The following is a 124773-nucleotide window of genomic DNA, read 5'->3' on the forward strand; positions in this document are numbered from 1 at the left end:
ACAGAGGTCTCCACAAGGGGTCTTCTATAGAAAAAAAATACCTTATTAAGTGATCTTGTATAGACAGAAGGGCATCTTCAGGGGTATTATATAGAAGGAAGTCCTCATAAAAGGGTCTTCTGTAGAAAGAAGACTTCATAAAAAGGTCTTCTGTAGGTAGAATACCTCCTGAAGGGAGGGTCTTCTATATAAAGAATTTGTCCTAAGGGGATCCTTTATAAATAAAAGGCCACCTACAAGGTTATTCTATAGATAGAATACCCGCTAAAGGGCTCTTCTATAGATAAAATACCTCCTAGAGGGGTCTTCTATAGATAGACGACCTTCTAAAGGCGTCTTCTGTAGATACAAGACTTCTTAAAGGGGTCTTCTATAGATAGAAAACCTTCTAAAGGGGTCTTCAATAGATAGAAGACCTCTTAAAGGGACCTCCTAAAGTGGTCTTTCGTAGATAGAAGACCTCCAAAAAGGGGTCTTCTATAGGTATAAGATTTCCTATATATATGCGACTTACTAAAGTGGTCTTCTATAGATAGAAGAAGTTTGTATGGATAGGAGACCTCCTAAAGGGGTCTTCTATAGTAGGAGATCCCCTAAAGGGGTTTCCATCGACAGAATAACTTCTGTAGATAGAGACCCCTTCAGGCGGTTCTATAGACAAAAGACCTCTTAAAGGGGTCTTCTATAGATAGAGAACTTCCTAAATGGGTCTTCTGTAGATAGAAGGCCTCCTAAAGTGGTGTTCTATAGATAGAAAACCTCCCATAGGGGTTTCTATGTATAGGAGACCTCCTAAAGGGCCTTCTGTAGATAAGAGTCCTCCTAAAGGGGTCTTCTATAGATAGAAGAACTTCTAAAGGAGTCTTCTGTAGATAGACAACCTCCTAAAGGGATCTTCTATAGATAGAGAACCCTCTAAAGGGGTCTTCTGTAGATAGAAGGCCTCCCAAAGGGGTTTCTATGGATAGGAGACCTCCTAAAGGGCTCCTCTGTAGATAAGAGACCTCTTAAAGGGGTCTTTTATAGATAGAAGAAATTCTAAAGGGGTCTTCTGTAGATAGAGAGCCTCTTAAAGGGGTCTTCTATAGATAGAAGACCTCCTAAAGGGGTCTTCTATAGATAGAAGACCTCATAAAGCGGTCTTCTGTAGATAGAGAACCTCCTAAAGGGGTCTTCTATAGACAGAAGAACTTCTAAAGGCGTCTCCTTTATATAGAGAACCCCCTAAAGGGGTTTTCTATAGATAGAAGACCTTCTAAAGGGGTCTTCTATAGATGGAAGACCTCATAAAGGGATCTTCTATTGATAGAGACCTCCTAAATAGGTCTTCTATATATAAAAGACCTCATAAATGGGTCTTATATAGAAAGGATACCTCCTGAAAGGGTCTTCTATAGATAAAGGACCTCATAAAAAGGTCTTCTATACATAGAAGACTTCATATATGAGTATTCTATAGGTAGAAGACCTTCTACAGGGATTTTCTATAGAAACAACATCTCCGAAAGGGATCCTCTATAGATACAAGACCAGCGAAAGTGGTCTTCTACAGATAGAAGACCACAGAAAGTGGTCTTCTGTGGAAAAAATAAATCCTAAAGGGGTCTTCTATATATAAGCGACCTCATAAAGGGGTCTTCTATATATAGGCGACCTCCTGGAGTGGTATTCTATAGATTGAAGACCCCTGTTATCGATAGAAGACTTCATAAAGTGGTCTTCTGTAGGCTGAAGACTTTTTAAAGGGGTCTTCTATGGATAGAAGCAGGGTTTCGGAGTCGAGGTATTTTTGGCTCGACTCCGACTCCAGACCAATTTTTTTCACGACTCCGGCTCCGTCTCCGACTCCGGTTCGACTCCGAGGGTAAATTCTTCCTATACCGCTAAAATTAATAAAATGTGCACAAAGTTAACAAACTTTTTCGTATATTTGGGCCTATATAAGTTAATCTGTTGATTTTTCCTAACATATTATTTAGAAAGGGCATCCGTTCGAATACAATACTCAACTACAGAACATAAAAATTAAATGAAATTCATATCTATATTGTTTCTGCTGAATCTTACATTGGAAAATAGCAACAAAATAAATGTTAGAAAGTATTTGTCGGTTTTTCCCGTTTTTTGCACGAGAATATTCTGGAATGAAACTTTATCCGTCAGAAAATATGTGAAAATGAAGGGCAATACAAATCATAAGGACTACTCGCAGTAAAAATTATAAGGATTTAAAATGTATATAAACCAACAGTTTAGAGTTCTTCGAGAGCCTTAAGAGGTGACCCCAGCCCAAAAATAGCCCAATAAAAACCCTTTTTCATGATTTTTTTACGAAGAAAACCACGAAAATTTAGTGGTAGATTTTTTTCTTTCATCTGAAAGACTTACTAACTTAATCTGCTTTCTGAATTTTTTGTTGAAAAATATTGAGGGCCTGTTTATGTACCCAGCAAAAATTCGGATCCATTAGTCATTACGTAACCCATTACAAAGTAATGTAAACAAGCTTCTTTTCCCATTACAAGTAATTTGAAAAGTAATCGGATACTTCTTAAAAAAATTACAAGGCAAACCTACTTACTTTGCTCCTCACTAACCCAGCTAACAATTTTTTCCGAGGGCTTTGATATCAGATTTTTTCTGAATTTTTTTTAGAAATGTGGCCGATTTCTCTTATATTTTCCTAGAAATTGGACCGATTTTCTATAAGTTTATTTTAAGAATCTCTGCACATTTTCTAAAGAATCTTAAGAATCGTCATTCCGAATTCGTTCCGATTTCGTGTGCGTGGCATAGTATGTAGTGTCTTTGGCTAGAAATCAGAGGGTTCGTGTGTTCAACTCGCACAGCGAGCGAAATAAAATAAAGTAAAATAAAAGTAAGAAGTGTGATGAAATTAAAAAAAAAATCTCTACATCAACTGTTCTAAAAATAGAATTTTTTCAACTTACTTTTCAACTTGGGGAAGAAAGGGGGTTTGCGAGTAGTTACGGCTGCCAAAAATCCCTTACAAAACCCATGATTTTGGGAGGACTTTTTTTGCTGGGTATGTAGATAAGAAAATGAATGAGTATGAAACACTAACAAATTTGAATGTGTTTTTCAAATTAGTATTTGGTTTTGAAGCAAAAGCAAAGGAAATAAAATTTCGAAAACTAAAGTTTTGATGCGTTTCATCCGCACACATTTTTGTTTCGAAATACATAAACAGGCTGTAAGAAGTTTTGTGGCAAATGACCGTCTACGAAACACTGTTTCTATTAAAGCGTTTTGCAGTGCCAACTCTAGCTCGAAAATTAATAATGCGATTGTAATACATTTTTGTCGGCTTATCAAGGACATTAAATGCTAGTCTTTCATTGATCGAGTTTGTAACAAATATTAGATTTTACGGAAATGGAGGACCGAAAAGACAACATTTAAATTTTTGGCTTTACAAAAATGACATTTTGGCCATAAAACGGACAAAAAAGATTTGAAAAATAAAATCGTACATTTCCGTAAAATCTTTTAATGTAGGAAGTCTGATCTTGTGTTTCTTTTTCAGTTTAAGAAAAAAAAACAGACATGAAAGGAACTGAGCTAGACGAACAAAATAATCTACAAAAGGATCCTTCATTCTATTTATCTGAAGACATTTCATCACAAAATGATGAATCAATATCGTCAAACAAAGGTATAAAGCTACTTACTCAAGCATTATTTGGGGTCAATTAAAAATCATTACGTCATAACTCAGAAACTTCTGCTATGCGTCCTTTGGAGTTCTTAATATATTCAGTTTGGGACCTGCTCTCGAATCGTTTTCAATTTTGATGTAGCAACTTGTATTCACTGCCCTCCATACGACGGTACAAGTTTCATCAGGGGCAAGTCCATACTTCCTGAGAAAATAGCATGAAACTTGCAAATAAACCCCTATGACGCCGTGTGAGGTGGGTGGAGTGAAAGATAACTCCCGAACGGATCTGCGGATTCGGTCCAAAATATGTCCTAAGTAATATTTTGTCCAAACATAGTTTAAGTTTGAACATAACTCATATCGGTCCACTCCTTCAGGTACCTCCCCCACAAAAGTTCAAAAATGTTCGGAAAAATTGTTCGTACGGTAACTGTTGAAGGGAGTAGCCGAATTGGTCTATACTTTACACGTCCTAATATATCTACCAGATATAGATCAGGTTGAAATATGGGCTATAGTTGTCCACTCCATCCGTTACCTCCCACACAAAATTTCGGATAAGTTCACTTTAAGACCTGACATCGAATCACTTTGATTTTTGTTCAAGCAACTTGCATTCGCTGCCTCAATTACGATGGCAAAAGTTTTTTTTAGTGGCAAGTCCATACTTCTTGAGCAAACAGCCCGAAGAGTGTAAAAACCCCCTATGGCACCATATGTTGTGGCTGGAGATCCACTTCCATAACGTTCAATGTCGATCCATTCCTTTTAGTATCTCCTCCGCAAAACTTTTGATCTTTAATCCTAATCAACATTTTCGTCGGTTCAAACGCCCAAAATTTTTAAAACCCCCTAAATACATACGTATTTTGGGAAAAATTTGTTTCAATATACACAGGCTGAGGGTATATCTCTGTCGGCAAAGCCGACTGATACTTTTTTACTTGTTAAAATAAATAATGATTTTTGAAAAAAATGGTGTCCAGAATTTAATGTTATATTTCTAATGCTAGAAAAAATTGCCCGGAGTCGGAGTCGAGTTATTTTTTTCGACTCAGACTCCGACTCCGGCAAAATTGCTCGACTCCGACTCGTAGACTCCGACTCCGAAACCTTGGATAGAAGACCTCCTGATGGGGTCTTATATAACTAGAAGACCTCATAAAGAAGTCTTCTATATATAAGACCTCCAAAAGATGCCTTCCATAGCTAGAAGATCTCATAATGGGGTCTTTAGAAGCTCTTCCAAAGGGGGTCTTCTATAGATATAAGTAGGGGAGAAGTGTAGGTTTGATATCAAGTTGACAGCTTTATGGGCCTATTTGATCATTAAGCTTGTAATAACAGTTTTGGTAATTAAAAATAATTAGGTCACAGATTAAAACTTTGGGGGAATGAACATTGGGAGCAATGAACTGAAGGTCATGATGTTTTTTGATTTTTGTTGCATCTTGTTACTAGACAAAAATAAGAGAGGGGGTGAAATGTTACTAATCAGTAAAATATTCATGTAAGTGTGTCTAAAATTTTGGTGATATGTTTTGATTTTTTTGTTGCATCTCGTTACTAGACAAAATAATAAGGGGGGGAATTTTAAAGATTAAAGTGTGTATGGTTTAAATCTCTTGAGTGTCTGTACTTATTATTTATTTTGTAAAGTGTTGAATGTTTTGATTTTTTGATGCATCTTGTTACTAAGGGTAAATCTGAGGAGAGAAATGACTAAGAATGAATTGTGTGTTTGTATTTGTTGTATGTACAAATCAGCTAAAAAACCCATGTAAGATTACACTTCATAAAAAAAGTACATATTTGAAATGTCTAAATATTTTTGGGTGGTGATTGTCATTGACTAATTTATGACATGCACTTGTTGTTGTTGTCGTTTTCTGTTACATGTTTGTAAGAAACAGTCAAAGAATTCGTCAATGCATTTGTGGGTATTGTGCACCACCAAATAGATGTTGAAGCTGAACGCAGTATTGTTGTTGTTTTATTTTTCTTTTTAATTTGAAGCTGAGTTCAGCATTTAGTTCTTGTCTTAGTACATCGTTATCAATGTAAATCTTTTTTCTTTCAAATTTAAAAAAGGGGGTAAACGTTTCACAAAGCCTTTCTTATTACAAAATAAATCTCTAAACATCACTTTAAGTTGAGACTTCGACTACAAAGTATTACATTTCAAACTCATACTTTAACAAGTTTTAAATTGTTTCTTTAATATGGCACCAAGAAATTTTGTCTGCAATGTATGCACCAAAAACTTTGCTAGCGGTTATGCTTATAAGAAACATATGCAATCTCACAAAATGTGTCATATATGCAAAGATGTTCTTATCCATTCGCAAGCTCTAAAATTGCACTATGTTTTTGAGCATCCTGGATATGCTCCACTACCAAAACAAGAAGAGCAAACTTTATGGGATTACCAACAAGAACAACAATTTTCACGTCAAATGAGAGATATATATTATCGAGATCAACGAAGTGGACAAATGCAAAATTTATTAACTGAAATGAATAATTGGCAATATAACCATCCATGCAGCGGATTATTTGAGAACCAAGAAGTTCTACCAAATCCTCAACAGAATAACCAACATCACCCTCAACAAAACCATCCATGCAATGGATTATTTGAGAACCAAGAAGTTCTACCAAATCCTCAACAGAATAACCAACATCACCCACAACAAAACCATCCATGCAACGGATTATTTGAGAACCAAGAAGTACTACCAAATACTCAACAGAATGATCAACATCAACCACAACAAAACTTCAATGAATATGTTCAACAAATACAAAATCATTATAACAGGCAAAGTAATCAACCGGATCAACAATATAACCAGCAAACAAACCAACAATACCACATGCAAAATTGTTCTCATCAATATCGCCAGTATCATAATCAGTTCCAAAACCAACTATTCTATCAGAATCATCAACAAAATATTCAAGAACATCAGCAATTTTATCCACAACAACATCACCAACAAAATCAACAATATTACCAAAATTTACAACATGAACAACAGCTTCAACATCAATTGAATGGACAGCAGCAACACAACCAACAACACCCAGAACAATTAGAAAATAATAACCAAGACAATTCACAAAAGTATCAATTTTGTGAGTTGTGCAATTTGCAAGTTCTAAAAAAATCATGGTTCAATCATTGTAAAACCAAAAAGCATACAGAAAATAGTAAAACTGTAGTTGAAAAAAATTTCTCTAAAACATGCAGTGGCTTTAGTGAACGCATCCAATCATTTCAGTACAAATTAAATAAGAATACGTTTGATATTGAAGAAGTCTACTCCGAAGCCAACAAACCAATTATTGAACTAATACATTTTTCATTAGCTCGCCACAATATGCTGAAGTTTAATTTAGAACTTGTAGCGCAATATGTTAGAATTTCTGGAGAAGTGTCTATTTACCATGATTTTAAACATAGCACTAAAATGTGTCAAGTTTCGAGGTGTGATGATATAGAAGAAATATATAAAACACATACTGCCTCTATAAAAAATAAAATGTTTGAGTTTCAAGAACGTGATTCGGGATGGGCTCTAACAAAAATACTGAGTTTGGGGATAAATATCAACAAATCAACACCGCTTAAAGGATCTCAATTTATAAATACACCCAGTGCACTAAGAAGCAGAGGATGTATAAACATTCGCAACCGTGATAAATATTGTTTCAAATATTGTATTTATGCAGCTTTATGCAAAGAGCAACTGAAGAATGCAAATAGGACATCAACTTATAACATTAGTAATATTGAAGATGCACTTATCAGACACACAAATGGAACACTGCTAGATTTTACCGGTTTGAGTTTTCCATTAGAACTTTCAGATATACAAATATTTGAAGAGCGCAATCCTAACATAAGTATAAATGTTTTTGGATTTGATTACAATAAAAACTGGGTTATTGGGCCATATTACGCCACTAAAAAGGAAAAAAACAATCATATTAATTTGATTTTGTTGGAGAACAATGGTAAAGCGCACTACATTTTAGTGAAGAATATTTCAAGGTAAGAAAACAAAAAAGCAATATTAATATTAAATTGTTAATCACTCTTCATACTTTGTTTATTTTATCTATAGATTGCTAAGAAGCCAGTTAACAAAATCGGAAAGAGAAGTCTTTATTTGCAACCAGTGTTTTTATTATACAACAAACCAGAACTTGATGACACAACATAAGAAAGATTGCAGCTTAGTAATAACGGAAATGCCAGAGCCTGGTAAAGATAAATTAGAATTTAAGAATTTTAAGAATCAAATGGATGTTCCATTTGTTATATACGCAGATTTTGAATGCGTGCTAAAACGCATGAGAGATGCAGGAAACAATATAAACAAACATATCCCATGTGCTTTTAGTTTCCATATAAAATGTAGTTTTGACAGCAACTTAGATAGATTTCATATATATACCGGTAGGGATGCTGCTCAGAAATTTGTTGAACTCTTGGAAAGAGAGTGTAAAGATATTTATAATAAATATCTGAGTGTAAAGCGCCCAATGACACCATTAACACAAAGAGAGGAAGCTTTATTCAAGGATACAATAAATTGTCATATATGTGATAAAGAGTTAGGTAATGACAGAGTTCGTGATCATTGTCACATAACAGGTCAATACAGGGGGGCTGCACATAACGAATGTAATTTGGATTACAAAGTCCCAACATTTATCCCTATTTTCTTTCACAATTTTTCTTCTTATGACTGCCATTTATTCGTGAAAGAACTAATGGATACAATTAAAGGTCAAACATCTATTATTCCCCAGAATAAAGAATTGTATACGTCGTTAAGACATAAAATTCAAATGAGTAAGGGCAAACATCTAGAGTTAAGATTTCTAGATTCTCTTCGCTTTATGGCACATAGTTTAGATGCCTTAGCCAGCTATTGCAAAGATTCACACTTATCGTCTGTTAGAAAACATTTTCCAAATGATAATGAATTCAACTTAATGAGGAGGAAAGGCGTATTTTGCTATGAATATGTTAGTGATTTTGACAAATTAGAAGAAACCGCTCTTCCACCAATAGAATTATTTTATAGCAATTTAAATGAAAAACATTGTAGTGCAGAGGATTATGAACATGCAAAAAAGGTATGGGATGCATTTAATTGTAAAACCATTAGAGATTATATGGAAATATATTTAAAAACTGATGTGCTTCTCCTTACTGATGTTTTTGAAAATTTCAGAAAATCGTGTAAAGATATTCATAAACTAGATCCGTGTCAGTATTACACTGCTCCAGGGCTATCATTTGATGCTATGCTTCGGCATACTAAAGTCAATCTAGATTTATTAACAGACTTAGATATGTTTAATTTGTTCAAGAATGGTATTAGAGGTGGATTAACACAATGCTCACTAAGACATACTAAGGCGAACAATAAATATATGAAAGATTTCAATGAAAATGAACCATCTAGTTATCTGTTATATATAGATGCTAATAATTTGTATGGCTGGGCTATGCAACAATATCTTCCATCAGGAAATTTTGAGTGGGTTGAAACAAAAAATATGATAATTGATCCAAAGTTAATACAGCAATTTAGAGCAAATCAAAATGTTGGATATGTATATTTGGTTGACTTGTCATATCCAAAACATCTCCATGACGCACATAATGATTTACCTTTCTGCCCGGAAAATAAAAAAGTAGGAGGTTCAAAATCTGTAAAACTGATAGCCGATTTTGCTCCAAAACTTAGATATCCCATTCATTATATGCTATTAAAACAATGTCTAGACAACGGATTAATATTAGAAAAGGTTCACAGTGTTGTATCATTTTCACAATCCCCATGGTTAGCGTCATATATTAATAAAAATACAGAAGAAAGAAAAAAGGCAGATAATGATTTCTTAAGGAACTTTTTTAAACTACTTAACAACGCGGTGTTCGGCAAAACTATGGAAAATGTGGATAAACGGAAAGACATAAGACTAGTTACAAAGTGGAAGAATTCAAAGAAAAACAAATTAGGGGCAGGAACGCTAATTTCTCAACCACACTTTCACAGTGTTTCAAAGTTCTGTACCAATTTTTGGGCTATTCAAATGAATCGATTGAAAGTGGTATACGATAAACCTATTTATTTAGGTTTTTGCATTCTAGAATTAGCCAAGTGGAAAATGTACGATTTCCACTATGAATACATGAAAAACAAATTCGGTGAACGTGTCCTTTTGAATTACATGGACACCGACTCTTTCATATACACAATATTTTCTGATGATGTTTACGAAGAAATAAAACCAGACATTGATCAATTCTTTGATACATCAGCCTATGCGGAAGATAACCCATACAACATTCCTCGTCGCAATAACAAAGTTATTGGTATGATGAAGGATGAAAATTGTGGGAAAATTATGCTAGAGTTTGTGGGGTTGGGACCGAAATGTTATTCATATACTGTTGAAGATAGTTATGAAGTGAAGAAAGCCAAAGGTGTTAAGAAATGTGTCATTGGGCATTACACTATAGAAGACTACAAAAACACTTTATATAATGAAGTACCAATCAATGATACTATGCTCACATTTAGATCTAAGTTGCATGAAGTGTATACTAATAAATTACATAAAATAGTTTTAAATTATACAGACACTAAGAGAAAAATAAAATCAGACAAAATTAGTACATATGCTTGGGGTCATGTCGGTATTGAGGATGACTATACATTAGAAATGGATAAAGATTCTCTCAATACTTTACTAGGCGACTTTCCATCAGAAATGGATGTTGCAGGTATTGAGGAAGTAGATGTTCTCAATACTATACTTGGTGATTTTCCATCAGAAATGGATGTTGTAGATATTGAGGATGAAGACACCCTCAATAATTTACTTGGTGATTTTACTCCAGAAATGGAAAATGTTGATTTAAGTATAATCTAATAGCATTAGTTGTAATACTTTAATTTCTGATATATAAAATATTTACTATTTATTTCAATACCAAATACCTTCATTTTATATAAATAAAAAAAATTTGAATTTTAAATGATAACATGTTTTTTATTTTATTGGTAATATTAGGTAAGTAAAGAAAATTATATAATGAATAGAAATTGTTTAAAGAATCTTTCGGACAATTCCAGTTAATGGTGTATATTCAATTAAGCGATCATGAAGAATAAGACAGTATGCTGATGTTCCACTTGGGATGGGTGTATTCGTTTCAAATTCCAGTTTTACATCTATTGGACCGCTTTTTATTACTTCATTCTGATGACTAACATCAATTACAACAATTGGTGTTTCTTTGAATTTTTCCCACGATAGAATTGGTTGAGGTTCCTTGAAAAAGTAGTTTTGTTGAAATTTGGCGTACATATCATATAGTACTGCATATCTGTTTTCATCAAATTTTAGGTTTAAGTCATCGTAGGGATATGTTTCTGAGTTTAAATGAACTTTTACATTTACCAAATTGGAGTGAATAAATTCGTTATCTTTTTCTAAAGTTAATAATATAAAACGTGGCCTTTCTCTATTTGTTGATAATTTAACATTCCAATGACATTTTGTTGCACCTTGAAAAGTTGGATTAAAATGACAATCCCAACTCCGAAAAGCAATAGGAAGCGGCTTTCCATTGTTTATTGTTTTCATAATTTGCAGTTTTGTAGGATCTGATAGTTGTATATGAGGTATTCTCCATGTGATATTGGTAATTGTCAAATTTAATTTTTCTTTTGAATCCATCGAATAGTATGCGTTCTTATCTGTTGTACTCCGCAGTATAATAAGATCATGTTTACTATGTAATATAACTTTATTATAATCTTCAGCGAAACCCAACAGCATTTTAAGAGGTAAACAAAAGTTGAATAACCCCATTTTTAAATCAACTCCATTATTCCATCCAGCATTTCTCATTATACTACTTTCTGAGTTAGAAAGGGAAACAAAATTTTTGATGGTACTCGACGTACCTAAATAACGTGTACGATCAATTTCAATACCATTTATTTCATAACGGATTTCATCAAATAAATAAGCTATGCAATTATTGCGTAAACGAGCATTAGGTGACACTTCACCCCCTGGTAATTTTACTGAACCTTCAACATAAATATAACTTTCGCTTGGTAAAACATATAAATCTTGATTTTGAATAGTGATCCTTATTTCATCATTATTTTTAAAAGATTGAATATATGGCATGTAGCTATGATAATCCTTCTTAATAATGGTGTCATCGGAGAGTGGTTTGTCTTCAATATTAAGCATTTCAATCATTTTCCTTTAGACGTAGCTTAATAGATTTTAAAAATAGTTTATTTTTGTCAGTGAGCGTCAATGCTTTAGGTTTGGTTGTCTTTGGAGGAATGTTTGAATAATTCTTCTTTGTTATATATTTATTATATATAATCATCTTGTTATAGGTCTCAAATGTAGACGTAGTGTAATTTCTTCTCCTCGAAAATTAATTAGTCGTTGTTCTTGATCAGCTATCCAAACTTTTAGTGAACTTATTTCTTTAACATTCACTGGTAAATAGATTAGGTTACTGGGTATTTCATCCAATTTATATCCTGGTGGGGCATTTATTCCAAATTCATGTAAAGTATGTACAGGTGCATTATTCATATATGACCCTGTTGTTATATTACATTGTATCTGTATCGCGCATACTCTTAAAATATTTACGGGGAGTTGTGATAAATGTTTCTTGCCAGATTGTAAAATACCTCCACTAAAACCAAATAGTGAGCATATGGAACGTTCTTTATTAAAATCAATAATATCATGTGATGAATATATTTCGAGTTGTAATGTATTGTTATTGGCATAAATTTCAATAGATTTCGTATCGTTGTTATTTGCGTATGCTTTTTTAATATATTCAACAATATCCTCAAGTTCGTATGAACCAATAGGAATTTCTATTGTTTGGTTACCAATATGAAACAAGTTATTCTCATAATCTACATTTGGTATAGAATTATATGAGTGAAAATCAACTAATGCGCACTCATAATCTTCTTTCAATTGAATTGGTGGAAAATAGTCAGCAGTTAAAACTGAAGACTTTCCGGTTAAAGCCAATGTTATTGACATTGCGAATGCTTGTTTATAAATGAAACGATTTTTTTTTAATGTTTAATGTATACATTTTATTGCTTTTTTCCTTATAAATAAATTATAATAAATCTTTTTTATATATCCAAGAATTATGTTTATTAGAAAACCCCAACCATTTTACATATACTTTATCATCCTTTGACTTTAAAACTTTCTCTACGAGATAAGTGTTTGGGTAGCGAGTACGTTTTAATTCTTCTTTATATAATCCGCCTTTGATGGGGTTGCCTTCATAATCTTCCAAGATATAGGTGACAGGGTTTGTTACTTGAATAGACTTTATACGGAAAATCTCTGTACTATAGTTCGGTGTATATCCCTTTTCAAACACATTCTTATATTTGCTTATTCGAACATAATCCCCTATACGATATTTAGATTTAGGGAATATTTTAAGGTGATTATAAACTGTATTCAACAGCATGCTTTCATTATTCTTAGTCACTTTAATGGGCGCCATATTTATAGTGCGATGCTTCCTTCTATTATAATCATCAACCATTTTCTTATATGTATCAATCCAATGATAGGTACCGTTATAAGAAAATTCTCGAAACATTGTAGATTTTAAGGTGCGATTAAATCGTTCAACAATAGATGCTTTCATTATGCTATATGTTGAATAGTGATTAATTGAATATTTAATCATAAGTTTTTTAAAATCTTTATTGAAAAATTCTTTGCCATCATCTGTTTGTAAATTCTTAGGTATTCTGCCATCACTCAATATTTTTTCAAATGCATTACAAACGTCGCTAGCACTTTTAGTTTTAATTGCTTCTGCCCAAGCATATTTTGAGAAAGTATCAATAACTGTCAGCAAGTATTTCATTCCTCTGTTTATTGTAGAATAATTCCCCATCTCGACTAAATCTGCTTGCCATAAATCATCTATCCCTTTTGTTATTACTCTTCGACGAGGAAAATGTTTCCTGGCTTGAGAATGGAGTTCGTTTACAATCCTTCTTCTTTCCATTGCTTACTTGTTGAGAACTCTATCGAGAATAATATTTTGCGGTAATGATATAAGCGATCCAACGTTGCGTTGGCCTCTAATATGATGGAGTTGTTTTTTTAAATTATTTATTTCATTTTGTAGATATTTTATTTCAGCTGTTACATCTCTTATTATTATTTCTTTACAGTGTAAGATTTGTGTTTGTAAATAAGCTTTGTTGACTGCGTCATTATTTTCCGATGGCGGCGCCAAGTTTTTAATTTTTTTATTGTTGATATTGAGGTTATGATGCTGGTCAATAGTAATTCCCAAAATTTGTGAAACATTTTTTCTAAAAATATTGGAATTAGAATAGTGACCGAATTTATCAACGCTCATTTCATTATTGATAAGGTTTTCTAAATATCAATGTATTATATTAGCTTCTCTTAACTCTTCGATTATAGATGTGATTTCATTGTCTTGATTTGTATGTCCAGCATTTTTGGATGCTATCAGCAATTGTAAGCGTTCAACTAGTTCATTTGGATCGTCCCAATATATATAGTTTGGTTTATTGAGATTGACAGTCATAAGACCTTCACCAGTGTGAGTGGTTTGAAATAATTTTTTAATTATCTTTAAGTACTTTGCACTTTTATTTCCTCTTATTTGTCCATTAGGTTGATTATTTCTTCGATGAACGCATGTACTTTCCAAAATTTTCTTATATATATCTAATTCATATGAATCGTAGCCGTAAGGGTTTTTATGAAAAAGAAGACTATAGAGACCAGATGATAGAGCCCACGTTTGATTTCCTATCTTTATTTTATCATCCACAAAACATAATTTACTATTTCCAAATTTCCATTCACCATTTTCATCTCGATGAGGGCCATATGTTGTATCAAATTTTTGATTTTTGAATAATTTATTTAAACTGTCAACTCCAATCGAGTACGCTTTTTTGGTTTCTTCGTTCTCTTCTTCTCCTTCGGAATAAAATGTTTCGTCATTGGAATCATCTTCTCTCTCACTTTCTTGTTTTACTTCTTCTTTTGTTTTAAAGAATTCTTCTTTTTTAATTGTATCCATAGACTTTTTCATATCATTTAATTTTATATGAGATAGTTTAACAACATCCTTCAGTGGTTTTACTATGGGTTTAAATGTATATTCCAATCTTTTCCCCATTTCATCTTCTCCTTGCTTAATTGATTGAAATTTTCTTTTTAGAATGCTTCGCGATTTAATAAGGTCTTTCAAAACGCTTTCATTCATTTTGGAATTTAGTTGCTGGCTTGGTTGATCGTTTCAAGGGGTTATGCAAGTCGAGCTGTTTGTAATGAATAGGTCGGTTCAAGCGGTTAACAGGGAGCTGTTTGTAATGAACAGATCGGTTCAAGCGGTTAACAGGGAGCTGTTTGTAATGAACAGGTCGGTTCAAGTGGTTAACTGGGAGCTGTTTGTAATGAACAGGTCGCTTCAAGCGGTTAACTGGAAGCTGTTTGTAGTAAACAGATCGGTTCAAACGGTTAACTGGATGCTGTTTGTAATGAACAGGTCGGTTCAAACGGTTAACTGGATGCTGTTTGTAATGAACAGGTCGGTTCAAGCGGTTAACAGGGAGCTGTTTGTAATGAACAGGTCGGTTCAAGCGGTTAACAGGGAGCTGTTTGTAATGAACAGGTCGGTTCAAGCGGTTAACAGGGAGCTGTTTGTAATGAACAGGTCGGTTCAAACGGTTAACTGGATGCTGTTTGTAATGAACAGGTCGGTTCAAGCGGTTAACAGGGAGCTGTTTGTAATGAACAGGTCGGTTCAAGCGGTTAACAGGGAGCTGTTTGTAATGAACAGGTCGGTTCAAGCGGTTAACAGGGAGCTGTTTGTAATGAACAGGTCGGTTCAAACGGTTAACTGGATGCTGTTTGTAATGAACAGGTCGGTTCAAGCGGTTAACAGGGAGCTGTTTGTAATGAACAGGTCGGTTCAAGCGGTTAACAGGGAGCTGTTTGTAATGAACAGGTCGGTTCAAGCGGTTAACAGGGAGCTGTTTGTAATGAACAGGTCGGTTCAAGCGGTTATACTGAAAGCTGTTTATAATGAATGGGTCGGTTTAAGCGGTTATATCGGCAGCTGTTTTCATTTTCTGTTTAAATATTAATAAATACATCAAATCCCTTTCTATAGCGACCATTCATAATGCTATCATCTTTACTTATAACCAAAAATCCATATTTATCTTTCCAACATTCTCGACAAATCTCAGTAAATTTATGAAACGACATGTCGCCGCCAACATGTTCATTAAAAATGTGTTTCATATTTACATTATCTTGTTTAAAAATTATGAGGAAGTTTGCATTGTCTCTTATTAGATGTTTAGGAATTCGTGTATATGTTTGACATAAATAAAAAGAATCTATATTTTTATGTCTCCCCATACAGAAATAAGCGCGAATGTTGTTTTGTTTCTCGCAGGCAACATCATCAAATATCATTATAGAATTTTCTTCAGCATCATTTGGTTGTATAACATCAGCGTTCTCGGAAAATGTATGATACCCCATCCCTTTTATTGGTGAAATTAGTTCTTCTAAATATTTATATTTGGGTTGATGAAGCGATTTTGAATATAAATATATATTTTTAAATTTTAACCCATTAGGGCATTCAATTAAACTAATCATAATATTAGTTTTTCCACAATTTGATGGCCCCACTATTACAGCTCTAATAGAGTTTGGTAATAATTGGCTATGCCTGGAATTTTTGTTAGAATTTTGTATAAAATCAAAGTTTTTCACATTAATATGTTTATCTTGCTTCACCAAACGCATTTTGGAGACTGTACTTTTTTCTTTCGATTCATAAAACTATATATAAATATTTATCATTTACATTTTTCTTTTTTCTATTTAGATCATTCATAACAATATAAAATGATTGTTTATAACAAAAATAAATTTAATTGCCATCGAATCATTCAAGGAAGAGGATTACTTAATAACATTATAAATTCACTTCCATTTGAACTTCACTTGCCTGGTTATCAATATTGCGGTCCGGGTACAAAGTTGGAAAAAAGATTAAAAAGGGGTGATAACGGCATAAATGGTCTAGATTCTGCATGCAAACTACATGACATTGAATATTCCAAAACTACAGATATAAATCTAAGAAATAAAGCTGATAAAGAACTAGCTGAACGTGCTTGGGAGCGAGTAAAAGCTAAAGATAGTACTTGGGGCGAAAAATTAAGCGCATATTTAGTCACCAACACTATGAAAGCCAAATCTAAATTAGGCATGGGTATATCCAAAAAGAATATATGTAAAAATAAAATATTTTCTTCGGCTGTCAAAAATGCAACAACGATTTTGAAAAAGAAGAAACCAACCAGTATCAACTCTGCTATAAAAATTGCTCGCCAAGCCATAGGTAAATCATTCAAGGGGAATGTATCAAATGTTGTTATCCCTAGAGTAATACGAGTACCAAAAATTGGTGGCTTTCTACCGATAATACCTATATTAACAGCTCTCAGCGCTGTTGGAGCTTTGGCCACTGGTGGATCATCTATAGCTAAAGCAGTAAACGCAGCGAAAAATGCAAAGAAACGACTTGAAGAAAATATTCGTCATAACAAAACAATGGAGAATATTGCAATTGGTAATGGACTTTACCTCAAACCATTTAAAAGAGGAATGGGGATTATATGCAAGACAAAAAACTAATAAGCCAGCTACCCAATAGACCTCTAACCGATGCTGATATTAAAATATTTGGTAAAAAATATATACCACATTTTAGAGGGGTTTTCATGAGAGACAGACTCCCTAAAAAACCACATGCCATTGAATCTGGAGTAGTAAACCTAGATTCGTCTTCTGGACCTGGCACTCATTGGGTAGCGTACCACACTAACAACGAAAGATCAGAATACTTTGATAGTTTTGGTAATCTGCAACCACCTTTAGAAATAATACGATATTTAGGTGATAATATAACATACAATTATATACGAAAACAGAAATTTAACACATTTAACTGTGGACATTTATGTTTAGAATTCTTGATGAATTTGTAAATGAAGAAATAAAATATTAAGTAAACTTTTTTTTTTTAAAGCAATAATTATGTATTTTTATTTACAAATTTATATATTAAGTATGTATAAAAAAATGTAAGAAATGTTAATAAAAATATAAAAAACATTAAAAATGTATCCATTTTAAAACTTTTTAATATTAATGCTGCTGTAGGACCTGAATTTAAATCACACTGCTCTGTGATAGTAATATTATGTGCTCCACATGTATCAAAATTTTTTTCTGGTAAAAGTTTATTTAATTCTTTAAGATTTGTTGCGATATTGTTGGTTGTATTTCTCCTCATCAGGGCACAGTTACTTGACCAGCGAATATGTTCTGAAATTGGAGAATCAGTTTCTTTCCAACAACAAATTTCCACTCCGCAAAAATAACATGCAACCCTATCTGATTCACCAGTGTAATAAAATCCAATCATAGCCAACACTTTGGGATCTTGATATGTTAGTGGCCAGGAATCAAATGTTTTCAATCGTGCGTCCTCCCTGTGAAAGCGTTCCTCAAGGAAGTTTACAGATTTTAAATTTTCAAAACCAGAAAAATGCATCTTTATAGTAATACTTATTCTTGAACACTGACATTTTAGAAGAGATTGGCCCCCCTTTTTATAGAAATAAAAGTAAATTTAAATTTGTTTTCATTTGTTTATTTATTTTTATTATTTTTTAAATGGGGGAATAATAGAAATTTTCATGCGTTAGTTCCAGCTTGTATGAATTGTTATCGTTTCCTTCGCGTAAAATTTTCTTTATAATTGAAAATTCTCCATTATTTAATTTGGTTACAGCTTCATCTCCAAGTGAAAGGAATCTGGCTGGAAGATATAATATTTTGTCACCCAACTTTAAAACAATTTTCATTCCAAACTTGGTTTGTGTTTTATACGCTCCACTGATTCCATATTCTATGTTAGCTTCCATATCCTTTATACAGAGTATTTTTTTAAAGTTGAGACCGTTGAAAGAATTTACAAGTTCTACGCTGGAATTCATCGTTGTGAGACTTAATTTGGAATGTATAGTTCTATCAAAATACGACAACTATTTATATGGTAATTCAGTCACACATACATGCATTTAACAGAATATCTCCCCCTTTTCTCATTTTATTTACACCTATATTGTTTTAAAGTAAAACAGAGAATAATGCTTGTATTGTTCCCTATACATCGCATTCAAATCAAATAAATATATTAAGACATTGCTTTTATTATTATTCTTATTTTCTTTATTTATTTATTTTTTTTTTTATTTTAACATCTAAAAATCTTTTTCTCCACCTTCGTCGTTTTCTTCACCATCATCATCACTTTCTTCATCTTCATCATCAAAATTAAGAAACATTAGACAATACCTACAAAAGTATTGAAAATGAATCGATTGACAAATTCTTTGACCGTTTCTTACAAAACAAAAAAAAAAATGTAACAGAAAAAACAACAACAATAACTATATGTCATAAATCTATGACGCTCATCACCCAAAAAATATTTAGACATATTCACAGTTGACATATATACATTTTTTATGAAGTGTGATCTTACATAGGTATTTAGCTGTTTAGTATAAACCATAATTTATAATAACAACAGGCACATCTTAACACACAACATGGATATTTAGCTGCTTTGATTCTTAGTCATCCCTCTCTCAGATGTATGTCTAGTAAACAGATGTAACAAGAAATCAAAACATACTACACTTTACAAATTAGCTGTACATCAACAACAATATATGAAAGATCAGTAACAACATGACAATAGATTTTCCTTCTTCTCAAACATTTCCTAATGTACTTCATAGGCAAGAACTAAATGCTGAACTCAGCTTCAAATTAAAAAGAAAAATAAAACAACAACAATACTGCGTTCAGCTTCAACATCTATTTGGTGGTGCACAATACCCACAAATGCATTGACGAATTCTTTGACTGTTTCTTACAAACATGTAACAGAAAACGACAACAACAACAAGTGCATGTCATAAATTAGTCAATGACAATCACCACCCAAAAATATTTAGACATTTCAAATATGTACTTTTTTTATGAAGTGTAATCTTACATGGGTTATTTTAGCTAATTTGTACATACAACAAATACAAACACACAATTCATTCTTAGTCATTTCTCTCCTCAGATTTACCCTTAGTAACAAGATGCATCAAAAAATCAAAACATTCAACACTTTACAAAATAAATAATAAGTACAGACACTCAAGAGATTTAAACCATACACACTTTAATCTTTAAAATTCCCCCCCTTATTATTTTGTCTAGTAACGAGATGCAACAAAAAAATCAAAACATATCACCAAAATTTTAGACACACTTACATGAATATTTTACTGATTAGTAACATTTCACCCCCTCTCTTATTTTTGTCTAGTAACAAGATGCAACAAAAATCAAAAAACATCATGACCTTCAGTTCATTGCTCCCAATGTTCATTCCCCCCAAAGTTTTAAGCTGTGACCTAATTAGTTTTAATTACCAAAACTTTTATTACAAGCTTAAATGATCAAATAGGCCCATAAAGCTGTCAACTTGATATCAAACCTACACTTCTCCCCTACTGATATAAGCTTCTCTGAAGCGATGTTCATAGATATAAATCTTACTAAAGCGGTCTTTTATAGATAGAAGACCTCCTAAAGGGATCTTCTATAGAAAGCACAACTCCTAAAGGGTTCTTCTATATATGGAAGACCTTCTAAAGAAATCTTCCTAATACGGTCTTCTATCTATAGAAGGGATATTCTTTAAATAGAATACCGCCTAAAGGGATCGTCTATAGAAAGAAAGTTTAAGGGTTATTATAGAGAAGGATGATAGAACGGCTGTTACTTTCACGGGCATGATAGGGACAGATCTGAAGAGTTGGCCGTGTTTTTTAACCGCCGGTTTTTAGAGCGCTCCGTGTGTGATATGGCGAACAGAAGTGTGCTACACCGCACGGTGTTGCCAAATTCAATATTTTGTGCAAAAAATGCAAAAAACAATTTTCGAAAATTTCCAAAAAGTTTACATGAAGGGATAGAAAATATGCTAGCTAAAGGTAAGGTTACATTAGGCAAATATTTGCTCCAGCTACCGACAGCGTGCACTTACTGAGAGCAAGTAAACATAAATTTTAATGCATTATTTGCGCTCAATTGCTCTCAGTAAGCGCACACTGCCGGTCGCTGGAGCAAATATTTGCCTAATTTAAACTTACCTTAAGAGAGAGAAAAATTTCGTTGGTTGTATTTTTGAAGTAACGTTATATTTGAAGTAACGGTACCTATAATATAACCTTATTTAGTTAAAACAAACACTCAAAATCACAAGATTTCAATAAACAACTTTCTAGAACATAAAAAGATTCTAGGGAGGGTTCTTCAAGCTGAAATTCACAACAAATTAAATTATTTTTAACGTTTCCCTCAGCTCAGTGCGCCTATTCTGTAGCTTTTTAACGACACTCGATATTGTTATTTTTTCGAGAAGCTCATTTTAACAACATATGTAACTAATAACCTTTGTATTCTGTAAACAAAGTTTAACAACTTTTGTTAAAAATTATGAAAACAACACAAAAATAGACGTGTGTATACATTCAAAATTGAAACAAAGACATAAATACAACAAGATAAGACATTTTTTTTTTGCTATCATTCTTCAGTGAATGGCTTTTGAATTTAACATAATGGGGGTTATCATGAATGAAATTTCCCCGTGAGTTTTGTTTTTCCGCCGTTGCAACTTAAGGGAGAAAGCGAAAAAATTCACGGGGAATTGCCGTTCATGATAACCCCCAATGTTATATTACGATATGGTGATATAACATTTTTTTCTTTTATACATTTTTACGTATTTAATCGAATTTACCGATCCAATTGACATAGAATTATTCTTGAATAGATCCTTGAATTCATAAATTTCGTTTCTGATACCATTACATGAAATGTTCCTCCTTGGTTGCGATTTTGAATTAACTGCAATCTGTTAAGGGTAATGTTTCTATACAAAGTTTCGTAAACATTTTTTTGTTGCATGCATTTTGTCTAGTCTTAGTTGTATTTATGTCTTTGATTGAAAGCTTTTGAAACTTTTGTCTACATTTTTACAGAATAGCAAAATCGTTACTGCAAACAATTTTTAGTGTCGACAACGTTGTCGATTGTCGGATTGTTAAAAAGTTACAGAATAGGCCTACAGTATGCCTATTCAGTAACTTTTTAACAACTTTACTCATTGTTTATTTTACAACAAGTTCATTTGTTTGTTTTGTAGTTGTTACAAAAACAAAAGAAATTTTAACAACTTTTCAATCGATAAAATTTACAGAATTCCTATACTGAACAGGAAAGAATGATCTAAAATAATCGAATTTTGAGCTTGAAGAACCGTTTCTACAATAATTTTATGTTCTAGAAAGTTGTTTATTGAAATCTTAGGTACATTTTTGTAGTTGGCTGTATCCTTAATTTTTGGGCGGTTCGGTATCTGTGGACCGGAATCGGAGAAAAAAGTATAAAAATCGAATACTTTCAAAAGTTTTTCGCTATTTTCACATTTAAGAACCGCTCATAGACATTTCGTATGTTCCAGAAAGTTGTTTGCTGATATCTTATTATTGTGGTCCATTGTTTTCTTGAATTCTGAACAGTTTAGTATCTATGGAGCAGGGACCGAGAAAAGAGGATAAAAGTCGCATTTAATTTGCCATTTTGACCATTAAGAACCGTTTCTACAGAGTTCGTATGTTCTAGAAAGTTGTTTACTAAGATTTAAGGTAAATTTTTCTAGTTGTTTATTTGCTTTAATTTTGATCCCTTTGATATCTGTAGACTAAAACCCGAGAAAAAATTAAAAGGGAAATTTGACCTTGACGGTTTTGACCTTGAAGGTGTGGTTGAATGGATTTTATGTGTTCACAATTATTATTCTTTAAGGCGAGAGCTACAACTTTTCTTCTACGAGTAAACCCAAATTCTTAGCGGTTTAGATGATATGTGCCTGACAAAATGATCCCTTTTGACATCAAGGCCTCAGGTCTTTGGGGGTCATAACCGCGAAATTTGAAGTGATAGGGAAAAACGACGGGACACGTATCTTCTTATTTTTGGTCTTCTTTCACGCTGCGGTGTCAGAATATGGTTAATAAACCATGAATCAAAAAATTACACACAGTGTGATCTTTGCCCTAACAGACAAAATTCCAAAATATATACAGTATGCAAAGTTCATATTCGTACACCCCTAAAAAATGAATAAAATCGTTATTAATTCCATATTTTATGTGCGAATATGAAATAATTGATAGGAATTACCATAACGAAGAAAGATTTAAGAATATCAAAACAAATTTTTAATTTATTCCGTCATTTAGGTATAGATGGCGCCTGTGTGGGTGGCAAAATTCGTATTCGTACACCTGTAATCACTATATATTTGGAGTTTTTAAGGATTTTCAAAGCAAAATACCGCAAATTTTTGTTTTAGTCTTCTTTTTGTATGCCTCTGCTACAGAAATACTTAAAAATAACGGTAATTTTATTAAAAATTTTGCATGAATAAAAAGTCGGAGGAATATTTATAATCCTTAAGAAAAATGTGGTAGATATGATTAGCTATTGCAATTTATTCCCGAAATTTTGACGAAAATAGCTAATAGCAGTCCTTCTGTAACAATATTTGAGGTCTAATATGAAAATAAATGTTGTCTGCATTTGGAAATGCAAAGAAACGTAATCCGGGCTTAGGTAAAGTAAACACATTTTTGGTTTTAACTTGGTAAAAATCGGAAGTTTCGTTTTATATTTGACATAAAATGTATTGAAGTTTTAGAATACGGTTTCGAAAATTATTTTATGCCGAAAACTGTGAGAAATTATGAAGAAAAATGAAACTGTACAAGTTTTCATACTGTCTGCGTACAACTGAAATTCTACCTTTACTATGAACGAGGGTTATGGCTGCCGAATTGCGAAAATAGTGGTTTTTACTTCTAGAGTATTATATTTATTTTCCAAAGGATCCAAAATGAGTACAAAAATGTCAAAAGAATGAAGTAAATTGTCCAGTAAAGAACGTGGGGTAACCTTTTGATGAAATGCATTATTTCTGGGGAAATTTTCTTCCTTAAAATTTTTTTTATTCCTCGTAATTTCCGATATTTCTTGACATAAAATGATTTTCGAAACCATATTCTAAAACTTCAATACATTTTATGTCAAATTTAAAACGAAACTTGCGATTTTTACCAAGTCAAAACCAAAACTGTGTTTATTTTACCTAGGCCCGGATTACGTTTCTTTGCATTTGCAAACGCTGACAACATTTATTTTCATATTAGACCTCGAATATTGTTACAGAAGGACTGCTATAAGCAATTTTCGTCAAAAATTCGGGAATAAATTGCAATAGCTAATCATATCTACCACATTTTTCTTATTTATTCATTTATTCTTTTTATTCATGCAAAATTTTTAATAAAATTACCGTTGTTTTTAAATATTTCTATAGCAGAGGCATTCAAAAAGAAGACTAAAACAAAAATTTGCGGTATTTTGCTTTGAAAATCCTTAAAAACTCCAAATATATAGTGATTACAGGTGTACGAATACGAATTTTGCCACCCACACAGGCGCCATCTATACCTAAATGACGGAATAAATTAAAAATTTGTTTTGATATTCTTAAATCTTTCTTCGTTATGGTAATTCCTATCAATTATTTCATATTCGCACATAAAATATGGAATTAATAACGATTTTATTCATTTTTTAGGGGTGTACGAATATGAACTTTGCATACTGTATTTATATTTTTATATATTGCCTTTATTCACAATTTCTTCTTTCTCGAAACTTTCTGGAATGAATCTAATGAACCATACCGTCTCCAAGTGAAGTAGCTGTCAATTGCAACAGCTAAGCGTCCTTTAACCTAACCTAACTCAGTTAACCATCGTTGACTGAGTTTCGAATGTACCGTCCAGGCATGACATGCCAATAGCTACACAAAAACACCAAAGGGTTAGGTTGAAAAGAGGGGCGCAAGTCGCCACATGTCCAATGGACATACACTTAAGCCAGAGTAGGCCTGTTGTGCACTCTAGACTAATTGAAGAAAGGGTTATATTTGGTCTCTTTATTATTTTAGGAATTCTGTGCCGTTAACAAAATCCCTTAATTGTTTAACATCATTTACCGTTATCTGATTAAGTCCCGGTATAGTGTCGGTCCCTAAAGACTGGGAGCTGATATTTGGGAAAGCTGGGCATTGGTAAAGAAAGTGTTCCAACGTTACGTCGTACTCTCCGCATGTCATGCATAAGCTGTTATCTGCGCATTTAATTTTATGCAGATGAGCTTGTAGGCCCAAGTGACCAGTAAGGATTTGTTAGCCTACTAATGTCTGCCTTACCTAATAATAGTAAGTTTTTAGTTTTATCCTCGTTTGGGTCCCCCAGAGAATCTTATTGGTTTTCCTTATCTCCTCTCTATTCCATAGGGATGTATGGGCCTGTTTTGCCCAATTTTTTAACTCTAGACGTGACGCATTTAGAGACTTTGCGCTGCCTAAGTTTACTGTTGCTAATTTCCTGCCATTTTTTTGCCAGAGAATTTGCTCTTTCATTACCTTTAATCCCCGCATGGCCTGGTACCCATATGATACGCACTATTCCTTGCTGGGAGTAATTGTTTATCGTATTTATGCAGTCCATTACAGTTTTTGATTTTACTGTCTTGGATGTTATTGCATTGATTGCCATTTTACTGTCCGTAAGGACGTTTACAGTAGTTGGTCTCGAGTTAACATTAAACCAGTTCAGACACCTGTGATCGCCGTGATCTCCGCTTGAAGGACCGTATTGTGATCCGGCAACCGAAGAGAGATTTCGGTCTCTGATTCTTCAATAAAAAGTCCCTGACCTCCCCCCTAACATCGTATGATATCTGTCCCATCTGTCCGTATGATATCTGTCTGTTTTTTCGTCGAGCTCTATTGTAAGGTCTCCGGACCCCTTTTCCTTTATTACGAATCTCTCCTGTCATCCAGGGTTTTTCGTAGGCAGATGTCCTCTCTCGAAGGGGACAGCTTTCTTCGAATGACTCTACTATAATCTCCGTTAGTTCTTATCTATGTCTTCTGTGCTTAGGCATTCATAATTTTCCTGCCCTAGCTTCTCTTTAATTAGTTTTCCATACTTTATTCAGTTGGTTTTGGATTTGTTTCGGAAACTTATTGGTCACGGCGGCGGCCGTGTTAGTTCGAACCTTATATACCTATGGTCTGAGAAGGAGTGCTCCTCCGAGACCCTCCAATTCAGTACCTCGTTTATAAGATTTTCTGAACATATAGTTATATCCAATACCTCCTCTCTAATTTTGTTAACAAAGGTAGGTGTATTCCCTGTGTTAAGTGTTATTAGGTCGTTAGTATTCAAGTAATCTAAAAGGGCTTGGCCCCTTTTGTTAGTATTAGTACTTCCCCACGTGACGTGGTGTGAGTTAGCGTCGATACCTACTAGTACTTCGTTACCTGTTTGTGCTGATTTCAATGTCGGCTCCCTGTATGTTGTTGCTTGGAGGTGAAGCCTCCTCGCTGTTATTTTTAACTTCCTCGTTTACGCCGATGCTCGCCTTTCCCGTTTTGAAGCGGACAGCGTTTGAAACGTAGTAGGCCATGCCCTTTGTCTTTGTCAGACTGGACATGGAGATATGTTCAATTCCGACAACAAGGAGAGTACCATCTTCATGCTCCTCCCTATGGAAGACCTCCCATCACTTCACATCCAATGTCCTGTTCCTGCAAAATCCTGCATCCTGCAAAATTGCCTCTTTGCTGGCCTGTTGTTTCTTGAGCTTGCGCCGTTGAGCCCCATACAGCTGTTTTTTGTGTATTGTGAGGTTTTCACAGCCCTTACCCACATCATCTACCATCTTGTGGATCTCCACCTTTTTGCGGTTTTCCACGATGGTTTTGTTTGTTTGGGATTCGGAGTCTGAGTCACTACCTGTATCTGAAGGCTGAGTCGAGCTTGAGCTTCCCCTGAGTTCCTTAGCTTCCTCCTCCCTGTAATTGCCCTTAGGCTGTGTGCTTGTCGCATTACCTTCGACCACAGATGCCAAGGCACCCACATCTGTGGGAGATATTTGCTTACGATCGCATGATGACGACCCGCCGGTACTGGGTTTATTAAGCCCTACACCGTAACTTTATTACCTTTTCCCACTTTCTTCATATTTGTTTTTTGCTTTAGGGGAACACCCCCGTAGTCAGTTTTTTGTCCGCGGGGAAAGTAATTTCCCAGAGGCAGGTGATCACACTACTTCGCACCGAAAACAGGTCATACCACAAGTGATTTCCCTAGTTAAGAAACGAAGCAGTGTGATCATCCACCTCCCCCTATCCGCCAGTGGGGACGCGCCAGGTAGGTGAACTGACAAACACCCTCGGACCAAAACATTTATAACTTTTGAAATCTTCGTAACCAAAAATCCACACAAAAAGACATTAACATGTTCATTCATGCTAACATTTCTCTTGACCACTAACAGGATAACCTTGAACACTTAGAAATACTGACACTGACAATTTAAATTTCACCGAAATTCTGAGATATATTTTTTATTAAAGGACTCCGTTAAACTTGTTTTCACTTTAGCCTTACACGGCGAAAATTTTTCAACTGTATCACTTGAAATGTAAATAGAAATTGATTAAAACAACTTAAATACGATTTGTCTTGTTGATAGATTTACATAAACGCTTTTGCAGAAACAATTAACCAACTAATCGCTTATTGCTACAATGTGAATGTATAATTGTGCTTATAATTGGTGTCATAAAATACTTATCGAATGATATTATTCATAATTCATTCTATTAATAACCTCTTTTCATTATTATAAAGGTAACTTTTATTTCTAATTTCTTTCAGAAAGCGCCTATAGAAGCGGCCTTTCTAATTCCTTCGGAAAGGTCAATAGCAAGTCGCACCCTTCGAACTCGGTGATAAACAGTAGGTCCTATATCACTGAGCTAATATGAAACGGTGCTGCACTCACAGATATGAGAGAAGTCGCCCTTTGCCCCGTTTGGGTTGTGGGCGGAACAACCGCCTTGGGTCATATCACAGCTGACATAACATGAAACTGTAATGAGGCTTCTCCTGAACATAATGGTACATGGTGCACCGATTTCGACCACTAATTACCCTAAAATATTGGATGTAACGTTTGAGAGCATACTTAAGTCGTCCGCGCAAGATCAGAAGTAGGAACAAAGTTCTCAAATCGCTGGTCGACAGCACTTGGGCTGCTGACAAAGAAACCTTGTTGACCTCTTATAATGCAATAGGTCAGGCAGTGGTAAGCTATGCGGCGCCAGTGTGGTATGCAGGGTACATCCTCATGATATGAGTGGACCACCATATCCATGAGTAAGCAAAGATTTTACCGCTGTACCGCCACAAGAATTTGTTGTTGATCGCTGTGAGCACCTCTGTCATAATCTTTTGGGCATTCTACCCCCACACAAGTTAGTCAGGAGAGATCTTAATGAGAGAGGTTCAAAGGTACAAATGTGAAAATCTAGATGGACAGGCTTGGATGGACAACCGCAGCAGAATCCCACCAGCTGCCAAGGTAAACACGAGTGGTTTTAACTCAATTAAGATTCGAATGGTGCAACCGCCTCAGACTGAATTGACAGAATGATACCCAACACATGCCTTGCATGTGGACTGGGACCACATGACACGCTGTATCTCTTTAACTGCCCAGTTAAACTCCCACATGTCTGCCAATTCTTTATAGACCTGCCACATAGTCCAGGATGCAGAATTTTTGAATAACTAGAAGAATAACTAGATAACTGAAAATGATACTCTAATGAACATATGGGGCGTTGCTACAACAACAACACGGACAGTCTGTGCTCCAGCTGTGCGAAAAAAAAAACTATATAATGGAGGTTTATTTATTTCTTGTTTTTATTTTTCCTTTTTAAAATAAATATATTCAAGAAATTACAATTAAAATCGTCATTATCATTGAACCTTGGATCTTTTGGATGATTGATCTGAAATGAAAAAAAAAAAACATAAAAATTAAAAGCAAGCGGACTACCTTCTATGAAAATTTCAAAACAATCCTTAAACGACATTAAGGGTCGTTAAGCACAACTACCCAAAGGGGGTTTCTATAGGCAGAAGACCTCTTACAGGGACCCTCTATAGAAAGAAGACTTCAAAAATGAATGTTCTATAAGTGGCAGACCGCCAAAGGAGGTCTTCTTAGATAGAAAACCTCCGAAAAGGTTCCTCAGTAAATACATATATAAACTCCTTGAGGGGTATTCTATAAATATAAATTCTCCAAAGGAATCTTCTATAGATAAAGGACATCCCAGAGGGCCCTTCTATAGATAAAAGACCTGCTAAAGAAGTCTTCAATAAATGTAAGACCTTCGGAAGTGGTCATCTATAGGAAGAAGATATCCTAAAAATAGAAGACCCCCAAAAGTGGTCTTCTATATAGACGACTTCCCAAAGGGGGGTTTCAATAGATAGAAGATCTCCTACAGGTACCCTCTTTAGAAAGAAGACAACCTAAATGGGTCTTCGGTAGAAAGAAGGTCTCCGAAAGGGGTCCTCTATAGACAAACGGTATCCTAGAGGGGTCTTATATAAATATAACATCTACGAAAGGGGTCCTCTATAAATAGAAGACATACCAAAGGGGCCTTCTATAGAAGACTTGCTAAACTGCTTCTATAGACAGAAGGCCTCCAAAAGAGGTTTTCTATAGGTGAGCTACTACGAAAAGCGGTCTACTATATATAGAAGACCTCCTAAGGAAGTCTTCTAAACACAGAAGACCTCATAAAGAATGTCTTCCATAAATATAAGACCTTCGCAAGGTCTAGAAGACCTCCTAAAGGGATCTTCTATAGATAGAAGGCTTACTAAATTGGCCTTCAATAGATAAAGGACCCCCTAAAGAAGTCTTCTAAGAATAGAACGCCTGCTAAAGGGGTCTTCTATAAATATAATACCTCCGAGAAGTGTCCTCTATAAATAGAAGACCTACAGAAAAAGTCCTCTATAGATAGAAGACCTCATAAAGATGGCCATCTGTAAATATAAGACCTCCGAAAGAGGTCCTCTGCAGTTAAAATACATCCTATAAGCCCTTCTATAGATAGAAGACTTCCTAAGTTGGTCTTCAATAGATAGAATGCCCCCTAAAGGAGTATTTTAAAGATAGAACACCTGCTAAAGCGATCTTCTATAAATATAAGACCACCGAAAAGGGTCCCCTATAGACAGAAAACCTCCAAAAACAAGTAAAAAAGTATCAGTCGGCTTTGCCGACAGAGTTATACTCAGTCTCAGCCTGTGTATATTGAAACAACTTTTTCTCAAAAAACGTATGCATTTAGGGGGTTTTAAAAATTTTGGGCGTTCGAACCGACAAAAATGTTGATTATGATTAAAGATCAAAAGTTTTGCGGAGGATATACTTAAAGGAATGGATCGACATTGACCATTATGGAAGTGGATCTCCAGCCACTACATATGGTGCCATAGGGTACACCCTTCGGGCTGTTGGAATGGACTTGCCGCTGAAAAAACGTTTACCATCGCAATTGAGGCAGCGAATGCAAGTTGCTTCAACAAAAATCAAAGTGATTCGAGAGCAGGTCTTAAAGTGAACTTATCCGAAATTTTGTGTGGGAGGTATCGGATGGATTGGACAAATATAGTCCATATTTGAACCTGATCTATATCTGGTAGATATATTAGGATGTGTAAAGTATGGACCAATTCGACCACTCCCTTCAAGAGTTACCGTATGAACAATATTTCCGAACATTTTTGAACTTTTGTTGGGGAGGTACCGGAAGGGGTGGACCGATATAACCCATCTTCGAACTTAAACTAAGTTTGGACAAAATATTACGAAAGCCAAATTTTTGACCGAAACGGTTGATCCGTTCGAGAGTTATCGTGCGCTCCAGCCAGACAGACAGGCAGACGGACGGACATTGCTCAATCGACTGCAAATTGTCTGAAACACGTTTCGTCCAAACATACTTAGGGTCTAAAACCATTATTTCGATGAGGCACATTTTGTCCGAATGAAAGTGTATACATATACCCTCTAGGGTATATGTATAGGGGAGACTTCTTAAGATAGAACAATTTTTATAGGTGTTTTCTATAGGTACGAAAGGGGTCTTTAGACCCGCCGCCTTAACGAGTCTTTAAGGGATGGAACACCTCCTGAAGGGGGTTTCTATAAATAGAATACCTCCGAAAAGGCTCCTCTATAGATAGAAGGCATCCGAAAAGGTATTTTATAGATAGAATACCAAAGGATTCTTTATAGATAGAGATAGAGAACTTATTAAACTGGTTCAGTAGATGGAGGAACTCTTAAGGTTAGTACACCTCCTAAAGGGACCTTCTATAAATATAATACCTCCGAAGAGGGTCCACTATATGTAGATAGAAGGCCTCCTAAAGGGTTTCTGTTGATAGAAGATTTGCTAAAGGGATATTCTGAAGATAGAACACATCCTAATGGGGTCTTTTGTAAACATAAGGCCTCCGAAAAGGGTCATCTATAGATGGAAGATCTCCTGAAGGAGTCTTCCAAAGATAGAACACCACCGAAAGGGGGTTTCTTTAAATATAAAATCCTCGAAAGGGGTCCTACATAGATAGAAGATCATTTAAGGTGGTCTATTATAGATAAAAGACCTTCTTAAGATGTATTTTGTAAATATAAGATCTCAAAACGGTGTCTTATATGTGAAGTGTTGAACTTTTATGGTGTCCATCTTGAAACTGGACCTAATAGTTGGTCATCGTGGGATATTTTAGAGTTCAGACCTCATAGAGGGGGTCTTCATAAATATAAGACCTTTGCAAGGGATTCTTTATATATAGAAGACATCCTAAAAGGGCCTTCTATAGATATACCTTCTAAAGGGATTTTCAATAAATATAATACCTCCGAAAAGGGTCCTCCTCTATAGATAGAAGGCATCCAAAAAGATATTCCATAGATAGAAGACCTCATAAAGAGGATCTTCTATAAATATAAGACTTCCGCAAGAGGTCCTCTGTAGATAAAATACCTCCCAAATGGCCTTCTATAGATAGAAGACTTATTAAAGTAGTCTTCAATAGATAAGGAAACATTTTATCTATTGAAGAGTATTTTAAAGATAGAACACCTCTTAAAGGGGTATTCTATTAATAGAGGACCTCCAAAAAAAGATATTCTATAGAAAGAACATCTCTTAAAGGAGTCTTCTAAAGACAAAACACAACCTATAGGGGTCTTTTATAGGTGCGAAAGGCGTCTTCCAAAAATATAAGACCCCCGAAAGGGGACCTATATAGATATAAGATCACGTTAAGGCTCCTAAAAAGGACCCTATGTGAAGTGTTGAAATTGAACTGGATCTAATAGTTGGTCACCGTGGGATGTTTTAGAGCTCAGACCTCCTAAAAGGGCCTTCTATAGATAAACCTCCCAAAGGGGTCTTCTATCCTCTATGGATAGAAGACCACCAAAAAAGGTCTTCTACAGATAGAATACCTCATAAATAGTATCCTCCATAGACAATCGCAAGATCTTCTCTGTAGATGAATTACCTCCCAAATGGCCTTCTATAGATAGAAGACTTACTAAAGTAGTCTTCAATAGATAAGGGAGCATTTTATCTATTGAAGAGTATTTTAAAGATAGAACACCTCCTAAAGGGGTCTTCTACTAATATAAGACCTCCGAAAAGGGGCCTCTATAGATAGAATACCCCCTAAAGGGACCTTCTATAGATTGATGATTTACTAAAGTGGTCTTCAATAGATAGAACACCACCTGTAAAGGTCTTCTATAGGTATAAAAGGGTATTCTATAAATATAAGGCTCCCGAAAGGGGTCCTCTATAGATAGAAGATCAATTTAAGGGGTTTACTATGGATAAAAGACAACCTAAAAGAGGTCTTTTATATGTATAAGATCTCATAACGGTGCTTATATTTTGTTGAGGTGTTGAACTTTTACGGAGTCTATAATAGTTGTTCAGGGAGGGCTATTTTAGAGCTCAGGAAACATGGACTTTTCCACGAAAAACTATATGATTGTAATCAGAATCGCAAGGATTCTTAGACCTTCCTAAATGAGGTTTCGATAGATAGAAGTCTCCTACAGGGACCCTCTATGGAAAGAAGACTTCCCAAGGGGTATTTTATAGATAGACGACTTCCCAAAGGGGGTTTCTATAGATGGAAGATATCCTACAGTGACTCTTTATAGAAGAAAGACTTCCTACAGGGGTATTTATCTATACATAAGGCCTCCGAAAGGGGTCCTCTATAAATAAAAGAACTCATAGAGGGGTCTTCTATAACTATAAAATTATATACCTCCGAAAGTGGTTCTCTATAGACAGAAGACCTACAGTAAAGGGTTTCTGTTGATAGGCGACTTCGAAAAGAGGTCTACTGCATGTAGAAGACCTCCTAAAAAGGCTGTCTATATGTAATACTTCCCAATGGGTGTTTATATAGATAAAAGACCTCGTAAAGAAACCTTCTAAAGATAGAAGATCTCATAAAGGGGGCCTTCCATAAATATAAGACCTCCGCAAGAGGTCCTCTATATATTAAATACCTCCTAAAGGCGTGCTCTATAAAATAGACGACTTACTAAAGTGTTCTACAATATCTAGAATACCCCTCAAGCAGTCTTTTGAAGATAGAACACCTTTTGACGGGGTCTTCTATTAATATAAGAAGTCTGAAAAGTGCAAAATATATTTGTTTGCACACAAGCATATATTTGTTTGCAGGACCCAGACATATGTTATGTTTGGGACTATTGCAAACATATATATGTTTGCTGCAAACTATGTTTTGGACATATGGTAGAGAAGCATTTTTTTCCTCCGTGCGCCAAAAAGTATACATAGTATTGTAATCAGAATCGCAAGCATTCTGATGAAAAATTCAAAACAGTCGTCGAACTACCTTTAAACTGCGCCCAAGCGGAAATTTTGAACTTTTGTGGCGGAGGTACCGGATATGCCCAAAACAGTTCATCTTCCAACTAAGTTTGGGGGAAATATTACGATGTGCAAAGGTTGAAATAATGCCATTCACTCTTTTCGATAGTTGTCGTGCTCACCAGCTGTTTTAGAGATTCTGAACCATTATGTTAGGAAGCATGGGCTTACCCATGACAAAAATTATATCGCTATAAAAAAGACCACAAGGACAAACTTCGATTTTAAAACAAAGGTAAATTTTACGATGTGTACAGTTTCGGCCAAATCGGATACGCAATTCGTATGATAACGTGCTCATGAGTTTTAGATGGTTTCAGTAGGATGTTTTTACAGCTTTTGGGCCATTACTCAGAAAGTATGGATTTGCCACGGAAAAAATAGTGCCGTCGTAAAAGACCACGCGAATACAACCTGCTGCAATAAATTTCAAAACGATTAGTGTGTATATATCTCACCATCCAACTGATCTAACTTCGGACCCATTATTGGGTAATAATTTTGGATCTAAGGCCGAACATTTACGTTGGACCATATTTAACAAAAACAAAATATATTATAAATATTTATTTGGTAATTTAAAGAATGGTACACTTAATAGAATTAACAGTTAAACATTCATTCACAAAGAAGCATGGAACCAAAAAATCTCCCAGTTACTGGTTTCCCTTCGAAATGTCAACTGTAATAGAAAACAACAACAATTATATGTTGTGATAGTTATATTTTAATTGTTTGATATTGGGCGTTAGTATTGTTTGTGTAAGTGTCGGGATGTGAACAAAGAACCCTTCGGTTTACGCGTCCAAACGTATGAGTCTCACATAACTTTGATCGCACACTCAGACCACATAGAGAGGGTCTTCCATAAATATAAGACTTTCGCAAGGGATTCTTTATAGATAGAAGGCCTCCTAAAAGGGCTTTCTATAGATAGACCTTCTACAAATATAATACCTTCGAAAACGGTCCTCTTCTATAGATAGAAGACACCCAAAAAGGTATTCTATAGATAGAAGACCTCATAAAATACCTCCTAAATGGCCTTCTATAGATAGAAGACTTACTAAAGTGGTCGTCAATAGATAAAATGCTCCCTAAAAGAGTATTCTAAAGATAGAACCCCTCCTAAAGGGGTCTTCCATAAATAGAGGACCTCCGAAACGACCCCTCTATAGATAGAAGACATCCGAAAAAGATATTCTATAGATAGAAGACCTCATAATGAGGATCTTCTACAAATATAAGACCTCATAATGAGGATATTTTACAAATATAAGACCTCATAAAGAGGATCTTCTATAAATATAAGACCTCCGCAAGAGGTCCTCTATAGAAAAAAATACCTCCGAAACGACCCCTCTATAGATAGAAGACCTCCGAAAAAAGATATTCTATAGATAGAAGACCTCATAATCAGGATCTTTTAGAAATATAAGACCTCATAAAGAGGATCTTCTATAAATATAAGACCTCCACAAGAGGTCCTCTATAGAAAAAATGCCTCCTAAATGGCCTTCTATAGAGAGAAGACTTATTCAATAGATAAAATGCTCCCTAAAGGAGTCTTCTAAAGATAGAACACCACACATAGGGGTATTTTATTGGTACGAAAGGGGCCTTCTATAAATATAAGACCGCCGAAAGGTGTCCTTTATAAAAGGGACTTCTATAGATAGAAGACTTACTAAATTTGTCTTCACACCACTGGTTGCTTCGAGCAACACGAGTGGAGATTCATATTTTTTCCAGTGGGTCTTTAAATATTTGAGAGCTTTAGTTTAGCCATTCAGAACTACAGGTAGTTTCTCCAAATCATCTGTGCTGAACAATTGACTACTGAACCAATGATCAATCTATGAGTAACAAATGAATGAACAGATTTTACGCCTCCTGTTTGCTAAATTTCAGTTTTACCATTGGTGAAGGCTGCTTTTGGGTGACGTAGAGGATGCAAGATACGGCCAGCTTTATCATAATAAGGACTTATCTTGGCCCATCTTTCATCTCAAACGGACACTGACCTCCACGTAGTGTCATCTAAGATACATTTAACACCCGCTACAAGTAGTAAGGTAACATGTGCCGCGCGTTCACACATAAGAACGTTAACAACTTGGGTTGGACCGTGGGTCAGCAACCCACCCATCCGAAAAAAATCGCACAATGAAAAAACAAAGTACTCCTACTTCCGATAACATAACAGTCCAGTGCCAAAGTATTGTCACTCCATGGAAACAACCACAAAATCCATACTTGGATACCACAGACCTGCACCTAGGAACCTATGGTATGAGCAAAAGTGTTGTGCTGCCACTGAAGAGAAGAATGGGACATGTAGGGGCTATTCTACAATCTGTAGCAACGCGTAGCGCACGAGAGAGTAAAGGGAGAAAAGAAAAAAGGAAATGGTAAACCGGGAGTGTGGAATGAAGTCCGAAAATTCTACCAAAGAGCGAAACATCAAACTGATGCCTTTGGTACAGGCACATCCTTCTTTAGAGACCAGCAAGGCAAAGACGTAAATACAACTAAGACTAGACAAAATGCATGCAACAAAAAAAATGTTTACGAAACTTTGTATAGAAACATTACCCTTAACAGGTTGCAGTTAATTCAAAATCGCAACCAAGGAGGAACATTTCATGTAATGGTATCAGAAACGAAATTTATGAATTCAAGGATCTATTCAAGACTAATTCTACAACAAGATAAGACATTTTTTGCTATAATTTTTCAGTGAATGGCTTTTGAATTTAACATAATGTTATATCACGATATGGTGATATAACATTTTTTTCTTTTATACATTTTTACGTATTTAACCGAATTTACCGATCCAATTGACATAGAATTAGTCTTGAATAGATCCTTGAATTCATAATTTTCGTTTCTGATGCCAATTCTGCGTGCACCGCCAAGCGGTCCGTATTTATACGCCTTTTTAGCGGGTTCATCATCGCTCATTCTTATGATATGGCCTAGCCAACGCTATCGCTGCATCTCGATACGTTTAACTATATCGATGTCGTTGTATAGCAGATACAGCTCGTGGTTCATGCGACGCACAATGGTTCAGGAATCGATTTTCCTGGCCAAAAATCAAAATTTTGTTTAGTCAAAGATATTTAATTTCTATATAGGATTCGATAGTAAACATATTGAAACTAAGGAAACCAAAACATTAGGCCCAAATATTGGAAGGGGTGGGCGTGGCGTGCCCCTAAAGACGAGCATTTTCCCCATTTTTGGGAAATACGTCATTTTTGCAAATTTCTGGAGAAAGCCAAAGCTATTTCTCTGAAACTATAACAGATATTGTGTTCGTTGTTTTTTTAAAAGGTAGGTAGGATTGTGGTATTTAAAAATCGTTTTAGTAAATTACCGTAGCGTTTACACAACATGATCTATTTTATTTTTCCTTGGGTACTAAATTTTATGAAATTCCAAATTTAGTGGACTAGAACTTTGTGGAACAACATGGAACAAAGTTTTGTTTTCACAGAAAGATGCCCAAAAGTCTCCTCTTCCAGCCCATATATACTTTTGTACCCGTCCCGTCCGTTTAACACTTTTTTCAATTTATTGAAATTACATGGGTAAAAATGTGTGTTTTTCTATACTGTTTCCATATGAATTACAGTTTTTTGACACAAATTACAACTTTTTTGAGTATATGAGATTTTATACGAGTTATATAAGTTTTAATAAAAATCAAGGAGATTTTTTTTTTAATTTTTGAAAAAATTTAAATTATTTTGGTAAAATTTTTTTTTTACAAATTTTTAAAAAAAAATTTTTCGACGTTTTTTGTTTTTTTTTTTGGTAATTATTTTGCTTATTTGTTCGTGTTTGACCATATTTAATACATAGGAAGATATAAAAACCACAAAAACATTTTTGATGAAAAATAGTTAAAAAACTCAAAAGTTTAACTTTGACCTTGAATTTCTCTGCAACGACCGAACTTGACCGCTTATAATTCGTCTGAAAGCTGATTGTGTTATCTGTCTAACAAAAAAAGAATTATGAATATATCTCTATCCGTTCAAAAGTTACAGAATTTTGACCAAGAAAAAACGATTCTGAACCACTGTGCGACGTCGATATTCACCTGCAACGCAGATTGGTCCGTAGATCTTTCTAAGAATTTTTCTTTCAAACACACCAAGCACTGCCATGTCTGCTTGCGCAAGTACCCAGGCTTCGGAGCCATACATCAGCACGGGTAGTATCAGTGTTTTGTAGAGCGTTAATTTTTATTTGACGAGATGTTGCCTTGTTATTAAACTGCTTATTTAAACCAAAGTAGCATCTGTTGGCCAATACAATTCTTTTTTTATTTCACAACTTATGTCGTTTATTGTGTTTACGAAGGTGCCGAGGTAGACGAAGTCTTTTACTGCCTCAATATTATAGGAAACAACTTCCACAGTCGGTCCGAGCTCAATGGACGCATTGCGCGTCGACACCATCAACTTGGTCTTCTCACCGTTTACCGCCAGACCCACTTTAGCAGATTCTCCTTCGACCTTCATAAAGGTATCAGATACTTCTTTTACTGATCGGCCCATGATGTCTATATCATCAGCGTAAGCAAGTAACATGTGACTATTGACGTAGATTGTGCCACTTCTTTTGACGTTTGCCTCTCGTATAACCTTTTCCAGCAGGAAGTTGAAGAGATCACACGAAAGGCTGTCTCCTTGTCTGAAACCTCTTTTGGTACAAAACTCTTCGGAGAGGTTCTTTCCTATTTTAACTGAGGACCTCGTGTCAGTTAAAGTCATTTTACAAAGCCGGATGAGCTTTGCGGGGATACCAAATTCAGACATGGCTTGGAATACCTTTGAACGCAGCGGCCTGTCGAAGGCTGCTTTATAATCGACAAAAAGGCGGTAGATGTCGATCTGCATCTCTTGGGTCTTCTCCAGGATTTGCCGCAGGGTAAATATCTGGTCAATGGTGAACTTGCCAGGTCTAAAGCCGCATTGGTATGGTCCAATTATCTCGTTGACCATAGGCTTTAGTCGTTCGCACAATATCCCCGACACGATCTTGTAGGCAACAGGGAGTAGACTTATGCCCCTATAGTTAGAGCATACAGTCTTATTGCCGTTCTTGTAGACGGAGCACAGGCTACTCAGGTTCTAATCGTCGGGTACGCGCTCTTCCTGCCAGATGGTGCTAACTAGCTGATGAATACACCTTATCAGCGTGTCGCCTCCGGTTTTGAACAGCTCGGCTGGAAAACCATCGGCTCCTGCTGCTTTATTATTCTTCAGCCGATTTATTGCTGTCTTTACCTCATCTTGGCTGGGCGGTATACATTCAATACCATCTTCTGGGATTGGATCTGTGGTATCTTCGTCGTCTTCGTTGCTATTGGATACTAACAGTTTTTAAATGTGTTCTTTCCATATCCTGAGTACGCTATCTGTATCAGTTACCAAATTACCTTGCTGGTCTCTACAGGAGGATGTGCCTGTACCAAAGCCATCAGTTTGATGCTTGACTCTTTGGACTTCATTTTGGCTCCTGTACATCTCGATTTTTTCACATTCCTGCTTTTTCATCTCGCTCTTTTTACTGCGGAATAGACGTTTCTCCTCTCTCCTTTTCTCCCTGCATCTCACTCGTGCGCTACGCGTTGCTACGGATTGTAAAGTAGCCCTATATGCCGCATTTTTCTCTTCGGTGGCAGCACGACACTCCTGATCATACCATGGATTCCTTGGTGGAGGTCTCTGGTATCCAAGTATGGATTTTGTGGCTGTTTGCATGGAGTGGGCAATGCTTTGCCATTGCGCTGATATGTTATCTGGATGAGGAGTGCTTTGATTGATTGATTTTGATTTAACTAATCTGACGCCCAAACGTTATTATGGGTGAACGCGCGGCACATGTTAGCTCACTACCTTTAACAGGTGTTAAAGGCAGTTCCCCAGGTGACACCACGGGGAGGTCAGTGTCCACTTGAGGTGAAAGAGGGACCAAGATAAATCCTGGGCTTTGCCATGTTAAAACCGGTCAGGACCGTTCCTTGGTATCTTCCTTCCCCTACGCCACCCCATTCATTCGATTGACAAGAAATAATATTTTAGAAAAAAGTCGGAAAGTACGATTAAAATTATGAATAAAAATCATCGATTCCTTCCATATTTTCCTCACATATTTTGTACATATTATTTTGTTTTTATCATATTTGAATTATCAACTCACTTCTTTTTCACAAAAATGTAAAAAAATTGTTAACCCGACTGTCTGTGAAAAAATGATGATGGACAGCTGGAAGACAGCCGACAAATGTTTCTCTTGTGCCAGACACTGAAAATAACACATGAAAATATTTTAGCTTTTAGGAGAGGGCGGAGGTGAAGGTGCTCCCTTTCTCCCTTCTTACCCATAAGCTCAAAACATTTTCATGAAAATTTTCATAGTCTGGCACAAGACTATGTATGTGTTAGTAAATCAGAGTGTAAACGCCTAGTAAATAAAGTGAAAGTTTTGGCTTGTGGCAGTAGAGTGTTTTCGAAATTTTCGCCTTCTTTGACTTGCAGAAGTATGGTCTTCTTTTCCAAAAATATCTTCAACGTCCCCCCATTTTCTTTAGAATATTGTATGTATAATCTATATATACATATGTATTTCTGTGTGTAAATGTTTGTTTAGTGTAATTTCTTTTAGTGTTATTCATCGTCTTTGAAATAATACCCACCTTTGCCGGTTTGTTTCCTTCTCGTTTGTAGGGCATCAAATAATTGGGCAAATGGATACTCTATCAGTAGGCAAGAGAAAAATGCCACCATCGTTAACAACGCTATTGAAATCAGAGCTTGGCCATTCTGGAAAAAAATATTAAAAAGAGGTAATTTTCTGGATTATAGCCCAAAAAATATTCAACATACAAAATACATATCACTCATCATTTGTGGCATTCTCTTATAACCATTTGTTATTTGTAAAATCAAAATATTCCACAAATACATTTGAAAAGAGAGACGGGCCAGGACACGGAACATAGGTAAACGGCAAAAGTCGTAGATGATCACTAAAACAAAAAATGTTTTAATCCATAATTTTATAAATAAATTTCATAAAACACCATACTTCCGCCCTTAAAGATCATCATCACAATTGGTATAGCACACACTAACATATTCCATAGATTACGATTTAGACCAGCATGCAGAGCTGTCCATATAGAAGGTTCTAGGAAATTTACAATGCTGCCAACATAACAAATCCCACCTACAGCCAGCGGTACTAACAGCCAAATTGTCATTTCATATTTAAACAGGCAACGGAATTTTTCACGTATTTCCAATTGTTTTTCGGAATATTTCATATACAATTCACCGCACAGCATGCCAACAAGATAACCACTCAAACTATTGTAGGAGGGGGTGTACAGGTAATAAAATGCATCTGTTTCCTTCATGTAGCCATAACGATAAACTCTGTAAAGTAAATGATATACAAAATAATCAGATAAGATTCCTTTTTTCTAATAATTAATAATTCATTACTACCGAACTTACTCTGGTTTGGTTACAAAACTTGAATCGACTTTTGTGATATAACACACCAATGTTGGTATAAGTACTGCCAGAGCTGCCAATATTGAATAAACATATTTTTTGTAGTGAGGGTATCTGGAAAAATTTTAGTGTTATTATTTAAATATGTATCATTAATAGAAAACTACCCTATTGACCTAGTTATACATATATCATTCAGTGTGAACTACCCTAATAGAGATCATCTGTTGCATCTTAAGTAGTTCAGCTGATTAACAGCTGTAGTTTTAAGGATTATATGATTTCAATGAAAAAATACATGAAATTAGGCGTTCTTAGATCAACTTCCCCACTACAGCAATTTCATAAAATTGCTCTAGCATGTCCCGGTCCAAACTAGAGTGATTTCTTTATAAAAATATAATGAAATTATACGTTCATAGATCAAGTTCCATACTGCAGTAATTTTATGAAATTGCTGTTGTGGGAAACTCGATCTAAGGACGCATAATTTCATGGATTTTATTCATTGAAGTCACTCCAGTGTGGACGGGGAACTCGATCTAAGGACGCATAATATCATGAAATTTATTTCATCGTGTGCAGAGGGGCTATACTGGATTTACAGCATCATTACCCCGGTACATATTAACCGGACTTAGAAAAGATTTCCATTCCTTTCTTTTTGTTGCTTTACTTTTCCAATATGGAATATCGTGTTTTTTGTTCTCGTCTTCCACTTCTTTACTCCGGCCTTGGCCTACCAGCCCTGTATGTACCGCCATGTGGTCCATATTTATAGGCCGATGATTATAGGGGGTAATCATCGCTCGTTCTCATGACATGGCCTAGCCACACATTCGTTGTATCTCAATACGCTTAACTATACTGATGTCGTTGTACTTTGTAACGTGACAAGTGTCACATACATACAACAACACCTACGGTCTTCCCTTACCATCATAGTAGCAATGAGTCGATATGCACTGAATAGCACCTCCATCTACGCCAGTCATGCATTGAAGTCATTTGCTTGCTGTACTCAATGCACAATAATTCGCATTCACTTCATTCCAGTTGATCCTTTAGTATTCCAGTTTTCGCCGTTGAAGTCAGCTTGCTAGTGCTGGGGCTTGCTATCCACCAAGGCAATTCCTGGGTGGCTTGTTGCGTTTGCAAATTTTGGAAGGGACTACCCATAGTTTGTACGAGATCGTAGCAGTAACTATTGTAGCGTTAGCTAGTTATCACATCGCCGTACTCAATCGACATCAGCCGAGCTCCCGAAATCATCAATCAACACGTTCCCGATCATCACCGAACTGTAGAACTAACTAACTTCTTCGTCCCCGTTCATCGACAATAGTCATCGATCATCGTCGTTCATGAGCCGAGTTCACGATCATCGTCAGCCGAGTTTCCGAATTCCATCATATCGTCGTAAGCCGAGTGATCTGCAATCAACACGTTCACCGTTAAATCGTAGAACCCGAACGCCAACCAGCTTCGTCTCCACAACAAGCGCAGAACCCGTTTATCAATCAGGCTCGTCGTTCCCGATCATCAACGCAGTTCGTACGAACATCGTCGATACTAAAACGTCAATCAACAACATCGTTCCCGATCATTCCTAACAGTTAGTCACCCTTATTTTATTGAATTAGAACATACTAGTATTAAGATCAATAAACATCCGATTGAACCCCTAGAAGGGATAAAACTAGTCTTTTATTTCGTAAGGTTTAGTGGGTCCTTATGGAGACCCTGGACGCGACTGGACTTACCCCAGCCGACGAAAAACCCACGACGTCGATAGTTTACCGTCATGGCAGATTGGTCCGTAGATCGAAGTCTTTAACTATCTCAAAATTATCGGAACCAATTCCACAGTTGATCCGAGTTCTGTGGACGCATTGCGGTCTACAGCCGCATTGCTATTGCCCAATTATATCGTTGACCATAGGCTTTAGTCGTTCGCACAATATCCCAGACACTATCTAGTAAGCAATGGGGAGCAGAATTATGCCCCAGTAGTTTGAGCACATAGTCTTATCTGCCTTCTAGTGGACGGGGCACAGGATGTTCAGGTTCCAATCGTCGGGTACGCCTTCTTCCTACCAAATGGCTTATGGCTTAGCTTATGCGTAAAAATTAGCAGCGTGTCGTCTCCGGCTTCTGATGCCTTATTACTCTTCAGTCGGTTTATTTCTGTACTTACCTCATCTTGGCCAATACCATCTTCTGGGATTGGATCCGTGGTATTTTCATCGTCTTCGCTAGTATTGGATACCAACAGTTTGAAAAAAAAAATACTCTTCCATACCGTGAGCACACTATCTGTGTCAGTTACCAAATGACCTTGCTGGTCTCTACAGGAGGATGTGCCTGTACCCAAGCCATCAGTTTGATGTTTCACTCTTTGGTAGAACTTTCGGACTTCATTCTGGCTCCTGTACATCTCGATGTTTTTACACTCCCGCATTTCCATATCTCTCTTTTTCCTGCGGAAAAGACGTTTCTCCTCTCTCCTTTTCTCCCGATACCTCTCTCGTGCGCTACGCGTTGCTACTGAGTGTAGAGCAGCCCTATATGACGCATGACCATGGTTTTCTTGGCGGATGAAAGCTACAATTCACAAAATGTCAATTCTTCACCATTTCCCCACCGAAGACAAGGACCAGCAAACCAATGATATATTTTACGAGAGCTGCAATCACAACAGATAGCCATAGCATATTCCACGAAAATTCTACCAAAGAGTGAAATGTTAAACTGATGGCAATGGTACCGGCATATTCTCCTGTAGAGACATGACAGGAAATTTGGTAGTTTGCTGAGGTTATGGAAAGATCATTTCCCAAACTATTAGCATCCAATACTAGCGAAGATGACGAAGATACCGCAGATGATGGTCTTGAGTGTATACCGCCCCGCACAGTAGCAAGGTATTGCCGACTCCATGCAAAGAGTCGCAAAATTCATACTTGGGCGCCTGAGATCTCCACCAAGGAACCCGTGGTATGATCAGGAGTGTAGTTCTGCTATCGAAGAGAAAAATGCGGCATACTTTTCAATCAGTAGCAGCGCGTGGTGGTATCTCGAGAAAAAGAGAGAGAACAAGCGTCTTTTCCACAGATAGTGTGCTCAGGATATGGAAAGAACAAAGCTACCACATATTCAATCCCAGAAGATGGTACTGAGTGTATCCGCCCGGCCTAGATGAGGTGAAGACAGCCATAAACCGTCTGAGGATTAATAAGGCAGCAGGAGCCGATGGCTTACCAGCCGAACTGTTCAAAACCGGAGGCGACTCGCTGATAAGGAAGAACGTGTTTCCCGTCCTCAAGAAGGGAAATAAGACTGTGAACACTAAATCCTATGGCCATCGAAATAATTGGTCCATACCAATACGGCTTTAGACCTGGCAAATCCACCATTAACCAAATATTTACACTGCGATAAATCCTGGAAAAGACTCAAGAGATGCGGACCGACAGATACGATCTTTTTGTGGTATGATAACATCTTTTAGCAGTCCTCGACAACCCCTTACGAATTCCAAGCCATGTCTGAATTTGGTATCCACGCAAAGCTCATTTGTCGTTTGTAAGATCCCTTTAACTGATACGCGGTCCTCAGTTAAAAAGAAAAATATTATACTATATGCAAACGTCAAGGAAATGGCATAATTTACAGCAATAGCCACCCGATTCTTGCTTATGCTGACGATATTGAGACATCATTGGTCGATCAGTAAAATAAGTAACTGATACATTTAAGGAGGTCGAAGGAGAATCTGCCAAAAGTGGGTCCAGCAGTAAACAGCGACAAGACAAAGTTGATGGTATCGACGCTCTATGCATCTATTGAACTCGAACCAAATGTGGAAGTTGGTTCCTATAATTTGGAGTTAGTTAAGGATTTCGTCAACCTCGGATAGGCAGATGCTACTTTGGCTTAAGCAAGCGGTTTAAAAACAAAGCCACATCTCGTCAAACAAAAATAACATTTTACAAAACACTGATACTACCCGTGCTAATGTATGGTTTTGAAACGTGGATAGTCTCTCAAGCAGATGGGACAGTGTTTGGTGTGTTTGAGAAAATAAATTTTTCGAAAGATCTACGGCACGAGCTGCATCGGCTATAAAACAATATCACTATAGTTAAAAGTATCGAGCTACAACGATTGCGTTGGCTAGGCCATGTCATAAGAATGAGCGATGATGAACCCGCTAAAAAGGCATATAAATACGGGCTGGTTGGCGGTGCACGCACAACTGAAAGGTCAAGGCTTCGATGGTAAAGCAACAAACAGGGAGGAATGGAAATCGTCTCTTATTAGTTCGACTTATAGGACTAATGTTCTGTAGAGAGCCAACTAAGTAAGCAAGTGAACGTTTTGCGCTCAGGCGGGAGGAATTTGTCCATTCAAAGTTATTAATCCACCGTTAGCAGTCTATGGGCCATTATTACATGTGTTCTTTTACTATCTGATGGATTTGAAAACGCAAAACAAACCAATTTGGAGGCATTAAAATATAATTTTTACATTTAAAGTTAATTCCAAGAATCTCCTCCTTGAACTTCAATCATTACTTTTAACTTTAAGTTAACCGGAACGCTATAAATCTGTTCGGTAAATCCAAACTATAACAAAAGAATACTTATAATAATGGGGGTATGAATGTCAAATGCATATATATGTTGCATACTTTTAGGCGCTGAAATGCTATTTTTGTATCTGAACGGTAATAAACATTAGGAAATGCACTAATTCACTCTATGATTATAACACTCATGTATTAGGGTTATGACTTTTTGAAATTTTTTATCAAAAATGATTTCCTGTAGTGAAAATGAATGAACTTTTGAAATGAAAATATTATGAAATGAAAAAAAATCTCAAAAAATTATTTCCTATTGCAAGAATGAATGGCCTTAGGCCGATAAATGACTAAATTAACTCCATTTAAATATTAAACAAGTAAAAAAGTATCAGTCGGCTTTGCCGACAGAGATATACCCTCAGCCTATGTGAACTGAAACTTTCATCTACGGTCCGATCGAATGTATTTATGGTCTTTTCATTATTTTATGGCCTTTTTTGGCGACGAAAATATGGATTAGGATTAAAGTTCAAAAGTGTTGCAGAGGAGGTACTTAGAGGAATGGACCGACATAGTCCATTATGGAAGTGGATCTTATTTTGGAAGTAATATCAGTTTGTTTCAGTTTGTCTTATTTTGGGAGACATATCTTTTCGATAGATGGCACATTAAACTGCACTTAGACACAAATTTTTAACTTTTGTGGAGGAGGTACCCTAAGGTACCACCATTTTAGAAGTTAAACTAAATTTGGGCAAAATATTAGAAGATCCAAAGTTTGGTTCAAATTTGTTCAAGAGATATCGTGCATACCCTTTTTAAGTCACATTTTTTTAAATATTCGGGGGAACTACAGGATGTTGTGGACCGGTATTGCCTATCTTCGAACTGAAAGTATGGTAAAATATCAGGAAGGCCAAATTTTGGACCAAATCGGTTAAGGGGAGTACACACTATCATTCAAAACTGACAGTCAACGTACTTTTAGGACAATTTTCGGGCAAATAACAACTTTTATTTAGCTAAAAACGTTTGAAATACAATATATACGGTGTTATTTAGAGATTACAAAAGAAATTTTTCAGTTAGGCTTTGATATTCACGAAATATACCTCGATGACTGTCAGTTTTGCTTGTCAATGTGTACTATACTTTAGTTCGAGAGTTATCGTGCTCTCCGGCCACTACATATGGTGCCATAGTGTTTTTTACACCTTTCGATCTGTTTTCTCAAGAAGTATGGACTTGCCCCTAAAAAAAACTTTTGCCGTTGTAATTGAGGCAGCGAATGCATGTTGCTTCAAAAAAATCAAAGTGATTCGAGAACAGGTCTTAAAGTGAACTTATCCGTAATTTTGTGTGATAGGTACCCGAAGGAGTGGACAAACATTGTCCATATTCGAACCTGATCTATATCTGGTAGATATAATAAGATGTGTAAAGTATGGACCATATCGGTCACTCCCTTCAAGGGTTATCGTGCGAACAATTTTTCCGAACATTTTTGAACTTTTGTGGGGGAGGTACCTGAAGGAGTGGACCGATATGGCTTATGTTCGAACTTAAACTATGTTTGGACAAAATATTACGAAGGCCAAATTTTGGACCAAATCGGTTGATCCGTTCGAGAGTTGTCTTGCGCTCCAACCACTACACACGGTGTCATAGGGGTTTGTTTGCATCTTTCAGACTATTTTCTCAGGAAGTATGGACTTGCCCCTAATGAGACATGTACCGTCGTAAGCGGGGCAGTGAATACAAGTTGCTACAAGAAAAAATCAAAGAGATTCGCGAATAGATCCTAAACTGAACTTTTCCGAAATTTTGTGTGGGAGGTACCCGAAGGAGTGGACCGATTGAGTCCATACTAGAACCTCATCTAAGTCTGGTAGAAATTTTACGATGGGCAAAGTATAGACCTAATCGGTTACTACCTTCAAGAGTTATAATGCGTACAAATTTTCCGAACATTTCCGAACTTTTGTGGGGGAGTTACCGGAAGGAGTGGACCGATATAACCCATCTTCGAACTTAAACTAAGTTTGGACAAAATAATACGAAAGCCCAATTTTGGACCAAATCGGCTCATCCGTTCGAGAGTTATCGTGCGCACCAGCCAGACCGACAGACGGACGTACATTGCTCAATCGACTCCAATTATTTCGATGAGACACATTTTGCCCGTATGAATGTGTATACATAGTTACTTAGTTTACATTTTACTTAATTCACTATTTACTTCTTTAGATTAAAATGACGGATTTAAGTCGCAGTATGATTTATAACTCAATCTACCACCCGCTAAGCCCCGTATTCTTACTCGCTTGTGTAGGCATAGACTGTTCTAACATCCTTCATCTGGGAGGTTCTCCAATGTTCAAACGAGATCCGGGGGTATAACAACGTTTATATGTTAAACACTAATTACGTCCAAATTTTTTTTTCAGTTTTACTTACTTTGAAATAATGATTAACACTAGACTGTAGAAGGCAAACAATTGGAAATCTGTTGCCAAATACCAAGTATGGGTGCTGGCCTAAAAATAAATTCACATTTAGATTAACATTCATTGTATCAAAGGCAATTTTAAACACTTACAGTATCCTTTATGGAAAAATTATTAATCATCAAGAGATTTTTCCACCAATTTTCACGGCTAAATATGCGGCTGGGCTCAATAACGTGGCGCCAAAAGGGACCATTGCCTAAATTCTTCAATACTGTGGCATTAGTCCAAGCAAGGAAGGCCACAGAAGGTAAAAATCTAAGATAATAAAAATTTCAATAAATTGAGAGAATGGAATCAAGAGAGGAGCTTTTAAGGCTTCAGTATATAAGAAACATGGCATTCTTGCTTATACCCTAGACCCAGGTCAGGCACCATACTTTTCTATTGCATACTTTACGGGGCATCATTGTGTGAGTGCATGCTTTTTCAATGGGTTGAATTGTGTGTGTGGAGAGAGCAACGTTAAATGAGCGCACACGGGCGCCTAATTGCCTAACCTGGCCCTAGACAGACGGCAGCGTTAATTTGCATTAAGATCTGCATTCAATTTTACCCTGACAGATGACAGTTTCTGCAATCGTGAATCAGCTGATTGTTGATTAACATGTATTTTGTTGTCGTTGTAACAGTGTTTATTATTATGTTTGTATGTTCGTTCTTCTGTTCAATCTGGCTCTGGGTCTATCTCCATTTCCAGGAAAGTGGCTGCTTCGATGGGATGTAACCACAGATCCACTGGAGTTAGATGAGTAGGTTTGGATGGGCAGTTGAAAATGTGTTTTGTGTCGTGCGGGCCCATGCCACATACATATGTCTTGCACCGCGCGGTCGATTTCCGCCCAATAAGAATTTAGGCGACTTCAATATCCCGGGCGTAGTTGAGCCAAAACTACTCTGGTTTGTCGTGTCAGCTGACGCTCCTCAGCTGCAATAGATGGGGGATGTGTTTCGAGGACTTTATTCACACTATATTTGCTTATGGCCTTAGCAACTGCATCCGTGTGAATACTATTTAAACCTGCTTGATATGCCTGTTGATCTTGGGGTTCTCTCCTATATTGTTGTTCCTCCGTCTCTAGAGCATGAATATCCTTCTTGATATGTCTGAATGTGTCGGGTCTAGCCAGCAGATGGTGATTGAGATGGCTCTCTCGGTAACACCCAAGCAAGTACTGCATCAAAAGCATCTCACTGTGTTGCTTTACTGGAAGAATCTTTGCCTCATGTGGATGGTTCACTGAAGATTTGAGGGGTGCCTCCTGTTGCTGTTGCTGTTCTCAGGGCGGCATTCTGGCAAGTTTGAATCTTTTTCCAATTCGTATCACATAATCTCGGGAACCAGACTGGCGCCGCATAGCTTACCACAGACCGACCTATCGCGTTATATGTGGTCAACAAGGTTTCTGTATCTGCACCCCAAGTACTGCCGGCTAGGGACTTGAGGACCTTCTTCCTACTTTTCAGTTTGTCGCAGATAGCTGTGGCGTGCGCCCACGACGTGAAAGTAGTGTCGAACGGACCCCTAAAATTTTGGGGCAGTTTGTGGTCGGAATTCTGCTACCGTCGACCATGACATTCAATTCTCTTCCAAACTGCGCTGTCCATGTGGTGAACAGAGTGGCTGTTGATTTTGTGGCGGAAATCTGCATATTTCTCGAATGGAAAAAGGTGGTAAGATCGGTTAAATAGTTGCTCAGTCTCTCACAGATCTCATCGGATAGGTACCTGACGTCAGGATCTTGCAATCATCCGCATACGTTACGATCTCGATGCCGTCTGGAGGGGGAGGAGAGGTAGAGGTTAAATAGTTCCGGAGATATCACCCCACCTTGGGGAACTCCCTGTTTCACTCTACGGGGTTTGGACTTCTTGTTCCTGAATTACACGTACGACTGGCGTCCACACTATCCAACGTTTCAAGCTTGGCCGGAGGGTTGTCTGCTCAATGTCCTCAAACAGCGTGGAGTACCTGACTGTATCAAAGGCTTTTGATAAGTCAAGCGCCACCATCACTGTTCTATCGATAGGCCGTCTCTGGTTGAGTCCTTGACAAATATAGCTTTGTTCCTTTACTTTTTATACCCTCCACCATAGGATGGGGGTATATTAAGTTTGTCACTACGTTTGTAACTACTCGAAATAATCATTGTAGACCCCACAAAGTATATATATTCTTGATCAGCGTGCAATTCTACATCGATATAGCCATGTCCGTCCGTCTGTCCGTCTGTGGAAATCACTCTAGCGTCCGAACGGATTGACGTAGGTTGATGAAACTTTGGGAAAATATATTATATGTACGTGGGACTTTTGGTATTGAAAGCGGGCTATGTAGGTCCACGCTTTCGTATAGCCCCCATACAAAATGACGCGTGACGCGTCGTCGTTTTAAGGAATTTTTAAGATATTTGTCCCATTTTATCACCGAATTGGTTGTAATTTGGTACTTTGTGTCTCCAGAAGCCAAAAAACATTCCTACCAAAGTTGGGTTATATAGGTCCACGTTTTGGTATAGCCCCCATATAAGGCCCCATATAAAGTACGCGTCATTTTAGTCTAATTTGAATGTATTTGACCCATTTGACCACCGAATTGGTTGTAATTTGGTACTTTGTGTCTCCAGAGGCCAAAAAACATTCCTACCAAAGTTGGGTTATATAGGTCCACGTTTTGGTATAGCCCCCACATAAGGCCCCTTTTAAAGTACGCGTCATTTTAATATATTTTGAATGTATCCGACCCATTTGACCAAAGAATCGCTTGTAACTTTGTATTTGTGTTTCCAGAGTCTAAGAAACATTTCTACCATAAAATTTTTATATAGGTCCACGTGTTGATATAACCCCCATAATACGATATCTCCCGATTTTCGATAATTTGAAGGTTTTAGCCTCATTATCACACCGAGATGGCTGAAATTTGGTATTTAGTCTTCTTTAGGCTTATAAAACTTTCCCCCAGAAATTTTTAGGTATAGGTCCACGCCATCATATAGCCCCCATAGAACGGTACCTTCCGGATTTCGGTTTTTTGAAGGTTGTGGTCACATTAATCCACCGAAATGGCTGAAATTTGTGGTGGAGGGTATAAAAAGTTCGCCCCGGCCGAACTTAACGCTTTTCTAACTTGTTTAATGGTAAGAGTGGTAAAAGAGAAAAGTGTCAAAATTGCTCAAAATTGTTCTCTCATGAACATTTTTACCACAAAAGTAAAGGAACGGAAAAATGGTAGATCTACCAGCAATGTCAAAAAGAAATATAAAAAAATAAATTTTCGTCTTTTATTTCACAGTTTTTAATTTAGTTTTGTCAGCGTTCGACTTTTTCTTCTGTTTCGTCCATTTTCTTCTTCATTGTGAAATAATCGTCAAACAAAAGTCGAAAAATCAATTCTGTCATTTTTTACCTGCAGAAATTTGCTCTCTCTCTCTCTCTCTCACTCTCTTAAAAATTGCTTCCAGTTTTGCCACTTTTCGGGGTTAATGAACGCTTTGCAGGTTAAAAATGGTAACAAATGGTAACCTCAGGTAAGTAAAGGAATACAGCTTATGTGTGGTAATGGCGTGCAGCGCAGTTGTCGTGCTGAGCTGCTTACGGAATCCATGCTGATGATCGGCAACTTTTTCTGATACTAGGGAGGACTAAGGCCTCAAGGGTCTTTGCTACGGGCGACAAAAGCGAAATCGCTCTGTACGATCCACTTTTGCTGGCATCCTTGCCGGGCTTTCGTAGTGAGACTACCCTGCCCATTTTCCAGACTTCGGGAACAATGAGGGTGAATAGCGACAAGTTGAGAACTTTAGTGAGATACTCCACTTCCGGCTCATCCAGCTGCTTCAGCACTACCATGGAGATTCCATCAGGACCCAACGTTTTGGATAATTTAGCGTTCCTGATGGCAACATCATCCATTGTAAACTGTGGTGGTTCCTCCTCGGCAGGAAAAGATCTGATGCGACGTAATACTCTTCTCTTCGCCCTGTCACTCTCGGGGTGCTCGACAAACTGCCGATTGAAATAAATTGCAGGGTTCGAGAGTGACTTAACCGTTGCCCACAATTCACCTATACCGGCACCAATGTGGCAACTCTTCATATGATTTAACCACTAGTTCCGCTTATGCTCGCCGACCAGCCTGTTAACTTCCAGTGTCAGCTCCCTGACTCTGGGGTCATTGGGGATGGTTCGATGAAGCTCATCACGCTCATTTGCTAATCCCGTCGCCTCTGCTGGGAAGTTTGGTCTTACTTCGGGTATTCGAGCAACAGGGATATGACGATCGGCTGCAGCAGTGATGATGTCTTCGAACGTCCTTTCCGCTACCCGAACATCAGAAGGATTGGGCAGTTCTCTGAAGCGGTGATTGGCGAACTCTCTGAAACCCGGCCAATCAGTTTTCTTATGATTGACGAATGTGCGGCGTTCCGAGGTAATGAAATCGGGTGGTCTGCTGATGGAGACAATTATGGGGAGATGGTCTGATCTAAGGGAAATGACGAGTTGCCAGGTAACGTCATTTGTCAGACCAGGTGACACGATGCTTATGTCTGGCGAGCTGTGACACTCTCCACTAATTCTGGTAGGGGCATCCTCATTGACCGTGCAAAACGTAGACCTGTCAATCTGCTTAGCCAGCGCTGTACCTCTCTGGTCGTTTCCGAGGGACGAATGCCACATCTCATAATGGGCATTAAAGTCCCCCAGAACCAGACGATTATGACCTTCCAAAAGCGGACTAATGTTAGGCGCGTAATCTGAGATACAGCTATTTCTCGGAGGGATGTATACGTTCATCAACTCTATCTTGGCAGTTCCACACCTGATTGCTACACCCATACATTCCATGTACGGGTCATTAGGGACAGGATCAAGTGAGATAGGTCTGTATTGGACAGACTAGTGCAATAGGAAAGCTAATCCCCCACCTCTACTTCTGGTGCGATCCTTCCTTAGCGCGTTGTAACCATCGCAACGTTGTTAGCAACAGTTGTTGTTGAGCTTGGTTTCTTGCACCGCAGCGACCTTGATATTCCTCCGACTCATGAAAACTACTATTTCCTCGATCTTACCTCGGAGTCCATTGCAATTAAATTGCAAAAAGGATGCATTTTTCGGGATTGGAACAACAACGGCTGGTGTTAAAGGCTGCATGTGCGGTTATTGTCGAGGGGACTGCGGGAGAGTCTCATAATCAGACGACGAGGGAGTTTCGTAATCCGATGACGACTCGCTGGGGACTGTATTCACACAGCATGCAGCAACATAGACCCTGTCGTAGTCCCTCACGTGGACAAGTCCAGAGCAACCCCTTAGAAGCACCCACTCCTGATATCTATTGCATCTCACCGAAGACTGGATGTGGGTGAAGATGCGGATGTGACAAACCGAGCACAAATATATTGGTCCTGGGTTTTCTTCCGTCCCGGCACGGACCAAAAGAATTCGGAGCAGGCATTCCGGGCCATGCTGCTCCTAACACAGAAAAAACGAAACAAATACAAACATATGTATACTGAGGTGGCAGCCGCTGGCCGGAACAATGATGTTGTGTAGTTCCGGGTCAATCCGGTACGAAAGAACCCTCTGCCGTGGGATTGAATGCATGTATTTTGTTTTTGTTTGCACTGCAAAATTTTTGGTTTGCACTGCTTTATCATTTTGCACTGCAATATCCATTCCTTGTTAGTTTGCGTTTAGACACACAAATTTCTCGGGAAAGTAAATTGAGTTTTTTGAGAGAGAGCGGAAAGGAAAGAGCTCCTCAATACTCTTTCCTACCCCCTATTGCCTAAAAACTGAATTTACTTTCCCGAGAAATTTGTGTGTCTAAACACGGACTTACTCAGTGCAAATCAATAGAATGTTGCTACAGTATTGCCATATTAAAAAAATTAGTAAATGCAGTTTACGAATTAATTTGAATCAAGGCAGTTAATGCAAATTAACACTGGCGTCTGTCTAGGGTATAATGCACGAATTAATTTGAATGAAGGCACTTAACGCAAATTAACGTTGCCGACCGTCTAGGCTATTAATGCAAATGAACGCAGTCTGTCTGTCCGTCTGTTGAGTAATTTCTGATAAATGAATAATGAACGCACGAGCCAGATTTGAACTAGGCTACCCTTTACCTTTTAGTATTTTACCCGAAATAATTTAACCAAGAATGTCAGTCCCTTATGTACCGAAGCCTTTAGTAACCAAAGTTGCAATCTTACCTCACCAAACGACTCAATACGATAAATAGAAACATTTGCATACATTTCATCCAACTAGTGTGAGGCGTGACACAACGTCCTTGTGAGAATTTCACATTCAACAGCAGACCACTCATTACCATAAATATTTCAATGACTGTTGAAGAATTCAACACCATGAGACCGCCCGTCGTTTGTCCATATTTTTCGAAAAATTCTGGATTTTTCATAGGTTGAAATTCCAAAAAGAAAGTGTGAGCCTGCAACACCAACAAAGTTGTCATCACCCGCAGTCCATCGAGATAGGAAAAGTCATTACCAATTACACCGCGATACGGTTGTGTTAGGCGATAGTAATTTCGTGGTAGGGAAAATGAGGTCATTGCCCGAGACACTAAGAGAAGAAAAATAAAATTTTTATTTAAAAGATTTTTTCAACAATTCTTACAGCCAGTTTTTGTATGTCGAAAGAAGAATGAAACACGCCCGAACTTGAGTTTTCGAAATAGTTTTACCTTTGCTTTTGCTTTAAAAAAAAAACACGCAAGAGTTTGGACGTGTTTCTTTCGCACACATTCTTCATTCCACATACAGAAACTGGCTGTTAATCAGGGCAATCATGAATAAAAATTTCGTGCGGAATTTGTTCCCCTTCCCCAATTTCACATATTTTTATTTCCATATTTATGTTCAAAAAGGGAATATTTTTGTCGATTCGGCCAAAAATTATTCCATAATTAAATGATCCTAGTAGTTTTCAACGTTTTAAAATAATGATTTTAAAAGAATTTCACTTTTTAGAATTATGTTCCGTGCGGAAAATTCTGAGGGAAATATTCATGATTGCCCTGAAAATTTCGACTAATTCGGCAAACAATTTTACTGTTTCCCTTACAAGGATGCTCAAGATTATTTTTATAAAATTCATTTGTTCGCTGATTCTCCTCCGCCTGACGAGTCTTTAAAAAATAATCATAAATTGTTGACATAAACACCATTAAAATAATGGCCTCGAGGAATTTCATAAAGATCAACTCCGCTAAATCTGAAATGAAAAAAGTAAAGAAAAACGTAAACTTACATACGTAAAATAACTATACATGCAGAAAAGGCGCATAAAGGGTCTATCACTTAGAGTGTATAAGTTTCATATATTTTTTCAAAGTGTTGCTTCCAAAATTTTATAATTCATAAAATTTCTAGTGTATCACAGAATTGTATGATGGTTTCTCATTATCGACAACATCAAGGAACAAAATAACAATGACAACCAAAAACTTTTCTGCAAGACATCAGAAGATTCAAGTGCTGCCATACAAGGGAAGAACTCAGTTTTGATGTACGCAAAAGTCAGCAGCAGGGTATGATGGCATAACCCCATATCTGTCCAGATGCATGGCAAAAGTAAACGAAACTACTTTATTCTGCGTAATAAATGTAGCAGGGACTGATATTCTTCCAATTGTTCTTCAATTTCTGGTAATATTCTGAAATAGTTTCCAGTAAAAATACTAGGTCTGTCTGGTTATTTTCCTAGCAAGAATTGTCCAGGAAGAACTTTCTCAGAGAGTAAGGAGTTTTTATTCTCTTTTGCAAGAAAATTGTAAAAAGTAAATAGACACTTTTCCAGCAAAAACCGGCAAGCAATCAGCTGACTTGCCAAAACAGAACAATTTGTCCGCCAATGAAGGAAGCAACACATTTGTATTTTATTAGAAATAAACAAGAAAATGGCCAAAAAAGGATTTTTCACACCTTGCAACTTTGTTCTCCAAAAAAGCAATACAATTAGGCTTGCTATTTCCACAATAAAATTGTTTTTAATTTTCACAAACATAAATCAACGAAAAATTAAAAACAGATGTTTGATTGTTTCCAAGAAGTAGAAGAGTTGCTGGTGCTTGCTAGAAGAAATTTGCCCATCAAGAATTTGCAAGCTCTCAATAAAAGAACTGTCAAAATGTCTCTCTCGAATCGTTCCCTTTTGCTAACTTTTTTTGTGTTAACAGACGACTTCCAACAACAATTGGTGATGAGCTTCGCCGAACCAACCTCAATGACCCCAGATTCAGGGAGCTGACACTGGAAGTTAACAGGCTGGTCGGCGAGCATAAGCGGAACAATCATCTGAAGAGTTGCAACATTGGCGACGTTTGGCGACGTTACGTTGACTGACCCGAGGAGGTGCGCAAGTTATTTCAATCGACAGTTTGTCGAGCAACCCGAGAGTAACAGGGCGAAGAGAAGAGTATTACTTCGCATCAGATCTCTTCCTGCCGCCACCACAGTTTACAATGGATGCTGTTGCCAATGCCATCAGGAACGCAAAGTATCCAAAGCGTTGGGTCCTGATGGAATCTCCATGGTAAGCAGCTGGATGAGCCGGGAGTGGAGTATCTCACTAAAGTTCTCAACTTGTCGCTATCCACCCTCATTGTTCCCGAAGTCTGGAAAATGGGCAGGGTGGTCCTACTTCGGAAGCCCGGCAAGGATGCCAGCAAAAGTGAATCGTACAGGCCGATTTCGCTTTTGTCGCCCGTAGCAAAGACCCTTGAGGCCTTGACCTCCCCAGTATCAGAAATAGCTATCAATTTGCCGATCATCAATCATCAATTTGCCGATTCCGTAAGCAGCACAGCACGACAACTGCTCTGCACGCCATTACCACACATATTTGTCAAGGACTCAACCAGAGACGGCCGTGCGATAGAACAGTGATGGTGGCGCTTGACTTATCAAAAGCCTTTGATACAGTCAGGCACTCCACGCTGTTTGAGGACATTGAGCAGACAACCCTCCGGCCAAGCTTGGCCAAGGAAGGATATACATGCCCTAGAGGGAGAGGTCCAACGATACAGGAGAGAACCCCTAGATCAACAAGCGTATCGAGCAGGTTTAAATAGTATTCACACGGATGCAGTTGCCAAGGCCTTAAGCAATTATAGTGTGAATAAAGTACTCGAAATACATCCCCCATCTATTGCAGCTGAGGAGCGTCAGCTGCCACGACAAACTAGAGCAGTTTTGGCTCAACTACGCTCGGGATATTGCAGTCGCCTAAATTCTTATTGGGCGGAAATCGACCGCGCCGTGCAAGACATCTGCCCAGTATGTGGCATGGGCCCGCACGACACAAAACACCTTTTCAACTGCCCAGCCAAACCTATTCATCTAACTCCAGTGGATCTGTGGTTACATCCCATCGAAGCAGCCACTTTCCTGAAACTGGAGATAGACCCAAAGCCAGATTGAACAGAAGAACGAACATACAAACATAATAACAAACACTGTTACTACAACAACAACAACAATTGGTACAAATTGTTACAAATTTTAGGGTAACCACATACACCTACTAATTACAAAACTCCTTACACATTATAGCTTCGTTCCCGTCCTTTTTAATAGTAAAACTCGTAAAAGAGAGAACCGTTAAAAAATTTTCTCACACAAAAGTTTTTTGAAATAGGTCTTTATTTCTTGGCTACTAAATTAAGTAGTATAATAAGTAATTTCTAAAAGTCGCGTCTACTAAATACTTATTTTGGTAGTCAAAAGAATAACCACTCATTGTTAAAAAAAGAGGTTAGTAAAGAGTTTTGTAATGAGTATTTTTGCCGGGCACTATTCCAAAGTACTGACAACTTGGTATGATCAACCATGTATCTAAAAAAGGTGATAACCAATTATGCCAGAATTATCGTGGAATTTTGACCCTGATTCGACTTTTAATGAATTTATAATCTTTTTTTTATTTTATTTTTTATGTCAATAACTTATGAACTTACCAATAGCCTCTGTCAATGTTTCCTGAGCTGGACTCTCGCAGTATTCAATGAATGTCTTCAATTGTAAACTATATTTCTGTTGAAATTGAACGTTCAAACATTGTTGCATCACTGTAGAATATTTTGTCCGTATTTGAATGTCCAAATGTCGCCGATGTACGTGTTGAAAAAATGAAGTAATCTGTAAAATAGATACAAGGTATACATATGTATAAGAAAAGTCTTCAAATGGAGAATCAAAATAATGGAGTCCGGGAGTGGAGTATCTCACTAAAGTTCTCAACTTGTCGCTCTCCACCCTCATTGTTCCCGAAGTCTGGAAAATGGGCAGGGTGGTCCCACTACGGAAGCCCGCCAAGGATGCCAGCAAAAGTGAATCGTACAGGCCGATTTCGCTTTTGTCGCCCGTAGCAAAGACCCTTGAGGCCGTTGTCCTCCCCAGTATCAGAAATAGCTATCAAGTTGCCGATCATCAGCATGGATTCCATAAGCAGCACATCACGACAACTGCGCTGCACGCCATTACCACACATATTTGTCAAAGACTCAACCAGAGACGGCCGTGCGATAGAACAGTGATGGTGGCGCTTGACTTATCAAAAGCCTTTGATAAGTTTGGAAGAGAATTGAATGTCGTTGTCGACGGTAGCAGAATTCCGACCACAAACTGCCCCAAAATTTTAGGGGTCACATTCGACACTACTTTCACGTCGTGCGCGCACGCCACAGCTATCTGCGACAAACTGAAAAGTAGGAATAAGGTCCTCAAGTCCCTAGCCGGCAGCACTTGGGGTGCAGATAAAGAAACCTTGTTGACTACATATAACGCGATAGGTCGGCCTGTGGTAATCTATGCGGCGCCAGTCAGGTCCCCGAGATTATGTGATACGAATTGGAAAAAGATTCAAACTTGCCAGATGCCGCCCTCAAATCTTCAGTGGACCATCTACATGAGGAGGCAAAGATTCTTCCAGTGAAGTAACACAATGATATGCTTTCGTTGCAGTACCTGCTTGGATGTTGCCCTGTGAGCCATCCCAAACACCATCTTGTGGGTAGGCCCGACACATTCAGGCAGATCAAGAGGTCCAACGATCAACAAGCATATCAAGCAGGCTTAAATAGTATTCACACGGATGCAGTTGCCAAGGCCTTAAGCAATTATAGTGTGAATAAAGTCCTCGAAATACATCCCCCATCTATTGCAGCTAAGGAGCGTCAGCTGCCGCGACAAACTGGAGTAGTTTTGGCTCAACTACGCTCTGGATATTGCAGTCGCCTAAATTCTTATTGGGCAGAAATCGAACGCGCCGTACAAGACATCTGCCCAGTATGTGGCATGGGCCCGCACCACACAAAACACCTTTTCAACTGCCCAGCCAAACCTACTCATCTAACTCCAGTGGATCTGTGGTTACATCGAAGCAGCCACTTTCCTGAAACTGGACATAGACCCAGAGCAAGATTGAACAGAAGAACGAACATACAAACATAATAACAAACACTGTTACAACAACAACAACTACAAAAAGATTTTCTCATAAAATACCAAAAGGCGTTCTCAAGACAAACTAAAAGAAGTCCTTTTGGTAGAAGACGAAATGTTCTTTTCATAAAAGAAAAACGTCTTCTTATTGAAGATTTAAATGTATTCATATAGATGAAAAATTACCGCTCATAGAAGAAAAGGGTCTTCTAATAGAAGACCAAAAAGTCTTCTTATAGAAGAAAAAGTCTTCTAATAGAGCCAAAAGTCCTTCTAATGGATGACCAAAAGGTCTTCTCATGGAAGACCAAAAATGTCTTCTAATAAAAAAAGGACTTCTTATAGAAAAAAGTCTTCTAATAGAAGCAAAAGTCCTTCTTCTCATAGAAAACCAAAATGTCTTCTCATGGATGGAAAAGTTCGTCCCATAGAAGATCAAAAGGTCTTCTCATGGAAGACCAAAAAGGTCTTCTAATAGAAAAAGGTCTTCTTATAGAAAACAAAGTTTTCTAATAGAGGCAAAAGTCTTCTCATGGAAGACCAAAATTCTGCTCTTAGAAGACAAAATGGTCTTCCTCGAGAAGATCAAAACGACTTCTCATGGAAGACAAAAATTGTCTTCTAGTAAAAAAGGCCTCCTTATAGAAAAAAATTCTAATAGAAGAAAAGTCTTTCTCATAGACGACCAAAACATCTTCTTATAAAAGACCAGAAGATCTTCTCATAGAAGACCAAAAGGTCTTCCCATAAAAGACGAAAACGTGATCTCATAGAAGACCATCCAGTGTTCGCATAGAAGGCCAAAATGTTTTCTCATAGAAGACAGAGAGGTCTTCTCATTGAAGCCAAATTTCTTTTCGCAGAAGACTAAAAAGTCTTCTTGCAGAAGAACAAAACCTCTTCTCGCAGAAGACCAAAACGTCTTCTCATATAACAAATGGTGTTCTCATTGAAGACCAGAAGGTCTTCTCATTGAAGACCAGAAGGTCTTCTCATTGAAGACCAATAGTCTTCTAAAAGAAGAGCAAAAGCCTTATAAAAGAACACCAAAGGGTGTTTTAATAGAATACCAAATTTTTATTAAGCATTTAGTTTATTTGTATCAGTTTTGCAACAACAACTACTGTATGGAGTTTACTGCAATCATGAAATTATCGCCTAGTCTTAATTTACACTTTTTACTTGGCTAATTGTTTTCGTACTCTCTCTCTCTCTCTCATTTATTCTGACTATTCAGTTATGCTTCTACATTGTGTCGTCATTCATTGTAACCCTTTCTGCTCCCTTGTATTTATTACCTCTGTCCCATTAGTTGCTTACATGCATTCGTCTGTTTGTATACGAGTATGTGTGTATGTGCATCTGGATATCGTTTGAACATTGGAGAACCTCCCAGATGAAGGATGCTAGAACAGTCTATGCATACGCAAGCGAGTATAAATACGGGAGTGTAGCGGGTGGGCGATTGAATTGTAATTCATACCGCAACTTAAAATCGTCAGTGTAAGTTTAGTGTAGATTAATCTGAATAGAGTAAAGCTGTGTGCTTACAAGAGATAAGCTTTGTGATTAGTAGAGAAATAAAGTCATAGGTAGATAACGTCAATAATGCATTGTAGAATCGTAATCTATTTTTTTCGGTACAAATTGTATAAAGGAATAAAATAACGTCTACATGGGATTATGTTAAATATTAATTCCGTAGCAATAATAATAATAATAAAAGTATAATAATAACATTTTAATTACAATAATAATTCAAATTATAATAATAGCAATAATAATAGTAATATTAAAAATAAAATAATAATTACTTACCTCATTATTTATTGTGAAATTATTTTCCCCTGACCTATGAGTCTCATTTGAGAATCCTACCATGTTCAAACAATGCTCCAGACACACACCAAAAAACAATCGATCACGACGATAATGGAATTTATGTTGATCATGTTCGGCAATTTCTTGCCACAGTTTGGATGAATTATTTGGTTGAATCTCAGCATATACCATGCAGTAGGTGGGTGGCAAATGGGAGGTCGTATTTCCCAGACATTCATCGTAATCTTCAAATGTGTAAAGTGAAGGGAAGTGTTGTTGGGAATCTGAAATATCAAATAATAATTACTTATGACAAACATTAATGGTCTGTTCCTCTAAGGGGATTTGAATTCAAATTAGTTTGAATTACTACCAAACTCCTGTTGTTGTAGAAAATAATTGTTTGATTAAACACAAAATATTAATCAACTATTTTTCAAACAACAAAAGTTTGATAGTATTTCAAGGAATGATCATAAATATCCTTATTAAATTGATTAAAAAACGTAGTTTGGAATATTCGCATTTTTAATTATTCATGTTATCTGTTCTCCATCAATCGCCGAACGCATGCATTAAACACTTAACACCTTGTTACACCGCAATAATTGCTTAGTTCCGATTTAGTTTCACATTTCCACTTAAATTTGTATGTACAAATAACAACAACAATATAATTGCAATTACTACTATTAAAACTAACATTGAACTTGAGCATTAACGCCACATCCTTGACGGGATAATAATAGCACTACTGCCGCCATAAATAATCTTAACAGAAACATGGATAAATCCATTTTAGCTTTTGTTCAATGCGTTTTTGATTTATTATTAGAAGTATTATCCGAACAACTGTAGTATTTGAAATTTGAATTAAAACTGAAATTCATTTGTTATCCATTGGCCACTTTATGAATAATACAAATTAAATTTTTATATTAAAACTGGATTATTTTGCCGCTTAGATGTTTAAGTGACAGACGAAGGTAACTTATGATTACAATAAACAGTTACAAAATTGCACGATGGTCAGTTTTTATGGAGGAGTATTATTTTCGCAAATAATATATTATTTAATTTAATAAATGTTAAAATTAGGTTTAATTTTCATAAGTTTATCATTATATAAAAACATAAACATTTTAAAGTGCAACAGGAAGAAGCATTAAAAGGTCAAGTGGTCTTTGTACGAAGACCAATAATCATTCTTCCATCCTTTTCAAAAGAGACTTACAAGTTTTCTCACAGGCTAATATTTATTTTAGTTGATAACCATTAGGTCTTCTTCTCATAGAAAACAAATAGTCCTTCTTTTAGAAGATAACTAATATTTTTAGAGAAACCCAAGAGAACTTCTCATAAAAGGCCAAGGAGTTGTATCATAGAAGACCAATAGATATTCAGATTTAATAATAATAATAATAGATAACAATGATCATTAAATAATGATTAATAAGACTAATACAAAAAATAATAACACTGTGCCACACGAAAAACTTGCATAACCTCCCCAACCCCATCGTTTAAAGAAATGAAGCGAACAAAAGAAACCAACGATATTTTAGTTTTCCATGGACCCCAACAAGACAGAAACAAATCCACAGCCCTGAAAAATGTTTTTAAAAATTCATATCCTTGAAAAATATTTTTTAAAATCAATATCCTTAAAAATATATATATTCTTAATCCACTTCTTTAAAAATGTTTTTTTTTTTAAATCCTCGTCCTAAAAATACTTTTTAAGCAATCTACGTCCTTGAAAAATATTTTTAAGCAATCCACGTCCTTGTAAAATATTTAAAAAAAAATCCAGGCCTCCAAAAATATTTTTTTAAAAAATTCAATTCCTTAGAAATATTTTTTAATGAAATCATGCCCTTAGAAATATTTTTTTTTTAAAAAAATTCACATCCTTAGATATATTTTTTAAAAAATCTACATCCTTAGAAAATTTTTTAAAAAAAATCTACGCCCTTAGAAATATTTTTTTAAAAACTCCACGTCCTTAGAAATACTTTTTTAAAAACTCCACGTCCTTAGAAATATTTTTTTTTTAAATCCACGTCCTTAGAAATATTTTTTAAAAAAATCCACATCCTAGAAATATATTTTTAAAAAATCCACTTCCTTTGAAATATTTTTTTTTTTAAAAATCTACGTCCTTAAAAATATTTTTTTAAAAATCTACGTCTTTAATAAAAATTTTTTGAAAACTCCACGTCCTTCAGATTTTTTTTTTTGAAAACCTCACTTCCTTGAAAAACATTTTTAAACTTTCATATCCTTGAAAAAAATAATTGTTAAACCCTCAGTGTCCAAATCCATTCTTTGAAATTTGTTTAAAACACCAAAGTCCTTAAAAAATCCACGTCCCTGAAAATATTTCTTTAAATCCACATCCTTGAAATTTTTTGTTAAAAATCCATGTCCTTGATATTTTTTAAAAATCCATGTCCTTGAAAATATTTTTTTAAAAATCCATCTCCTTGATTTTTTTTTAAAAATCCATGTCTTTGAATTTTTTTTTTTTTTTTAAATCCATGTCCTTGATTTTTTTTTAAATCTATGTCCGTGATTTTTTTTAAAAATCTATGTCCGTGATTTTTTTTAAAAATCTATGTCCGTGATTTTTTTTTTTTAAAATCCATGTCCTTGATTTTTTTTTAAATCCATGTCCTTGATTTTTTTTAAAAATCCATTTCCATGACAATATTTTAAAAAATCCACGATATTGAAAATATTATAAAAAATCCACGTTATTGAAAATATTTTAAAAAATCCACGTTATTGAAAATATTTTAAAAAATCCACGTTATTGAAAATATTTTAAAAAGTCCACGTTATTGAAAATATTTTAAAAAATCCACGTTATTGAAAATATTTCAAAAAATCCACGTTTTTGAAAATATTTTAAAAAATCCACGTCATTGAAAATATTTTAAAAAATCCATGTCCTTGAAAATATTTTAAAACATCGACGTCCGACTTAAAAACCACCTCATCGAAATATTTGTAAAAAAAATCCACGTATTTGAAAAAATTTAAGGGTTTGGGGCTACCGTGGTGCAAAGGTTAGCACGTCCGCCTTGCACTCAGAAGGTCTGCGGTTCGATGTTGTGGGTTCGGGGATGTTGTGGGAACATATGTATGTTTGAAAAAATATTTTTAAAAAAATCCACGTATTAAAAAAAGATTTTTAAAAAATCCACGTATTTGAAAAAAATATTTAAAAAATCCACGTATTTGAAAAAATTATTTAAAAAAAAATCCACGTCATTAAAAATACTTTTTAAACAATGCACGTCCTTAAAAATTCTATTTAAGCAATCCGCGTCCTTGAAAAATAGCTTTAAAAAATCGACGTCCTTAAAAAACTTTTTGAAATGTCCTTGAAAAGTATTTAAAAAAATAAACGTCATTGAAAAGAATTTTTTAAAAAAATCCACGTCCTTAAAAAGTATTATTAAAAAAATCCTTAAAAGTTGTTTTTTTTAAACCCACGTCCTTAAAAGTAGTTTTTTTTTTAAATTCATGTCCTTAAAAGTATTTTTTGTTTTTTTTTTAATTAAAGTCCTTCAAAAGTATCTTCAAAAAAAAAAAAAAATATTTAAAGTTGTTTTTTTATCTACGTCCTTAAAAGTATTTAAAAAAATATTAAAATTTGTTTTTTTAATCTACGTCCTGAAAAGTAAAGGCCACGTCCTAAAATTAGTTTTTTGTTAAATCCACGTCCTTAAAAGTTGTTTTTTTATTCCACGTCCTTAAAAGTTGTTTTTTTTAATCCACTTCCTTAAAATTCGTTTTTTTTAAATTCATGTCCTTAAAGGTATTTTTTTTAAATCCACGTCCTTAAGAGTATTTTGTTTTAATTCATGTCCTTAAAGGTAGTTTTTTTGAAACATCCACGTCCCTAGCAAAATCCGTGTCCTTGAAAATATGTTTTAACAAGTAAAAAAGTATCAGTCGGCTTTGTCGACAGAGATAAAGTTGTTGTTGTTGTTAAAAGTTGTTTTTTTATTCCACGTCCTTAAAAGTTGTTTTTTTTAATCCACTTCCTTAAAATTCGTTTTTTTTAAATTCATGTCCTTAAAGGTATTTTTTTTTAAATCCACGTCCTTAAGAGTATTTTGTTTTAATTCATGTCCTTAAAGGTAGTTTTTTTGAAACATCCACGTCCCTAGCAAAATCCGTGTCCTTGAAAATATGTTTTAACAAGTAAAAAAGTATCAGTCGGCTTTGTCGACAGAGATATACCCTCAGCCTGTGTATATTGAAAATTTTTTCCCAAAATACGTACGTATTTAGGGCGTTTGAACCGACAAAAATGTTGATTAGGATTAAATATCAAAAGTTTTGCGGAGGTGATACTAAAAGGAATGGATCGACATTGACCGTTATGGAAGTGGATCTCCAGCCACAACATATGGTGCCATAGGGGGTTTCTACACTATTCGGGCTGTTTGCTCAAGAAGTATGGACTAGCCCCTAAAAAAACTTTTACCATCATAATAGAGGGAGCGAATGCAAGTTGCTTCAACAAAAATCAAAGAGATTCGATATCAGGTCTTAAAGTGAACTTATCCGAAATTTTGTGTGGGAGGTACCGAATGGAGTGGACAAATATAGTCCATATTTGAACCTGATCTATATCAGGTAGATATATTAGGATGTGTAAAGTATTGACCAATTCGGCCACTCCCTTTAAGAGTTACCGTACGAACAATTTTTCCGAACATTTTTGAACTTTTGTGGGGGAGGTACCTGAAGGAGTGGACCGATATGGCTTATCTTCAAACTTAAACTATGTTTGGGCAAAATATTACTAAGGCCAAATTTTGGACCGAATCGGCAGTTCCGTTCGAGAGTAGTCTTGCGCTCCAACCACCTCACACGGTGTCATAGGGGTTTTTTGAAACCCTGAACTATTTTCTCAGGAAGTATGGAATTGCCCCTGATGAAACTTGTACCGTCGTATGGAGGGCAGTGAATACATGTTGCTAAAACAAAAATCAAAGCGATTCGAGAGATTGCTCTAAACTGAACTTTTCCGAAATTTTGTGTGGGAGGTACCCGAAGGAGTGGACCGACTGAGTCCATATTGAAACCTTATTTAAGTCTGGTACACGTTTGACGATGGGCAAAGTATGGACCAAATCGGTTACTCCCTTCAAGAGTTATCGTGCGCACAAATTTTCCGAACATTTTCGAACTTTTGTGGGGGAGGTACCGGAAGGAGTTGACCGATATAGCCTATCTTCGAACTTAGACTAAGTTTAGGTAAAATCTTAAGAAATCCAAAATTTGAACCGAATCGGTTTATCCGTTGTATATACCCTCGTTAGCATAAATGCTGAGGGTATAAAAATCCATTTTCATGAAAATCTTTTTTTTTAATTCCATGTCCTTAAAAATATTTTTTAAAAATCCTAGGAAATGTTTTTTAAGTCCACGTCCTTGAAAATATTTAAAAAAAGCCATGTCCTTGAAATATTTTAAAAAATCGATGTCCTTGAAAATATTTTAAAAAATCCACGTCCTTGAGAATATTTTCTTAAAAACCACTTCCTAAAAAATATTTTTAAAAAAATCCACGTATTTGAAAAAATATTTTTTTTAAAATCCACGTAATTGGAAAAATGTATTTTTTTAAAGTCCACGTATTTGAAAAAATATATTTTTTAAAAATCCACGTGATTAAAAATACTTTTTAAACAATTCGCGTCCTTGAAAAATACTTTTAAAAAAGTCAACGTTCTTTCTTTTTGAAATGTCCATGTCCTTGAAAAGTATTTAAAAAATTCACGTCCTTGAAAAATATTTTTTAATAAAATCTTACTTACTTACTTAGCTGGCCCATTACAGAACATTTGTTCTATAGGCCGAACTAAGAAGAGATCTACATTCCTCTCTATTTTTTGCTTCGCACTCCGGAATACCGCGCCTTTTCATCTCATCATCCACTTGTTTGCGCCATCTATTCCTTGGCCTGCCAATTCTGCGTGCACCGCCATGTGGCATGTATTCATACGCCTTTTTAGCGGGTTCATCATCGCTCATTCTTATGATATGGCCTAGCCAACGCAATCGCTGCATCTCGATACGTTTAACTATATTGATGTCGTTGTATAGCAGATACAGCTCGTGGTTCATGCGACGTCGATATTCACCGTCAACGCAGATTGGTCCGTAGATCTTTCGAAGAATTTTTCTCTCAAACACGCCAAGCACTGCCATGTCTGCTTGCGCAAGTACCCAGGCTTCGGAGCCATACATCAGCACGGGTAGTATCAGTGTTTTGTAGAGCGTTATTTTTGTTTGACGAGATGTGGCTTTGTTTTTAAACTGCTTACTTAAACCAAAGTAGCATCTGTTGGCCAATACAATTCTTCTTTTTATTTCACAACTGATGTCGTTTGTTGTGTTTACGGAGGTGCCGAGGTAGATGAAGTCTTTTACTACCTCAATATTATAGGAACCAACATCCACAGTCGGTCCGAGCTCAATGGATGCATTGCGCGTCGACACCATCAACTTGGTCTTCTCACCGTTTACCGCCAGACCCACTTTAGCAGATTCTCCTTCGACCTTTAAAAAGGTAACAGTTACATATTTTACTGATCGGCCCATGATGTCTATATCATCAGCATAAGCAAGTAACATGTGACTATTGGTGTAGATTGTGCCACTTCTTTTGACGTTTGCCTCTCGTATAACCTTTTATAGCAGGATGTTGAAGAGGTCACACGAAAGGCTGTCTCCTTGTCTGAAACCTATTTTGGTACCAAACTCTTCGGAGAGGTTCTTTCCTATTTTAACTGAGGACCTCGTGTCAGTTAAAGTCATTTTACAAAGCCGGATGAGCTTTGCGGGGATACCAAATTCAGACATGGCTTGGAATACCGTTGAACGCAGCGGGCTGTCGAAGGCTGCTTTATAATCGACAAAAAGATGGTAGGTGTCGATCTGCATCTCTTGGGTCTTCTCCAGGATTTGCCGCAGGGTAAATATCTGGTCAATGGTGGACTTGCCAGGTCTAAAGCCGCATTCGTATGGTCCAATTATCTCGTTGACCATAGGCTTTAGTCGTTCGCACAATATCCCTGACACGATCTTGTAGGCAATAGGGAGTAGACTTATGCCCCTATAGTTAGAGCATACAGTCTTATCTCCCTTCTTGTGGACGGGGCACAGGATACTCAGGTTCCAATCGTCGGGTATTCGTTCTTCCTGCCAGATGGTGGTAACTAGCTGATGAATACACCTTATCAGCGTGTCGCCTCCGGTTTTGAACAGCTCGGCTTGTAAGCCATCGGCCCCTGCTGCCTTATTATTCTTCAGCCGATTTATTGCTGTCTTTAATAAAATCCACGTCCTTAAAAAGTATTTTTAAAAAATCCTTAGAAATTGTTTTTTTAATCCACATCTCATCTCCTGAAAGTTTTTTTTTATCCACGTCCTTAATAGTATTTGTTTTTTTAATTCATGTCCTTAAAGCTTGTTTTTTTAAAAAATCCACGTTCTTAAGAATATTTGTTTTTAAATCAACGTTTTTAAAAATATTTTTTAAAAAAATCCACGTATTTGAAAAAAACTTATTTTTACATCCACGTCCTTTAAAATGTCCATGTCTTGAGAAGCGTTTTTTAAAAATCCACGGCTTAAAAGTAGTTTTTAAAAAACCAACGTCCTTAAAAATATTTTTAAAAAATCCACATTTTTTCAAATATTTTTAAAAACCCCACATTTTTTTCAAATATTTTAAAAATTCCCCATTTTTTTCAAATAATTTTTGAAAATCCACTTTTTTCTCAAATATCAAAAAATCCACGTTTTTGTTCAAATATTTCTTAAAAAATCCACGTTTTTGTTCAAATATTTCTTAAAAAATCCACGTTTTCTCAAATATTTTAAAAAAATCCACGTCCTTGAAAAATATTTTTTTTAACAATCCGCGTCCTTGAAAGATATTTTTTTTAAATCAATCAATCAATCAATCAATCAATCAAAAAATCAATTGATATTTTCTTTGGAATTCGAATTTAGAAAATTTGAAAATTTCATGATCCAATGGTTATTTCTGAACATGTTTGAAAAATTGTGTAATCTTGAAGGGAAAGATAAATATGCAGGAATTGAAGTGAATTTATCTTTCAACAATATGAATTGTTCTACTTACATACATCATTATTAATATTAGAAGTTTCTTCAACGGCATTTCCATTTAAAATTTTATTTGGAAACTTCATACACAGTCTTAAACATAAAAATCATTATTTTATGTCATAATTCTGTCGAAATTTCTGCATAAACAATGAATTTTTTTCAATTTTTTAAAAAAAATAATTCAATGAGTATTGAATGTCACATTTTTAAGGGGTTGAGTGCTGGTAACGTGTATTTGTAGTAGAACTACTGTAAGTGCTGCAAAGAAAATTTTATTATGTTTTTATTTGCGTTTTATTTTCTTCTTTAAGTAAGAAACACTTGACCGACACTGATCTTTTAATAGTAAAGTAAAAATGCCTTAATTGCAAAGAACTGCAGTTAAATGTATTTACTAAATCAGAATATCAAACGATTTCCATTTTTTTGTAGTTTGTCTATTATTAGACCGACTTGTAAGATATGGAAAAACGTGTTCACTTTAATTCAATTTTAATTACAGACTTTATAGTCACAATCATGTGGTAGTGAAGACACGTGACCGCCTCTTTTTCGCAGTTAAAAATCTTAACTTGGCCGAACAATTATTTTCAGGTTAATATTGGCTTTAATCTACTCTGTGAAATTACTTTGTTAATTGATCAAGGTCGGGTAGTGATTTTGCATAACCCCCTAATGGTTGGGGGGTTTTGAACCCACCTCAAAGGGACAGGAGAGACTTCTCTCATATCAATGAGTGCATGCTGATTCATGTTAGATCAATGATATGGGACCTATTTTTAAAGCCGAGTTCTAAAGGTGTGTCCACTTATTGATAGTTTACGGATAGAAGACCTTTTATCGGTCTTCTGTTCATAGAAGATCTTTTCTATATAAAGACCATATCTTCTGGCGATGGAAAGCCTCTAATTGTTCGTCTATGGATAGAATAACTCTGTCTATGGACAGAAGACTTCCTGTCAGCTAGACGTTCTGTTCTAGCAACATAATCAAGTAAGTATGTGACATATAGTATCCGACTGTCCCCACTCTTACTTGTTTATTATAAAGTGTTTCAATATCTTGAAATTTATAAATTATTGTAGGGTATAAAATATTTCATTTACCCCTCACAATACATCCTTAATTTAACCCGTTGTAATACTGACCTTGATACAAAGTTGTGACACTTTCAACTTCCAGCCGTCATGTGCAACAACAATGCGAATCTAGACAAAGTTACCTCATCAGAGAATTCGTTGTCGTATTAATTTAGATTTTTGTGTGTGATAAAAACGTGCTTTGCCTTTTTTTTGTTTTGTTTTGAAGATTCATTCCGGCATTGCAATAACATTTCTCACCAGGATGGATAACCGGTTCTTCATATAAAAATAATCATAATTCTACAAAGAGTTAATGTTTAGGTTTTTGCTTTGATATTAAAATAAATTTAATTGATGTGGATATTAAATAGAAAAAAAATAATAATTTAAATTGCTAATTGCAGTAAATTTAATATGCAGCGTTTGCGAGGTAGGTATCGCAAACAGTGGACCTTTTCATTTCACTGAGAAACTAATCATAAGGAGATATTACAAGAATACCAGTATGGCGAGATCTTTTGGAAGTTTCGGGTCATTACAGAGAGAAGAATGAAAATGAAATTGTAGCGTTTTAATAGAAACCGCAAAGACTAATCCATGGATTTAACTGCACTTTTGTGCTGGGCTGTATAAAGGAGGAGAAATCGGGGGCCATTGGCTTCTCCTAGAAACAAAATTCTAGTGATGATCACACCCAAAATCCTTAAACTTATGTGGATGAAGTTCTTGAGAGAATGGACTGTCCCAAATATATTTTGCAGCAAATTTATATTTGTTTGCAAACAGTCCCAAACATAACATATGTTTGGGTCCTGCAAACAAATATATGTTTGGGTACTGCAAACAACTAAATGTTTGGGTGCAAACAAATTATATGTTTGGATGGCAACAAATTATATGTTGGGGTGCAAACAAATACAAACCCAAAAGCCACAAAAAACAAACAGCACCAGTGGGCGCTTTCTGAGAGCAAGGGAGCGTAAATGTCAATGTGAAACACATTGAAATGTATGCTCACTGCTCTCACTGCTCTCAGCAAGCGCTCACTGGATATCTGTAACATATACAAACATTTATAAATGGTGGTGTTTTATTGAAAGGCATAGAAAACAAGTAAAAAAGTATCAGTCGACTTTGCCGACAGAGATATACCCTCAGCCTGTGTGGATTGAAATATTTTTTTCCAAAAAAAAAAAAAAAAAATATGTACATAGGGGGGTTTTCAAAATGTTGGTCGTATGCACCGACAAAAGTATGGATAGGATTCAAGCTCAAAAATTTGAGGGGATATCGATAGATAGGGATTTTCTCACACTAACCTGCGAAAAACATAATATAGCTATATTCGGTAATATGATCGGTTCGAGCCCTCCAGCCACTACATATGGTGCCATAGGGGTTTTTTTACAACTTTCGGGCTGTTTTCTCAAGAAGTATGGATTTGCCACTGAAAAAACTTTTACTGCCGTAATTGAGGCAGCGAATGCAAGTTGCTTCAACAAAAATCAAAGTGATTCGAGAGCAGGTCTTAAAGTGAATTTATCCAAAATGTATGTGTGAGGTACCCGAAGGAGTGGACAAATATAGTCCATATTCGAACCTGATCTATATCTGGTAGATATATTAGGATGTGTAAAGTATAGAACAATTCGGCCACTCCCTTCAAGAGTTACCGTACGAACAATTTTTCCGAACATTTTTGAACTTTTGTGGGGGAGGTACCTGAAGGAGTGGACCGATATGGCTTATCTTCAAACTTAAACTATGTTTGGACAAAATATTACTAAGGCCAAATTTTGGACCGAATCGGCAGATCCGTTCGAGAGTTATCTTGCGCTCCAACCACCTCACACGGTGTCCTAGGGGTTTTTTGCAACTTTCAGGCTATATTCTCAGGAAGTATGGACTTGCCCCTGATGAAACTTGTACCGTCGTATGGGGGGCAGTGAATAAAAGTTGCTAAAACAAAAATCAAAGCGATTCGAGAGATGGTCCTAAACTGAACTTTTCCGAAATTTCGTGTTGGAGGTACCCGATGGAGTGGATCGATTGAGTCCATATTCAAACCTTATTTAAGTCTGGTACACATTTTACGATGGGCAAAGTATGGACCAAATAGGTTACTCCCTTCAAGAGTTATCGTGCGCACAAATTTTCCGAAAAATTTCAAACTTTTGTGGGGGAGGTACCGGAAGGAGTGGACCGATATAGCCCATCTTCGAACTTAAACTAAGTTTGGGCAAAATATTACGAAAGCCAAAATTTTAACCGAATCGGTTCATCCGTTCGAGAGTAATTGTGCGCTCCAGCCAGCCAGACAGACGGACGGACATTACTCAATCGACTCCAAATTGTCTGAAACACATTTCGTCCAAACATACTTGGGGTCTAAAACCATTATTTCGATGAGGCACACTTTGACCGTATGAAAGTGTATATACCCTCGTTAGCATAAATACTGAGGGTATAAAAAAGCAAAAGCACAGCAGACACATAGGTACATAAAAAATGCCAAAGAAATACATAACAGACTTTAATAAAAGAAAAACTGAATGAAATAATTTACACTTTTAAAAAGAAAAAAATATATAGAAACATCGTTGAACGCTTCACCTTAGTTGTGAAATAAAACACATCTTCCTCAAAGTTGTAACCATCAGCGGGAAATCGGCATCTGTAATAAATAGGTACATCCATATTCCATATATACATATGTATGTATGTACAGTGTTGTGCATATCAAAAGCAACAAATCTAGGATTTTGCAGTAATTCAATTTTTGGATCCGTTACAATTTTTAAAAATGTAATATATTGTGGCCAGTTGTTCTTTATTATGTACAGAGAGCTTCCAACAAGTTGTTTCTGTACTTTGTCGTTGAATGGGATAACAACAACAATAATATTGGCTGATCCTCGAGAACGGGGATTGCAAAACAATAGCAACAATAGACTATTATTAAAAATGGCAGTGTCATCGGTGTAAATTAACTGTACATTTGGCTTAAATTTGTCTTTTGGGGCATGGAGTGTCATTTTAGAAAGAATTTGCATTTGTTATCCTAACAGGGTAGCCACTTTCTCAAACGTTTCCCAGGGTCTGGGGAAGATATAATACCCCCAAATCAAAAAATTTTTTCCCCTCATATAAACATTTAAATTTTAAAATATTCGTTCGGAAAGTGGATTAATATCATCTGTTCTTTTGTTTGCCGCATAATAAAAAAGTTAAACAACCGAATAGTGGTAAATACGATACATCCTGGTGTAAACCCCTTGAGGCCATTGGCACATTGTGGCTTGAAACGTTGGGGAAACTTTAAAAATAATGCGAATAGAAACACCCAAGTATTAGTTGGGGCTCTTATTTCCAATACATGGTCCAGAGTACTTCGCAGAGAAAGTTTTGAAACCAATTTGAGAAGTTATACAGCTCCCAACTTAAACAACACAACGGTCAAGAACCCATTGTTTCAACCAATACATAATAATACAGGTTTTTTATATTTTTTTTGTTATTAAATCTTATTTTTAATATAATTTATTGAAAATAAAATAAAAAAAATCTTATTGGGTCACTTAAACCATATAAAACATTGCATTTTCTACCAGTGTTCATAAATTGTCTTCCTTTGGGTATGTCAATGGTTTCTTGGCCAGTGTATAACTTTTCAAATCGTTTTCAAAACTTCTTCTGGGAAGTACTCTAGGTCATATATCGGGAATAAGAGCCCCAACTAATTCTTGGAAGTTCCTATTAGCGTTATTTTTAAAGTTTCTCCAACGTTTTCCTCCAAAATGTGCCGATGGCCTTAAGGGGTTTACACAAGGATGTATTGTGTTTACCACTATTCGGTTGTTTAACTTTTTATTATACGGCAAACAAAAGAACGGTTGATATTAATCCACTTTCCGAATAAATATTTTAAAATTTAAATGTTTATATGAGGGAAAAAAATTTTGAGTTGAGGGTATTATGAGATTTTCTCCAGAACATTCGAAAAGTGGTAGAAAGTGGCAACCCTGTTAGGATAACAAATGCAAATCCTTTCTAAAATGACACTACCATGCCCCAAAAGGCAAATTTAAGTCAAAAGTACAGTTAATTAACACTGATGACACTACAATTTTTAATAATATTCTATTGTTGCTTTTGTTTTGCAATCCCCGTTCTCGAGGATCAGCCAATATTATTGTTGTTGTTATCTCATCCAACGACAAAGTACAGAAACAACTTGTTAGAAGCTCTATGTACATAATAAAGAACAACTGGCCACAATATATTATATTTTTAAAAATTGTAACGGATCCAAAAATTGAATTACTGCAAAATCCTAGATTTGTTGCTTTTGATATGCACAACACTGTATATAAAAAATGTATTGCTGTAATTACCAATATTAAATAAGATTTCTTCTTTGTCCAATGAAATATTTCCATTCACCTTTTTGATTCAATTATAAAATGTATTGGTCATTTAATTTACTAAAAAAAAGACCAACATAATTAATACCTTTTTTTTGGTTTCTTCTTCGCTTGCTAGGTTGGTTAACAACAACAAAGCACGAAACACACGTGTTTTACGCATACACATCACAAAACGTCTGCGTCTCCTATTACACCATGCACACAGCTCTTTATTATAAACCAGCATTCCGCGGCTGCGAGAGCCCTGTTGTTGCTCTCGTTGACAAAAATCCTCTCCTCCCATAAAAAATATGTTGGTACCCAAACATATAAAATTGAGATATGTTACAAAATGTTGCAAACATAAATTTGTTTGGACACAAACAAATTATGTTTGGATCCAAACATATATTTGTTTGCAATCAGTCCCAAACAAATATTTGTTTGGATCCAAACATATTTCTAACATATATTTTTCTGCGTGTATTAACAGCAATAAACCACACATTTGACATGATGCCCGGTCTCACAATTGGGAGGGTTGGCGTTTTTTATTTGGGATGACGACTTCTATTTTGCTTTTCAAAATAGTCTGGCTTAATTCTGACTTTGTTTGCAAGTGAAGTTGCTTGAGTTTAGGTAGTGCCGAAGAAATCCTCGATCAGTGTGTTTCTTTGGACACTTATCTATTTGAGCGAGCAATTGACACTTGGGTATAAAAAGTTTCTTGTTGAAAAACAAGAAACAAAGGAACTGATGAAGATCTGTGGGAGGTCTGAAACTATAGTCTACCCCTTGGTAAACATCGATAATTTTTTCCCACTAATAAATTAATGTTGTTTTAATAAAATATTAAAACAACAAAATATTAAACTAACCTGACTATTTTGAAAAACATAATAGAGGTCGTCAGAATATTTCTCATATCTGATTCAATTGATGTCCAAGGATTGTATCAGACCATATTACAAGGCAATTCAGAGCCTTCTGCATGTAATTTGTGCCAAAAATACCGCGGAAACTATTATTTTCCTGAGAAATTTGAGGAAAAACGTGCATTTATCGACGCCCAGGAAGGCATCATCATCACAAGAATCACTTTAAAGCTTTCTAGGATCTGAATATTTGCAATCTGACACTAATTTTGTGCTAAAGTTTATTATTATGACATGTTTATAAATGATTTACATATTACAAACTTAGTCTATTTACAAAGTTTCGCCATGTGTTTCTATCGTTCGCTAAATACTGTAATTGATCAAGAGTTTGATTAGTTTCTAACATGATTGTTCTTCTCCATGTAGTTCTTGGTCTGCCTCCTGCCTATTGCGACGTCCTTGTGGATTCCATCTAAGTGCCGAGTGGGAAATTTCGTCCCCGCTTTTCCTTAAAGTTTGACCAAGCCAACCGTATTTTCTTCTGGTTATATCGGATCCTATTCCATGCTGCCTTGTAACTATCCACAGTCGCTCATTAGATATGGTTTGCGGCCACCATATCAAAAGTCTACGGAGGCATCTGTTTATGAAAACCTGCAATTTGTTAGTGATGCTGCTGGTGACAAGCCAAGTTTCGGAGCCATATAATAGTGTAGATTTTACACACGCATTGAATATGTCCACCTTTGTTTTTAGATCTATCGTTTCCGAAGACCAGATATTTGCAAGAGATGCAAAAGTACCTTGCGCTTTTCGTATGCGGCTTTCAACGTCTTCAATTGTTCCTCCCGATATAGATAAAATGCTACCCAGGTATTCGAAGCGGTCTACATTTTCAATGTCTTTGTCATAGATTTTAAACGGGGTATTATTGTTTGCGTTGATTCTCATTGTCTTTGTTTTTCCGCAGTTTATCTTAAGCCCAATTTTGAGAGACTCCTCAGATAGTGCATTTAACTTGGTCTGCATATCCGAAAATGTTGTTGTCAGTAATACGGCGTCGTCTGCATATTCCAAATCACCAAGTTTGTCAAACATTCTCCAATTAATACCAGTTGGGGCGGAATCTAGGTTTTCGAATACTGTGTCAAGAACTGTTATAAAGAGTAAAGGTGATAGTGTACAGCCTTGACGTACTCCACTGGTGGTAACGAAGGCTTCACTCACATTGCCCTCGTGTACGACTCTAGAGTCTAGACGTTGTTCCCTCGTAGCTTTTTTCTATGATATTCACAATTTTTCTGGGCATCCCTTTTGATGAGAGTGCTCCCAGATGTAACTTCTATTAATGGCATCGAATGCTTTCTCGTAATCAACGAAGGCCAGATACAAACTTGCATTGTATTCAATCGATTGCTCAATTGTAATCCTGGTTGGGCATATATGATCTGTGCATGAGTTACCAGCTCTGAATCCTGCTTGGTTTTTTCGTAGCATTTTTTCCAAGGGATCTGCTATTCTGTTCAATATTATTTTGTTAAATATCTGTAATATTGATGGTAGCAACGATATGCCTCTCCAGTTACCACATTTAGTCTTAGGACCCTTTTTATGGAGTTTTACTATTATTGACTCTTTCCAGTCCATAGGGATACTTTCTTCCTCCCATATTTGTTTGAATAGAGGAAATAATGCATCCGTCATTATTGTGCTGCATGCCTTATAACATTCTGATGGTATACCGTCATTTCCGGGGGCTTTTCCATTTTTTAGGCTATCAATAGCTTCTTTAATTTCATTTCGCGTAGGATTTTCAATATTAATTCGCTGGTTTGATGGATGGGATCTATATATGTGAAATTGTTCCTGATGATGGTGACTAATATTCAAGGTTTTTTCGAAATGTCTTTTCCAAATTTTTATTTGGTCGTCTTTTCCTGTAACAAGACATCCCGTTTCGTCTTCTACCGGAGTACGTTTAGTCTGAGAAGTAGCTTTTCCACTTAGCTTTCTAATGACATTGTAGAGCTCTTTAGTGTTTCCACTGTTTGCTGCATTTTGGGCTTCACTACCCATTGTATTGTAGTAATATCGTTTGTCTCGTTTTATCTGTTTCTTTATTTCCTTACTCAATTGTTTATATGTTGCTTTGTATTCTTCTATGCTGGTCTCTTCCTGTTCATTGAGCATTTTAAGCTGTAGGTTTTTCCTTTTGTCGAAAAGATCCTAGGAGAGATTGGTCATCCACTCCGCATCTTGTTGCGGTCTTTAAACGTCCGTTGTGGAAAATAGAAGTTATGTCCGTTTTAAGTTGAAAATCCAAGAAACCCCGTTTTTCACTACATCTTCCGTTATAAAATCAAAAAACGAAGTGACCCAAAGAATCCAAAGGTATTTTCGTCTTCCATGGACTCCCACAATACCGAATTTATGCATCAGAACCCCTGCAAAAAAATTTTGTTCACTTTTGTATCACAGTGTTATTATGTTTATAAAATAATGTTAAAGTATAATACCTACAAACGCAAATAATTATGCAAAGGTCAGCTTTAAGGTAGAATTAGACGTGACATAACCATAACGCCATATCAATCAGCTGATTGAACCAAACCTATGGAAATCAATGTATTCGATCAGTACTGACATAACATAATGCCATAGCCATAATCATAAGAAACCAATTGGGTTTCCGTGGTTATGGCGTTATGGCTATGTAACGTCTAATTCTAGCTTTAACGAGCTGTACAAGAAGTCTGACCTTAAATAACGGCATTTAACCCCCAAAAATATTTTTTTTATCTCTCTAAAATATATCTCAGATACCCAGAGATATTCGCCAAAACAATAAAGTGTATACATTTTGCTGCTAATTCCATAAATTGTACGATAATACACATATTTCCTTGGGGCATGTAAAATTTTGTCCCTAACATTTTTTAGTTTTTGTAAAATTGACCGTTATTTGTATTATGGAATATACTTTTGTTGTATTAAATATTGTTTATTAGTGAGAAGAAATAAAACTGCATAATGGGAATTTCATAAAAATCATTACTTACCCTAAAACCCGAGACTTATGGGGTGTATGTAAACTTTTGTCCCTAACTGCATATACTTTATAGGGTCGCAAATGATTATTTCAATGCATTACAAACGGAAAAACAAACTTAGTATACCCTCCATAATATGGTAGAGGGTATAAAAGTATGTGAACTTATCGCACTTACATGTATAAATGTGGTGTTCATTATTGCCATGAAATGTCAAACAAAGTCCCACTAACAAATAAACTTCGCAACATCATCCTTTCCATTTGTTTAATTCACGGACGTTGTTGTTTCTTCTTTCATTGACATTGAAGTTGAAAATGTATCCAATAACTTTTGATAACGACCTCCATCCTTGATGACACAAGTTCACTTGTTGTACCATCAAAAGGCAGACAAGAGCATTGCTGACTTCCGCAATTCCATGCAAAAACTGGTTAATGGAAAATAACAAACAAAAAAAGACTACAACGAAATGCCACAAAATCATTACGTCACACAAAACACAAACCAGTCTGCCAGACAAGCTGAATTTCATTGGAGAAAAAAGGTTCCGAGATATCTTATCAATTATCTTATTATGTTTTATAAGTGTTGATCTATTTCTAAACATTTCCAAGGGAACTTTACAACTTAATTACATACTAATCGCAAACAAGCATACACACACACGAACACAATAACTAATTACAATTGTTAGAGTTAATTATACCCAGAAATAATATATGTATTAAGTCACAGACAGGGTCACTGAAGGTTAAGACATGATATTCATTGTGGGCGATTTTTCATCAAAGCTTTTAAAATTTAGGAGCTGAATCAATTTAAATTGTAAAACACTAAACGGTGATGTTCGTACAAAAATTGCGAACTCAAAACATACATGGCAACCTTAATTCAGTTTCTAAAAATAGATTGAACCATATAAACAGATAGGATTTAAAGATAACTATGAAAGCACATTCTCCACACATTGATTTTTAGTATTTATTATTTGTGATGGAATGACCCATATCATGCCTCTGATGTGAGTAATAAATGTAATAAAAACCAATAAAAAGATATCGATACTACTACGTTTAAAAAATTCCATGAAACAATAAGGCAACAACTAAAAATTAATAAATTAAGCAATTCCGTTACCGATCTTAATTAATCCTATAAATGAAATAACTGTAAAAAATAATATAAAATTGCTGCAGTGTCCTTTGTTGAGTTCATTTATCAATGAATGTTGCCGGCCGGTAGTATTGATTATGCAGCTTTATTGAGAAGAAGAGAAAAAAACCTGAAACATCAACAGATAAATTCAAAGATATTTGTTTTAAAACTTGTTCTAAATGGAATTGTTTCAAATGAATAATCATTTTGCGGAAGAAGTAATAAATTTCGATTTAGAAAATATAATGTGACATGTAGTAATTCTAATTACTTAATTAGTTGGTAGATTTTTTATTTAATTATTGGAATTTTCACACGCGCAAAACAAATGACTTAAGGCACAAACTTTCTGTACATAATAATAATAATTTAATGAGAGAAACAAGAGAGCGGGAGAAAAATAATACTTATTATTTGTAATTACTAAGTAGTAATAATTAGAAACTAATCTGTCTATTTAGCTGACGGGATCGGGATCATGCGAATTCCAAGTCAATTTTAATTTTTACCTTAAATCTCCTGACATTACATTAGGGTAATGACTTTTCGACATTTTTCTCCAATATTTTATTCATTTTTTTCTTATTTTATCTCTTACAGTTTATATTTAAATCTTATATTTTATATTTTACTAGCAAAGTGCCCGCTACTTCGTATGCGTTAAATATATAAAACAAATGAACAATATATAATATAGAATGGTGGAAACATTTTGTGTACTAATACGTACCACTTTAGTTCGATTTTTGTCACGCCTACACATCAAGAGCAATCCACATTTTTTGAGATATTTTAATTGAGGTTCTCAGCGCAAATACGGCCTAACCCAACAATCCCAACCTCATTTCTAGCTCTATCTGTTCCCCCAATTATAGAACTATTTAGTACTTTACATGTAAATATATACATACGAACCTCCTCCTATTATTTCAAAATTCCCATTACACAATAACAAATTGTACCAAATCCTGTGCCATTTACAACTTTTTACGGCACATTTTATGGTACATATTTCTTAAATCGGACGTTATAAGCAAATGATAACAATAATCTTAATTCCAAATCTCACGAATCCAGTTCTATCCGTTCATCCAATACAAAATTGTACCATACATGGAACCATTTCGTACCCCAAAGTGTACCTAATTCCACATTTTAGGATTCGAGCGCTATAATTTCACCTAAATCCTAATTGTACAAAATGTAGTACTTTTTGTAAGCATAAGTACGCATTTCCAAAACTAACCCCAACAGTAATATTAACTCAAAAATTCAAGATTCCAGCTCTAACCGTTCGCTCAAATCCAAGTTGTAGCATATCTCAATCCTACACTCCAACAGTAATATTAATTCCAAATTTCTTGATTCCAGCTCTACCCGTTCGCTCAAATCCAAGTTGTACCAAATTTAGTACCGTTTAGTACTTTTCGTACATATAAGTACGAATTTCCAAAACTTCATCAATCCTACACCCCAACAGTAATCTTAATTCCAAACTTCAAGATTCCAGCTCTAGCCGTTTGCTCAAATCCAAATTGTACCAAATTTAGTACTTTTCGCACTTATAAGTACGACTTTCAAAAACTACTTCTATATCTCAATCCTACACTCCAACAATAATCTTAATTCCAAATTTCTTGATTCCAACTCTATCCGTTCGCTCAAATCCAAATTGTACCAAATTTAGTACTATTTAGTACTTTTCCTACCCATAACTAAAAATTTCCAAAATTTTATCAATCCTACAATTCAACAGGTATTTTAAATTCAAAATTGGGGATGGCAGCTACATCAGATCACCAAAATCCAAATTGTACCAAATTTAGTACTTTTCGTACCCATAAGTACAAATTTTCAAAACTACCTCAGTGCTATGTTCAAACGATAACTCAAATCCAAATTTGGTTCCATTTAGGTCTATTCGTATCCATAGTACGAATTTCTAAACCTACCTCTATCAACACTTCAACATCAATTTTAATTCCGAATTTCACGATTCCAAATGTATCCTATCACTGAAATCCAAATTGTACCAAATTTAGTACTTTTCCTACCCATAACTACAAATTTCCAAAACTTTATCAATCCTACACTCAAACAGTACTCCTTATTCCAAATCTCGGGTTTCCAGCTATATCCGTTCACCAAAATGCAAACTGTACCAAATTTGGTACCATTTAGTACTTTCGTACCCATGAGTACGAATTTCTACAACTACCTCAATCCTACACGCCAACAGTAATCTTAATTCCAAATTTCAGGATTACAGCTGCATCCGATCACAGTAATCCAAATTGTACCAAATTTGATACCATTTAGTACTTTTCGTATCCAAAGTACGTACTTCCAAACCTTCCTCTTTCAACACTCCATCAGTAATCGTAATTCCAAATTTCAGGATTCCAAATGTATCCGATCACATAAATTAAAATTTGGTACCATTTAGTACTTTTCGTACTCATAAAACTAAAAATTTCAAAAACTTCATCAATCCTACACACCAACAGTAATCCTTATTCCGAATCTCTGGATTCCAGTTCACCGTTCACCCAAATCCAAATTGTACCAGATTTGGTACCATTTAGTACTTTTCGTACACATAAGTACAAATTTTCAAAACTACCTCAGTGCTATGTTCAAACAATAAGCTTAATTCCGAATTTCAGAATTCCAGATACATCCGATAACTCAAATCCAAATTTGGTACCATTTAGTACTATTCGTATCCAAAGTACGAATTTCCAAACCTACCTCTATCAACACTCCAACAACAATTTTAATTCCGAATTTCACGATTCCAAATGTATCCCATCATTGAAATCTAAATTGTACCAAATTTAGTACTATTTAGTACTTTTCCTACACATAACTAAAAATTTTCAAAACTTTAACTATCCACACTCCAATAGTACTCCTTATTCCAAATCTCGGAATTTCAGCTATATCCGTTCACCCAAATCCAAATTGTACCAAATTTGGTAATATTTAGTGCTATTCGTACCCAAGAGTACCAATATCCACAATTACCTCAATCCTACACGCGAACAGTAATCTTAATTCCAAATTTCAGAATTACAGCTGCATCAGATCACCGTATTCCAAATTGTACCAAATTGAGTACCATTTAGTACTTTTTGTTCCCATAGGTCCGAATTTCCAAACCTACTTCTATCCAACACTCCAAAAGTAATCTTACTTTCGAATTTCAGGATTCCAAATGTATCTGATCACCCAAATCCAAACTGTACCAAATTTGGTACCATTTAGTATTTTTCGTTGCCATAAGTACGAATTTCCAAAAGTATCCCAATCCCACACTCCAATAGTAATCTTAATTCCAAATTTCACTATTCCAGCTCTATCCGATCACTTAAATTCATATTGTACCAAATTTGGTACCATTGAGTACTTTTCGTACCCAAAAGTACGAATTTCCAAAATACTTCTATCCTACACCCCGACAGTAATCCTAATTCTAAATTTCAGGATTCCAGCTCCATCCGTTCCCCCAAATCCAAATTGCACCTTATTTGGTACTATTTAGTACCTTTCGTACCCATATGTACGAACTTCGAAAACTACCTCCATATCTCTAACCTACACTCCAACAGTAATAGTAATTCACAAATTTCAGAATTCCAACTTTATCGGTTCGCCCTAATTCAAATTGTACCAAATTTAGTACCATTTAGTACTATTCGTACACATGAGTACACATTTTCAAAACCACCTCCTTGTATCAACTCATCTTTCTAACCTTGATTTGCATTCCAAATTTCAAGATTTTAGCTCTATCCGTTCACGTAATACCAAATAGTACTAAATTTAGTAACTTTTAGTACTTTTCGTACACTTATAGTTCGAATTTCCAAAAACTATTTGGTACACCTTTCTAACTCACCATCAGTGAACCTCATTCCAAATTTCAGAATTCTAGCTCTTCGCGTTTGCCTAATATAAAGGGTACCATATTTAGTACCTTTTAGTACTTTTAGTACAGTTCTAGTTCGAATTTCCAAAAATCCAGCCTTATCTGACACCTTCGGACCAAGAGTGACCCTCACCCAAAATTTCAAGATTCTAGCTTTAGCCGTTTAGTCTGGGCGTTGATTATCAGTCAGTCAGTCAGTGAGTCAGTGAATCAGTGAGTCAGTGAGTCAGTGAATCAGTGAGTCAGTGAGTGATCATTACTGAACTCTTTTATAAGTATAGATATTTTATATTTTATATTTTATATATTTTTTTTTTTTTTATTAAGTCTATAGATATTACATATATCCTTACAGACTAATTTAATTTACATATATACAACATTAATTGCTTATAAACTCTTGGTATACAGAGTACATTTAAGAATTTAAGTGTAATATTATTATTCTTTTTAAATTATTCTTATTTTCAGACAGATCGATGATATTGTAAAATTTATTGAATTGGACCATTAATCGACGTAGTGGATCGTTATTTGCATAGTTATATCGAAAATATTGAACTTGTAACAATTGAAAATTTCTTGTAGGTCTTTTTGGAACATTTATCAAAATTCTGTTCATGATTAAGTCAGAATGTATTTTACCCTGAATTATGTTCAGAAAGAAATTTATTCCAAGCATTGCTCGACGACTTTTCAATGAAGGAAGTTTTAACATATTAAGTCTTGTTTCATAAGATGGTAATGTTTGATGATTCCAGCCTTTACTACGTAGCGCGAATAACATGAATTGTTTTTGAACAGATTCTATTAAGTTTGAATGTATTGCATAGCAGGGATTCCAGATTATAGCACCATATTCAAGTACACTCCGGACAGAAGAAATATATAATTGCTTAGTGACTTGAGGATCAGAAAACTCCTTACTCCATCGTTTCATAAACCCTAATGCTCCATTGGCTTTATTCACCATTAAAGATATATGCTGACGAAAATTTAATCGTTTATCAAGTAATATACCTAAATCATGGAAGGATTCGACCGATTCTAGTTCATTATTATCGAAGTAATATTTAGTGTGAAAAGAACGTAGTCTAGAAAATGAAATATGTTTGCATTTGCGTATGTTCAATTCCATTAAATTTACGTTGCACCATATATAAAAACTGTCTAAGTCTGATTGAAGAAAGCTTTGCTCCGTTGGATCATTGAATGAACGGAAAATTTTTACGTCATCTGCATACATTAATATGTTTGAATATTTTATTGTTGTGGGCAAATCATTAATGAAAAGGTTGAAAAGAATAGGACCAAGATGACTTCCTTGAGGTACACCAGATGAAATAAAAATAGTTTTTGAGATAGCATTGTTAAATATTACTTTTTGTGTTCTTCCTGATAAATACGATTTTAGCCACTTGAGAAGACAGTTACTAAAACCGATCTTATCAAGTTTTGCAAGTAGTAAATCGTGATTCACTTTATCAAATGCCTTGCTGAAATCTGTGTAAATAGTGTCAGTTTGCATTTTGTGTAAAAAACCATCATTTACGATAGTGGTAAACTCAAGAACATTTGTAACAGTTGAGCGTGATTTTCTAAATCCATGTTGATAATTGGTTAATATCGAGCAAACTTGGAAAGATATCGTATCGGTAAGAATTTTCTCAAACAGTTTTGGTATATCACTCAGCTTTGCTATACCTCTATAGTTAGATACATCACTTTTGGAACCAGATTTAAACAAGGGTATTAGAAAAGATTCCTTCCATAAAGCTGGTAAGTACCCAGACTGTAAGGAATTATTAAAAAGTAATGAAATTGGGAGGGCAAGATAATTCGCGCAATTTTTAAGAATACTTGAAGGTACACCATCTGGTCCAGGATTGAATGTGCTTTTTATAGTTTTTAGGTTTTCCAGAACTGTTTGTGTGCTAATAGCCATAACATTGATTTGGCACGATTCTTGAATCTTATAAGGGTACTTGAAAGTTTTATCGTACATTTTGTTTGAGTAGGTAGTTGCGAAGAAATCGGCAAAAACATTGCTGATAGCAAGATCATCGTTAGCTTCTATGGAGCCAAATTTCATACATTTTGGAAAATTACTGGATCTACGCTTTGAGTTTATATAATCGTAAAATCTTTTAGGATTTTGCCGGAGTTTATCCCTCATATTTAATATAAAATTTTTATATGCTTTCTTATTCTCAATATTATACTCAGATCTAGCAATACAATAATTTGAAAAATCTACAGAATTACCAGTTTTCTTAAATTTTTTGTATAATTTGTTTTTCTTATTTTTTAATTTTATTAGAAGTTTAGATTTCCAGGGAGGACCTGATGTACGTTGAGGAAGTGATTTTGGTACTGATTTTGAAATACATTCATATAAAATAGAGTAAAATATACAAATTTGATCATCAAAACTACAGTTAGAAAGAATTGTAGACCAATCAATCAAAGAAAGTAATGAATTTAGTTTGTTATAATCAGTTTTTGCGAAGCAATATTGAGGTTCAATGTTTATCATGTTGTGATGTGGCAAGGACGATTGTAATAATTTCATTCCTATTGGAGGATGAAAACGATCTTCAGGTCGAGTTAAAGGGTCGCGTGCAGTAAGTGATATATCTGATGGATTATTGACAAAAATTAAATCCAGAAGATTCCCACAACTATTGAATAATCTGTTCACCTGTGACAATCCAAAGTTGAACATTGATTCAATGAACTCTTTGGAGGAAGATGTTACAGTCAAAGGTATTAATTTGATTGGATCCGATATTGTATCCCATTTAATTGACGGTAGATTAAAGTCACCAACCGCTATTAATGTATCGGCTGGTTTTGACGATAGAAAAGCAAATCTAATTGCAGCCGAATGTTTCAAATAAACATCCATATCAGAACGGGGTGGAATATAAGAGCAAGTAAGGAATAAAAAAGAATTACAAGTACGAATTTTCACAGCTACAAATTCAATATCACTGTCAGAATGAACGATTTCTTCAGACATAAAGTCTGAAGATACTGCTATAAGAACACCACCACCAGTTTTTTTAGAATTATCATTACGATCACATCTGAAAATATTGTACTTTTTACATAGGATTTCTGAATTGTAAATATTGCATTGAAGCCATGTTTCGGTGAAAATAATTGGCCTGTTCCGGTACTTTATAAAGTGGTAAAAGTCGTAAAAGTTGTAAAAGTCGTAAACGATTTTCATATAAATTTTGTGTACGGGAACGCAAAATGTGTAAAAGTGGTAAAAATTGTAAAAACTTTTTAGTTCTGGAACAGAGCTAATAATATGGTAATTAAAATCAAAGCTTTCATTATATAATGATGTTAGTTTGGAGTTCAAACCTCTAACATTTTGGTAGACAATATTTAAATGACTTAAACGACTTACGGAAGGAATGCTAATTAGTTTTTTGGATTTTGATTATGCGGTAAAGGTAAAACGGCAGCATCAGTTCTTGGAGGATCTCTATATATAAATAAGCGAATAAGGGCATTAGGTGGCCAAAATTCTGGGTTAACAACAGTATCAAAAACATCTTCTGGAACATTAACTTTGAAAGAAGTTTTTCTTCTCCGCCTAGTGTAATTAAATTTCAACACATTTATTACAATATCTTTGCCCAACTTGGATTTCACATAGTATTCTACTTGTTGTGTAGTAGTTTCATAATCAAAACTGGCTGCAAATACTGTTTTCATTCTTGGAATGACTTTCAAAGTATAGTTTGTTGTATTATTTGAAGTATTATTTGTAGTATTAGCAGGAGTCGAATATGGTGTAACGGAAGTTGACAAGAATTGATTGGTATCAGTTGAACCCGAAGATATAGATGGTCCGGACTGGTTATTGGGCACATTATTCGGAGTTGATAAATTATTTGCGACAGCGACAGTTGTAGTTGATCTTGATGGGGTTGTACATATATTTTGGGTTGATTGAGGGTCCACTTGTATGATATCTTCGTTGCCAGATCCAATTAAATTAGGTGCAGTTGAAGCAGGAGGTTGAATTGTGATTTGTGGATGTGAAACAGAAACTATCTCAGAAGGTTTCTTCCTTTTACGGGTATCACATGGAGATTGTAAAAATTGTTCCAAACACGAAACTTTATCAAATGATTCTTTATAATCAGAAAATTTTTTAATAAGGTTCATTAGATCATTATTTATCTGATCAAAGGAATAACGTGTATTCTTGATGAAAGAGTAAAATTCCGCATCATACAATTTGCATTTTATGCAACACCATCGAAGACCTTTATTTTCTAATAGGTTGTCAGCCGTTTTAGCTGAAAGTTCCACACACTTAGCATGATATGATGAGTAGCATAGCCAGCATGTAACCATAGGTGCATCATTTTTGATCTTACAATTTGTGTTTGAGCAATACATATTCTGGATATTAGTTTTTCCGTTGAAAGATAAAAGCAGGGTGTTTATTGTGTTGTGGTAAAAATATGCTTAGTAAGTTCAACCACCAGGTAAAAAGAAGAAGCAGTATGAAATCTTTTGATAACACAGCGTAAAGAACAAAAGGGATGATGCGATGACGTTTTTGTATGCGTGTGTTAGATTACACTCTCTCGTTCTCTTCTTGTTATGAGTTTAATAAAAAAACACAACAATAAACAGAGTTCAGCCAAAATTCACAAAAAAGTTTGCACTTAGTTTATTGACAGTGGTTCCAATGTATGCGATTTATGATAATGTTACGGAACGAAAAAAACTCTGACAATTGTTGTAAAACAGTTCAGAAAGCGTTTCAGTGTGTTAAACACGAGTTATTTTGAGATTTGGCAGAGCAACTTTTTAACACGTCTTCACGGTTTAAAGAGAATCAAATGTTATTTTATTTTTATATTTTATATTTTATATTTTATATTTTATATTTTATATTTTATATTTTATATTTTATATTTTATATTTTATATTTTATATTTTATATTTTATATTTTATATTTTATATTTTATATTTTATATTTTATATTTTATATTTTATATTTTATATTTTATATTTTATATTTTATATTTTATATTTTATATTTTATATTTTATATTTTATATTTTATATTTTATATTTTATATTTTATATTTTATATTTTATATTTTATATTTTATATTTTATATTTTATATTTTATATTTTATATTTTATATTTTATATTTTATATTTTATATTTTATATTTTATATTTTATATTTTATATTTTATATTTTATATTTTATATTTTATATTTTATATTTTATATTTTATATTTTATATTTTATATTTTATATTTTATTTAGGAGGTCTTATGTTATGTTATGTGTATGTTATCTTAATGAGGACTTCTATCCATAGATGAATTCTTAAAGAGACATTCGATCTTTGGAAGACCCCTTTATGAGACCTTCTATCCATATATGACTTTAGAAGGTCACATACATACATACATATCCGTATGTCCTGTTATTGTATAAAATATATTTTCTCACGAAAAAATATACGATTTAAATCATATTTATTTATTATAGTCAATGGAAAATTCAATTCCTTACAGACTAAGATTACAATATTAATATTGAAAAGCAAAATAAATTGTTGATTTAAATACCTGTTTTGAAGTGCTAAATCCAATGCTGGGCTTCATTTCTTTTTGAAACTTATATTTAAATAGTTTAAGCTACATATACATACGTATCACGCGTCAATACAATGCGTTGAAAGTCTCTTATGACTCATATGTTCTGTGTTCTGTAACAAGTTTTGTAACAACAACCAACTAAAACGAAAATTAAAATTGTTGAATAGAACATTGATTTCATTTCATTCGCCCAAAATGCGTTCACTGCATTTTTGTTTTTTTTTTTTTGCTTCACTTTCCATGCAAACTGAAAGGACAATCGATATGCTCGCATAGCGTAAACATTAGCGTTCAGTATCATTTTGTAATTCATACGAAACGGATGGCTAAACGTTCTACTAGTACGGTTACAGGAAATCACGATTCGGCAATAAAAACAATTCAAATTTACGATGTTTATAAAGAGGAGAACACTTAAAGAAGATCGTGCATTATGTGTGAGCTATATAAAAAACGTTGTGATATATTTACTAATTACACAAGTTCAAGTTCGTGCAAAAGTTCAATGTTAGTAATTTCGTTTCGTTTTTTTTAAATAATATAATTAAAAGTTAATAGCTAATTATTTATTGCCTATAAATTAATTCATTTTCATAACACACGTTTCCTTCAATTAAAGTTAATACAAACTTTAATTTATTCCAAAAAAAAGCTGAAAGTTTATGTGAAATGCAAGTGTGAAGAAAATAAGTATTAGAAATACGATGAAAAACAAAGAAAGAAGAATATTTGCGGTGCATTTGCTTTATTGGCCTACTTAATTAATTAATAATCCCATACTAAAGATTTGTCCAACAATCAGAACGGGGAATGCATTTTCATACGTGCCGATCTTTGACTTTTCAATTTAAAATAACGTGTTGTTAAATCTATAATCGGACAGGCTGACCGAGTGATAATCTGATGTGACTGTCCAGGTCAAGGAATGTAGCTGCTTCGATGGATAATAAACCCAAATATACTGAATTTATTTGAGTAGGTTTGACAGGGCAATTGAATATGTAATGTATCGTGATAGGCAGTACCGCTGGACAGATGTTTTGGATGGTGCACTGTGGTTCAGAATCGTTTTTTCCTGGTGAAAACTATGTAACTTTAGATATGTTTATATATTTTTGTTATAACAGATAACAACAACAATAATAATAAGGTCTAGTATTGAAGAGGAATTCAAGGTCAAAGTTAAAAATTTAAGTTCCGTTCATATTTGGTACCAAAATATGAGTTCTTTTGAGTTTTTCATATGTTCCAATCTGGCAAAGCACCAATAAACAAAACATAAAAATATATAAAATTAAAAAAAAAAAAAACAAATAAAAAAGTATCAGTCGGCTTTGCCGACAGAGATATACCCTCAGCCTATGTCTGAGGTGTTTTCAGAATTTTGTGGCCCTTTGATGATTAGGATTAAAGATCAAAAGTATTGCGGAGGAGATATTAAAGGAATGGATCGACATTGACCGTTATGGAAGTGGATGTCCAGCCAAAACATATGGTGCCATAGGGGGTTTTTACACTCTTCGGACTTGTCCCTAAAAAACTTTTACCATCGTAATTGAGACAGCGAATGCAAGTTGATTCAACAAAAATCAAAATGATTCGATATCAGGTCTTAAAGTGAACTTATCCGAAATTTTGTGTGGGAGGTACCGGATGGAGTGGACAAATTTATATCCAAATATCCATATTTTAACCTGATCTATACCTGGTAGATATATTAGGATGTGTAAAATATAGACCAATTCGGCCACTCCCTTCAAGAGTTACCGTACGAACAAATTTTCCGAACATTTTTGAACTTTTGTGGGGAGGTACCTGAAGGAGTGGACCTATATGGCTTATCCTCAAACTTAAACTATGTTTGGACAAAATATTACTAAGGTCAAATTTTGGGCCGAATCGGCAGATCCGTTTGAGAGTTATCTTGAGCTCCAACCACTACACACGGTGTCATGGAGCTTTCTGTAATTTTCAGGCTATTTTCTCAGGAAGTATGGACTTGCCCCTGATGAAACTTATGCCGTCGTATGGGGGGCAGTGAATACAAGTTGCTAGAACAAAAATCAAAGCGATTCGAGAGCAGGTCCTAAACTGAACTTTTCCGAAATTTTGTGTGAGAGGTACCCGAAGGAGTGGACCGATTGAGTCCATATTGGAACATTATCTAAGTCTGGTAGAAATTTCACGATGTGCAAAGTATGGATCAAATCGGTTAATTCCTTCAAGAGTTATCGTGCGCACAAATTTTCCGAACATTTTCGAACTTTTGTGGGGGAGGTACCGGAAGGAGTGAACCGATGTAGCTCATCTTCGAACTTAAACTAAGTTTGGGCAAAATATTACGAAAGCCAAAATTTAAACCGAATCGGTTCATCCGTTCGAGAGTTATCGTGCGCTCCAGCTAGCAGGACAGACAGACGGATGGACATGGCTAGATCGACTCCAAATTGTCTGAAACACATTTCGTCCAAACATGCTTGGGGTCTAAAACCATTATTTCGATGAGGCACATTTTCATCGTATCAAAGTGTATATACCCTTTTTAGCCTAAAGGCTGAGGGTATAAAAAATGAAATTAAAAAAAAAAAATTAAAAAAAAAATAATTTTTTTATTTCAAATTTTGTCCAAACATTTAAAAAATACTCCTTGGATTTTCATAAATCTAACCTTTAATTATTTTTGCTCATATTCGCATATTCCTCGCGTCGAAAAAGATGGCAAGATCAGTCGAATAGGAGTTCAGCCTTTGAAATTACATCAGGGAAGGTATCTAACGGAACTTGGACTTTTTGTTCCTGAATTTCATATACGACTGGCGTTCACACATATAATTGATTACACTGTGCAACAAACTGGAGCTCAAAGTCTGGGGGGTGGAAAATTCCTATTGGAGATGAAAGCTCTTGGTGAGTATATACAGAACCCCGAAGGACAGATTCGCCGTGAGTCGAACTTTCGCGATATGGCGTGATGAAGTTTTTGCTAGAGACCCTGCAAGCCATCAGGAATTAGCGTTATATCTTTGTTCACTGTTGCTTTAGCTTATTTTTGAGATGACATGTCTTCAGTCAAATCGAATGAGGATTATTTTCTTAGAGCACTTCGACTTTCTAACTCGCTTCCTTCAATGTCCTTTTCGTCCTTTATTTTAAGAGCCGCTATAAAAGTACCACAAGATGACGTTTTTCAGCTTCGAAAGGTTCTGCAAAAATGTCGGCCAGAAAATTTTAGGTACGGCTCTCATTGACAATAAATCGATTTTGTCGAGTTTTCGTGGTCGTTTTGTGCATATTCGTCACAGAACATACAAAAACACAAAACACAGTTTTTTCTGAGCAAACAGGAGTAAATGCACAAAACGACCACGAAAACGCTACAAAATTGATTTGTTGTCAATGAGAGCCGTACCTAAAATTTTCTGGCCGACATTTTTGCAGAACATTTCGAAGCTGAAAAACTTCATCTTGTGGTACTTTTATAGCGGCTCTTAAAATAAAGGACGAAAAGGACATTGAAGGAAGCGAGATAGAAAGTCGAAGTGCTCTACGAAAATAATCCTCATTCGATTTGACTGAAGACATGTCATCTCAAAAATAAGCTAAAGCAACAGTGAACAAAGATATAACGCTAATTCCTGATGGCTTACAGGGTCTCTAGCAAAAACTTCACCACGCCATATCGCGAAAGTACGACTCACGGCGAATCTGTCCTTCAGGGTTCTGTATATACTCACCAAGGGCTTTGATCTCCAATTGGAATTTTCCACCCCCAAAAATTTCGGTTCACAGTGTTATCAAACATTTCAAACTTCACCGGAGGGTTGTCTGCTCGATGACTTCAAAAAGTGTAAAGTGATTGACAGAATCAAAGGCGTTTAATAAGTCGAGAGCCACCATTGCTGTTCTATCACACAGTTGAGTCCTCGACTAATATGTGTGGAGATAGTGTGCAGCGCTGTTGTCGTGCTGTACTGCTTGAGGAATCCATGCTGATGATCGGCAACTGGATACCTATTTCTGACACTGGGGAGGACTTAAGCCTAAAGGGCCTTTGTTACGGGCAAAAAAAGGACAATCGGTATATACGATTCACCTTTGTTGGCATCCTTACTTGGCTTTGGAAACTATTGGGTGGCTTGGAACAGGTTGAGAAGTTTAGTGAGATACTCAACTCCAGGCACATCCAGCTGTTTCAGCATTTGGATGATTTAGCGTTACCGATGACATTCGCAACACCATCCATTGTAAATTTCGGTAGTTCATCACCGGCAGGGAGAGATCTAATGCGACGTAGTACTCGTGCTCGAGAAATTGTCGCACCTCTTCTGATTAGTCAGCGCGACGTCACCAAACGTGGCTGAGGTCCTATCTTTCTTCTTCTTCCCAGGGTTCGAGAGCGACTTAACTGTTGGCCACAATTCACTCTTCAGATGATTTAACCACTTAATCCGCTTATGCTCACCTACCAACTTGTTAACTTCCAGTATCAGCTCCATGACTCTGGGGTCAGTGGCACGACTATGCTTATCCCGCTTCTGCTGGGAAGTTTGGTCTCACTTCGGGCATTCGAACATCAGGTATATTGCGAGCGGCTGCCCAGTAACGATGTCTCGGAACGTCCTTTCTGCTACCCCAACATCAGAAGGGCTGGGCAGATCTCTGAAGTGGTGATTAGTGAACTCTCTGAACCTAGGCCAATTAGCTTTCACATGATTGATGAAAGTGTGGCGTTCAGAGGTGATGAAATCGGCTAATAGAGACAATTATGGGGAGATTTGTCAGACCAAGTCACACGATGGTCTGGCAAACTGTGACACTTTCCGATAATTTTCGCTGGTAATTGTGTCCTCATTGACCGTGCAAAATGTAGAGCTATCAATCTGCTCAGCCAGCACTATATATCCCTGGTATTGCGAGGACCGAATGCCGTAACTCATTATGGGCACTAAAGTCCTCTAAGTGACATTCCAAAAATGGGCTAATGTTGAGCCTATAACCTGAAGTACAGCTATTTATAGGCGGGATGTATATTTTAAGCAACTCTAACTAGGCAGTTCTACACCAGAATTCTATCATGATAAGCGAGATAAGTCTGTATTGAATAGATTGGTGCAATCCGCAACTCCGTTTCATCCTCTATACGTTATAACCATCACAATAACGCTGTAAGCTGCAGTTTTTGTTGTTGTAACCCCTACAGGTAAAGGTTGTATCGAGAGGAAAGAAATAGAAAAGAAGAGACGAAAATATGAAATTAATATTTAGACATCTAGGGATCCACATCCAGTCCCAGAAAGCGGGCCGCTTCAACTGGATGTGTCCAAAGAGACGCGAAGAGGTGCCGTGTGATGTGTGGAGATTGGCCACATTTTGGGCATGCGTCAGTTATCTCTGGATTCAGGAGGGAGAGATAACTGTTGAGGTACCTAGAGATACCAGATCTGAGCTGTGATAAAGTCAATCTGGTCTCAGTAGGTAGGAACCTCTCATCCTCGCTTACAGGAGGGGGTCTCCCACTAAGTACAACACAGTTCGTATAGGAGGAGATTTGGTCTTCAACTGCCTTTGAGTGAACTTGTTTGAGGGCGTTTTTTTATGTCATCATCTGATGGATTATGGGGGAATGCACAGTGGATGCGCCCAACGACAAAAATCAAAAAATTCATGTCGTCGTTTCAAAAATTTAAAAATGCAAATAGCTTCGAAACATTCCAAATTTTTCGAAACTCAACTTTTTTCCATTTTTCGCGGTTCTTATGGACAAAACGCCTCATGAACATGACTAATTTGAGAAAAAATACTTATATTCTAAGCGAATTTATGAAACAAAGGACTATTTTTAACGCCTTAACTTAAGATGACTCATTTAGTAAATTGCCTAAGCTTCATTTTTCTAGTTATGAAAATTCCTCTAAATCGAAAGGGTTGCCAAATATTTTGGTTATAATATTGGTAAAAATGAAATTATTTAATATAGATGTATGGATTTCCTTAAACTTTTAGTCACTTTCAACAAATTTGAACAAATGACCACTAGTGCCAAATTGTAGCCTAGCGCCTGTTGATTTCAAAACTGTATAGACTTTTTGCGGAAATTTTGCAGTTTTGGCAGTTATGACCAAAAGTTTAACACCCTTTCATAGTTGCTGAATTTATAATTTTTGGAATACTTTTAAGTAATTTTATTAGGCTTTCTTAAATTTTGTTTCAATATAACGTTTTTTGTGCTATTAGCGATTTCTATGGTCATGGTAACTTAGACCTGTAATGAAAACTCGCGAAAAAAAGATTTGGGGGTAATCACTTTAACAAATAATTTATTTAATTTTTGGGACACCCTAATGTTGGACCACGCTAAAAAGTGGAGGGTTTTCCCCGCGATGAGTAAAAAATGCATTATTACAAGTAATTCTGCAGACAAATGTGGTTAAATCTTATAAAGTACAAAAAAAAAAGATGGTAAACCTATATGGAGGCTGTGGTCAAAAGTGGACCGATACGACATTTCTTTATAAGATAATGTTCTGAAGTCTGAGATCATTATAAGAATATAGTCGCTTAGAATATTTGGTTGACATCTGCCCAAATAAATCGATATATAAATCATTGGGGAGTAAACCAAATCATGGACCAATACTGAAAATTTTTCGTGGGGATGCTTACAATACAATAATAACTCCTGCTACCGGATTACAGCAAATTTGGTTGAACAATGTCTTGGTAACAGTAAAATACTTAAATTCAAGATAATCCGTTTCATGGGAAACACGCGAAATTTTGGACCGAGGACCCCAATACGAGTATTTTACGTAGAGTGTTTTTAGGCCACTATGACCCATTGATAACAATTTCAGGTCGATATAGCATTTAGAAGTGTATTTGTCACACCTTCCCAAGTAAGTGCCACCACTGTGGAATGGGGGGATATTTGGTAGCTCTCTACGAAAGTCATATCTAATGGGTGTGGATCATTCAGAGGGGGGTCTATTGCAGCTCTCATGGTTAGGATGGTCCCGTTTCTTGCATTTAATCGCGTGTTGTTGTGTTAAGAGTGTACAGTGGGGAGGAGTTTGGTTTCATGCTGTAAGTGGGTTTCTGGGGCCTTAGAGTGGCACCCTGTGGCGATACGCAAGGCCGTGTTCTGGACCGTTTGGAGGTTCTTCCATTGCGTATCGCTGATCGCCGGTGACCATATTGGTGCTGCTTAGTCAAGGATGGGACGACATATTGCCTTGTAGGTGGTCAGGATGGTCTCCTTGTCTTTCCCCCATGTGCTGCCAGAGAGAGCTTTAAGTATTTTATTCCTTTTTCCCGCATTCCCGGCACACCATCTCGGCATGTTTACAGAAGAGGAACATACTATCGAAGGTTACAACCAATATTTTGTGGTTCTTTATTGTTGGGATGATTTGTCCACTAATGTGAATATTTAGTTCAGTGTTGACCTCTTATGTCCACGATGTTAAGATGGTGGCTGAGGACTTGGGGGCAGATAACTGAAGGTTTCGACCTTCAAAGAAGTCCTTGAGGTTGGGGAGGTAATTGTTAATGCGGTCTTCTATTTTTTGGATATTCCTGCCAATGGACATGATCGTGCAGTCATCGGCGTATGATATTAGCTGAATATTTCCGGGGGGTTGGGAGCTTTGGAGATATAGTAGTTAAATAATAACGGGGATAGTACGCCCCCTTGAGGTACTCCCTGTTTATTCTTCCTGGGCTTGGATTTGTGATCTCGGAACTCCACATAGGACTGTCTGCCTGCCATGTAGTTAACCAGCCATCTCTTGAGGTAGTTGGGGAGTGTTGTTTCCATAACGTCCCTCAGGAGAGTGGCATGGTTGACCGTATCAAAGGCTTTGGACCGTCTGTGATGTGGCCTCTTGCTGTTTAGTCCTTTTGTTACCTTAGCCATGACTTCACTGAGAGCTGTTATAGTGCTCCTTCCGGCTCTAAAGCCGTGCTGATGGTCGGCAAGGTGGAAGTGTTCAGTGTAGCGCGGTAAGATAGTATTTTTACAACTGGCGATAGCTGAGTGATGGGGCGGTATGAATTGCTGATGTGGGCGGGTTTGCCTGGTTTTTGGACAGGGATTATTTTTCCGACTTTCCACATGTCTGGGACCTCGCGGTTCGGAGTCAGCGAATGCTCGACAAATTGTCTGCAGAAGGCCGCTGCTGTCTTAGCTGGGGTTTTTGGAACATTATCTCCGAAGGTTATTTTTGTACTGTCTGTACGTCTGGGGTTTGACAGGTTTTTTATAGTATTTCATAGTCTTTTTGTGCCAGGGTCCGACTCCTCTAAGTGTTTGTGCCATAGCTCTTTTTTATGTTTTGACACCATTTTATTTATCTCTTTGTTGAGGGTCTGTATTCTTGCATCAGACGGATCAGCTTTCCTGATGGAGTCCCTAAGGTCGGCCAGCTTCGCGGCTTCCGTCGGGAAATTTGGTCTGATCTTTTTTATACGCCCCGTTGGAATACACCTTTTACTTGCTTTGAGCAGGGTGTTCCTGAAAAATGTTTCACCTGCCGGTGCTGAAGTTGGGAGGGGGGCTTGCGAGAATTCATCTTCTGTTATTCTATTGAAGCGGTCCCATTCAGCCTTGTTGAAGATAATGAAGGTTCTTTCTTCAGACAAGGAAGATGTGTCAGCCATGTTGATCTTTAATGTGATGGGCAGGTGGTCGGAGTTTAGCGTAATGTCCACGTGCCAGGTGGCATTCGCAACTAGACTTGCGCTGACTAGTGTGACATCAGGGGAGCTGCGGCAGGAAGCCGTAATGGGGGTAGGATGCTCCTCATTTATGGAGCAGAAGTTAGAATCATCTACCTGCTCTGCTATGTAGTTCCCTCTGGCATCACAGCCTAGTTCCGAATACCAGCTGTCGTGGTGCGCATTGAGGTCCCCCAGGAGAATTGTATTATCATCCACCTAGACCACCTCCTGTATCCCTATCTCTGTCTAGCCTGAGGTTAGAGTATGAGGAGGATCTCGTCAGGTTGCTTCTGTTTGACAACTTGGTCTCCTGTATTGCAGCCAGTGGAACGCCCTTTCTGTCCATGAAGTCAGTGATCTCGGTTATTTTCGTACTCAGGTCGTTGCAATTCCATTGTAGGATTTTGATACCCTGTGTCTTAGGACTATTTGCTGTTGAGGTGTTGTTTGGGGTTGTGTCGTTAACAAGGAGGCTGGCAACAGCTGAGTGGTTGGCTGTAGTGGAATGTGAGTATGGAGTAAATGGTTGTGTCTGTTGGATTCTACGGCAACAGGGGCCAGCAAAGTCAGGGGAGTGTTGTGTTAAATTCCTTAGACCTGAGCATCTGAGATGTGTCTTAGTGTTGCACACGGAACATTTAGCTGGACGTGCAGCCCGGTTAAATGCTCTTTTGCACATTCTGCAGTTTGGTCTGTCGTTGTTGGTTCTGTTAGTGTTGTGTGGTTGGTTATTTATATGGGGTGTTATTTGGCATGTAACTTGTATTGGGATGGCGTTGGTTGAAAGGGACGGAGGGATTGAGTTCTGTGTTAATGGTAAGTGGGCAGAGGTGTTCACGCAGCATGCAGCAACAAACTCCATATCGTAGCCCCTCCACGGAAGAGTCCAGAACAACCCCTGCGATGCATCCACTCCCGACATATATTGCATCTAAACGAAGTTTAAGTGTGATGCATGACGATAAGACAAACTGGGCAAATATAAATTGGTCCTGGGATTTCTCCCGCCCCGGCACGGACTAAAAGATTCCGGAGCAGGCATTTCGTGATATGCTGCTCCCTAAAAAAGAATAATTATTCCATGTTAGTTCAGAATAGTTCATGGTGGTGGTTCGGGACGGCCGAACTTAACGCTTTTTTACTTCTTTCCACTTATGTTCGCCCATACTAGCCTGTTGACTTCAAGAGTAGGTTCCCCAACTCTCGGATCTTAAGTGTTCGTACGACAAAGCTCATTATTGCTCATTTGCTAGTCCCGTCACCTCAGCTGCGAAATTTGGGTTTGATACGGATATTCAAAAATTATTTCAGGGTAATACGTCATACTGGGAATGAAAATGAATTCGTCGTAGAATCCCTGATGTGTTTGTACGTCGCAGGTGCTCCCAACACCAGCAAACGCTTAAAATCTGTTGCTCTTTAAAAACCGTAATGATAAAGGTTGCCTTTATAATAATTAAGGGAATTGATAAATAGAATTAATTATGAAATACATCAGTCGATCAATATTATATGAATTAAACGATTTGCCAATTACCAGTTTGCTAAATTTATAACATTGTTTCCCAACAATAAGCCCCTTCGCACCTCCATAACACTTGCAAAGCATTACACAAACTGCCTAACAGCCAGCCAGTCAACCAGCCGCCTCACAAAGGTTATGGTTATGTCTATATGACTTCAATTATAATTATTGCACACCCGACAGGTTTATTCTATTTAATTTATGAAGAAAGAAAAATTTTCCATTTACCCGCGAACATCTCCAGATTTTTCTTAATTGACGTCAAATATACATATGTACATACATACTAGTATCTTACGATTACAACATAGCCCATTGTTACCATCTAAGCCAACTTACGAGTACTCTTTATGACTGACTGACTAATAGCACTGTACAACAAAATTGAACTTTTTTTAAAATTACAAGAAACCCCGCACAGATTATGAAAGAGGACAGAAAAAAAGAAGACACGTGTATCGGCGTTTTGAAAGTTTACGTCGGGAAGTAACCTATCACATCAGATTCCTTGGAATCCTTGGTATAAAGTGTCTTTGGCAATATTACTGACAACAATGCGGGGAATCTTTTTATAAAAAATTAACCATCATGCGAGTCACTAAACGGGTCTTTTTAAACGTGATTTTACTGATTCCTGGCATTTAGCTACGATTTAGAGTTTTGGTGTATTCGGGGACCTATAGTAACATTTTAAAGGAGTTTTTAAACGTTTTTGAAAAAAGGGACCAAAAAGGCCTGTTTAGTGACTCGCATGAGGGTTAATTTTTTTCATAAAAAGATTCCCCGCATTGTTGTCAGTAATATTGCCAAAGACACTTTATACCAAGGATTCCAAGGAATCTGATGTCGAATATTTCAAACCCTGTAGAAATGGGCGGAAATTGGCACGCCTATTTAGGTTACTTCCCGACCTAAACTTTCAAAACGCCGATACACGTGTCTTCTTTTTTCGGTCCTCTTTCATAATCTGGCCGAATTATCTTGTAATTATTTTTTGTGTTGTTCAGTGTTGTTATAATCCCAACAATTATTAGAGAAACAAGCAGCGTCTGGTCGGTTGATGCTGTAAAAACGTTTTAATGCGAATCTATTAATTTACAAATAGTTCTACTTATGAATCAATCGCAGTTTCAATTTCTAATCAGTTCCGATTTTAAATTCAAATGCAACGGTTGAAAAAATTCCGCCCTGTAAAATTGAAGTGAAAATAAGCCTTAAGAAATATCCTTTAATAGAAAAAATGTTTCTACGAATTTCGGTGAAATTTTTACTGGCATTGTCGGTGTTTCTAAGTGTTCAAGGATATGCTCTTAGTGGTCAAGTGGAATGTTAGTATGAATGGACATTGAAATTTTGGAAATGAATGAAATTTTGGGAATGGACATTTTGTGTGGATTTTTGGTGAAAATTATGAAGAGTGGAACAAGCATATTTTGTTGAAAATTGTTGGCGAAGGACATTCGAGGTGCAGCTGGGTTCGTTGTCCCAAATCTGGCCAACCTTATACCTGACGCATCATGTGATACAAGGGTGGCCGAAATATGGATTTCAACATCGGGTGACACCGATGAGCGCCGCGCCATTTTATACTCTATTTCATTTTCCTGAATGTTGCAGTTATCCGGTGTCCAACATAGAGCTATAATCGCTCGTACCGCTCTCAAGGCTTTCTTTAAGCTGAAACTGCCGCAGATTTCATAGACTAGGACCTGTACAATGTTCGTTCATATGAGAATCGTACATGTAGGGTATCTATGAAGACGCCTGCTCTTGTTTCAGTTTCATTTTATAGCCATTGGAATACAAGCTTATACCGGCTAGAGTTGAGATGTTGTGGGTTCAAGACTCCCAGTTGGGTATGTGTACAATTCAAAGTTCTTTGGGGTGATATATGATGACTGTTTTCCTTCGAGCTCGATGGAAGTTCCATTCGCCGTAGGATCGCAGCGTGTCCGTATTCGGAATGGACATGGGCCATATTGGAACAAAATCTAATTTTGAGAGCCCGTCCTTTCGGTCACGATCGAATTTTTTTATTCCGGCCATTATGATAGGAGCACAAGCAGCACCTTCGGCAAAAATTCCAAATCGATCCTCGAACAGCCCCTAAATTGCACATAAGCGAAAATTTTGAACGTTTATGAGAAAGATATCCGAAATTATTTTGTCCGATATAGTGCATCTTCGAACTTGATGTAAGTTTGAGAGAAACATTACGATGTACAAAGGTTTGGACCAATGTCATTCATTCCTTTCGATGCACACCGGCTATTTCACTTGGACATCGTAGGATTTTTTAGAGACTTTGGTCCGTTATGTCAATAAACAAATGATATCCTTATAATTAATATCACGAGGACTACCTACTTTGGATGAACATTTCAATGGAATCGTCGAACAGCCCATAAACCGCACTTAAAGAAACTTTTTTGAATTTTTTTGTGTTGTCCGTAAGAGTCCATCTTCGAACCTTGAGAGAAAAATTGAGAGAAAAAGATTGAGAGAAAAATTCCGATGTGCAAAGGTTGGGTCAATGTAAGTCACACCTTTCGACATTTATTTTTGCCCACCAGACATTTTAGTTTGTCAAGGCATCGCCGTAAGCAGGACCACAAGAAGTACTTTTGAACTTTAAAAACTCAGGTTTATTGGTCTGACGGGTCCTTAAAAAAATATTCTTTAAAACCCCAGGTTTATTGGTCTGAGGGTCCTTGAATAATATTCTTTAAAAACCCCAGGTTTATTGGTCTGAGGGTCCTTGAATAATATTCTTTAAAAACCCACGCTTATTGGTCTAAGGGGCCTTGACAAATATTCTTTAAAAAAACACTTTTTTTTGTCTGAGGATCCATGAAAAAATATTCTTTAAAGAACTACGTTTTTTCGTCAGAGGATCCATGAAAAAAAATTCTCCTTTAAAACCTACGTTTATTGGTCTGAGGGACCTTGAAAAAATATTCTTTAAAAACCCACATTTATTGGTCCGAGGGTCCTTGAAAAAATATTCTTTAAAAAAACACGTTTTTGGTCAGAGGAACCATGAAAAATATTCTCCTTTAAAAACATACATTTATTGTTCTGAGGATCCTTGAAAAATATTCTTTAAAAACCCTGGTTTATTGGTCTGAGGGTCCTTGAAAAATAGTCTTTAAAAACCCATGTTTATTGGTCTGAGGGTCAATGAAAAAATATTCTTTTAAAACCACGTTTATTGGTCTGAGTGTCCTTGAAAAAATATTCTTTTAGAACCCACGTTTATTGGTCTGAGTGTCCTTGAAAATACTCTTTAAAACCCCACCTTTATTGGTCTAAGGGTCCTTGAAAAAATATTCTTTAAAAACCCACATTTATTGGTCTAAAGGTCCTTGAAAAATATTAAATAATAATAAAAACCCACCCTCATTGGTCTGAGGGTCCTTGAAAAATATTCTTTAAAGACCCAGGTTTATTGGCCTGAGGGTTCATTTGTCTGAGGGTCCTTGAAAAAATCTTCTTTATAACCAAAGCTTGTTGGTCTGAGGGTCCTTGAAAAATATTTTTTTAAAACCCACGTTTACTGGTCTGAGAGTCATTGAAAAAATATTCTTTAAAACCCAACGTTTATTGGTCTGGGGGTCCTCGAAAAAATATTCTTTAAAAAAACACGTTTCACGTGAGGGTTCATTTGTCTGTGGGTCCTTGAAAAAATATTCTTTATAACCCAAGATTATTGTTCTAAGGGTCCTTAAAAAAATATTCTTTAAAAACCAACGTTTATTGGTCTACGAGTACTTGAAAAAATATTCCTTAAAAACCCACCTTTATTGGTCCGAGGATCCTTGAAAAAATATTCTTTAAAAACCAACGTTTATTGGTCTTAGGGTCCTTGAAAAAATATAATTTAAAAACCCACGTTTATTGGTCTAAAGGTCCTTGAGAAAATATTCTTTAAAACCTCACCTTTATTGGTTTAAGGGTCCTTGAAATTTTTTTTAAAAACACAGGTTTATTGGTCCAAAGGTCCTTGAAAAATATTCCTTAAAAACCCACGTTTATTGGTCTAAGGTCCTTGAAAAAATATTCCTTAAAAACCCAGGTTTATTGGTCTAAAGATTCTTGAGAAAATATTCTTTAAAAACCCAGGTTTATTTGTCTGAGGGTCCTTGTAAAAATATTCTTTAAAAACCCAGGTTTATTGGTCTGAGGGTCCTTGAAAAATATTCTTTAGAAAACCAGGTTAATCGGTCTGAGGGTCCTTGAAAAATATTCTTTAAAAACCCACGTTTATTGGTCGGAGGGTCCTTGAAAAAATATTCTTTAAAAACCCAAGTTTATTGGTCTATGGGTCCTTGAAAAAAATATTCCTTAAAAACCCACGTTTATTGGTCTAAGGTTCCTTGAAAAAATATTTGTTAAAAACCCACGTCCTTGACAAAAAATTCTTTAAAAACCACGTTTTTTTTTTGTCTGAGGATCCTTGAAAAATATTCTTTAAAAACCCACGTTTATTGGTCTGAAGGTCCTTGAAAAAATAGTCTTTAAAAAACCACGTTTTTTGGTCTGAGGATCCTTGAAAAATATTCTTTAAAGACTAACGTCTGAGGGTCTGAGGGTCCTTGAAAAAATATTCTTTAAAAACCCACGTTTATTGGTCTGAGTGTGATTGAAAAATATTCTTTAAAAAACCACGTTTTTTGGTCTGAGGATCCTTGAAAAATATTATTTTAAGCACCACATATATTGGTTTGAGTTTGCTGGAAAAATATTCTTTAAAAACTCAGGTTTTTTGGTCTGAAGGTCCTTGAAAAATATTCTTTAAAATCCCACGTTAATTGGTCTGAGGGTCCTTGAAAAATATTCTTTAAAACCCCATGTTTATTGGTTTGAGGGTACTTGAAAACATATTATTTAAAACCCCACGTTTATTAGACTGAGGTCCCTTGAATAATATTCTTTAAAACCCCACGTTTATTGGACTGAGGTCCCTTGAATAATATTCTTTAAAACCCCACGTTTATTGGTCTACGGGTCCTTGAAAAAATATCCTTTAGAAACCGATGTTTATTGGTCTAAGGGTCTTTGAAAAAATATTCTTTAAAACCCACTTTTATTGGTCTGGAACGAGAAATCTTCAATCGAAACATCATATAAAAATGACCATATTTCGCATTGTGGGACTTTGTCGCATTTGTTCATGGGACATTTATGTCCACTACTCCTGGTTTCAATCCCGCGACGGCCGGTTCTATGCACCGGATTAACTCGGAGGAATCTTTGACCAGAAGCCGTTACCTCAACAATTATGTGTTTGTGTTCGAGTATTTTTTCACCATGGGAGCGGCAATTTATCCCGGAATGCCTGCTCCGAGCTCTTCTGGTCCGTGCCGGGATAGAAATGAACCCCGGGCCAGTATGGCCGTTTGCCAGATCCGCATCCACCACATGTCAACAATGGTGAGATGTAATGGATGCATGGAATGGGTGCATTTTCGTGGGTGCTCTGGCCTTAGTAGCACCCGGGATTACAGCGACAGGTATGTTGCTGCTTGCTGCGTCAGCACATCACCCAGTGCGTCTTCTACGTCGTAGTCTGACTATTCGTCGTCGTCGGAATACGAGACGCCCCCGCAGTCTCCCCAACAAGAACAACAACAAATGCAGCATCTAACACCACATCTTGTTGTTCAACGGCCCGGAAATGCATCATTCCTGCAATTCAATTGCAACGGTCTCCGCAATAAGGTCCGTGAAATTGTGGACTTTATGAGTCGGAAAAACATCATGGTCGCCGCGATCCAGAAAACAAAGCTCACCGCCACCTGTAGCTTACGTTGCGATGGTTACAACGTTTTGCGGAAGGATCGCACAAGAAGCGGAGGAGGAGGAGGACTTGCCTTCCTAATACACCAGTCTGTCCAGTACAGACCTATCTCGCTTGAGCTTGGCTCTATTGACCCATACATGGAGTGTATGGGGGTAGCAGTAAATTGTGGTACTGCCGAGGTAGAGCTGCTTAATGTGTAAATACCGCCGATGAATAGCTGTGCCCGGCGTTATATGCCCAATATTAGTTTGCTTTTAGAGGGCGATAACCGTCTGGTGCTAGGGGACTTCAATGCTCATCATGAGCTTTGGCACTCCGTCCTAAGTAATGACCAGAGGGGTACAGCGCTGGCAGAGCAAATCGATAGCTCCACGTTTTGCGCGGTGAATGAAGACGCTCCTACGAGGATTAGAGGAAACTGCCACAGCTCGCCAGATATCACCATTGTGGCACCAGGTCTCATAAATTACGTATCTTGGCAATCCGTCATTTGCCTTAGTTCGGACCACCTCCCTATCATCGTCTCCGTAAACAGACCACCCGACTTCATAACCTCTGAACGCCGTACTTTCCTGAACCATGGGAAAGCTGATTGGCAAGGTTTCAGAGAATTTACCAATCACCGCTTTAGACAATTGCCCACCCCCTCAGATCCTCGGGTAGCTAAGAGAACTTTCTGAGACATCATCACTAAAGCAGCCGCTCGCTACATACCTGCTGGTCGAATACCCGAAATAAGACCAAATGTCCCAGCAGAGGCGACGGGACTAGCAAATGAACGTGATGAGCTTCGTCGTACGAACCCCGAAGACCCAAGAGTTAGAGAACTTACTCTTGAAGTCAACAGGCTAGTGAGCGAACATAAGCGGAAAAAGTGGCTAGACCATCTGAAGCAATGCAACATTGGTGCTGGTATAACTAAATTGTGGGCAACGGTTAAATCACTCTCGAGTCCGGAAAAGAAGGATGACAGAACGGCTGTTACTTTCAACGGCGTGACAGTAACTGACCCAAAGATGTGCGCGTGTTATTTTAACCGGCAGTTCATAGAGCACCCCGAGAGTGATAGGGCGAAGAAAAGTGTGCTACGCCGTATAAGAAGAGCTCTTCCAGCCGAGGAGGTACCACCACAATTTACGATGAGCGATGTTGCAGATGCCATCCGAAAATCATCCAAAGCGTTGGACCCGCACCGAATATCGATGGTAATGCTTAAGCAGCTGGATGAACCTGGAGTTGAGTATTTAACAAGTGTTCTCAACCTATCGTTAGCTACCCATGTTGTACCGGATGCCTGGAAAGTTGGCAGGGTGGTCCCGCTACTGAAGCCTGGCAAGGATGCCAGCAGTAGAGTTGTGCCAAAGGAACTATATGGAACTATCTCGTTCACTTCGCAGTTCCAATGGCCCACATTTTTTCTTTGAACAAACTGCGTATACTTAACATCACACGTTATATTTCATGATGTTACTCATACGTTTTGGAACTAGTACAAGGAACTAGAAAATAGATTACCCAACTCTAGCCATCAGAGGTGAATCGTACAGGCCGATTTCACTCCTGTCGCCAGTAGCAAAGATCCTAGAGGCGCTACTCCTCCCCACGATGAGAAGGTGTTTTCCAGTTGCCCAACATCAACATGGATTTCGGAAAATGCATAATATTACAACAGCATTAGACGCCATATCCACACATATCAGTAGAGGACTGAACCAGAAAAGGCCGCGCGGCGGAACAGTCATGGTGGCTCTTGACCTATCGAAGGCCTTCGATACCGTCAACCATGGCAAGCTGTTCGAGGATATAGAGAAAACTAATCTCCAGCCATGTTTGAAACGTTGGGTAATCAACTATAAGTGTTTGTTTGTAAAATTCAGAAACAAGAAGTCCAAAACCCGTAGAGTGAAACAGGGAGTTCCCCAAGGAGGGGTGATATCTCCGGAACTGTTTAACCTCTACCTTTCTGAAATTCCACACCCTCCAGACGGCATAGAGATCGTGATGTACGCGGATGATTGTACGATCTTGGCGTCGGGTCCCATCGTCGATGAGATATGTGATAGGTTAAATGTCAACATAGCTGACCTAGTGCAGTTCTTCCATCTGAGGAATATGAAAATATCCGCCGCTAAATCCACAGCCACGCTGTTCACCACATGGGCGGCTGAGATGAGGCTCCCACTGAAGATATTGGTCGATGGTGCACTGATTCCGACCACTAACTACCCTAAAATACTGGCTGTAAGGTTCGATAGCATGTTCAAGTCGTCCGCGCATGCCACAGCTATTTGCAATAAGATCATAAGTAGGAACAAGGTTCTCAAGTCGCTGGCCGGGTGCTGAAAAAGAAACCTTGTTGACCACCTACAATGCAATAGGCCAGTCTGTGGTAAACTATGCGGCGCCAGCGTGGTTCGCAAACGTTAGCGCATCGAAGTGGAAGAAGATTCAAACCTGCCAAAATGCCGCCCTGAGGACTGCAACAGGGTGCCTCCTCATGACATCAGTGGACCATCTTCATGAGGAGGCGATAGTTTTACCGGTGCGTCAGTACAATAAGATGCTGTCGATGCAGTATCTGCTTGGGTGTTACCGCAGAGAGCATCCCTGGCACGATTTAATGGAAAGGCTCCCCCCACCCAGGCGGCCGCCTCAATTCGTATTGGACCCGAATTGACGCCACGATACCCAACATATGCCCGGCACGTGGATTGGGACCACACGATACTCCGCATTTATTCAACTGCCCAGCTAACCCCACTCACCTGTCTCCTCATTCTTTATGGACGCAACCAGTCCAGATTGCAGAATTCTTGAGTCTGGATACAGAGGAACTTGATAACTGAAATAATACACGAACGAACATATCGACGCCTCCAAACAATAGTATGCTAAGTCGACTTAGCATGTTTTCAAGTTCTTTACATTTTTATATTTAACGTCCTTTAACTTAAATTCTGTCAAATTTTGGCAATGATCGGACAATCCGAACAGAAGTTATAAACAAATATTTACTTAGCATAGTACTGAAGGTCAAAGAAATTTCCAAACTTTTAGAGCTTGTCCTGCAAAACTCGCTTTTCAGAATTAGCAAACTATTATTTGGAGGTGTCGAACGTCCTTTAACTTAAATTCTGTCTAATTTTGGTAATGATCGGTCAATCCGAACAGAAGTTATAAACAAATATTGAATTAGCATAGTACTGAAGTTCAAAAAAATTTCCAAACTTTGAGAGCTTCTCCTGCAAAACTCACTTTTTAGACTTAGCATACTATTATTTGGAGGTGTCGATATATGCATTGCTACAACAACAACAACTCCTGGTTTTCGTTTTTTACCGTCATAGGCTTGGGGCCATTACTACTAATTCCTTTACATTCGTTTTCTTTGCTTTATAAACTGTTTTTCTGTTTGACTTATTATTTAGATTCTCGTCATGACTTGCCACCGTTGTATACCTTCGATAACTATGATAGATGTTTGGACTTAGGCGTCGATACAAAACTCGCCTCCACATATTGTATGGTCTATGCTGAAGTTCAACAAGATAATTCATCAGAACTGTGGCATAAAATTGCCACCCATAAAGAGAATAAATTTCATTACCGCCATGATCGGTTGTACTTTGGTGTGTGTTTGGAAAAATGTAGGAGATATCTAGAGGAATCTGCGGATGAAGGAAATATTAGCTATAGCCATGATACCACATTAAATAAAGAGGTATGTACATCAATTCTATATACATATTGGTATGTATGTACATATATTTTTTTAATCTTATCAAATGTTATTGTTAATCTTCTTCTTTCGTTCCGCAGATAATACAATTTATTGAAGATGTCCACAAAAGACCCTTGGATTTAGAAATGCGTAGCAAATATGGCTTAGCAATACAAAATTGTTTAAATGATGAATTTCAAGAGAAATACGATGGCCTGCAGTTAAATACCTTTGTGGAGTATTGTGAGAGAAAAGTGTATCGGAATAATTCTACCGCAAAAGGTTTGTTATATTCTTACCTTTACTTTTACTTACAATCTTTTGTTGATGAAATCTTTATTGTCTCATTTCAGATCCAGCGGAGATCATTTTGTATAAATTCCTTAAAATTGTCCTACTCTTGGCACTCATGTCAAGTATCTATGATTATGTCTTGAGGTCTAGTCAAACTGAAGAAAATCAAACAAATGAATTTTATAAAAATAATTTGGATCAGCCATGTAAGTTAAAACCCCAAAGCAACATTAGGTCTGTATTAAAACTTTCTCAGCAACTATTACTCTATAACTTCTGTCAATGAATTTTACCCTCTCAAGAAAAAAATTGCAGAAAGTGATCGAAAAGTCAGCTGTCTCCAAAATGTATGAAATTAATTGTTGTCTTTACGTTTTTTTAAATCAATTTTATGGGTTATCATACAGACCTTTTAAGTAAAAACATTTCCCTGTTTTCCTTTAATTTTAGTGTCCCGCCTCTTAACCTCATTTTCCATATGTCGCAACTATTATCGCCTCATACAACCCTATCGTGGAGAAATTGGCATTGATTTCTCCTACTTGGATGGCTTCCGTTCCGTCTGCACCCTAATGGTGTTGCATGGCCACACATTTTATTTGCACTTCCAACACACTGGCAATCCAGAATATTTTGAACGTTTTGGTAACTCAACTCACGGTCTGATGACATTAAATTCTTCAACAATTATTGAAATCTTTATGGTAATGAGTGGTTTATTGTTGTATGTAAAATTCACCGCAGGTGGTTATGTTACACCACAGACCAGTTGGCGGAAATGCATAAAAACTTATTTATTTATTGTGATAAGTCGTTTAATGAGGTAAGTTTGTGGAATCCAAAAAAAAAGTTTTACAATAAAAGTTTAAACGGTTTTTTTTTAATTGTGTTTTTTTTAAGATTCTTACCTTCTGTGGCTCTATTGATTTGGATTAATGCCACGGTGTTAACTAATTTAAATGATGGACCATTTTGGCGCCATATATCAGAACCCAGTCGCATATTCAGTCGTGAAAATTGGTGGAAAAACATATTTATGATAAATAATTTTTCATTAAAGGATACGGTAAGAAGATCAATGCAATATTCATTATGGGAATACATTTTCTTTACAGACATTCAGAAAGATATGAAACAAGTAAAAAAGGAAGGTATACCCTCAGCTTGTGTAAATTGAAACAACTTTTTCCAACAAAAAATCGTATGTATGTATTTAGGGGGTCTTCAGAATTTTGGGCGTATGAACTAGCCGACAAAGATATGGTTTAGGATAAAATCTAAAAACTTTTGAGGGGGAGGTACCTAAAGGAATGGATCGACATAGTCCATTTTGGAAGTGTGTCTTATTTTGGGAGTCATTCCTCTTTATAGGACCATAATATGAGGAAACATTGACTTGTCCACGATCATATCGCTGTTAACAGGGCTACTAAGAGTAACTTCGGTAAAAATTTCCAAAAGATTACCGCACAGACCCTTAACCGCACTTAAACAAAAATGTTGATCATTTGTGTGGGTGGTACCCTTAGAAATCGACCGATAGCAGTATTCGGTTCGGGAGTTGTCGTGCGCACCAGCCACTACACATGCTGTTCGTAGGGTTTTTTTACCGTTTTCGGGTCGTTTTCTCAATAAGTATGGACTTGCCACTGGAAAAACTTCTACCATCGTAATAGAGGCCTTGAGTGCAACCTGTTGCAAGAAAAATTTGGTGTGGGAGGTATTCGAAGAAGTTTAGATATAGAGTCCATATTCTAACCTGATCTATGTCTCGTAGAAATATTACGATGTACAAAGTATGGACCAAATCGGTTACTGCCTTCGAGAGTTATCGTGCGCACCATTTTAGCGAAATGTTTGGAACTTTTGTGAGGGAGATACCCAAAGAAGTGGACCGATAAGGCCCATCTTATAATTTGATTTAACTTTGAGCAAAATATTAACAGCCTGTTTCTCTATGTCGAAACGAAAATGTGTGCGAATGAAACACGATCAAACTTTTATGTGTTTTTCAAATTTGTTTTTTGTTTTGAAGCAAAAGCAAAGTTAAAAATATTTCGAAAACTAAAAGGTCCTAAACTGCTCTTGTCCGAAATGTCGTGTGGGAGGTGCCCGAAGAAGTTGACATCATCGGTTTATACATTCAAGAGTTATCGTGCGCTCCATCCACAACACATGGTGCCATAGCGGGTTTTTCACAGCTTTCATACCACTTTCTCAGGAAGTATGGATTTGGCCCTGAAAAAACTTGCTCCGTCGTAATGGGAACAGCGAATACAAGTTGTTACAACAAAAATCAAAACGATTCGAGCGGAGGTCATAAACTGTACATTTCCGAATTTTTGTGTGGGAGGTACCCGAAGGATTGAACCGATATAGTCCATATTCGAACCTTACTAGGCGTTTACACGAGACAGTTTGTCTTCAAACACAACTCTGATTTACTAACACATACATACATTTGTCGTTTGTCTCCCAGCTGTCCATAATTTTTTCACAGACAGTAAGGAAGACAAATTTTTGGCATTTTTGTAAAAATAGGTAAAATAACAATTGAAATGTGTTGAAAACAAAAGAACATGGACATAAACAAAATACGTGAACGAAAAACAAAAAGAAATCGACGATTTTCATTCAAAATTTTAAAACTGTTTTTGCAGTTGTCGGGACGCCTACGTCACACAGGCAAGTTGTGGGATTTTGACAATCAATACATGAAGTCAACTGTACTGTCATTTGTAAACGCAGGGTTATCTATGTCTGGTAGAAATGTTACGACGTGCAAAGTATGTATCAAATCGGTTAGTCACTTCGATAATTATCGTGCCCATAATTTTTGCGAAAAAAATTTGAACTTTTGTGGGGTAGGTACCCTAGGGAGTGGGCCGATATGGCCCATCTTCGAACTTAAACTAAGTTTGGACAAGATATTACGATAGCCAAATAGGTTAATCCGTTCGAAGGTTATCGTGCGCTCCAACCAGCCAGACACGCAGTCGGACATTGCTAAATCGACTCCAAATTGTCTGAAACGGATTTCGTCCAAACATACTTGGGGTCTAAAACCAATCATTTACCTGTATGAAAGTGTATATACGCTGAGGGTATAAACATATGCTTTGACAGCAAACGAAGCCCTAAATTCGCCTTTTGGGTCACCTGGTATTTGCATCATGGTAGTACGTAAGATAACCCTCGATGGGAGAAACCGATTTGGTTCAAACGTTGTACATCTTTTATTCTTTACAGCTTCGCATTATGTCCGAATATCGACTACATAGGACCACTCTTTCGGGTACCTCCCACACAAAGTTTAGAAAGATGGTATTTAAAAAGAGGAGTACACCCTAGTCCCCTGATGGCCAAGCCATTGGTGCTTATGCAATTAGCAGCAGAACACAAAACCACCACCATTAGTTTTATACCCAAACTATACCCACACAAGCTGCGTAAGAGCAAGCAACACAAATGCCTATGCACGCCTGCATAGGATTTGATGTCGCTTTTTCTCTGCTGGTCAACAATGCCCTAGTCCGTCCATAAACACTCGAAAAATAAGCGTAAATTAGGTGAACAAAAGTGCTTGAGGCGTGAAGTGAGAGGTGAAGTATGTCTCAGAACATACCCGATTGTGTTTGCTTCATTTCTTTAGGTTCGAAGCTTATGGTATATCTCTGTTGGCACAGCTGACTGATACTTTATACTTGTTTATATATTTAATAAATCCTCGCCTAGAAGGGCCTAGTAAAAATATTCTTTAATAAATCCATGCCTTGAAGGGCCAAGTAAAAATATTCTTTAATAAACCCACGCCTTGAAAGGCCAAGTAAAATATTCTTTAATAAATCCACGCCTTGAAGGGCCAAGTAAAAATATTCTTTAATAAATCCACCATAATATGAAGGGTATAATTATATTTGTCATTCCGTTTGTAACACATCGAATTATTCGTCGGAGACCCCATAATTTATATATATTCTTGATCAGCGTGAAATTCGAAGTCGATATAACCATGTCCGTCCGTTTGTCTGTTGAAATCAGGATACAGCTCGCAATTTTTAAGATAAAGCTTTATAATTTGGTATAGAAGTTTCTATCACTCCTAGGATGTTTGGTATTGAAAATGGGGTATATCGGTCCATGCCTTAATATAGCCCCCATAGAACGGTACCTCCCGATTTCCGGTATTTTGAAGGTTGTGGTCTAAATATTCCACCGAAATGGCTAAAATTTGGTATTTAGTCTTAATCTGGGTTATAAAACTTTCCATATGAAATTTGTCGGTATAGGTCCACGCCTTCATATAGCCCCCATAGAAAGCTATCTCCCGATTTTCGGTATTTTGAAGGTTGTGTCCTATAATAATCCAACCAATAATCCAACGAAATGGCTGCAATTTGGTATTAAGTCTTCCTTGAGAGTATAAAACTTTTCCCCAGAAATTTGTCGGTACATGTACACGCCTTATTATAGCCCCCATAGAACGGTACCTCCCGATTTTCGCTATTTTGGAGGTTATGTCCCCAATAATCCATCGAAATGGCTGAAATTTGGTATTTAGTCTTCGTTGGGAGAAATCAATTTTCCCTTCTAAACTTATCGGTATAGGTCCACGCCTTCATATTGCCCCCATAGAACGGCAACTGCCGATTTTCGGTATTTTGAAGGTTGTGGCTTCAATATTCCACCGAAATAGCTGAAATTTGGTATTTAGTCTTCGGTACTTAGTCGTTTGTCCGTACAGGCCCACGCCTTCATATAGTCCCATTTCCGACTGAATTCCGTCGGTATAGGTCCACGTTTCGATATAGCCTCCTTGGACATCCCGTACATCCCGTTTTTCATAATTCTGAAGGTTGTGACGTCAATATGCAACCGAAATTACTGAAATTTGTTATTTCGCCTTCAATGGGGTTAAAAAATATTCCAAAAGAGAATTATCAATATAGGTCCACGTCTTCCTTTATCCCCCATAGAAATGAAAGTGTGGGTGGTATCCCAAGGATCGGACAGATTGGGCCCAAATTTAGTTTAGTTTCGACAATATTTAGAGATCCAAAGTTTGGACCAAATCGTTTGATACGATCGCGATGATCGCGAGTACCATTTTAGCGAATATTTTCGAACTTTTGTGGGGAGGTACCCAAAGGAGTGGACCTATACCTTCGAATTTCATCTAATATTCGAAGAAATATTACGATATCCAAAGTGTGGACGAACGTAGTACTCTGTTTGAGCTCTGCAGTCACTACATATGGCGCCATAGGGGCTTTTTACAATTTTCAGGCTGTTTTCTCAAGAAGTATGGACTTGCCCCTGAAAAAATTTTTACTGTCGTAATTGATGGTGCGAAAGCAAGTTGCTTCAACAAAAATCAAAGTGATTCGAGAGCAGGTCTTAAAGCGAATTTATCCGAAATTTTGTGTGGGAGGTACCCGAAGGAGTGGACAAATATAGTCCATATTCGAACCTGATCTATATCTAGTAGATATATTAGGACGTGTAAAGTATGGACCAACTCGGTCACTCCCTTTAAGAGTTTTTCCGAACATTTTTGAACTTTTGTGGGGGAGGTATGTACCTGAAGGAGTGGACCGATATGGCATATCTTCGAACTTAAACTAAGTTTGCACACAAAATATTACGAAGGCCACATTTTGGACCGAATAGGCAGATCCGTTTGAGAGTTATCTTGCGCTCCAACCACCACACACCGTGTCATAGGGATTTTTTGCACCTTTCAGGCTATTTTCTCAGGAAGTATGGACTTGCCCCTGATGAAACTTATACCGTCGTATGGGGGGCAGTGAATACAAGTTGCTACAACAAAAATCAAAGCGATTCGAGTGCAGGCCCTAAACTGAATTTTTTCCAAAATTTAGTGTGGGATACACATTTTACGATGTGCGAAGTATGGACCAAATCGGTTACTCCCTTCAAGATTTATCGTGTGCACAAATTTTCCGAACATTTTCGAACTTTTGTGAGGGAGGTACCGGAAGGAGTGGACCGATATAGCTCATCTTCGAACATAAACTAAGTTTGCATAAAATATTACGAAAGCCAAATTTTGAACCGAATCGGTTGCTCCGTTCGAGAGTTATCGTGCGCACCAGCCAACCAGATGGACGGAAATGGCTAAATCAACTCCAAATTGTCTGAAACACATTTCGTCCAAACATACTTGGGGTCAAAAACGATTATTTCGATGAGGCACATTTTGCTCGTATGAAAGTGTATATACCCTCGTTAGCATAAATGCTGAGGGTATAAAAAAATAGTAAAAATTAGTACATTTTTGCAGTACTGGAACAGACCAAAAATTAATTAATTTTAATTGTTTAATTTCTTCCTCGTTTAGGTTAGTACCCACACTTGGTATCTGGCTGCAGATTTTCAATTGTTGGCCTTCTACACATTGGTATTAATATTTATCTCAAAGTAAGTAATATTGGGAAAAAAGAAGAAAGGAACGTAAAGGGGAGTACACACCATCAGTCAAAACTGACAGTCAAAGAACTTTTGCTACAATTTTCTGGCAAACAAAAACTTTTGTTTAGGTAATAATGCTTGATATACAATATGTGAAGTATTATTTAGAGATTAGGAAAGTAATTATTCAGCTAGACTTTGATATTAACAAAATATACCTCGATGACTGTCAGTTTTGTTGGCCGGTGTGTACTATGCTTAAATGAAGTCACGTTTATAGACATATGCTCTGTTCCAGAACCTGCAAGAAGCTACCATTTTTTTACTACGATAACATTTTTCCCTTTATGTTATCGGAAAAAATAGTAAAAATTTGTAGATTCTTGCAGTTCTGGAACAGTACTACAATATTGAATGATCCGCAACTTATTTTTGCCGTTTATGGCCTCTTTCAGATATCCACAGTATAAGAAACGGGTCCTTTATACATTGGCAATTTTAGCGGTGGTCATACCCACATTGATTAGTTACATTTTGAAGTTGGAATCAGCATTTATAATAAAGCCAGAGTAAGTTTCATGATACCTACAAACCCAAAGCAAATACTAATCAATTCCCATTTCTCTCTCTGTTGCAGAAGCTATCGTTATCAGTTCTTTATAGATTCCGATGTTTTCTATTATTTATATTCACTACCATTTACAAATTTGGGTGGCTATCTTTTTGGAATATGGTGTGGTGATTTATATTTGAAATATTTACGTACAGAAGAGTTACGCCGAAAAGTTCGCGGAAATTTAAAATTTGAATTAAGTGGTTGGTTAGCTGTTCCAATTGCTGCTGGCATTTGTTATGTGGGATCAAGGGCAATTTTACAAGAACCCTCAATTTGGACAGCATTATATGGTGGTCTATATCGTAATTTGTGGATAGCTTTTGTCTGTGGATTACCTCTGCTGGGTATGGCTTGCAAATGTGGATGTAAGTTTGTACAAATATCTTTGGAAGTTGTATTGATGTAATTTAAAATGGTTTTGTTTCTTTTTCTACAGATACGGCTTATGATTTTTGTCGTTTACCCATATTCCGGATATTGGCCCGTTTGTCATTTCAAATGTATTTGTGGCATGTTATGATTCTACAATTGTTAAATGGTTATCAACGAAAACCGTTTCATATGAACTCCTGGTATTTTGTAAGTATAGAAATATTCAACAACTTTGTTGCAATATGCAGTCAAGACTAGAACAGAATGAAATGAGGACAAAATATACAGGAAGCCTGTACAATGAAGTTCGAAGCGAGTGAATTGTGAAAAGCGAAAAAAAGTTCATTCTTTTCTGGCATCTATCGGTGTTCCAAAGTTGAGTTTTAATTTGTCTTCTCCTCTATTTTTAGAACGCACAAGGTTTTCTGACAATTGTCTTTTCCCTTATTGTGGCGTTTTTTGCTTGCCTTTTAATAGAGTATCCTTTTGCACAATTTTTCGATGCTCTACAGACGAGAGGTGGTAAAGCAAGAAACGGAGGTAATTTTTTCAATGTATTTATTGGTTACAATTGTTAAAATGTCTCTTATATTTTTTCAGCTACAATAGTTCCAAAAGAAGCAAAGGTCCAATAATCTTTCCTATTCATTAATTTTAAGTGTTTTATAATGTTACGTGTAATTAGGGTTATGTAATTAATAAAAAATGTTTCTAAGTATAAAATGTGTGTGTTTAACTTGGTATAATACTTTGGTGGGCCAATGCAGAACGTTTTGCTTATAGTGAGCGTTCTAGGGTAACACCAGGCCGCGGCACAGAGCGAAATATGGGCACTTTAGTGGAACTTTACTCATAACTTTTAATGTAAAGGACGTAGGTTACTAAAATTTTCCAAAAATGTTTCTTATAGTTGAGAGTGGTATGTGGATAAATATGGGCCACATAGACCTGTGGTTTCCTATAGCCCCCACGCATCGGTGGCGACAGTTTTTCTATAGAAACCTCCAACGGAGGTCTTTTGTTCAATAGAAACCTCCAACCGAGGTCTTCTATTTTATAGAAACCTCCAACGGAGGTCTTCTATTCTATAGAAACTTCCAACGGAGGTCTTCTTTTCTATAGAAACCTCCAACGGAGCTCTTCTATTCTATAGAAACCTCCAACGGAGGTCTTCTTTTCTATAGAAACCTCCAACGGAGGTCTTCTATTCTATAGAAACCTCCAACGGAGGTCTTCTATTCTATAGAAACCTCCAACGGAGGTCTTCTATTCTATAGAAACCTCCAACGGAGGTCTTCTATTCTATAGAAACCTCCAACGGAGGTCTTCTATTCTATAGAAACCTCCAACGGAGGTCTTCTATTCTATAGAAACCTCCAACGGAGGTCTTCTATTCTATAGAAACCTCCAACGGAGGTCTTCTATTCTATAGAAACCTCCAACGGAGGTCTTCTATTCTATAGAAACCTCCGAGAAACCTGCAACGGAGGTCTTCTATTCTAAAAAACCTGCAACGGAGGTCTTCTATTCTATAGAAACCTGCAACGGAGGTCTTCTATTCTATAGAAACCTCCAACGGAGGTCTTCTATTCTATAAAACCTCCAACGGAGGTCTTCTATTCTATGGAAACCTCCAACGGAGGTTTTCTATTCTATGGAAACCTCCAACCGAGGTCTTCTATTCTACAGAAACCTCCAACGGAGGTCTTCTATTATACAGAAACCTCCAACGGAGGTCTTCTATTCTACAGAAACCTCCAACGGAGGTCTTCTATTCTACAGAAACCTCCAACGGAGGTCTTCTATTCTATAGAAACCTCCAACGGGGGTCTTCTATTCTACAGAAACCTCCAACGGAGGTCTTTTATTCTATAGAAACCTCCAACGGAGGTCTTCTATTCTATAGAAACCTCCTACGGAGGTCTTCTATTCTATAGAAACCTCCAACGGAGGTCTTCTATTCTATAGAAACCTCCTACGGAGGTCTTCTATTCTATAGAAACCTCCTACGGAGGTCTTCTATTCTATAGAAACCTCCAACGGAGGTCTTCTATTCTATAGAAACCTCCTACGGAGGTCTTCTATTCTATAGAAACCTCCTACGGAGGTCTTCTATTCTATAGAAACCTCCTACGGAGGTCTTCTATTCTATAGAAACCTCCTACGGAGGTCTTCTATTCTATAGAAACCTCCTACGGAGGTCTTCTATTCTATAGAAACCTCCTACGGAGGTCTTCTATTCTATAGAAACCTCCTACGGAGGTCTTCTATTCTATAGAAACCTCCAGCGGAGGTCTTCTATTCTATAGAAACCTCCAACGGAGGTCTTCTATTCTATAGAAACCTTCAACGGAGGTCTTCTATTCTATAGAAACCTCCAACGGAGGTCTTCTATTCTATAGAAACCTCCAACGGTGGTCTTCTTTTCTATAGAACCTTCCAACGGAGGTCTTCTATTCTGTAGAAACCTCGAACTGAGGTCTTCTATTCTATAGAAACCTCGAACGGAGGTCTTCTATTTTATAGAAACCTCCAACGGAGGTCTTCTATTCTATAGAAACCTCCAACGGAGGTCTTCTATTCTATAGAAACCTCCAACGGAAGTCTTCTATTCTATAGAAACCTCCAACGGAGGTCTTCTATTCTATAGAAACCTCCAACGGAGGTCTTCTATTCTATAGAAACCTCCAACGGAGGTCTTCTATTCTATAGAAACCTCCAACGGAGGTCTTCTATTCTATAGAAACCTCCAACGGAGGTCTTCTATTCTATAGAAACCTCCAACGGAGGTCTTCTATTCTATAGAAACCTCCAACGGAGGTCTTCTATTCTATAGAAACCTCCAACGGAGGTCTTCTATTCTATAGAAACCTCCAACGGAGGTCTTCTATTCTATAGAAACCTCCAACGGAGGTCTTCTATTCTATAGAAACCTCCAACGGAGGTCTTCTATTCTATAGAAACCTCCAACGGAGGTCTTCTATTCTATAGAAACCTCCAACGGAGGTCTTCTATTCTATAGAAACCTCCAACGGAGGTCTTCTATTCTATAGAAACCTCCATCGGAGGTCTTCTATTCTATAGAAACCTCCAACGGAGGTCTTCTATTCTATAGAAACCTCCAACGGAGGTCTTCTATTCTATAGAAACCTCCAACGGAGGTCTTCTATTCTATAGAAACCTCCAACGGAGGTCTTCTATTCTATAGAAACCTCCAACGGAGGTCTTCTATTCTATAGAAACCTCCAACGGAGGTCTTCTATTCTATAGAAACCTCCAACGGAGGTCTTCTATTCTATAGAAACCTCCAACGGAGGTCTTCTATTCTATAGAAACCTCCAACGGAGGTCTTCTGTTCTATAGAAACCTCCAACGGAGGTCTTCTATTCTATAGAAACCTCCAACGGAGGTCTTCTATTCTATAGAAACCTCCGAGAAACCTGCAACGGAGGTCTTCTATTCTAAAAAACCTGCAACGGAGGTCTTCTATTCTATAGAAACCTGCAACGGAGGTCTTCTATTCTATAGAAACCTCCAACGGAGGTCTTCTATTCTATAAAACCTCCAACGGAGGTCTTCTATTCTATGGAAACCTCCAACGGAGGTTTTCTATTCTATGGAAACCTCCAACCGAGGTCTTCTATTCTACAGAAACCTCCAACGGAGGTCTTCTATTATACAGAAACCTCCAACGGAGGTCTTCTATTCTACAGAAACCTCCAACGGAGGTCTTCTATTCTACAGAAACCTCCAACGGAGGTCTTCTATTCTATAGAAACCTCCAACGGGGGTCTTCTATTCTACAGAAACCTCCAACGGAGGTCTTTTATTCTATAGAAACCTCCAACGGAGGTCTTCTATTCTATAGAAACCTCCATCGGAAGTCTTCTATTCTATAGAAACCTCCATCGGGGGTCTTCCATTCTATAGAAACCTGCAACGGAGGTCTTCTATTCCATAGAAACCTGCAACGGAGGTCTTCTATTCTATAGAAACCTCCAACGGAGGTCTTCTATTCTATAGAAACCTCCAACGGAGTTCTTCTATTCTATAGAAACCTCCAGCGGAGGTCTTCTTCTATTCTATAGAAACCTAAACCTCCAACGGAGGTCTTCTATTCTATAGAAACCTAAACCTCCAACGGAGGTCTCCTATTCTATAGAAACCTCCAACGGAGGTCTCCCATTCTATAGAAACCTCCTACGGAGGTCTTCTATTCTATAGAAACCTCCAATGGAGGTCTTCTATTCTATAGAAACCTCCTACGGAGGTCTTCTATTCTATAGAAACCTCCTACGGAGGTCTTCTATTCTATAGAAACCTCCTACGGAGGTCTTCTATTCTATAGAAACCTCCTACGGAGGTCTTCTATTCTATAGAAACCTCCTACGGAGGTCTTCTATTCTATAGAAACCTCCTACGGAGGTCTTCTATTCTATAGAAACTTCCTACGGAGGTCATCTATTCTATAGAAACCTCCAACGGAGGTCTTCTATTCTATAGAAACCTCCAACGGAGGTCTTCTATTCTATAGAAACCTCCTACGGAGGTCTTCTATTCTATAGAAACCTCCTACGGAGGTCTTCTATTCTATAGAAACCTCCTACGGAGGTCTTCTATTCTATAGAAACCTCCTACGGAGGTCTTCTATTCTATAGAAACCTCCTACGGAGGTCTTCTATTCTATAGAAACCTCCTACGGAGGTCTTCTATTCTATAGAAACCTCCTACGGAGGTCTTCTATTCTATAGAAACCTCCTACGGAGGTCTTCTATTCTATAGAAACCTCCTACGGAGGTCTTCTATTCTATAGAAACCTCCTATGGAGGTCTTCTATTCTATAGAAACCTCCTACGGAGGTCTTCTATTCTATAGAAACCTCCTACGGAGGTCTTCTATTCTATAGAAACCTCCAACGGAGGTCTTCTCTTCTAGTATAGAAACCTCCAATGGAGGTCTTCTATTCTATAGAAACCTCCAACGGAGGTCTTCTATTCTAGTTTAGAAACCTCCAATGGAGGTCTTCTATTCTATAGAAACCTCCAATGGAGGTCTTCTATTCTATAGAAACCTCCAATGGAGGTCTTCTATTCTATAGAAACCTCCAATGGAGGTCTTCTATTCTATAGAAACCTCCAATGGAGGTCTTCTATTCTATAGAAACCTCCAATGGAGGTCTTCTATTCTATAGAAGTCTCCAACGGAGGTCGTATATTCTATAAAAAACCTCCAACGGAGGTCTTCTATTCTATAGAAACCTCCAATGGAGGTCTTCTATTCTATAGAAACCTCCAATGGAGGTCTTCTATTCTATAGAAACCTCCAATGGAGGTCTTCTATTCTATAGAAACCTCCAGCGGAGGTCTTCTATTCTATAGAAACCTCCAGCGGAGGCCTTCTATTCTATAGAAACCTCCAACGGAGGTCTTCTATTCTATAGAAACCTCCAACGGAGGTCTTCTATTCTATAGAAACCTTCAACGGAGGTCTTCTATTCTATAGAAACCTCCAACGGAGGTCTTCTATTCTATAGAAACCTCCAACGGTGGTCTTCTTTTCTATAGAACCTTCCAACGGAGGTCTTCTATTCTGTAGAAACCTCGAACTGAGGTCTTCTATTCTATAGAAACCTCCAACGGAGGTCTTCTATTTTATAGAAACCTCCAACGGAGGTCTTCTATTCTATAGAAACCTCCAACGGAGGTCTTCTATTCTATAGAAACCTCCAACGGAAGTCTTCTATTCTATAGAAACCTCCAACGGAGGTCTTCTATTCTATAGAAACCTCCAACGGAAGTCTTCTATTCTATAGAAACCTCCAACGGAGGTCTTCTATTCTATAGAAACCTCCAACGGAGGTCTTCTATTCTATAGAAATCTCCAACGGAGGTCTTCTATTCTATAAAAACCTCCAACGGAGGTCTTCTGTTCAATAGAAACCTCCAACGGAGGTCTTCTATTCTATAGAAGCCTCCAACGGAGGTCTTCTATTCTATAGAAACCTCTAACGGAGGTCTTCTATTCTATAGAAACCTCTAACGGAGGTCTTCTGTTCAATAGAAACCTCCAACGGAGGTCTTCTATTCTATAGAAACCTCCTACGGAGGTCTTCTATTCTATAGAAACCTCCAACGGAGGTCTTCTATTCTATAGAAACCTCCTACGGAGGTCTTCTATTCTATAGAAACCTCCAACGGAGGTCTTCTATTCTATAGAAACCTCCTACGGAGGTCTTCTATTCTATAGAAACCTCCAACGGAGGTCTTCTATTCTATAGAAACCTCCTACGGAGGTCTTCTATTCTATAGAAACCTCCTACGGAGGTCTTCTATTCTATAGAAACCTCCAACGGAGGTCTTCTATTCTATAGAAACCTCCTACGGAGGTCTTCTATTCTATAGAAACCTCCTACGGAGGTCTTCTATTCTATAGAAACCTCCTACGGAGGTCTTCTATTCTATAGAAACCTCCTACGGAGGTCTTCTATTCTATAGAAACCTCCTACGGAGGTCTTCTATTCTATAGAAACCTCCTACGGAGGTCTTCTATTCTATAGAAACCTCCTACGGAGGTCTTCTATTCTATAGAAACCTCCTACGGAGGTCTTCTATTCTATAGAAACCTCCTACGGAGGTCTTCTATTCTATAGAAACCTCCTACGGAGGTCTTCTATTCTATAGAAACCTCCTACGGAGGTCTTCTATTCTATAGAAACCTCCTATGGGGGTCTTCTATTCTATAGAAACCTCCTACGGAGGTCTTCTATTCTATAGAAACCTCCTACGGAGGTCTTCTATTCTATAGAAACCTCCAACGGAGGTCTTCTCTTCTAGTATAGAAACCTCCAATGGAGGTCTTCTATTCTATAGAAACCTCCAACGGAGGTCTTCTATTCTAGTTTAGAAACCTCCAATGGAGGTCTTCTATTCTATAGAAACCTCCAATGGAGGTCTTCTATGCTATAGAAACCTCCAATGGAGGTCTTCTATTCTATAGAAACCTCCAATGGAGGTCTTCTATTCTATAGAAACCTCCAATGGAGGTCTTCTATTCTATAGAAACCTCCAATGGAGGTCT

General features: G+C 36.7%; 2 protein-coding genes across 4 annotated transcripts; one reads left to right on the forward strand and one right to left on the reverse strand.

Moving 5' to 3' along the window:
- Nucleotides 1-34514: 34514 nt before the first annotated feature.
- On the reverse strand, nt 34515-71296 carry LOC141406068 (uncharacterized). 2 transcript variants are annotated; one of them, XM_073991093.1, is made up of 12 exons: nt 71205-71296; nt 61891-62177; nt 58587-58767; nt 55694-55843; nt 54820-55192; nt 48691-48856; nt 48549-48628; nt 41504-41617; nt 41073-41422; nt 40871-41013; nt 40681-40807; nt 34515-34644 (listed from the first exon to the last, which is right to left on the reverse strand). In XM_073991093.1, the coding sequence occupies exons 2-12, from the start codon at nt 62083-62085 to the stop codon at nt 34619-34621; spliced, it is 1905 nt and encodes a 634-aa protein (XP_073847194.1). In that variant the 5' UTR covers nt 62086-62177; nt 71205-71296; the 3' UTR covers nt 34515-34618. The 2 variants fall into 2 exon arrangements, with proteins under 2 accessions (XP_073847194.1, XP_073847193.1); XM_073991092.1 differs by lacking the exon at nt 71205-71296 and adding an exon at nt 70070-70389.
- A 19213-nt stretch (nt 71297-90509) lies between these two features.
- Nucleotides 90510-118419, forward strand: LOC141405942 (nose resistant to fluoxetine protein 6-like). Of its 2 annotated transcripts, none has more exons than XM_073990837.1 (12): nt 90510-90722; nt 109690-109982; nt 110081-110264; nt 110336-110482; nt 110727-111099; nt 111177-111342; nt 116638-116717; nt 117164-117277; nt 117346-117689; nt 117761-117903; nt 118107-118236; nt 118297-118419. In XM_073990837.1, exons 1-12 carry the CDS (start codon nt 90608-90610, stop codon nt 118329-118331), a joined length of 2124 nt encoding a protein of 707 aa, XP_073846938.1. In that variant the 5' UTR covers nt 90510-90607; the 3' UTR covers nt 118332-118419. The 2 variants fall into 2 exon arrangements, with proteins under 2 accessions (XP_073846938.1, XP_073846939.1); XM_073990838.1 differs by lacking the exon at nt 90510-90722 and adding an exon at nt 101518-101786.
- Nucleotides 118420-124773: the final 6354 nt, after the last annotated feature.

This window comes from Musca autumnalis, unplaced genomic scaffold (assembly GCF_047663935.1).
Source record: "Musca autumnalis isolate F117 unplaced genomic scaffold, ASM4766393v1 scaffold_5, whole genome shotgun sequence".
In the NCBI taxonomy this organism is placed as follows: domain Eukaryota; kingdom Metazoa; phylum Arthropoda; class Insecta; order Diptera; family Muscidae; genus Musca; species Musca autumnalis.

Excerpts from the sequence above, each read along its gene's own strand:
- LOC141406068 (XM_073991092.1), bottom strand. The coding sequence starts at position 70,139 with ATGAAGTTTCCAAATAAAATTTTAAATGGAAATGCCGTTGAAGAAACT. Across the intron at positions 41,014-41,072 it reads GATGATCTTTAAGGGCGGAA|TGATCATCTACGACTTTTGC; the intron begins GTATGGTGTTTT and ends TTTTTGTTTTAG. Across the intron at positions 40,808-40,870 it reads TGATGAGTGATATGTATTTT|AATGGCCAAGCTCTGATTTC; the intron begins GTATGTTGAATA and ends ATTTTTTTCCAG.
- LOC141405942 (XM_073990837.1), top strand. The coding sequence starts at position 90,608 with ATGTTTATAAAGAGGAGAACACTTAAAGAAGATCGTGCATTATGTGTG. Across the intron at positions 90,723-109,689 it reads AGTTCGTGCAAAAGTTCAAT|ATTCTCGTCATGACTTGCCA; the intron begins GTTAGTAATTTC and ends CTTATTATTTAG. Across the intron at positions 111,343-116,637 it reads ATTTTTCATTAAAGGATACG|GTTAGTACCCACACTTGGTA; the intron begins GTAAGAAGATCA and ends TTCCTCGTTTAG.